Source organism: Enoplosus armatus, chromosome 18, assembly GCF_043641665.1.
Source record: "Enoplosus armatus isolate fEnoArm2 chromosome 18, fEnoArm2.hap1, whole genome shotgun sequence".
In the NCBI taxonomy this organism is placed as follows: domain Eukaryota; kingdom Metazoa; phylum Chordata; class Actinopteri; order Centrarchiformes; family Enoplosidae; genus Enoplosus; species Enoplosus armatus.
The window spans coordinates 5633667-5736949 of NC_092197.1; the positions used below are offsets into that span (position 1 = coordinate 5633667).

The 103283-nt window shown below is 40.8% G+C and overlaps 2 protein-coding genes across 2 annotated transcripts; one reads left to right on the forward strand and one right to left on the reverse strand.

The window, feature by feature from the left end:
- The first annotated feature begins 26823 nt into the window (after positions 1-26823).
- garnl3 (GTPase activating Rap/RanGAP domain like 3) lies at positions 26824-89378 on the forward strand. The gene is made up of 31 exons (XM_070924770.1): positions 26824-26921; positions 47233-47302; positions 61990-62064; positions 63750-63849; positions 65619-65737; positions 66963-67027; positions 68315-68378; positions 68549-68575; positions 69143-69218; positions 69635-69733; positions 69829-69932; positions 72567-72675; positions 72812-72857; positions 73071-73177; positions 73273-73388; positions 73870-73992; positions 76523-76597; positions 77169-77283; positions 77423-77449; positions 77584-77688; positions 78429-78545; positions 78975-79141; positions 79706-79864; positions 80297-80363; positions 80732-80839; positions 82071-82189; positions 82782-82917; positions 85083-85142; positions 87832-88050; positions 88396-88516; positions 88611-89378. Exons 1-31 carry the CDS (start codon positions 26824-26826, stop codon positions 88774-88776), a joined length of 3159 nt encoding a protein of 1052 aa, XP_070780871.1. The 3' UTR covers positions 88777-89378.
- Positions 89379-94301: 4923 nt separating this feature from the next.
- Positions 94302-97460, reverse strand: ptges (prostaglandin E synthase). The gene is made up of 3 exons (XM_070924604.1): positions 97275-97460; positions 97096-97178; positions 94302-95438 (listed from the first exon to the last, which is right to left on the reverse strand). The coding sequence occupies exons 1-3, from the start codon at positions 97389-97391 to the stop codon at positions 95189-95191; spliced, it is 450 nt and encodes a 149-aa protein (XP_070780705.1). The 5' UTR covers positions 97392-97460; the 3' UTR covers positions 94302-95188.
- Positions 97461-103283: the final 5823 nt, after the last annotated feature.

Sequence of the window (103283 nt, forward strand, 5' to 3'; positions counted from 1 at the left end):
TTTAATGCAATACTTACTGTCAGACCCTCCTATGTTTGCACTGGGCTCCATTCCAGGACCTTTAATTATTCCGTCCACTTGTGACACAGTACAGACATAGCATATACCAGTTACTGAAAAATAATCTATCGTATAAATTATTAGCCAATGGACAGATTTAGTATTTTTGTAATGAAATTAATGATCTAATTTACTTTTTAGTGACTAGAATGTTAAGCAGAATACATGTAGCAATTCTTGCACTGTTAAGGTCACACGTAATTTACCGTAGAAGTCGAAGCCAATGAGGGAACACATTTTATTTTTGTTAGTAGTCAACATTAAAAAGTTTGTTTTGTATGATGCTTTGGGGAAATACAATTTTTCTGCAGATTTCATAGAGCGAGACGCGATGATCATGCAAATGTTGGTGATGTTGGGAAGAGCCTCGCCTTCTGTAGAGGCACCTGACCGGATGATGGGTGGAAAGAAAAGAACAAGAAAGTCAGATAAATGAAAGAAATAGGAAAGATAGAAGTGAGCGCATCTATTTTGGTGTATGCACATCCATTCGTGGCTGCGTATGTAGTATGTCTTTTAATTATTAGGGTTGAGTGGGTTTTAGAATGTTTTGAGCTACGTGTGTTTTGGGTTTTTCAGACTTGTAGGCCTTAAAGCAGAGCTGACAAAATGAGTGAAATAGCCGAATGGATTTTGTATTTTGTGTTGCATTGATTCTATATGTAGCATGGTGTAATCTTTCAAAACAAAGGGATTCCATGTTGAATTAAAAATGTTTTAGTTTTGAGAAACAGTACAGGAAGCTAGCGGCCATGAAAGCTTTGGATTGCACCTGTCTGTTATAAAATGAACCCCCAGACTCAATGGGAAGATAATTTGTGTATCACAGCAGACTTTGGAGACAGACAGCTTGGCAAATTGATTTTATTTGTTCTGCCACTCACTTTGTGAAATCCTGAATAACCAGCCAATCTGTTTCATTTAGAGCTGTCAGGATAAATTAAGTTGACTTTGTATGTACGTTGTCTTTTTGTGGTAACATTGTTTTAACTTCATCAATGTAGAGCGACAGCGATTAGTGGGTAAATCAAATAATCGATCAACAGAAAATGAATCTGCAACCATTTTTATAATTGATTAATAGTTTAAGTCAGTTTGCCATAAAGAAATGTACTTGTTCCAGTTTCTCATGTGGCAAGATTTCACTGCATTGTTAATAGTGTTTTATTAAATTGAACGCTCTGGTTTAACCTTTGACAAGTAGAAGTGACTATAAATGGACGCGGAAAAGAGGAAAAGCAGCTGAGGTGTGAGAGGAGGGGTGGTGTAAAGGTGCAGGTGTAAAATGCCCACAGGCGAAGCTTTTAACACCCAGAAACGGGGCTTTTCTCAACATCGCATGTGACAGGGAGCTTTAACAGCAATAACACGTGGAAGAAAAAAATAATAAAGAGGAATAGTTGAAGAACTTCATCACTTACCTGTGTTTTTTTCCCCCCCCAAATATGTTTGTATTATATGCTGAAAACCACAAGATCAAACTCTTATTCATGTGATCTTGCACACAGGATACTAACAGAAAGAGAAAATGATTGCATATAAACCTCTGCTCACTTTACTGCTTAAATGGCCTGTCATTGCATGTTTTTTTACCTGGATTCTTTGTTCATACACGTCTTCTATGCAATTTCCCCTAAATGCAGCACTGTAAACATACTTTTATCCACTGACTGAGGTGAATGCACTGTGGGAAGATCAGGTGCAGCTGAGGAAATTATAACAAGCAGCTCACAGCTGGATTCAAACCATCGAGTAACGATGCAACCACAGGCCCATTAAAAAAGAAACGCTGTTTGCTTCATCTCTTTAGTTTGAATGGGAACAAGAATAGTCTGTCTGCTCTCCTCCTCTGCCCTTTTACTCTGCTTTAATTATGTCTGTGTTACATTCACATTTGGCGTTACAAATTCGTGTCTGTCAAACTCCCCACAGGCGTAACATTTCCATGGCTCGTTGAGACTTTCTGTCATTTTCTCTGAGTTGTTCCGCGCTGAGGTGCCTTTTCGCTCTTTCTTCTTTGTTTCTACAAAGCTCTTCTCTGCAGTGTACACCGTCGCTGTGAGGCAGAAACAGGTGACTGACAGGCATGATTTCTTCAGGGCCTCAGTGGGATGCAGTAATGACAATGGAGGCAAATAGGAAATCCTTCGGCTCAAAGGTGCTAGAGGTGTTATTTCCCTCACACCACTCTGATCTCAGGAGTACAAACACCACCTCTGGTACAGGCTAAACAAGAGAATTGATGAAGTGTGTGGTGTGTTTTATTTGAGGCACAGGAGTCCATTTCTCCCTGTGTGCCCTCTTTCAACTTGGAATTCCCCACCTGGCTAATCAATAATGCAGGATGCCTGTGCGGCTCAGGATAGCAGAAGCTACTCCCTCTTCTCTTGTTCTTTCTCTCCAGAGAGGTGGCCTCCATCTGAGCCTGTTCAATACCAGACTGCGTCTGATCTGCAATCAATCCGACGTTCCTGCAAAGAGCCAGATCGCAGCTTGATGCCGACTGTTAACCTTGGCTCTGTGGCTTCACGTAGCTATCCAAAGTAGATGGCCATCGTCCTTTATGTGCTCGTTAATGCTGCTGAAAAGTCATTAGTCTTTGTATAGACAGGAGCAAGCCTGCCAGGGATCAAAGCTTTGTGTGTGAAGCTGGTGATCACAGGGATGAACTCACATCATATGCCTGCCCAGTTTAACAGCTGCCAGTGGAAACGTAGATAAGACAGCAGATTTGGCTTTCTTGAGATGCCTGAGCACCACGGCAGACAAACATGCCATTATGGATCACTGAATAATGTTCAGGTTTTTTTCCCCTTATCTACAGTCTGCATGTATACAGGATTATACAGTAAGGGAAAACATTTTACAACACAAACAATACACCATAACACATTGGGGGGAAGGGCAGGGAGACAACAACACCACAGTACCACATAATTAAACATGATGTTTGATTGGTTCTGGTTTGATATGGTTATCATAGGGGAACCAAGTTCCAAAATCCTCTCAGGTACAGACCCTAGAAAAAGAAAAAAAGAAGAGAAGATACCGCTGAGGCGAGAGTGTCACAGTGTTGGTCATTTTTCATTTAAATGGAAATTTGTAATATCAAAAGGCAGTTCCTCATTTGATGCCAAATTATTCCATTTCCGGACCATGGTTAATACCACTTAACATACTGTATCGGCTATTCTTTCCATACCAAGAAGATTTAGAAGATCAGGTAACCTTCAAAGGCAAAGAGCAGTACAGAAGAACTGAGAAAAAAAAGTTTTCAGGGCAGCATAACAGACGGGAAAGGTTGTTATGCCTTCATTTTATACCCCAGAAAATGCCAAACATGATACCAAAAAAATACTGCACTGTGCCTTTGGATAGTTTTCGGGGAATGTGAGGGGAGAATGCAGTATCTGCAAACATATTAATACATTAACCTATTAATATTTATGTTTAAATCATAACATTAAACTACCATACAATACATTTAAATATCTGATTTTAAGGACGCTTTGCTCGTATGAATTCCACTAGAGTCAAAAACTGAGATGGCAGTTACTGCTAATCTGCTAAACTAGGCCAGTTACCTTTTAGCATGACTAGTTTAGCTTTTTTCCCACAATGATTGGATTTAGCTGCCTCATTTAGTTTGTTAGATTTCAATGGCATAATATGTTTATATATTATATGTTTATATTCTTTCCCACTCTGCAGAGGTGAGTGAATCCCCATAGGTCTTGTTCCCATTGGATAAAGTTAATGTCTTGAATAGGCCAAACTGTAATCCTGACAAGAGCAAGAATAATATCTGAATGTGTTTGTTGGATTTGGTGTACTGGTTTATTAAACCCAACACAACTGCTTCAAACATACATCCCTCTCCGGCCCTGCCTAGCTAGAGTCCTGTCTCACCATGTCATGGCTTTATTAGGAAGGCAGTCATCTCAGATATGTAAACATTGGTGTAGGCAGACGGATGGAGCTGGGAATAGGAGGAAGCGGCGGTGGGACCGTGGAGACATGCAGCAGGCAGCAAGCATATGCCGGTCATGGAGCTGCTGTGTCTTTACAAGTCTCAGGCAATGGACGAGATCATCTTCAGAGTGACGTTTCAGTTTTGCTGACATTTAACCTTTCATGACAGCAGTGTATGTATTTGGACTAGTTAGTGCTGCATTTATTCTTTCTCTCCTCTTACAGGAGATATCGTCACTAAAATGCACACATAAACACACGGTCTCTGTTTGTCATTCCTTTTTATTAGCTTGTAATAAACTCAATACCAGGATAGACAGGCATGGAGTGTTGTTTTGAGTCACTGTGTTGCTTGAAGAACCTGCAAGGCACCTCTGAGTGACGGCTTTAGGTGAGGGCCGTCTGGAGTCGGGCCCTGGAGGAGACACAATCATCTCCGGGTTCAAACCATTTCCTTTCCACAGAAATGTTTTCCTTTGAGGTCAAGTAAAGGGGAGGTTATACTCAGGGTATCCACCCATTGCTTTTAAAACCTGCCCAAAAAGGTCAGCTACAGTCTGAAAGCCAAGCACTGTTGAGATCCAACACAACCTGGCCCTTTTGAAAAGCTATATAGCTTGTGAGGACAAGACTGGAAAACGATGTTTGCTTTCAGCTAACAGGGGTTGTCTAAAGAAAGAAACACTTCCTAAATATGTTCGGCTAGTTGACAAGAGCACTGCAGGAGATATTGCTTCAGCGCTGCTGCTTGGCCAGTTGAAGCCGAGGCTAAAACAGAAAGCTGAGGCAGTGGGGGTTTAAGTGTGTGGCGTTCCTGTTGGCTCCCAAAGAGTCCAGCTATAGTATGGTGATGTAAATTACACCTTTAACATAGCAGCAATCCAGTCTGCTCAATTAAACCTAAAGGAATAGTTAGAGATTTTGGGAAATAGTCACTTTCTTGCAGAGAGCTGGATGAGAAGATCGATACAACTTTCATAGTTGTCAGCTAAATAGAAGCTACAACCCACAGCCAGTTAGTTTAGCTCAGTACAAAGGCTGGACGCAGGGGGGGGGCAACCTACCAGAACCTCTAAGCTCACTAATTAAAATAACACTATGCGCACTATTTCTTGACCAGGCGCAGAAACTATGTAAAACTTTCACACACTCCTAGTACTATGAAAAGTTACATGAACATGTAATGTATGTATTTATAAATCAGACACGTTTTGTCTTTTTGTTTTAAGTTTGACATTTTGGGAAATACGCTTATTCGCTTTCTTGTCGAGAGTTAGATGAGAAGATTGATACCACTCTCATATTTGTCTATTAAATATGAAGCTAGAGCCAGGAAATAGATTAGTTTAGCACAAAGGCTTCCAGTTTGGTTTTTGTACAGATTAAATAAACAAAGATATAATAAAGATTTAATATCTTCATCAAACTCTCAGCAAGAAAGCGAATATGCGTTGAACTCTTCCTTTCGTGACACACAGAGTTTCTCACTATCAGCAAAAGGCACTATACTAGTTGCATGTTCAGAAAATACACACAACAGCAATGAACACCCACACACAGACTGAACATAAACAGCAACATATTGAAATAAATTGTAATAAAGTGGAGTGATTCAGAAGAGGGTGAGTTCTTGATGGGATTTGAGGACAAATAAAATGTGAAGATGAAAACTACAGAGAATAATTGTGCTTGTGTGAACATGTAAACATCATTTGTTGAAAGCAAAATATCCAGAGGAATATGATAATTGATGGTTTTGCTCAGAAAGTAAGGAATATGGAATTACAGCATAATATTATCTCTGGCAGCCACGAAGCGCTGTGGTTTCTCCCGACTGCTGTAGGCGATGGGCAGCAGCCTCGCATCTCCTCACAGGAGATCAGAGGAGGGAGCAGGGAAGATTACTGCATGTTATGGAAGAGTTAACATGGGGTCGGAGGTTTGGCACCCTTTGGTGTTTGTGAGCATGGATGTGGTGTGGTGCAAAATATTAATGTAGTGTTAGTAAAAAAAAATGTCATGTGTGTTTGAAAGCCTTGAGCTGCCTGGGGAGATTGTGTCATTAGAATAAGCACATACCACTGTACTGTAAGTCCAAGGGAGTTTGTTCAACTGATTATTTTTCTGTCTGTGTTTTCACAACCTTTTAACCTTCACCGGGGTACAAGATTAAAACGAGGGATGGAAACTTTAGGACTTTAATTAATCCTCAAAACATGAGATGGAAAAAAAACACCCAACAACAATCACACCCAGTAACTTATTCTTTCTCAATGATTAAAAACACAGCCTATAAATGTTACACTCCACAGCCGCCAAACATTCATAACTCTCATTATACAGTCCTCATGTGATAACTCCACCAGTGTTCTTATCATTTTCTGAGTAGTCACAAGACTTATATCCTTGACTTTGGTCCCTGATAAGTATTGCGGCATGCCAGGTAAATGTCCTCCCTCCCTGGTACCCAGCACACTCAACAATTATAAAAACACACAGGCTTCACTGAATATAGAAAACACAATATAAAAAAGAGTCTTAGTTGTTGATCATGTTACACAATTCACATCAAGCAAGTTTTCAAATAATCACATAAGGCCAGTTAGGGGAACCTGGTCACATCTCATCTCAGCATTTCTCCTTCGGCATTGACCCTCTGAGAGTCGCGGAGGGCTGGGAGTAATTTGTAAGTACATTTTTTTCCTGTTTCCCTTGGTTCCTCTGCTTTATTTTGCTTTGTGTTAAATGGTGTTAGACCATCCAAGCATAACAAAGCCTTTATTAGCAAATTCTCTCAATGATTTCTTTAACCTGAGTGTTATAATTTTAAATGATTAAAATATTCTGTTTTGCCACGCCTCACACAATGTCCTCAGTATTATTTCATTTATAAATTTGAGTTATTTCACTTGGAACAGGGTTAGGGTTAACCAGCATTATACACTTCTGAGTTCTGACTCAAGAGATATCCTTGTTTCGTATCACAAATTCATTTTGTTTTATGCTTCTTTTTATTTTGCACCCAACCGTCTCCTGTCACATCAACATCTGTGCCACCAGGCTTTCAATGCAGCTTCCACCACCCGTGTAATTGAATCCTCTCTTCTCAACAATGAAGAAATGCATGACCCATTCAATCATTCCTGTTTATATATTTCATTTCCCCCTGTAACAGAGAACGTGTGCAATATTAAAGCCAATCCGTGGTGAAATTATTCACCACACGCTGTAAGACGGGATGGGTCGGAGAGCAGAATGATGGCGTAACAGCTTGTTTATTCAAAAATCATTCAGGTGTTAGAAGATGGAAGAGCAAAATACTTTAACATCATTAGTCACAACTCTGGCCACAGATTCAAGTCATATTATTCCAAATTCTTCAGAACCATTTTCAAGGTTTTACAGAAGATTGCATTTAATCAATTATTGACTCTTTTTTTTTTTTTACCAAAATAACATTTTTGACCACATGACTGCACCAACAGTATATAACCTCCTCATCTCTGCAGCATGTGTTGATTCCACCTTCAGTATATCTCAGACAATTGAAGTTTGGGTCCTTTGCTGTTCTCTATATAGGACCATAGTAAGAAAAGCACAGGTGTTACAAATAACATTATCATCGGCTCTGTTTTATTCAAGTGTTTAAGCCCATTAAGCCATGACAGTGTGACAGCATGCACAATACCAGGACCCTGAAACCAAAGCAGCTAAATATCTTCTGTGAAAAAGGTCTATTATTCCGCAAGGACATGTATTGACAAGTGCAAAACCAGTTTGTGAAACGGGTGCTTTCTTTTGTTTTCACAGTTACCCAACATCTTCAGGTTTCTTTTCAGTTTGTTTTATTCAGTTACATTTATCGGTCAAATCATACAAATGACCACAAGTTTATGTTGTGTAGTTTTATTTGTGTTCCACAGGGTTAGGATCTGTTGAAAGGCTCACAACCGCTGTGGTGATGAGTGATAATTGAAAACAGGTGTGCATCATTATGTCCAGTGAATGGCAATGTCACATAGTGGAAGGACGGGTGACAATGTTTTCAATTATTTTCTTCCAACGTTTGAGAACTTGTATGTGTTCATAGCTAATTTAGATGTCAGCAATAAATATCCCCCCTAAATTACCGTTTTTCTGTTTGTTTGTTTTTGTATATTCTTGAATGCTTGCACCTGTTAGCTCACCCCTGTGCTTACCTGAGCAGGTGGTAGGTTCCAGTTTAGAGGAGGTGGAGAAGATAAATTTCAAGTCACTGGTCTGTAGAAAAACAGGTGGATGTTTGATGAGAGGCTGTGGGTTGTATGTGTTGCTCTATGTCAGCTTAAACTTGTTTTAGTTGAACTTGGTCTCTTTTATTATCATTTTTGGGACTAAAACTCCTCCTGTTTTGCATGGAGTTCTTTTAGTAGGTGCACTGCTTCTCATCCCTTCTCATCCAAATCCTAACCAGGCTGTTAAACAAACCTGTTTCGCTCAGGGTGATATGGCCATAAGCCCCCTCATTCTTTCCCAATACCAAACAACATACTGTATATGGCCTTTCATGTAGGGATTGTTGCAGTTGACGCTCAAATAGGTCTCCATCCCAACAACCAAGCTGAGCAGTGTAAACTGAGATTTCATCATTGTCTGTGTGCATATATCCTCTTGTGTAAAGCCCATTTTTAAAGCACTGAACTTAGTATTGTGTGTGCTGTATATTAATATGTGCACTGAAGATTCAGTTTCACAGTTTCAGGTACTTTACAAAATAATGTCACATAATGACAAAGAAATGGAGGTAGAATTAATCTCTCTAACCTTGGAGATGAACAAGCTGACGGGATATCTCTTCTTTTTAGTGTTACATTGACGCAATGTAGGGACAGTTATGTAGATTGTGTAACTTGCATGTTTTCATAATTATACGATATTTTCATCCACGCCCATGGTCCCAAAATGTGTCTCCACCCCATTTCTGTCCATTTCAGCACAGTTTCACTTCCTCTTTGCGCTGACATTTTCCCAGAGTTCAGACAGCTCCTGTGTGAACCCACTCAAAGAAGGCTCATCTCATCCAGCTTGTGTTTTAAATGCATATTCGACTGCAGAGTGCTGCCTTTCAGTAAAAAAGACCACTGAGACAGCTACTTCAACATTCATGCCGTGGCTCATCATGAAATCTGTTCACAAGGACATAGCTGACATTGTTACATACACATACGTTACTTTTAGCTATCATAACAAATGTATTGCTTTTAACAGCTTTTACAACAAACTACAGCTGAATACAGCACATATTCCTTAAATAGGCTTAATATCTTTTTATATTAACAATGGATCACATGACTTGTATGTGAAAGGGGTCACTCGTACTGATGACTCCACAGAGAATAATCTGCAGTTCCCCTCAGCTCTGCTGAGCTTTATAGCGGGTTTCAGCTCGACTTGCAACTTTACTACTTTTGTTCAATCTCACTTCTCTTATCAGAGAGCAGCAGGCAGCTTCTTTTGGTGAAAAAGCTGTAAAAATCCACTGTATGCTTCCTGCCCAGTACCAAACGACAGATGTTAGCTGGTGAACATTTTGGAGCATTTAGTCGCTAAAGAGACAAATACTAGTTACATAAAACGAGAGCTTTGAATTGAATTTTGGACTGACAGAACTCCAAATGAATGCTGATGTTGCTCCGCATCTGAGGAATGTGTAAATAAGCAACTGTTTTGTCTCTTGATGCAAATTGTGATTTGTGATATTGGGCAATAGAAATAGAATTGTCTTGAAAAATGTACTTGTTTAGTAACAAGTTCGCCATATCAACTTAAAAGCCTGATAATATGTCAGCGTCGTGTTCACAGCTTGTTTCCCCTGCTCCCAAGTGGCCTAAAAATCTGATATTGGAGGTTTAAGGTGCACAAACCACTATCAGGCATAGCTGATAGAACAGAGTGTGAGAATGAGTATAGAAATATACTGTAAGTATAAGGAACAAAGCTTTAGAGTCATGCAGGCAGTTGTGTTGATTCTTCCAGCATTGTTTCCAGGTCTTGTTTACTGATACAGTACTGTCACTTCAGTTTATACTAAATGCATGAAATAACATCATGAAACTTGATATTTTCTTTTGTTTTGACTCACAAATCAAACTGTGTAAAACTGTAATTGGTGGTCAACCTTTCCTCATCTAAGTCGCCCATTTCTCACACGTCCCCTTAGAGCCCCGCGGAGCCAGAAGTACAATTTCAGCTTACCTTGCTCCATTTCCATCAGCTTTTCCTCTCCAACCTCCCTGCCTCAGCACAAGTGTGACCACTTTCACTCTTTTTTTCACTGTGGTGTTGTTGTTAATGTGTTTTAGAGAATCCAGACTTCCTCTCACGGTTACCGACACAGTAACACTCACATACATAATAGAGGAGCATCCCCTCCATGATTTTGCAGCAGTGAACAATCACTTCATTAAGATCCTCCGTGTTTATCTGTGTGTGTGACCTTGCTTGTAATCTGCCATCTGTACCAAATGCTGAGCACAGCCTCCATACAAACGGACAGTGGGAGAGAATTACTCGCTGTTCTCTGCCATGAAAAATTATATGTTTATAAAAAGCTTCACTTGCAATCACCAACTTGCCCTTCCATCAACAGCTGAGCCAGATTTCTGCACCATGCTGGTGTAAGTATTTTCTATAATCCTGTGTTTGTGGGAACCAAAGAAAGTGTCATAGTCTTTGCTGGGTAACATTGTGTTTCTATGTAAAGTGAATGTTGAAACTTTCTTTTTCTTTTACTGTAGCTGCTCTGATTTTGAAGGTGAGAGAAATGCATGTTGGAAATGAATGTTGTATTGCTATAAGCTGGATAGCACAAGCAGGCTGTCCAAGGACCTTTTATAGAGGTCTTAAGGAAGCATAACTGTTGATGTCGTTGACCCAGATCAGGAGACGTGGTTGCTGGTGTAGCTTTATGCTTTGCAGAACAGGGTGATGTTAAAGTTTGGTCATGCAGTCAAAAAGCCTTGTTTATCCATGCAAGGGTACATTTACAAGCTCCCCATGAGGCTCCACTAATGCATTTGCGAGTCCTCCTGGAGTCCAGAAATACACACAAATAACATAAAAAGTTTTAGATAGTTGTTTTGGTGCTTTTACTTAGTTTAAGGATCTTAAAACTTCTTCCACCTCTGAAAAGCTTTAATTGGCAGTTACAAAATCAATCAGATACATCTTCACTTTCGAGACAGACACCCACCCAACACTGAACAATACGACAAGGCTGAGTGTTTAAGGGTTGCAAGTTTATGCCATCTTTATTACATTATACTAAAGCATGAGTCAGCACTTTAAGCCCTTTACCCTGCCCTTCTGCCTCCCCGTTCATTAAATGCGATACCTGTCGCCTCTTATCAAACCCCATGTGCCTGGTTTTTGATGTGTGTGTGTGTGTGTGTGTGTGTGTGTGTGTGTGTGCCTGACAGTAATGATATTAGTGACACAGAGCGGTGAGTGAGTCTGTATAAACTCACTCAGCTGTGCTGTTTCAGCTCTCTCCAAATCTGATACGTTTTCACACTCAATTTATTTCATCACATCCAGAGGAGGGGTCGGATTTGAGTGCAACACGAGGGCCATCTTTAGAAGAGAATTACAATAACAAAACAAAAATACAACCAAAGCTTCTGCGTTCTCTGTGATTTACTCCAACTCAGGCTTTCTGTTTTTGTTCACTCCTTGTGTATTTTCTTTTAATCAGCTGGAGTCTCTGGGCACACAATAAGCTGAAATACTGTAGAGCTGTCTTAATGAATATAATGAATAATTCATGAACAAGACTATTACTTTCTGTTCTTCTTATCCTTTGAAATACCTGAGGAAAAAATTTACCCAAAATAATTGGCATAATCTACTATAGCTGCGTTTAAACTGAAACATGTCACCATTGACGCAATTTGACGCTGTGATTATTTTGTGTGTAATTTACATTCTTTATCAGTATTATCTCCAATTCCCAATTCCTCTCATTTTAAATTGGAGATACTTGCTCACCTGCTTTACCTTTTGAATATATTCAGCTGTCCCACCAAAAAGCTTCACTTTTTGAGACTTATTTTTTACAATATATAATTCCTCTTTAAAGCCTCCAGTCACACTTTTTTTTTAAATGAATTCCTCCCTTTTCGAGATGAATCAGATTATTCAGAGTATAGTGACAAATTGATTGGAGTGATGCTGAAGCAGCATGTGCACCACTCTCTGCAGGGACACATAGCGGGAAAACATCCCGTCTCATCTGCAGCACTCAATCTCACACTTGTCACAAAGGAAAGTGTGTACACGCAAGGACACAAACACACACACACACACGCATATCATGTCATAAACCCAGACCCAAGGAGCATTGATTTATCTGTTTCTGTAAGACTGATTTATGTCTTTTAATTTGTCCTCTCTTTTTTTTATAGGAGGGGGTGACCGTACCATTGAAGCAACTTCGTCATGTTGCCAGGCAGCAGCCACACAAAGCCTCATTCATCCACCGTCACCACATCAAACTCCACATCAGCAGATAACGTTCTCATGTTGTTGTCTTAAAGCGGTGATGAGCCTCAGAGTTGTTACTGCAGCTGCGTTTTGCCTGGCCAGCAGTACCATCAGCCCATCAGGCTGGTACAAATAGATGACTGTGCTTTGACTGCACCCTGCATCTGACCTTGGAGAGTCATTTTACTGGTCTATCTTTTCATTTAAAAAAAATATTATTCAGTTTGCTGCTACCCTTCTCTTGCTCCCATTACTTTTTGTCCTGGCCTCCTCCTCTTAACCTCCTCTACCCTTTTCCCCCACCATCTCCTATTCATCCACATTTCAGTCAAATGTTTCTCCATAATGGTATTCTTTCTATCTCTCCCTGTGTGTGCTTTAAATGCATCTCTAACAACCCTGTTTGCATGTCCTCACCTGGGATTTCTTCCCTTAGATTACACCATAATTGACGGAGGCAGATGTAACCTGAAAGGCAGAACATGAAGACTTAATCTGTTTACTCTAATCAACTCGCAGAGCCATTTCACTCAACAGTGCAGCTGACAGGAGTGCACACATCTCACCACATCTGGTAATGTCACATCAGGAATGTTTGATGTGGATTTAGCTGCAGAATAATTCAGTCAAGTCCATCACTTTTCAAATGAACCTTCCATTTAGTTGTCAGTATTGCAGGAAAAGTGGCCGAGCCTTTTACAGTTTCTTTTCTTTTTTTGACTAAAAAGTGCTTTGCTCTTGTTAAAACTGTCTCACACTTGAACTAAAAGGCACCCAGGAGAAATGCATTAGCCAGTTTACTATAAGACATAATCTATAAGACATTACGGCTGACATTTTCAACTTTTCACTTGAAGTCAATCAAGGGTACTTTTGGTTCCACCCATCTAGTGCTGTACAGCTAGTGTTTGTCACAACTGTCCACCTTAAAACAACATTTTTACCAGACTCTGTCAGTAGAATGACTGTTTGTACAAAATTTCATGTCAATCCCATCCAATAGTTGTTGAGATATTTCAGTCTGAACCAAAGTGGTGAACAAACAGACCGATCCATAGCGCCAGGCTACAGAGCAAAAAAAACATCATGGTCACAAATATAACAGTCAACACAACAAAGAAATCACACAAAAGATCAGACTGACATGTTTACCAGTTCAAATGAATGGGATTTACACTGAAGGCGTTGGCATCAAAGACTGAAAATACTGGCACAAATGAAACAGTCACCTCTGAGTAAGTCAGTGTCGGCACACTTCATGAGCCACCTGGAGTGTCTTACCTCACTATCAGGCTTTTAAAATAAAATGCATGGGTGGACGATACAAACAAAATTAACACCAGCAAGTGAAATCCTGTTGGACCTCGTAGCAGGCAAATTAGAGAGAGCACGGGTATACTTTACACTTTTTAATTGTTATTAGGCTACTTAGATGCACGTAGCCTTCAGATTTAAGTTTTCCACCAAAATCTTGTTCATTGTGTAAATAACAGATGCTCACCACCTCCGCATCACGTCTCTAGGAGCGTTGCTAAAATAGACATTACTGGAATTTTATAAAGAGGCTTTATGATCAAACGACACTGCTGCCTTGAAAGACATGAGTTAATAAATAAGAAAGATGAATCAAGATGGAGAGATACAAGAGTGCAATTTATTTGACAGCAGGAGGAGCAGTCTCTGATTAAAGGATAATGGATGAAAACGCTGTTGTTGGTCTCTCTGGATACCTTCACATCCCTCATTGTCTGATAAAGAAAATGCGTCACAAGAGACTGTTCTCTCGTCCTCCTCCTCATCTTGTATTATCTGAATTCCAAAAGGAAGGGAGCAGCAGTGTGTGTGTGTGTGTGTGTGTGTGTGTGTGTGTGTGTGTGTGTGCACGCTTGGCATGGTTATTTGGTCTGTGTGAGAGAAAAAGCGAGTATGTGAACGATGAATGAGTAACCACACACAGAAAAGTATGTAATGAAAGAAATATTGTGCCTTTCCTTTACTTCCACTGAAATGAGCATCAAACCTTGATCAGTGTTTAGCAATGTGTCACTATTAAGACAATTTGCCATCAGCTCAGACATATTTTAACCTTATTTTATAAATCATTCGACTGAGAAATGGAAAAAGAGAGACTAGTTTTGGATATGAATGGGTGTGGGGGCATTTCTGTTAGTGGGTGTTGTTTTGTGTCTTTGCGCTTGAAAGTGTCTGAGTGCATATACATCCCTGTGCTCAAGGGCAAAGTCGTATCTTTGGTCATGTTAATGAGCTGCAGGATAATAAAGAGAAGCCATCACACAGGGTGTGGAGGACAGACTTGTCTGTCAGACCATGGTTGTTGGGTGAGAGGACCAGCCTGCAGCCTTGACCGGAGCAGCATGAGTGACAGTCTTTTCCTGTGTGAGGAGACACACTCAGATGTCCGCGGCTTCCTCTTGATCCTGTGTCATATTCAGATAAAAGAAACCCAGAATTCAAAACACGTAAAGGGACAAACTCTCATGTTAGTGTACAATAACATCAGCTGTGTAGCTCTCCTGCGGTGCAAGGCGCAAAACAACTGACACACAAGAAGTTGGGGAAGATGGGGAATATCTTAGCATTCTCATGAATGCTAATTAATGCCAATAAGGTAGCAGCCCATTGATGCAGCTTCTGGTTGTCTATGCAACAGCCTCAGTGTTTCTGTTAAGCACACCAATAATGGCAATGGTCAACCATTATGTCTCTCTTTGCCTCTATATGTCTTCACTATTGTTTGAAAGTCTCATCAGTGGGATATTATGTAATATGTTACTGTAACTAGTAAGGATAGAGTGATCTACTAATAGAGGCAACAGGAGGAGAACAGAGACTTCAACAGACTACATTTTAAATGAAGTGTCCCTGTTGAGTCACCTAATGCCCTCATTAACATACATTTAACGTTTATTTCCATTTATGAAAAGCAGCGTTTTTAAAATCTCAGACACTGGATGCTAAACAGGGGGCGAGTGGGAGGGATAAGAGGCTGAGAATAGAGGTGACAAGGGACAGAGAACCGTAAGAACAATCACTACTGTGAGAGGGTCAAAGAAAATATTACTCAGATAAGAGAATAATGCATTCATGAAATTTGTCTCTCTTCTTTTTAACATTACGTCTGTATGTCTGTGTACTCTAACTGGAGATGAGAGAAGACCTCCAGCTACAGCCTCACTCAGGTGATTGACAACTGTGGTGATTGGGAATCCCTGCCTGAGGCGACTGCATCTGCTCACCTCACGTTCGCAGGAAAACAGCCATACTGTGGTTCCTCTTGTGCATATGCATGTGTGCATGTCAGAGTACACGCCACAGATGTGTGTGCATGTGCAAATTGTTCCTATCTGCTAAATCTGATGCACCTAAATGCCAGAAAAAAATAGATGTTTCTCATCTCAGAGCATCCAAATGGTCAGAGTGACATTTAAAAGGAAAGATGGGCTGCATCAGACAATCTTAATCCCATCTCTTAGAGACACTGTGACCTCATGAATAACTGACATCTGTTCCTCTGGTCTTACCACAGCCCCAGGAAGACATCAACAGCCAGAGAGGCTGGAAAGAACGAAAGAAACTGATTTGCATAGCTGCTGCTAAAGTGATGTGTTCTACAGATGAGAGTAATTATGTTGAATCATCCTATATAATCAGAATCAGAATCATAACTGTGTGTTGTGCGCACTGAGTCATAAGTTTATGTAGGAAATCACCGGAGAGATAGATAGTGAGCCAAGAAGATATTGACAAGTTAATGTAAGTGAAGGGAAAGCTGGAAGACACATGATACCTGGCTGCACTTATTCATTCAGTTAGCCATCCATGTCTCCATCTGAGGGATTTCCTCTGCAGAAACACAGCACCTCATTTAACATGTGCGTATGTTATAATAGTATAGTAGTAGATGACTCTATCCCTGCATTTCAATTACTCTACTTATGTGCTGGTAACACCTTTTCACTTTATAAGCCTGGTGATATTCCACACTTTTCTTATTCCCAACAAATCCCATGAAATATATAACAATGAATTTATCCAGCACACTAGCTACAAAGCTCCATTGTTGTTGTCATGTTCCCCCATTACCATAAAAGAAATACTCACACCAAATACGTATTAATCCACAGCTGAAAATAGTCCCAAACAAATGCCTTATTTACTCCTATTTGAGGAACATTTGCAAGAGGCTGTGAGGCTGTACTTAGGCACAGCCATGCTTTGAAATGCTAACAACAGCATGCTAATACATTTTACCATTTTCAAAATCACAGTTTAGAGTGTTAGCATGCTAACATTTGCTATTAGCACTAATTACAAAATACAGCAGAGGCTGATGGGGATTGTCAGTGGTTTTGTAAGTATTTAGTAATAAACCAGTATTGGACAAATTACAGTTTTGACTTCATGGTGGTGCTTGATGAAGTTGAGGGATCACCAAAGTTATTACAATTAATCCTGAGGGGAACATTAATGTCTGTACCAAATGTTATGGAAATCCATCCAGTAGTTGTTAAGATACTTCAGTCTGGACCAAAGTGGCAGACAAACATTGCCATCCCAAGGGCCATGGCTAAAAACAAAACTTCATATTTGTGACCTGTTTTTAAAGACATCTTATATTCAGTATGAATGGATGGGCTTGAGGCTGAGAGCCACAGATAATCAGGGGAAGTCTGAAAGTATCGTGAGACGGACTAACACCATGTTTTGGTCTTTTCATGGGATTTGTTCACAATATGAAAAAGGCCTTATCCTTTTAATTTCTATCATGAATATGTTGCTCCTCTATTTCTGCCTCTGTGTCATTTCTTTTAAAAGTGTTGCCAGTCTGCATATACCTCGGCTCATCTTATAGCCATATTGGTATATTTTAAATGTGGCCGCTGGGAGACGGCAGGCACAAATCCAAGTGATCGTCTCAATCTAGGCTATAGGGAAGGCGATTGAGTGGCACCATCTGCCCGCTCAACCAACACTGCCACTCTTGGCGACCCCAAATCTGATGAGCTGGGAGTGGGCAATGTTACTGGCATCTTGATGAGGATAAGGTAGCTGTGTGTGTGTGTGTGTGTGTGTGTGTTTGTGTGTGCATTTGAGCGTGTCTACTTTAGAGGCTTCATACAGTAGTGATAAGCTATGAGTCACCCTGTAATAGGTAGAAGGAGGAAGGAGCCAATGCACATAGAGACCTGCATACAGAGTTTACTCAAGGTCTGCAGTGAGTCAGTGGTGCTCCTCGTTCTTTAGGATAAACTTAAACATAGTTACAAAGACTTCCGTTTCTTGCTTTCACCACAAAAATACACATTTGTACAGTTCTGCCTCACCTTACTATTTTATTATAGACCAATATGGTAACCAGAACACACATAAGCCTGAAACAACAAAAACAGCCACAGGGAAAATAACATTTGCATACTCTATTGAGACTTTATGCTTTCTCAGTACAGCACACAAGAGCACACATTCAAGTGGACAAACCCACTCAGAATAGATACATGGTAGTATCTCACACACACACACTCACACAGGCATTAAGTCGACATCTGTGATCACAGACCAGCCGGCTGTAATTGCTGTGTCCCATTCTCCATCCTGCTGCTGATGAGGGTTCAGGCTTTAACTGACACTCTAGTAGATTCAATGGGTGGACTTAATGCCATGAACACCTGCGCAACCCAATACAATACAATACAGTCCTAACTTTGTGAAGCTTTGATGTTTAATTTGTGTTGAGACTGTATCAGAAAGGTGTTGATTTAACTATTACTCAGCTTTTTCTTGTTTCCATTTAGATCATCAGTTCATCACTTGGATTGATGATCAGTTTTCTCACCAACAGAGCTCAGAGAGAAGCTATACATGGTCCAACATCTGAACCCCTTTGTACTACTGCTGTTTTGCTGCAGAGATGTCCTTTTGCCTTTTATTTTTTCTTTAGGGATAGCTCTGTCAGTCTGTCCACCACTTTGGTCCAGACTGAAATATCTCAACAACTGTTACATGGATTGCTATGCAATTTGGTACAAACATGCATGGTCGCCAGATGATGAATCCTACTGAATTTGGTAAACCCCTGACTTTTCCTCTAGTGCCTCCATGAGGTTGACATTTGTGGTTCAGAGTGAAATATCTTGACAACTACACGATTGATTGCCATGAAATTTACAACAGATATTCAAGGTCCCCAGAGGATACATTCACCCTCTGATTTTTCCTTTAGCACCACCATTCTGTCAAATATGTCAACATCTACTACATGGATTTCCACAAAATTTGGCACAGATATTCATAGTGCCCAGATGATGAACCCTGCTGACTTTGGTGATCCTCTGACTTTTCCTGTATCCTCCAGAACAAAGTAGTAATCTGGGTAAAAATAAGATGGCTAGCTTCAGTTAGGCTGACGCAGGTGCAAGAGAGGAGGTGAGAACCAATGATTCCTCATAATGACATTTCTGAATGGAAACAGAGACAGTTTTGTGCTCCCATGGGACAACTGAGACTAAAGAGGACATTACAATTCACAAGCAGGCACAGCCTTTAGATTCATCTATACAATATGAAGTAATCCATAAACATGACAGGATTACTTTAAATTCCATTTTCTGACATTGATGGCTGTTCTGTAATTGTTTTTTTGTTTTACAGCTGCTAAACACACCCTTGAGACAGCTGGAGAATCAATGGAGAGTAAACATCCAGACACAAGTCACAAAAGGTCAAAAATACTCTGCACATAATATTTTCTCTCCCCAGCAGATGGTTTAAAATGGATTCTGACATTTTCATTTTTATACTTTTCATCCTCCTACTTATAATGGCTTTAAAGTGCCCAAACAGGCCTGTCAGGAGCTCCACAGACGTACAACGTGATTGTTTTCAGCAGCGATTTGAGAGCAAATGACTGCAGGAGATCAGCATTCAGATGTTTCATCATCCCTGCCTGGATGATTGCTCTGATTTTGCATCTATATTACGGGTTTACTGCTGCAATCAGTTGCTGCCAAAAGGGAAAAAACTGGAGGCTTTTGTGAGAAAATTTATTCAACTCCATGTAGCTGATGTTCATTACCAGAGGACAGAGAGAATTTCTTTGAACAAAAGTGGGTTTGTATGGGTGCATATAACTCCACCACTTAATGGCTCTTCCTCTGCAGATTTCCTCAGAAAGAATTTTCCTTGTGATCATGACTTCTTGTCTGTGAAGTGACTTCTCTGATTGCCTCTGTGATCTCTTAATCAGGCAGGAGAAGGAGAAGGAGAGGTGTGTGATCTTTGACTTTGAGATTGTGTAGGTGTGTGTGCATGTCTAAGCGCCAGGCAGCAGAGTGAAAAGAAAGTAAACAAAAGGTTGTCCTTCATCACGCCCTTGAAGTCTTTTTTCCTCGGCCTGAATGAGCGCCGTCAACCCCAACGAAACCCCTGCACCTGTTCATACACAGCAACGTACAACACACACACACACACACACACACACACTCAAAGAGTTGAGAGCCTCCTATGAATGGATTTGAATGAAAGATTAGGGGCGAAAGTGAAGAATTATCATATTGTAGGGGACTGCAGCATGTCAGTATCTTTTCATTTTCAACATTTTTAGGGACTGTATGAAAATTATTGGGAAAGGGAGCTTCATTTTATGGTTCAAGTGTTATTAATAGTTTCTTGAGTTAAGTTAAAACACCTCCCCACAATATCTCAAAATAATGTAACTTATGTTAGCAAAGATTTGCTTATTATTACACATCTAGCAGCTACAAAGAAACATCTTCTTTCATTTGTCATATTTGTGGACGCCTGGAATATACGTCCAATATTCACTCTCTGTTTAGCCCTTTTTGCCCTGCCTGACTGTGTCCTGTCCTTGCTTTTCCTTTAAGATAAGATGTTGAAGGAATGAAAGAGGGGGGAAATGCAATGGCTCCCAACCTGAGAGTCATGGGGTCCAAGATAAATCTGAGGGGTCCCCTCTGCTTGTTTCTCATGAAATACTACCACCAACCTCTAAAATTCCTTGAAATTAATGAATGAAAAATCACTCTTTGGTTGACTTCTCATGAAATATGTCCACACAATGGCTATAATCTGTGATGAGGGGTTAAGTTAAAAAAGAAAATCCACTATCATGTCCTTCGCTTCAGGTTTTGGAAAGTGATAACACAATGTAAGTCTGACTCTGATCTAAATAACAGCTTCTCTCTCTGTGTATAGAAATCGTGGTTTCCGCAGTGGCATTTGGCACTTGCTCCTCATCTCTACCCATTGAGCCCCCTCAGGGGATGACAGGCTGCTGACACTGCCCTCATTGCCAGCCACCATCACTCGTCTGCCCCCGAAAAACCCTACGACCCAGAGAGATGTGCCAATGTTGGCATCGTTTTGCTAAATCTCACCACACTGTACTTTAGATTTGGGTTGCTATGGTGTGCTGGCATCGGACCCAGTGTCATTGATAGACTCACCTCAGCTGTGGTTTGGCAACATCTTGAGGCCCCGCTCTCCTCCTTGCTCTTTCTTTATTGCTCAGGTCAGCAAAACACAGATGAATCAGTCCATTTACAGGCAGCTGAGACAGGAGGCAAAGACATACAGAGGAGGCTTCATATTCATGTTGCCAGGTTGTACTTTTTTCTCCCTATCACCAACACTATCTCCACCAGCAGCAGGTTAGAGGGGATTTGTTAAATGCAATTATTTCTTTTGACTTCACAAACTTACTTCATGGCATGCCGACAGCACAACCGAACCCCTTTGTTCAGCCAAATTGCTCAGACAAGATGGTATGAACAGACAACCATTCAGCACTACAAAGCATCCTGCAGCAACAGACTCTGCCAGGCTGGGGTGTTCTTGAGAACAATTATTGAATAAGTGCATAATAATAGTTTCTCTCTTTTTGCTTTATGCTGTGTGACCTCTAGAGTCTGAGCCAGCAAAAGGTGAATACGTATTATCACCAGCTCTTAAAGGAATAGTTCAACATTTTGTGGAATTCGCTTATTTGTATTCTTGAGAGTTAGGTGAGAAGATCGATACCACTCTCATGTCTGTACGCTAAATAGGAAGCTACAGCCAGGAGAAGTTAGCTTAACTTAGCGTAATGAGTGGAAACAAGGGGAAACAACCAGCCTGACTTCCACCTACAAAGATCTCTGAAGCTCACTACTGAACACATAACATGTTTGTTCTGTATAAAAAATAAACTATTTGCAAATAACTCCTGTAAAATTCCACACTGTCATTTTCACACTATTAAACAACAAGATATAACATGTTAACTTGAGAGATTTAGAGATGCTGGTTGGTGGATTTTATTACCTTTTGTGCACTGCCAGGCTAGCTGTTTCCTCATTTCCAGTCTTTATGCTAAGCTAAGCTAACGTCTCCTGGCTCCAGCTCCATATTGAGACTTCAGAGTGGTATCGATCTTCCCATTTAACTCTTTGCAAAAAAACAAATATGCATATTTACCAAAATGTAAAACTATTCCTTTACAATCTGGAAACCTGTAAATATTATCAGTGTGAAATGGGATATGCAGTATCAATTACTTTTTTTAACTATTTTTTTAGTTTGATATTTTACATTTTTGTAGTTATTTTGTTTTAAATATTAAAAAATGTCCAACTGTCTGTCTACCTGCATATCACGAACAGCTTCAAGTCCTTCAAAGCACTAAAGCTTAAACTAATCAGGTGTCAGATAAAGAGGACCTCCCCTCTCTACACCTCCCTCCATCACTCAAGTACCCCTCACTCAGAGCACATGGGTTCCTTCATTCCTAAGTGTGTTTGTGTTGCCTCTCATTCTGTCCTCTTCCCACCACTGGCTCAAACTGCCACTTCCTGACTAATGGGGGCTGCACACAGAATGGCACTCTGCTTCTGCCTGGATAAAATGACCTTAAAATGCACGTCTAGAGGTCGTTGGTCAGTCTGGTTAAAGAGGCTCAGCCATAATCAGAGCAGGAGGCTGGCAACAGCTCATAAGCCACACTCCCCATGACACATGCATGTTCAAAATGGCAGCTGGTCATTACTGTATTCATCAAGCTAATGCAGACTTTGCATATTATGTAAACTGACACCAGACTGCAGTGCTATCAAACTGCTGTGTTGCAGCTGAAGTATCACTCAAAACTTCCTCTGTATCACCTCATGATAGCAATGATTATATAACACATAAACTGTCCCGTTTCATGAACTCTTCTGTCACCAACCACACAAATCTTTTGAACTTTACTAATATTGGAAAACTTGCTCTTAATCAATCAAAAGAACCGCACATGCTGTTGTAGTAGATATCGTAAATATGGCAACAGTTAAATCTTCAGTGCTATCATTTTCCATGCAAACTAAATTACTTAAAGCTGCTGTAATCCATTTTGTTATGTTAACAGTGGATAAAATGACTATGGGTAATGTGAGAGTGAATGCTCGTAGTGACGAACACACAAAGAATCGTCACTCTGCAGTTCCCCTCAACTTTACAGAGCATTTTACTGTCAGCAGGCGGCTGTTTTCAGCGAAAAAGCACTAGAAACCCACTGCATGCTAACTGCTCAGCACCAAGCGGCTGACAGACACAGTTAGCAACCAGCTGGTGAATATAGTGGAGCATATAGCAGCTAAAGAGCAAGATATTTCCCTCAGGAGTTGGCGGACAGCAAAACTAAAGCTAAAAGAGAGTTAATATTGGACTTATATTCACCAGGTCTCCAGAAACACGACTCCAAATGAATGGATGTGTAAATAAACAGTTTTTGCTAACAAGTTTGCCATTTCAAGTTTATGAGGTGATATGAATATGTTGATGTTTTTAAAGAGGCATCTGGTATTCATGTGGAAAACATGTAATTTTTATGTTAGAGGCAAGCGAAATAATTTCACTTGTTAATGGCAGGCAGGTTGCCTTTGAAAGTTGACAGTAAATGCTGCGTCTCTCTACAATCATAATGCCACAAGTAAAACCTCAAGTAAGCCTCTTGTCACTTTATTCTGCAGTTAACATACCTGCTACATGATGAGATTGATAAGTCATGTTAGTGAGAGGGCAGCTATTTAAAGGCGTCGTCTCTAACCACTGGGAGATGTGGTAAGAAGCAGTGCTGTTGAATCACAGTGAGTCACAAGGTTTGAGCAACAAAACTGAAGTCTTTCCAATCACACAAACATGGCCGGGTCTTTCTTTGAATGCAGCTATGAGTCATGTTGAGAGAATTCCTCATCTAAACAGTGGGCTGCCATACTAGACAGAGAGAGAGAGTGTGTGTGTGTGTTTGTACATATGTGGGAGTAATCAGCTTACTTTCCCTTCTATTGGATGGAAAAGGTGAAACATACAACCAACAACCTACGGACAAGAACCACATGAGAATTTACTGATCACAGGAGAAACTACAGAGATGATCTGCTGCTATATCTTTCCTTTCCTCATGAGTTATTATTGAGTCCGACTGCAGATCTCCATCTTCTTTTCTGTCCACAGACCATGATGTAACCCCAGGTGTCTGAAAATGTACTTCAGGAGCTGCAGAGTGAGTGTGACACCATGTTGAACTGACACATTATCTTCAGATTAAAGATTAAAGTGTCACTATCATTTTTGAAAGAGGAAATCTCCTCCTAAAGATGAAAAGTTGGATTCATAAGCATTAAAATACACATTTGAGCAGCCCAATTTGGTCTTGTACGAACAGCAGTTTATGGTGCTATTGTTAGCAAACTTTTGACATTTGTGTGTGACTGACATTTATAACTCTTCTCTACTTGTGCCACTGTTCTGGCATGTCCCAGATAAACAATTCAATGGTTTTATCACAAAAGTAAAACAAGAAGTAAACAGACTGAGACATGTTGTTGTTTTCTACTTATAGTGCCTTCTCACTCGCTGTCAGTCAGGTCACCTAATCCTAATTAATCCTTAAACCTGCAATAACTGAATTTTTGTTTTTTTGGCCTCTTGGGGGTAGTGGAAACAAGTTGTGAACACAACACTAACATTATCACCTTTTAAGTACATGGGGCCATTATCATTCATTTGCAGTTGTTTGTGGCCACCTGGTGAATATAAGTCCACCTCTTCTAGCTCTGTTTTTGGTCCTCCTGAAGGAAATATCTGGCTCTTTAGCAGCTAAATGCTCCACTATGTTCACCAGCTAGTCTCTAATCGTGTCTGTCTGCTGTTCGGTGCTGAGCAGGTAGAGTACAGTGGGTTTTTAGAGCTTTTTCACAGCGGCCTGCTGCGGCCGAAAACTACATTATGAGAGAGGTGAGAGTGAACCAAATATACAAATACAATGGAAGACCAACTGGTGTATCTACAGTGCAACCAAAAAAACGAATCAAACTGGTTACCTTGCAGAGGAGTTGGAGCTGTGCAACCTGTCACTTGCAACTCTCCATCAGCTCACAGTGGAAGTTCCTTCTTGTTTCGTGACTCCCTGAAATATATAATATATATATAAAACGTTGTCTTGTGGTGTAGATGCTTTTTTGGTGAAGGACTGCTATCACTGCTAACCACTGTGGCAAACACAAATATAGCAATAGTCCCTCTGATAATAACAGGCTACAATTTAGATATGCAGTCCTGATATTTCCACTGATGATGATTGTTTCACATTTTCTCAAAATTGCTCAACTCTTGTCTCACGTGCAATTTAGACAGAATATAGACCGATAATGTCACTTAACACTTAGTGCCAACAACTACACATGTATACATAATGTGTCTGTTCACAAATGCTTTATACTTTTATTTCACAATGATCTGTTGTCAAAATATTCAGCACTGTAAATAATTAAAATAATAATTCATAATAATAATGAATTGCAAGAAAAGCAACTGACAGTGCAACTGTTGTGTTATATGAGACAACCGGAGACAAGCAGTTCTCTCTGTGCAGACTGATTAGACCTCGTGTGAACTGGCCCATACTTCCCAGTCCCTCTCTCTCTGTGTGCCCTATGAATCACCCCTCGACGTCCCACCCTGAAGAAGCAGGATGCACACCTCAGTCCACACCGTTATATTTTTGGAGCTAATCAACTAATCCCTAGCTCCCACAGCTGGGCTTACCTGCAGCTGAGTGCTGTTTATCAGAGTAAACACTGTTTGAAGATCTTCTTTATCGTTTGGTAGAGCTCCCTTTCAGTTGTGATATCTTGTTGAAATATCAATTTAAATCAACCTGACGGAGCTGTCTCCAGCACTCTCTGTGGGTATGAAAGAGAACACAATCGCTGGGTCTCCAGCCACATATTGAGTATATAAAGATATACCTGCTGTAAAAACATGCCTAGACATATATTTGTCTTATAAGCCCCTTTCCTGTAATCTCTTTTTCACGTCATTTTGGTTTTGCAACGTTTTCCAGTTTAAAGTTTTACCACTAAACCCTCTAAATGTGGTGTTTGTCTATCTTTTTAAATTAAATCACTTGAGTTTGGGGTTAAAGGAAAGGTTCCCATCTTTTCAAGCCTAACATTAAACAGTAGTCAGGTGCAGATATGAACACTGAAACAGGTTTTGCTTGCTGTAATCATTCCTCCTAATGCGCTTTCAGTGTTAGTGATGGGGGACAAAATCCACATCCACACACACACCCCCACCCCCCACCCAAAAAAAAGAATAGATTTCAGTTGTTAGAGAGAAAAGAAACTAAGAAATGCAAAAACTATTTTTAAACTGCTCTTTTTCTGGATGGACATTTAAAGGGTTAAAGAACACACACACACACACACACACACACACACACACACACTTATTGTAGATAGAGTCTCTTTCTCTCTCTCTCTCTGTCATTGCCGCTCAGCCCTTCAGTGCCGGACTGAAGCTGAAGGAGCGCTGTGGGCTCCACAGTTCAGGTTCACAGGATCCCTGGAGCCGCGGAGCCTCCTCAGCACAGTCCGCTCAGGTTGATAACCGCAGCAGCCCCGCTACAGTCTGCTCCAGTCAGCCCGCATGGAGATACCACCAACCCCGACACCATGCACCTCTGAGAGCTTCAACGCACCGTCTTTTGTCTAGCCTGAGGGGGGAAAAAGTCTGCAAGACCACTTTCCTTGCCCCGCTGAGGTGGACCGAGCGTCCAAGGATTTGTTCCTCCTCTTCTTTTTTTTCGGAAAGCCTGTGTTCTCTCTTTCTCCTTCCGCCTCTCGCAGTCCGCTGCTCGATTTTTTTGACTTTTTTTCTCCTTGGAAAGAAAGCGCTGCTGTTTCCCCGAGTCTACCTGCTCGCCCAGCACCCATGAATTCAGATAAAAATGTGTACCTCGGCAGAGACAAAGGCATCATGCGGAAGAGAGCCTTGCTCCTTCGGAAAGGTTGCAGCTTCGAGATTACCAGGTAGGTCTTCTTTTTGAGGGGCGATCTCATTTGTTTTGTGTGGGACAACGAGGCGATCAAGACGGCCAGACTATGCCACAGAAACTGCAATCTCCTTCATGGAAGTGGCACTTTACACAAGGCCACACAATGAGTTTCTCATGCGTCTTTCACCTTGTGGATTGGTGATTTAGCCAGAATCTGCTGCGTGTGCGCGCGTTGATAAGGAGCGGCGGGATGCCCCCAAAATGAGCCTTTAGAGAATAGTCATACAACCGCCTCCGATTTTTACCTCTTTGGCTAAAATCACATCCCGATGTCTTTTGTTCATCTTATCATGTTTTGATCCAAACACCGTGCGTTCACATCTCCCATCGGACGGTGTGTGTGTGTGGGGGAAGCGTTACGCACGGGTACATTTCGTCTGCACCTGACTCTGCAATGTTGTCAACGCTGCTTAGTGGCAGGACGCCGTCAGTCTTCATTTTATAGCCAGAATCAGGTGTTGATTTGGCAGTCCAGCAACCACAGAGCCCCCGTGCCGTCCAATCATGCGCCACAGAGGGCTGAGAATATGCAGGTTTCAATTCCACCAAAAAACAACAACAAACACTTTGATTTGAGGGATCATCTTAAGCCACCGAGGCACAGCTGGACACCTGTGAGTTCACCCACATCCTGAGGCGACAGACACATGAAGGCAGGGAGTCTTCGTGACACATAGGCTGCACAGTGTGCGGCTGATGTGGCTTCTCAGCGTGGTACAAGGTGTCTTTTGGCGAACCTCCTGGAGGTTTCTGACATATGTGGCCTCCTGTGGGCAGCTCCAACAGGATGACACCGACTGAGCGCGCTTAACCTGCCCTGCTCCTTGTGTGGTCCGAGTCATCCACCAGTAGTTTGTGTTCTGTGGTTGGAACCAGTAAATAGCTGGTGTTACTCAAAGGCTATCACTTTTACTGATGACACACCTGTTCCTTCCTCTTTGCATAATCACCCACTTCCTAGCTTGTGTGAAGCTTTCATTAGATTATTTTCATTATCGATTAAAATGCCAATTATTTTCTCAACCGTTTGGTCTGTAAAACATACACTATTTCTACTGGGTGTTAATCAAATGTGTATCCTTTGAAGTATTTAATGTCATGCGCACATCATGAGCAACTAACAATACATTTGTGACAGCTTTAAGGGTGAACTGGCTCGTAATGAAAATGAAAGGCTGGGAAAAGCATTTGATAACTTGAAACCATCACAATGTTTGCCATTTTTCCTTGACGATGAATCAATTATCAATTTAGTTTCCGATTAATTGTCTTTCCATCGACTACTCATTGCTGCTCTAGTTGTCATTATCTTGATTGTATTGTCTTCAGATTATTTTTCTGGTCACATCACCTCCTTTACTCCCACCTCCACTCTAATTTCCTGCTATTTCAGACAATCTGCGGAGGTGTGCAAGAGTGCAAATTTACTCATGAGTCTCGCTTCATTGCTCTTATAGCTGATAACTTTGTCTCTGTATGTGTGTTGGAGATGTCTGCCAGGTCCCACTTTCCAAATAGAGGCATGTACTGTGTTCAGGGTGCATGTGGGGGCGAGATTTGGCCAGCATTGTGCCAAGCACTTACTTTCAAAATTACACATCCCTTCTAATTAGCTTGATTTGTCCTGTGTGGCGAAGGAGCTTCTTCCCTCTCTGTATGCTGAGGACCCAGAGTTACACTCCTAAGGCTTCCTGGCAGACTGTCTCTCAGACACTAGCAGTTTAACAGACAATCAATCAGAGCCGGGCCTGGAGTGCTACTGCATTGGCAAATAGATTCTCCGCTGTACTGAGTGGATATGAAAGACACTCAAGTAAAGGGCTGCTGCTGAGAAGTCTGTGTATAATTCAGTGTACTGCAGAGATGCATGACCAAACAGACCCAACACATTTGGACAGCTTCATAAGGACACACACAGGACCTGCTTTCACGTGCATAACATGCTCTCTCTCTCTCTCTCACACACACACACACACACACACACACACACACACAATGGTGGAAGTGTTTCCATATGTTTGCCTGTGTGGATGTCATGAGGTAGTTATATCTAGACGTTGATCTGCCCTCTTTTTCTCCTCCAGGCTACAGACACAGTCTCTCAGTGTGAGACAGTGTTGGAAGAAGTACTCACATCCTTTACTTAAGTAAAAGTACCAGTACAACAACATAAAAAAATACTCCTTCACAAGTAAAAGTCCTACATTCAAAAGCCAATTTAAGTAAAAGTACTTGTTCTGCAGAAAAATGGCCCCTATGACTGACCGAGTATCATAAATTATATTATTGGATTGTTGATATTATATATCAGCATTTTACAGTTTTAGCTGGTTGAGCTAGTTTTAACTACTTTATATACAGTTTGGTAGTTCCCAACCTGGGGGTCGGGCCCCTCCGTAAGGATAAAAGATAAATCTGAGGGGTTGTGAGATGATTAATGTGGTAGGAATTTTTGCTTTTTCTGTGAAATATTTGATACATTTACCTCCTTGTGCCTCAATTATTGAATGAAACCATTTAAGAAGTTCTGAGGGGAAATCAGTCTTTGGTGGAACAGCTTACTGTACTTGAGTAAATGTGCTTTCTTACTTTCCACCACTGACGTGAGAGACATCTCAGAGTATGTAAGAGATGAACTTGAATCCAACAACTACATTATTTGAAATCTTAGCGAGAAGTTAATAGTGTTAAGTTGTCGTGATCTGTGCTGATCTCCAGAAGTTAATTTGATTTGGGATAAACATATCGCATCACATTATTATTTCTGACTGTGTTTTGGACACTGCTTCATTGTGACTCAGCCTTATCTAACAAAGTCAGCAGACTGCCAGTTGGCAGATATTCTCACTGGCAGCAGGTAGCTGCAGAGTTGCAGGTGAAAGCAGAAAAGTTGAATGGACTTCTGGAACCAATTGTTTGGTCATTTTCCTCTCCTCTGCTGGTTGCAGGTGGTTTCCAAGTTTGTGCATGATTTGTGGATGATTTATGTCTGTCTGTGTGTCTGCAGTACATATGTTAACAGTGTGTGTGTGTGTGTGTGTGTGAGTGTGTGTGTGTGAGTGTGTGTGAGTGTGTGTGTGTGAGTGTGTGTGAGTGTGTGTGAGTGTGTGTGTGTGTGTGTGTGTCCACATTTGTCAGGACTGAAAGGGGAACTGATCTGGGGTTGTGGAGATAGAAAGAGATAAGGTTACCAAACCCAGCCCGGCTCCTTATCTCTGCCTGAGCTTGTAGCTGTTAGCATAACACACCTGAGTCTCCAACTGAAATGTCTGTGGTTGAGTTGTATTGTGGGTAATGTAGGTGCTAGGTTTTGACAAGCAAGGAGAATACGTGAAATAAAAAAGACGCTGTCTCTCTAGTTCTGCTGCACCCGAACTCTGATTATGTTTATCGGAGTGCTAAATCAGTGAGGTACTCTTTCAAGATATTCAAGCTTATTATACCGGCAGTGCATAAGCAAGCACACACAACTCTGGGCAAGTTCTTTGCCCTCGAGTCTTAAGCTTGAGTCTGGATGTCCTCCAGGAACAACAAATCCGAACCAATGTAGTGCCTTTTCCCATCAATTATCACAACAAATGTCTCTTTGAGAACATCAACTCCGCCTGTCACTGAACTCTTGGCTCTGGCCTCCACCTCCAGTCGACCCCGGCTAGCTGTATGTGAATGAGATTAGGCTACATGGTGACACTTGAAGGAGCCAAGAAATCACTGGCTCAGCTCTGCACCACGAACTGGCAGAACAAACATAACTCTAAGAGACGTGCCAGAGGGACAAAGTAGCGGACGTTGCTTGAGACATACCACGAAGCAGCAAACATACACAAACACCGACAGTATCACAGATCAGAAAAGGTCAGCAGCGTTTGCTTTCTATGAATCCAACGACAACATCAGCAAAATTCTGATGCGGTGGAAACTAACCTCATCATGTGGAATCTTTGCGCTCGCCTGTCAATCCATAACAGAACATTTGTAGTTCATTTAAGGAAAGGCATGCGCTGGCAGGGAGCAGTTTGAGTACATTACAGGGCCGTGAGGGAAGAGAAGCCCATTTATCACCCGGCTCCCACAGGCCAATGTGTGATGAGAAACATGTTACTATGGTCTAATTTTGTAACAAATACGTTGAGATAATGGGTCTGTTCACAATGTAGGAAGAAAGATTAGTTGGCTTTGAAATGTGTGCTGTTCATTAATCAATCCAGCCCCTCCTTGCTTTTTACCCTCTGAACAAAAAGCTTCTCATGAAGCAGCGATAACTTCACCCGACCACATTAACGGTGCAAAAATAGATCCTCGGCGTGCTGCAGCCACCGAAACTCTGACAGACTCCTCCACTCCCTCGCCCTCTCGTCCTCCTTTCTGCTCAAACTTTCAGAGCTTATTTGAGTGGGTTTGCTTTTGAAATGCTATCAGTGTCTTCATTAACCTCTCCTGCTGCCAAACCCACAATGTTGTGCGACTGCTGTTGCCAGGGGTTTTGCCGTAGCTTGCTGCTTGTCAGATTGGCACGAGACTGGAGCCAGATGTAGCTGAGGTGCATCGTGCTGCGTTCACAGGCTTTGTAAAGGAATGGGAGAGGGAGTTTTGAGCATATGTGCCTTTTTAAAGAGAGAGAAAAAAGGAGAAGGAAATATGTATTAGGGTTAGTCCTCATGTGGTTTCCTGGTGAAGCTTTTACAGTAGGCTTCAAAGCAGTATGTGAATGAAGAACATATGTTTTGAATGTCAGACATGTTTTTAGATCTAAGAATGCACTAACAGACCGTACATGGACAGGACCGTCTCTGCCAGACAGAGTGAAAGTGTTTGAGATAAGCTGCTGGGGTCTCCCTCTGCCTTACAGTCTGTCATAAAGCACCCGGCGGGGAGTTGAATTGATGGACTAACTGACATTTTTGCTGACTTAAGGCACTCCTCTGCTTTGCATACTGTGAACGTTTTACAGAGTTTTACTCTAGTAGTTGTTCGTGAGTTTGCATTCGACGAGAGAGAATGAAGAAGCAGTTCAGACCGTTTTAATATAAAAGCTGTAGGACTGCACTTAATGATTATTTTCATTATGTTAATCTACCGATTATTTTCTCAATTAATCACTTGGTTTAATACATTTTTTAAAAGTTCTCCGCATTAAATGTAAAATATGTTGTTGTTAACTGCCGTCCTTAACGACACATTGGAGCACCTTCTGATCCTATTTCAGCAGGTCAGTTGAAAAATGAAGCCATTTTGTGATGTCACAATGCTATGGTTAAGGTTTGGTTATGTTTAGGCACAAAACTACTGAGGTTTGTGAAACATCGTGGTTTAGGTTAAAATTACTACTACTTTAAGGTTAGGGGACCTTAGTCATTATGGTTAAAAGAAACCAAAGTTAACTGTCGGTTGGAAACAGGACACAAACAGTGGTCTCCCACGTTAAAGTCTGACGTTTTGTTGACCCATTCATCCACCACAACCACCTCCATCTGTGCACTTTGTCTACTCTATTATACCATCACATGACGTTCTCCTGACGTTCTACATAGGTGTTGCTACTTGTTTTGTCCAAAACAACAGTCCAAAACCCAAAGATATTTAGTTACAATTATGAGAGTAGAGTAGTCCACTGACTTAGCATCGCACCTCTATAACACTGTCAGATAGTAAAAGCATAAAAATCAATGCAGCAGAACCATATATATATATATGTATCACTATCTGTTCCAACCATTCTTCTTCCGTGTGAAAACGTGGGCCACTATGCAGCTCCACCACTGACAGTTGGTTCGGAGATTCGAGTGTGTTATGCTAATGTAGCTTTGTGCCGCCAGCCTCAAGCAGAGATGAGGAGCGGGCTTCAGAGGTCCAGTGAGCTCACTTCTTTCTAACTCTGCATCCCCAGATTTCTTTTCATTTTCAAACTTTTCAAGCCCCAACTGACGCTGACTCAAGTGACATCACTTGAGGCAACTTATCAGATTATGTGCTGGAGCCACAAAAGGTTTTAAACTGCTTTTTTCCCCACACATGTAGTAGTGCTCCCCAAGACCTGTAAACAGACTTGTGATTAATCGATTATCAAAACTGTTGCAGATGAATCGACTAATCGTTTCAGCTGTAGAAAGACGTTGCTTCCAGGGATTATGATTCCATGCACAGTGTTGGTGCAATGTTGTATCACTTGTCTGATTTCCATAGAAGGTTGTAGCTGGGAAATTGAAATAGTGTGCGAGGCTGGTTCTGCTCTGCTCAGCCGTACAGTCAGTCCCTCAGTGAGGTCTGATAAACACTGGACTGTAATCACTCCCATATGTGGCTGCATAGCTCAGCACAACCCGGCACAGTTCAGCCATGCGCACACTGCAGCGCACCAGGCTCATTTAGACAGAAAAATAGATTCAAATTACGAGAAGAAAAAATACCAAAAAAAAAAGAAAAGAAAAATCCCTCGCTTGATTACAGCCCTATGTAAACTTCTACTCTTCGGCTGGAACATCTGCTTCCATTTAGGGCTTTAAGACACATACCTACACATTAAAATGCACTGTGCGCTGCTCCGAGAAAGCTCGGAGGCTGGAAAAACATTTCCCATTATAGTTAGCTGGAATAAGCCCAGTGCAGAGCGAGTTGTACTTAAAGCAGGGTATCGGTTGAGATGCGGCCAGCTCGAGCACAAACCACAAGCCACTTGCATACAAGAGTCATATTCTGAGGAGTGTTTTCTTTTTTCTCAAAGTTGTGTAAACTTCCTTTTTTTTACCACGGTCACTGTCAAAGGATGACGCAAAGTGAAAGTGAGTGTGTGTTGAAGTGCCAGAGAACGGAGGCGAGTATGAAAGTATGTAGGATCAAAGCAAGTCTGCACAGTATGGGCACAGTCTGTGTGTACACTGTGAGCTGCTTCACACCAGCCCACTGCCCCCATCGTAACCCTTCAAGAGCGATCCAGGAGAGACAGAGGAGGAAATGGAGCCTGTGAAGGGTTACTGTTGTACATTTTTACCCTGCGGTTTTAAGGGAGGCCAGTCAAAACCTCATCTGGTTAGAGAGTGAGCAACAGAAAGAAAGGGTGAAAGAATGGAAGAGATAGTTTGAAAGTACGTGTAGAAAAAAATCTAGGAAGGGTATATTTTCAGCAGAGGTTATAAAGATGTGGCTCAAATTAAGTTGTTGAGTGTGGACATTTGTTTTTAAAACCTCTTAAAGGGAGTTTCCCCAACTGTAGGCCTCCTACAGTATGGATTATATTGCATGTTGCTATTTCTCTGGAGCCATTCTGAAACAAGAACGTCTGCATTTACTTTCCAGTTTTTCCATTTTTAGCAAAAACGTGATGTTGAAGACACAGGTGCATAAATGTGTGCACAAATAAAGGCACCTTCCAGTAGTGAGTGACGGGCCTCACTTAACCCTCTACTGCACTTTGTTTCCCAGAGGCACCACAAAGTCTTTAGGACCCTTACACCCTCCCATTTATAGATATTTTAAGTTTTACAAGTTGTAATATCTCATGACATGAATCACATAAGGGACTTGAGTGGATAAAATGTTGTTTTTAGGGTGGGAACACATGTGGCACAGTGCCAGAAATTGACTATTTCAAGTTAGATCAAGATAACTTATTGAGAAACAAGCATGCTCATAATGACAATGCTAACATACTAATGTTAAGCAGTTACTATGTTCACCATCTTCGTTTCGCGTGTTAGCATGCTAACATTTTTTAATTAGCGCTTAACACAAAGTACAGCTGATGTTGACAGGAATGTCATTAGTTTTGCAGGTATTTGTCACAAACCAAAGTAATAGAAGAAGAATTCTTCTTGACCTGATGATGGCGCTAGATGAAAAGTTAAAGGACAAGGACATTGTGTAGTTAGTGTACTTCTTAACTCAGTACAGTTCTCAATGATGGAGATGTTGTTTTAGCTGCTAATACTCGCATGTAATGGACATTTTATTCTCTAAAGGGGAAAAAAGGAACCTGATCAAGATGTTCAGGTCCTCTCCCACATTTGTATTTAAGTATGAAGTGTCCATATGTATGTTTCCAGTACACTATTTCAAAGGCATATTTTACTTGTTTTCTACATAAATCAGATTTTTCTTGGTGATTTATACCCTTATGGAACAGTGTTGCCCTGAGGTAACAAAAAATATCCAGGTGGGGTTGATACATTTATTTAATTGATCGATAATCAGAAGACCTCAATCTTCCAGAAAATAGGTAAAACCCTAAAGAAAACATAATTCATGCAGTAGAAGGTTAATGTTACCTATACATGATTATTTATTGCTCGACATGTACAACACAAACACTACTTTGAGTTTCTTCTTATTTAATTGTGTTAAAAGTAATAACCACAAGAGGGCAGACTGTCCCTGTAAAAACAGTGCTGTTACCATATGGTGGAAATCCAGTTGGTGTAAAAATGTAATTTAAGAAAAAGCATTCACTCTTTGGATTTTTATCATTTAGTTTGAGCTTCTGACGTGACACAACTCTGAGAACATGAAGTTGATGAGTTGCAGAAAAATGCAGCGGGTGAGTTGTTGTTGTTGTACATGTCTGGTAAAATACATTGATCATCCATGCTCTTCCACTAGGAGGAGTAAGTGCAATAAGAAGCAGTGGCATTAATGTGAAGAGCGGCTGGACTCAAATAGCTTCACCTGAGGGTCTCGTTCAGACGCAGACAACAAGCTCACTGTGTTTCTATGTGTTGTGTAAGAAAAATTGTTGTTATTGCCCACAAGTACTAATTCATCACTCTTCATTCTATAATAGTAATAATGATAATAATAAACTTTATTTATATAGCACCTTTCAAAACACAGTTGCAAAAAACACAAAGAGAAAGAAACAAATTAAATGCCATAAAAACTGAACACACTATACTCGTATTCAGAAGTAATCAGGATTAAAGTGCAACATCAGCGTCCACAAAAACTGTACAAAAGCACACAAACACAACACATGTAGCCAAAGGGCCGAGGGCAGAGTGGTGTCCAGAGCCGGTCAGATCGTTACAGACAAAAGGTTAATTCACCTGATCACGTTTAATGAGAGTGCCATCATCAATCGCTGCGGCCTGACACAGTGACATTTCACAGAGGCCACGTGGTGACCTGCTGGCATTTGGGATGCACTAGAAACAAAGAGGCCAAGGCCTGAATCCAAATCGTGTGCGTGTGTGGGTAAAGTAGAGCATATGTAATCTTAAACTGTCAAAGGAGCACTGCTGACTGCTTACTGAAATTTACATCCAGAGGTTTAAACACAAAAACCAGCGGTGGAAGAAGTAAAAGTACCAACACAGCAATGTAAAAATACTCCATTATAGGGATACATCATTTTATTAATGATTTAATCTGCTGGTTATTTTCTTGATTCATCATTTTGTTTATAAATTTCAAAAAAATTGTGAAAAATGTCCAAAAACCCAAAGATATTCAGTTCACTTTTAAATATGATAAAGAAAAGCATCAAACACTCACATTTGAGAAGCTGTAACCAGTAAATATTTGGAATATTTGGTTGAAAAATAACAAAAACAACGATTGTTGCAGCTGCAAATTGCAAATAAAACTCCTGCATTCAAATTCCTACTTACGTCCAGAAGTATTGACAAAAAGTACTTAAAGTGAGTAAACATACTCATTGTGCATAAGGTTTTAACTAATTCATATACAGTTAGATAGTTTAAGGTCCTCCAAAGATTATTAATGAGGGTTGGAAAGAAGAAAATACAAAGTTCTGCTACACAAATTTGTGTCAACATTTTGAATGATTCGACCTCTTTGGGTTTACATGAAAACACCTGGAGTGGAACTGCTAACTACTCGCACATGAAGACGTCACAAGTCAAAAAAGTTGAGAACTACTGTTTTAATCTTTTAACAAAGCATTGTATTTTATGAACTTATTATATGTAGAGTTTTATTCTGAAAAGTAACTGTCATGAAGGCAGCGCAGCCAAACGGACAGTATTTCCCTCTGAGATGTAGTGAAGTATCCACAGTCCGAGCTAAACGTCTTCTTGAACTCAACATGTTTCTGCTTCGACTGTTCCGGTGTTTGGTGCAGGTGCAATACAATGTTTGAATCGTGCCATAAACAAATGAAGCTATCTATCATCACTGCTTCCTCCTCCAAGGTATTATTCAGTGACAAAGCCGCATCAAAGAACATTATGGCAGGTGAATTGATTTGCATGTTGTATCTGGATGTGTGTGACAGATAAAAACCCACTGTGTGGATGCTTGTAGTAGTATCTCATACACTTTGCATTATGCTGTGTGCAAAACAGTTTATATGTGTATTTATTCATTTTCATACATCTCTATTTATAGAAGTGACTCCCATAGTTCCCAGCGTGACTCAGTGTCAGTAACTGCACATCTAACCACATTGTACGCTTTCTCACACACACACACACACACACACACACACACACACACACACACACACACACACACACACACACACACACAGTAACAGAGACCATGTTTATCCTACGCGTGGGAAAGGTGCCGTGGTCAGACACGGCTTACTTGGTGAGACTAAAGGGCCGGAGTGGCAGCTGTCCAGAGAGAGGGCAGCGTAGCTCCGAGGGATTAGCACACTATTGAGTCAAGAGCTCCTGATCCGCATCATGCAGCTTCACGGGCTTCAACTGCTGAGGCTAACGTGCAAGTGCTTGTGCACAAACACACACTCGCATTTTGTGTGCCTGTGCACCGCAACCCTTACTGGCATGGACACATGGATTGAACCCACGCACTATAATGCTTACACCTACATTTATATCCTGATCTTTGAAGTTGTATTTGTCTGGGAAACGCAAAGCCTGGGATAGTCCATCACTGCTGGGTCACACACACACACACACAGTCGGACACACACTTTAATGTGCAAGAGTTGAAGATTGAAGCTTGTAGTTTAACTTATGCTGAAGCCCTCAATAGATCCAAAGAACGAGGCTCACTGGTTACTCGTAATGGAAAACTGCTTTTGAGGGTGTGTGGACTCTTTAGGTTTGTTTTAACAGCTCTAAGGAGCTTAATGACATAATGCAAAATATGGTGACTCATAATGAAGTAACTGAAATACCTTTTGGTTACTTATAGATTTTGGCAGACTAGACGGTTTACAGCATCGCTTCCTCTCACAGTTCAGGATTATATTACACTTTAAAGCGTAACCTATGGCAGCGTTAAAGGTGCCCTGTGGGGTTTATTTGTAAACTAACAAAGTTATATTTACGTTCACTGTTTCTCACCAAAAACACATTGTGTGTATCCTTAAATCCTTATAAATATGTTAAATAAATTTCCTTCCTCATAAAACACATTGTGACGCTGACTTCTGGAAGAATTTGAGACCTTCGTACATACATCCATGTTTGCTTGTGCTTGATAATAGTCTTCTTCTTGCTTTCCTTTGCTGGCACATTGCTATGTTTCTTGGCATGTTAGCACCAATATATTGCTCCATAGCACTATGAGTGGTCAAAAGCTACACAGGGTATGTTTTAAATATCTTTTACTATCTTTGATCGGCCCTCTGTGGGATTATTTAGCTAATTCTTCATTGTGACTGTCTGTAGTAGTGTCTAGTTTCTATGATAGCAAATACCAAATATCTTTGGGTTTTGGAGTGTTGGTTGAAAAAAAAAATATTTAAAAACATCACATTGGGGTCTGGAAAATTGTGGTGGCTGTTTTCCACTATTTGCTGCCATTTTAAGGATGAAACAAATGAAAACATTTGTTTGTTGCAGCCATATTAATGAGATAATTTAACAGTTTGTCTTAGAACAGTGCAGATGAACAAAGACAGGAAAGACACAGACTTAAATAACAACATATCTTGTATTTTCGTGGCTTGCTTTCCATTGTGAGGAACCAGTGGATTATATTCACCACCAGGCTGATCTTTGAACAGGAAGTCTTCCTCTTTTGACTTCCCTTGTCACAGACTGGCTTCACAGGCGACCGTTAAAAACCAGAAGCCCTTATGCAAAGGCCATGTGAGCCTTGCATGCCACAATGGGAGGGTGTGTGATGATGTTTATGCAACATGTATGAATGTCCCTGTATGTATGTATGTATGCGTGTGTGTGTGTGTGAGTGATCGGCCTCAGGGCTCTAATTAGAGGTGTCGGCGTTCAGGTATCTCAGGTTGATTGTTTGTAACTCGAGCCTGACGTGAGAAAACGAAGGCTTTATTTTCAGTGGTCTCTTAAAAAAACAAAAACCTTTCTTTTTCTTCAGGCTGTTGCGGGTTTTCAGCTGCATTTCAACACGAGCTATTTTTAAAGGCAGTCAAATTCAGAGAGAGAGAGAAAGAGAAAATGCCATGTGTGTTGGTAGCTTTAGGTGTTTTCCTGTGGTGTGGCGTGCCACAGAGGGGGGTTTCTACTGATTAAAAATTGATGAGCAGCTGAGTGCCGTGTAGCCTGAGCCGAGCATTCCTGCACTCTTTCATGTCGTGTGTGTGTGTGTGTGTGTGTGCTGCTGGGCTATTGTGAAGGTATCAGATTTACCTAAGCTCACATTTCACCTGCTATTCTGCGTGTGTGAGAGCACATAATCAAAAATGAAGTCAGTTTTGACATGTTTTTGCCATCTTCCTCTCCTCCCGCTCACATGCACAGTGTGTTCTTCTCCTTTTATTCCACATGCTGACAAGTGGCAAGTGTTTTTTGCTTTGGGTTTCTGGAGACCCCCGCGGCTTTTAACAGCTTAAAGAAAACACACTTATCACCTTGATACTTGAAGTGGCTATATTTTTATAAAAACAATGGATCAAATGTGACCTTTCACATTTGATCCATGTCACAGTGTTGCTCGTAGTAACAGACCAACAGAGAAATACCACCTGAAGCTGCAGCTCGCTTCGGCTTTACAGACCATTTATAGTGAGTTTCAGCTCGTTGTTTAGCTGCCTGGCAACTTTATTGTTTTGGCTCACTCTCACTGCTCTCGTAGCGTCGGCCGGCAAAAAATACTCACTTTACACTACCTGCTCAGCACCAAACAACAGTTAGCGACTAGCTGTTGAACATAGTGGAGCATTTATCAGCTAAAGAGTCAGATATTTCCCTCAGAGACCAAAAACAGAGCTAAAAGAGAATGAATATAGGACTAAAATTCATCAGGTGGCCACAAACATGACTCCATATGAATGATGATGTTGCCCCATAACTGCCGGATGTGTAAATAAGCAACTATTTGCTAACAAGTTCCCCATATCAACATAAACGTCAATGTTCACAACTTGTTTCTACTGCTACTGGTTAAACTACAGTGGATGTTGATATGCTCTGGATGTTGACAGTAGTTTTTACGCAGCGCTACCCCTCCCAAATCCCAAATAAGTCTATTTGAATTTCTGTTATTGAGGTTTGGAGTTTGATCATAAGAGGTCAAATAGGCAGTTAGACATCTCTGGAGTCTAATTGATCCCCATTGTCTGTGAATTACTTTTTGGTAAACAAAAGGAATCTATATTTGTTCATTCAAAGCCCGTATAACATATAGAACATTTGGCATATGACAATGTATTACAGTACAACACATAACATAACCAAGGTACAAACTGTGAAATGTTTTACAGTGGAACAATCAACATGTCAGAGCTCACTGGTGGACAAATGTAATGGAGACTAAATTTCTGAATTACCATAAACTTCTTCCGACATACACACTGATTCCAATATATTCATAATAAGCTATCATCGGCCGATATATTGGTGAAGCTCTAGTAAAAACAAGGCTGTATGATTCTTTGCGTATTTTGTCACCTTCATCAAATGTTCAAACCCAGTTTGTGGCAAATGAAAGGGTCACAATTTCTATACCTTTCTACATTCAGTGTTGAGTTTTAATTAAAAAAAAAAAAAATCAAAACAATGAGGAAGTCAAGCAAATGTCAAAAAAAACACAAGAGTGGAAGTTTGCTGTGGCGTGGCATCACTTATTTCCTCTAATAAATGTGTCAGCCGTGTAATAAAGGTCAGTCTCAGATATGTGTGTGTTTGTATGTACAGTATGTTGTGTCTCCAGGACCGACCACATAACGTGTTAGACAGGCTGAAGTCAGTCAGTGGGAGGCAGAGAAGTGCATCTTAAAGAGAGACAAGAGAGCGAGAGATGAAGAGTAAGAGAGGAGGGGAGGCTGCATGAATGAATGAATGACCTCATCATTGCCTGGACCTGCTGCTGAGTGGGATTATGGGTTTAGACCCTGGAGAGCACATAAGAGCGATTGATTGGAGAGAATCTGAGAAGCCAAAGAAACACAAAGATCGGTCTCTCTGTTAAGACACATGTTAGAAAATGTGGTACCACTTTCTAATAAGTCCTTACTAATGCTTTATAGATCAGTTATAAGCCATTAATAATAACATCTTTTGGGTTGCCAGGTTGTTAAAGCGTCCTTTGACAGGTTGGACTGTAACAGGACCAAAATATTATTATTATTATTAACAACTTATTAACCTTTACAGCTGCAAACCTGATGGATTAAAGCATTTATTAATGATTTACTAACATTTATGACAGCAGACTGAATGAATTACCAACATTTGTAACTGCATATAAGCCTATAAAGAAAGGATAAACACCTGCCAAACATATTTTCACAACCTGGCAACTCAAAAGTTGCTCTTCATATTACTGGCTTATAACTGTTCTATAAAGTATTAGTAAATGATTTGCTAACTATTAATAAAGCCACTAGTTACAACTTATACTTTATAAAGGGTGACTTCAAAATAAAAGCTGATTTCCGGTAAATAATTGGACATTATAGGATGCAAACTGACCAGGAATCACACTTGAGAGCAGAAACAAATTCATGTCGTAAATGTCCTTTACATTTTGCTCACACCGATGATGATGATGATGATGATGATGATGATGTGATGCGAAGCTCAGCCTCAGGCCTGCACCCTGACATCACTTTGCGCTCCAGGATACTGTAACTGTATAGAGGAAGCTTCGCGTAATTGACGGTGATGTAACAGCAACTCAAAGAAAAAAATAAAGACCCGATAAGAATAATCTGCTATGAATGGTGCCCTTTTGCTCCAGCTAAAACGAAAATGTGGTGGATTGAAATGCATCATTGATGTGAGTGAAAGAGAGAGGGAGGGAGGGAGAGAGAGAGAGGGAGGGAGAGAGAGAGAGGGAGAGAGAGAGAGAGAGAGAGGGAGGGAGAGAGAGAGAGGGAGAGAGAGGGAGGGAGGGAGGGAGAGAGAGGGAGAGAGAGAGAGGGAGGGAGAGAGAGAGAGGGAGAGAGAGGGAGGGAGGGCGATCACACAGTAAACACAGCTCCTATGGCAGAGCCGTTCCGCTTCATCATCACGCTGTGACCAGTTGCGCTCAGAGAGAGAGAGAGAGAGAGAGAGAGAGAGAGAGAGAGAGTCCGACCACCAGCCGCGTTTTGATCAGCTGTTGTCGGAGTTGGCGCCGGAGTGATGTTCCTGCGCTCTTAGCGAGAGGAGAAACAGACGCAGAGAGAGAGAGAGAGAGAAAAAGACGCCGGTTTGTTGTTGTTGTCGCCTTGTCCGCTGGACTGACATCGCATGGGGACATGAACAGTGTGGATCCAGCCTCTAACAAACTGTTGACTTTCAATCAGCGGTAAAAAAACAACAACAACATCTTACCTGTGTTTATGCATGCCACCTCTCATCTGTTGAATGCATTGCTCTCTGTCGTCGCTCTGTCATACATCCCTGCAGCGCTGGCATATTTGATGCAGCCCCGAGCAAATTAGACAAAGCTGAGAGACACCTGCTCCTGTGCACATACCATTTGTTGGTGCATAAAGTGCCTTATTACCTTTTTGGATTGGCTAATAATGTTTACAGTAATCGACTGTTTGGGCCGAGTTTTGATAGGCTACTTGTCTAGTTATGTATCAAGTGCATGATTTATTGATCTCTTTCCATTTACTCTGGGATGGCTGGCAAACTGAGCGCCACTGAATCCACAAGTCTCCAGTCTGGAAGTATTGACGCTCCTCAACAGACTCTTTCAGCCACAACAGCTTTTAATTAAACCACGGCACTGGTTTATGTTCAGCTGTGCGGATATTCTGTTGCTTATTAATTGAGCTGTCGCCTTTTTTTTCTCATAGAAGAGACATTTCAGCATGTACAGGGAACTTTATGAATTATTCATGACATGCTTTTCAGTTCAAAGTAGAGTGGAGGTGCATGCAGCGACAGAATAAGGCATGCGGCCACACTGAAGGCAGGCATCTGGCTTAAACTGTGCAGCGGAGTTCAGTTGTAGTCCAAGGTTACTCAGTAGTAGCTCATTTCAAGCCTCTTAGATGGATCTGAAAATGCCACCGCTGCAGCTCTTTACCAGCTTAAAAGCAACACGGGAGGGACTGGGGCTGCAGTGACACTTAAACAGAGAGAGAGAGATCACATAGTGAACATACACACCTTATGGCACACTGCTGCCAATAGCAGAGCTTCTTCTCATGCTGCACCAATTGTGGGGAGAGGGAGGAGAGAAGAGCCAAAGATGTCCTGAAATTGTCTTTAAAAGCTCTAATTACTTAATGACCTTTTCTTCATTTTGTGTAAGAATCAACAGCATCTTCATGTTTCTATACATCACTGTAGCAGGATGACTTTGTGACTTCTTTTATTAAGAATAATCCAGAGGCTCTGATAGTATTATTATTGTTATAGTATTTATCTGCACTGTGCATGTAGTGCACCAAGCAACATTTGTAACGATAACTTTGTTATTCATTAACATGTAAGCCTTGGTGCATGCATCAGATTAATCCAAATTGGATAAAACATTGTTTGTTTGTTTGTTGTTAAATTTGACAAAAGTTCCCAAATTGAATTGAATGGGGGGGGGGCAGTGCTAATCTGTATTATTTAACATTTTAACCTCACATCTCTGCAGTAATTCCATGACTAGAGCTGCTGCAGAAAACAGTCGACTGATGTTTAAATTATTTAGATTGTCAGATGTGCCAGATATGGATACATGTATGACACAGACTATGTTGAAGTGAATTTTGATTTCTGATGGGCATTTTTTATGCGTTTTATTGTCACTCTCAGTAGTCTTGTGTTTGATATTGCTTCTACGACTGTTAGCATCAAGGTCTTTGTGGTGTATTTGACTTTTATTTCGAACACAATCTCAAAAAGAGTCAGTGATTTAAGAGTTTAAAGAGTCATACATAACCGATAAAAGGATTGTTTTTTTCTTGAGCGGCACTAGGAGGTTTAGTCTGATGGGTGGCAGCGTGATTTATACCTCACATTTCACTCTAGTGTATGGAGCCTTTCAGTGGCCACTGTCCATTGTCTTGTGACAGATACCACAATTTGTAACCTTTCCCGTACTCCATTACTGAGGGCAGCAGTTTGAGTAATGAATATCCATTTTACCTCTTTCTGTTTCAGAGCTATTTCTCTTTGGTCCAAGCTTTCAAAGTCATTTTTCTTTGGCTAACAGCCACTATGCTGCTGGAAAGTGGCTTTCTGAACTGTTGTGGTGCTGAGTTCAAGTTATGATGTCCAACCATATGGGAAGCTTTGAATGCAGGACAATGGTTTCAACTGCGTTACTTCTCAAATACATGTTGAGCAGCATGTGAGAAGTGTAAAGTAATAGGACAAGCCTATAATCAATCACTCTTATTGTTGCAGCTCTGTGAGCATGTGCTGAGGCACAGCTTTGAGCTAAATGCTAACATGCTCACAGTGACAATGCTAACTTGCTGATATGCAGGTATAATATTTACCATGTTCACAATCTTAGTTTTGTGTTAGAAAGATAACATGATTGGGACCAGTTTCAATCCTTGGTTTGGTTATAGTGAATAGGACAAGAATTCCTAAGAGGGCAAACAAGCTCACACCAGACTCACACACTTTTCTTGTTGCTTTGATTCCCCGCACATACTGAAATCAAAATATGTCTCCACTGCTTTGCAGTCCCAGAGCTCTGTTGACAGGTACATGTTCCTCATCAGACTCGAGGCACTTTACGCTCTCTGTTTGTTCAGCCTCTTTAATAGGTGTCAGCACAGCTTTTTTCGGTCTGACAGAAGCCACCTTGTGCACAAACGGCTCTTAGTTCACCACAGGCTACACCTCCTACATGTGTTAAAATATCTTTCATTTTAAAAGTGAAAGAAAAGCTAAGATTGGACAATGAACATTTTACCAAGTAACACAAGGAAGCATTCTCAATCTGGCAACAACGCTTGTCCTCTGGGCATTATACAGCAAAGTGTTGTGGTTTTTAAAAAATATATATCTTTGTGTGCATGAAATGCGGCAAGTGGTTGCTTTGATGCCAAATCAACTAACCAAGGTTATGAAACAAAAAATCTCTCTTGAACCACAGACAATAGAGAGATGTTGTTGATGGTACATGCAATTTCAAAACAAAAGAAAATGTATGTGTATGTACCTTAAGTATCATAAGAAGCCTAAACTCACAAACCTTTATGGAAGGAGATGAGCTGCACTTGGAGATGGAGTGGTTTTCATTAGTAAGGTGGGTGGGGTCGTTTCACTTAATCATCTCCCTCCATGCTACAATCTTTTTCACAACCCCCTCTTAGAGGAAAGGTGAAGGGCAGGAAAGATAGCGACTTGGGCGCAGAGAAGAAAAAGCGGGAGCACATAAAGGTAAAAGCTGTGATGGAGTACATGTTGTGACAGTGCTCCAGCAGACCCCACCCCAGTCACTCGTATAGGAAGCGAGCATGCAGGAAAAAGAGTGGGTAAAGAAACAGTGATGGATACATCCTGTGGTACGGACGCACTTTAAAATGCGTCCTTTAAGCTTGAGTGTACATTATGCATTAACAGCCCCACTCTGCCTTCATCTCCTCCGCAGAGAGAGGGAGAGAGAGAAACCTGACCAGAGAGGCAAGAGTTGGGGGAGTGGGGGATGCGGTCCAGAGAGAGACAGGGGAAGCAAAAAAAGCATGCAGGTCATATCACCACTCAGGCAATACAGATACATACAGATACATGCAAACACAAGGAGCCATAAAATAATGTTTTGGGTGTTTGGGTAATATAATGAATGCAAAAAATTATCTTTTTGGGGGGTGAAGTGTCCACTGTCAGGTTGTTGTGCATCATTTGCTGTTTTGCGGTTCTGACATAAGCATGCTAAGATATTAGCCTTGTGCAGCTAGTCTGGGGCAGTATGTAGATGTTTGTCTCTTGGTGTGCGAGGACGCTGTGCCTCTGATTGCCACGTTCATAATCAGTAGTATTGCAGTATTGCAATTAGAAGCTGTACATTTGCTTCAAGATTTAGTCGAGGTGTTTGCAGCTTGGTAGACATTTTGCTCTGATGTTTGGTGAGACAGTTGAGAGCAGGTGTGTCATTAAGGGTTTAAACTGCAAACCTAAAAGGAAAATGCCTATTACTTTCTTGCTTAAAGTTATATAAGAACGTTACCTCCCTGCCCACTAAATGGGAAGCTATTGTCAGTTAGCTTTGCCTAGCATAAGACTGGACACAGGGAAAACAGCTAGCCAGGCTCTGGGCAAACATAAGAAAATCTGAATCTAATCTAAAGGTCACTAATTAACACAATACTGTATTTCTTTGTTTAATCTGAACAATCTGTATGTGTGGGAGTATTTCTTGGCAAGGCACAGAGAGGAGTCACAAATCGTCATTTTCAAAAGACAGACACAAATAACTACTTCAGCTAACTACAAATAATAATATCTTTGTTCGTTACATGTGATACTACAGTATGTGTCAGTTTCGGCTTTTACGACCTCATTAACTTCTAAATAATCCAAAAATGTCTTCATTTTCAGAGAACAGTTAAAGACATTTGTAACTTTTTCATACTTGCATCTGATGTTTGTGTGTTTCTTTCTGTGTATTAGCGATTGTATCCGCTCTGTGTGTGTATTTGACTATTTGACCAGCAGTCAGCTCTCCCAGCCAGTCTCCATCTATCACTCTGGCTTAATTGAATCAGGACCAGCGTCTCAATCAGAACTGGGTTGGCCCAGTCACCATGCCACCGGCAGCGCCACCACACAGACGAAGACTCAGATATGACGAAGAGAAAGATAGAAAAAGGGAAGGGGAGAATGAAAGAAAGACCGTAGGGTGAACAAGAAGACAAAGTGAGATCAAAAAAAAAAAGAGACTTGAGAAAGGCAGATGCTGCAACTGCCACTTGTGTATGAGTGACGTCACAGTTTGTGCTGTGTGATGGAGGACAGACAGGCCATGTGTCTGACCATGCGTTTGTGTTGCAGCTCTGCCTCGGAGGACTTGGGCTGCAGGCGTGGAGACTTCAGCAGGAAGCACTATGGTTCGGTCGAGCTGGTGAGTCCCATCCACGATGCTCTCATCTGTTTGTTGCTCTCTTTGTCTCAGTGTGACTGCCTCCTCATCCTCTTTCCCCTCATCCTCTTCGTTGATTCTTCTCCTCATGAACCCCCCTCCTTTCTGCCTCTCTCTGTTATTGCCTTCCCCTCTTTTCTGTTGGCATGGATGGACAACAGAGGGGGACTGATGACTCATGACGTACTGGGTGTGGTCCAGCGATGTGCTTTGCCAGCGTGGATCACAATGGGTGCTCCAGTCAGAGTGATGCAGGACTCTGCTGCCTACAAAGTTCATTTGTTTTGTTTTGACGCTGTGGTGTACAGCTGCAGCGCAGTGTGTGACTTTGTGGTTGATTACTAAGCTGTTGAGTCATTGTTGCTTTGGGGAAGTGTGTGTGTGAGTGTACATCCCTCCACTGTGAGCTGAGTCTGTACATCCCGATAGCCCAGAGGGACAGGAAGTCCAAGGGTTTCGCACTGCGATCGTACTTCCTACCAGAGACATATTGTGGGTTTGTCCATGAGCGCTGCGCACCACGTGTGCGACAGATTAGTGTTGAGGAGAAACCACATGCTGCCTATCAGCACTAGCAGACTGACACTACACACAATGCTGCTGAATGTGGGTGTGTGTGTGTGTATGTGTGTGAAAAAGAGAGAGAGCGAGAGAGCAGTATCCAGTGTGGTGAGTGTGAGCCAGGATGAGGTCACACCTCAATATTCAAAGTGTGCCCGTCACACAGGAGTGTGAGACGAATCGTAGCAGTAATGCTCACCAATTGAGAGTGTCCTTGTTCAATTTCCTGATATGACCTATATGTTTACATATACCTGAAAGGACTCTTGCTGTCTTGCGTATTATAACAGTGTTCCATCTGAAACAAAGACAGATGTAGCGTGATGTTGGCACCACAAAACCTTGTTTTGAGGAGGTTGGGGTGCATGGCTGGGCCAGCAAAGTGTGTGACTTGGACTTGCTACTGTCCATTACCTGTTTCCAACCAACATTGTTTTCTTTTAACTGTGACCAGAATCTTTTCTTAGCCTTAATCAAAATGTTTTGTGCCTTCCCTTACTTTTTATCAATGAATATAGAGTTAGCAAACGGTTAGCTTACCTTGACACAAAGACTGGAAAAGGGGAAACAAAACCATTAACAAGTTCCTCTACAAGCTCCTATTTGGCCTTAATGAGTAGTTTATGTTAACCGGCATCAGTACAGCCTCCTTTGTGTTAGTTAGCTAGTTAGTATTCTGTATTTTGGCTGATTATTGGAAGTGCTGAGTACTGATTGCTAATTCAGACCTACCATCTCAGTCTTGTTTGAATTTGAATTGGTTTAATCAAGCAAATGTAAGTGTATAACCAAAATAAAACTCACATAAACCTCAAAGAATAGTTTTTTCCAGTTTCTTTTTCAGACATGACGATTCCTGAAGAGGTAAGAAGCTGTGTGGCATGTTTTATAGAAGAGTAAATGGATAATGGAGAATTAATGGCTGGGTTTGATAAATCCAGGTTGATCTTCAGAAATAACCTCAGGGAGGATAAGCACATGATGCCAAGTTTACATTTTAGTAATTAGTGAAGTGAAATTAAGTCTTTGTTTTTCTGATGGAAAAGAAATAGAGTTGCTTGTGCGAACATACAGGGAACGTGTTTTTGTCGAGTCTGGCACTCACACCGTTTAAGGCTGTAATGTCTCCAGGGGAGGCTTGTGCAAAGGTCGGGAAGGAGTCACCAGGAAATTCAGGTCCTGATGCCTTTTGGCCAATAAACAGCTCCTTGTGTTGACAGTTTTGACTGTGTGCTCATGCCCCCTGTGTCAGGATATTAGCACCTTACATTTAAATAAAAAAACATAGAAGGAATTTTACTTTCTCTTGAAAATCAATGATTTTGATATTGGATAAATGTCTGTCTCACTTTGAAAGGATGCTCGCAGAGTCAAGCTTGGGCGATATTGGTGACAGCCTCAAAAAATTAAGGTCAGACTATAATATACAAGGTCTTCGATTCCTTAAAAAAGACTTCAAATGTACTAAAAGTAATTATATCAGAGCTTTTTTTAAATCAGAATTGTGCAAACATGTTATGTGTAAAGAAAAAAAATCCCAGAAGAAATGCAGAGAGCATGCCTTGCATAAAACAGCAGGACTCAGTGGGTCTTAAGATTTATTACACCAATCACTTACCTTTCTATTTTCTCCTAAAACAAGCTAGTGTCACTAGCTAATGTCACACTAATGTAACATTTACACAGCTGAATTTACTAGAATAAAAATGTAATTTCTCTACTTGTACCACCTGTTGACTGTGAAGCACATTCCTGCATGATTTGTCCAAAAAATAGTCATACATACAATTCTTTATCTTTTTGTCTTAGACAGGTCTTAAACGCCTTAAATTTAACTTCTTATTTGTCTCCATATGTTAAATAGAGAATATAAAACATATTTTAAGGCAAAAATTCTACCTATAAAAGAGCTATTTTGGTAAAGTTAACAGAGATAATGATGAAAGTCTGACCCTTTGTCTTCCTGTGCCTATATAAAGTTACAGTGACCACAATATATGCCTTATTATTACAACTACAAATCACTTCACCCTTTGTGTTGTATCTTTTCTAGACACGAGTTTGACTCTTTGCTTTGAAGAACATGTTTTCAAATGTCTCAACACAACTGGGAGAAAGTGATTCAAAGCAGGGTCTCCCTAATAAGAGAGACCAGCATAAGCAGAGCTGTGACTCATCCTGTCTGTTTGTTTTATTTTTGGCATCATTGAAGCGGCGGTAGCTGTTGCCAATAAGATCAGGTACCTCCACAGACACCATCGTAGCGATGTGATTCACTCTAGTCTTCGCAAACACAGCAACTACTTTTGACACTATAGAACCGTATAGGATCTGGTACATTGCAGCCTACTCATGGAGAGTCTGAAGTAGAAACTCTGCTCTAAAGAATAAAGGAAACTCAAAGTTGTAGAAAAGCACAATAACTCAATCCCTCCAACAACAAGACAAAAAGTTTACAGCAGTGCTTTGAGCTAAATGCTCACATCAGCACGCTAACATGCCATTTTTCATCCATTATCTATAACCACTTATCCTAAAAAGGGTCGCAGCGGGCTGGAGCCAATCCCAGCTGACATTGGGCGAGAGGCGGTGTACACCCTGGACAGGTCGCCAGCCAGTCATAGGGCTGACACATAGAGACAGACAACCATTCACGCTCACAGTCACACCTATGGACAATTTAGAGTCAACAATTAATCTAAAACCTATGCTAACATGCTCACAGTGATAATGCTAGCACGTTGATGTTTACCAGGTATAATGTTTATTATCTTCAGCATCATAATATAGCATGTTGGCATGATAACATTTGCAAATTAGTAATAAAAACAAAGTACAGCAGAGGTGGATGGGAATGTCATTAATTTTGCAGGTAATTTGGTCATAAAGTATTGAACAACATAAATTTGACTTGATGGTGGTGGTAGATGAAAAGTCAGGGAATCAAAGTGTTTACAATTCATCCTTTAGGGGCCGTGACAGTTTGTACTTAATTTCATGCCAATCCACTAAATAGAAAAATGTCGACCTCATGTTGCCACCAGTCCTTAGGATTCGTCGTCGGGAACATGAATGTCCGTACAAAATTTTGGGCCAATCCATCAAGAAGCTGTTAGTAGAGATATTTCACAGGATAAGTAAAGTGTTTGACCTGCTGGTGGCACTAGAGGAAAAGTCCAAAGTAGTTGGAATTCATCCTGTGGCAAATTTGACTGCAATCCATAAATAAATAAAGGGTTGTATTGGTATATCTGAACCACAAATGTCAACCTTATGTTGGCACTAGAGGAAAAGTCAGAGGATCATCAAAGTAAGGAGGATTCATCTTCTGGGCACCTTGAGTATTTCAGTCTGGACCAAAGTGGTGGACCGAACGACAGACTGACATTGCCAGCCCCAGAGCCACGCTGCTATCATGGCTAAAATACATCCTAATCCAGAGACATGGAGGTACAACATTCACTGTGAGCTCATCAGGAGCTCAGGGTGTAGTGGAATATGCATGTACTCAGCGATTCACTACACTGGAACATATTGAATCATAGGATTATGTTGGCTAACTTCTCCTGAATAAAGGCGAGAGTGTGGCGAGTCAGTGGTGTGTGTGTGTGTGTGTGTGTGTGTGTGTGTGTGTGTGTGTGTGTGTGTGTGTGTGTGTTGTTGCCTGATAAAGGGCTGGAGGGCCTTCTTGTAGCATAGAAAAAAGTAAGAAACAAAGTAGGAAGTTTAATTCACTAAATACACCAAGGAATAAGGAAAATCAATAACCCTGCTGCTGCTGCTCTACACATACACACTGACCATCAGCCCAAATCAACACATGTGAGGTTCCTTTGTGCCAGCACACACACACACACACACACACACACACACACACACACTCATACGATGGCATCTGCATTCATAGATAGAGACAAACAGCAAGGCAAACACAAAGGCAACTCCCACCCTGTCTTGTCACTTCATTCAGTGACAACTCCAATTTCAAAAGCTTAATTGTGTGTTCCGCACTAAAGCTGAAGCCGGCAACAATTAATCCCGTTTCATCCTGACACAACCGCTTGGAGAGCGTGGCAGTGTTTTTTCCAGTGAATTGAATTGTCTTTATTTGAGGCCCAGAGATGAAGGCGGTGACGGATAGGCGAGAGGTGGGCACTGGCTGTCTCCGAAGCTGTGTGGTATACCACACAGGAAAACAAAAAAATGTTGTGGGTATTGAGAATAAAACTCTTCAGACACACACACTCTCATGTTAATTTTGTTTCTGTGTGTGGGCATGTGCGTTTGTTGCGGCTCTGTGCTGTTTGGTGTGCCGCAGTTCACATCAATGAATGTGACTGAGACTACTGTCAGAATTGGGGGGTATGTGTGTGTGTGTGTGTGTGTGTGTGTGTGTCTGTGCGCGCGCGCCTGTGTGTGTGTGTTTGTTAGCTGTCAGTCTTGCATAGTGACTGTTGAGCAGACGGCTCCACTCCCACCTGCCTACCAGTGTTACTGTCACTGCCTCAGAGGCTTTTGACTGCACTGTCACATTGAATTTATTCCCACTCTCAGCATGTGTGCATGTGACTGTGTGTGACTGCGTCTGTTTGTGTGTTTATTGACATTAAAACGAGACTATGTAACGTTTGCTGAACAGCGGCCACTGTGGCCACAAGTGGCAATTACAAGATAATGGTACAGTGTTTAATTCCTGTTTTTATTGTGATACAGCCATTAAAATGTTTATTTGTGACATGCTAAAATGTACTTTAACAGTAGAAAAAGTCATTAAGTCAGCAAACTGTCTCAGTTATGTCAGTTTCTAAATTTTGCTAACTAAGCTAACATTAGCCACCATAAGCTACTGGTCATACCAGGTCAAGTGAGACTGTACCAGCAAAACCCCAAAGTATTGAATTGCGTAAGGGTGAATTTTATTGCTCATGAGTTCAACTTTTTATTTGTAAGATGATGATTGTGTTTTGTGTTTTTTCTACTTTCATGTGACATGGTCTTGCTTTAATTTATAAAACAGACAATTCTCACTTGTACTGATGTTTCTTCAATATTTTTGAGAAAAGAGTTATTGATTCATTCATGAAACTAAATGTCGATTTTCATCTTGTTTTTATACGATTTATGACCACTCAGTCTAAATGCAGACACAATCAGCTGAAAATGAATCATCATCTTGATGATGAACTATGAATATTTTTGGGTTTTGGACTGTTGGTCAGATAAAACAAGCAATTTGAGCATCTCAACTTGAGCTTTGGGAAATTGTGAGTCACATTTTTTGATATTTTTTATACACCTCATATGATGTGATGAATAGATTGATGTAGAAAATTATTGGTAGATTAATTGATAATGAAAATAATCCTAAATTGAAGACCTCAAAGGAAGCATCATTGCACATTAAAAATCATTGAAAAGTCATAGAGATTTTCCTCAGTGTGAACCCATGCTAAAATGTTGTTCTGAAATAACTGTGATCTCCCATGATTAAGACTTGTGGGCATCACAGCAACACACACTTGCAAACTTGAGTGTCACACCCCCCCGGAAACTGCAGAGGAAATGAGCTCACAATGGTTGCTTTTTAAAAGTTTGACATGCTCTGTTTATTGTGCGTGAAGCTAATGATCACAGTGTTTTCTGAGAGGCTGCCTGTGCTGAAACCCTCGTCTTTTATTGGTATCTATATTTAGAAGTTGCCTGTTTGACACTAAATCCAGGCTGGTGGGGACCAGAGGTTGTTGTAGTATCACATCTAACCTCAAAAATACCACTTTTGAGCATTTAACACCTCCTTTAAAAGTAATTTAAAACACCTTGAAGTCTGTGTCATAGTGGGTGCAAACATCCAAAGATTAAACTCTCTCCCTCTATCTTTCGCTCTTGTCTCTCCATCTGTCCTTCCTCCTCCCATTTTCCCTGATACATAACTAATTGTCTATTAAAGCAGCTGATGCATGGCGCACTGCTGCCGCGCTCTGCCATCCCAGGCTTCAGTGCAGCATCTGCCCACTCTTGAGGTCCCTTAAAGCTGCTGCACCCTACCAGCATGACTCCTGGGTGGGTGGGTGGCCCGATGCCTTCAGTCCTAGTCATTAGTTTAGTCATAGTCGGTGTGGCTGTAGTATAAATGGGCAGATATCGATGTGGTGCTTTAGTTAGCATGGCTGGATTTGTCCTAGCCACAGGCAGTGTTAATGCTAATCAGGTGCAGTCAATGTCTACATGGCAAACAGCCACGTTACAGACGTTGTTTGTCTTTGATTTACATTTTCACCTCTAATTTTCTCATTCACAGGTAGTCGGTTGTTATTTCATGTTGACAGCAACATCATGCATTATACATCATTATTAGCGTTGCAGCAGTCTTCCACTACATGAGAGGGCCTTTCACATGCATGTTGTGATGGGAGGAGCTCCTTGAAGTCGCATGAAAACTCAGAATCATGTTCATCTCATTGATCCAAATGCTTATATTAAATGCTAGAAGACTAAATTCATTCTCAAGTATTCAAAAGATAAGTCTGGTCATGTTCTGTATTTTTCTTATTGTCAACAAATTCCACAAAAGGACCAAAACCTACTAACAAGAACAGTCTGTGTATCCGAAGCCTGATATTGCGTGTTCCTCTGTGCCAAAGAGTTATATTGTTGTCAAAAGAAAACAATTAAAAACACAATGGACGTCTGGCACAGATGAATCAGGCTGTGACTACACAGTCAATATTTGTAAGTAGGATCATTTCATAGTTGGTTTTGGTCTTTTCATGGGATTTCTTCAGAAAAAGAAAAATATAGAACATCATCAGACCAAATCATAAAACAACTATGTGGTCACTTCACCACCAAAGATGGGGGGGGGGGGTCGTATTTGTTCACCGCACTCAGTGATTTAAATTGCCACATTTCACTTCCTCCTCTGAATGCAGCAGCTATAGTATTTTTACAGTGAGCGGTCTGAGTCATTGGATGACCTTTGTGACACACTGAGACATTTATGTCCATACACGTCTCAGATTCTCTTTTCTATCAGTGCAACCTTTAATGTTAACTCTCCTGAACCCATGTTCCACCCTTTTTACTGAATAACCTTAAACAACTAGACACACACTTCAAACACACCTCTCACACACACATATACACACACACACACACACACACACATATTCACATTGTGCCTGGCTTTACTGTGTCCTAACTGAAGCCCTCCCTAGTTACTGTTGCTATGCCTGTCAAGCAAATCACATATGACAGATTTATAACTCTAAATGAACCATAATTAAAAAAAAACATTGGGTGTATGCAGAAGTAGACAAAATCTGGCTTCTCATTTCTAGCTGACGACTGTGTGCTGAAATGATAACTGTTGTTTTATCGGTTGTAGTTAGCTAGCTAAAGCTAAAACTCTGTGATATGGTTGAAAACTATAGCTGTTTCCAGCTGGTTTGTTTGATTTGTTTTAAAAAGACAGCGCTGTATAAGGGTCTCACATATTAATATGGTATCTACATACACCATATAATGCTAAAACAAAGAGGCTAAAGCTACATCTCCTGGGCAAAAAGTTAGCTAGTTAGCCACAGAATTACGATACAGCATTATCAATAAAAATCTAAATAAAATGTATCCTAACAAAACCCTTGGATGGTTTCTGTGCTTGCATCCTTGGTCATGCGGTTAGATTTATGCTTTAATGTTTGTATTTTCAAACAGTATGCTTCACTTTTATGAGGGGAAAGTATTTCATGATTAGGAATGACTTTGGCAAACGTAGCGGTATTGCAAGTTTAGCTGGGGTTGCTGGAGTGTTAACGTCAGAGCCGCTATTCTTACCCTAAATTCTGATATAGTAACCAGTTGGCTCCCGCACAGTGGAAGTTCCAGGCTTCAACAGGTACTTTTCATATATATATATATATATATATATATATACATATCCTGTATAGTAACCTCTTGGGTTTCTGGTTTTTGATAGGTTAAATGGTTTGGAGAGAAATGCAAAGCTTGACAGGCCTAGCCAAGTTACGGTTGCTGAGCTACAGTGGGATTGGACAGTCGCTGTTCTGGGATGGTGTTTAAAATGAGAAAACTCACATGATTGAATTGCATCTGAATGTGTGAAATGCAATGGAGAGACTTGACAATAGAGGCATAAAGGAAGAAAAAAGACTAGGAAGAGGCTCTGGATAGTGCTTTCTTTCAAATGATATTTTTTTATCAGAGCCTTTTCTGTTTAATCTGCCCCCTTCTGTCTTTATTCATTTTCTTTATACCTCTCGTTTTCTGCCTCCTTTCTTCTCAATTTATCTCCTCCCTAATTCTTTCCATCACTCTTTTTTCTCATTAGTCTCTCTGTATCTTCTCTCAGACTGTGCACCTGCCTCTCTTCACTTACTACTTCCCTCTCCTCACCCTCTGCCACTTCCTCTCCTGCTCTGCCGCCTACGCCTCCGTGTTCACTGCCTTCCTGGAGGATTGTGAGTGTGCATGAACAGGCCGACTGATGAGATCAATTATCTATCAGCACTCACAAAAGTATTGATTTAATACCCTAACACACATACACACACACGCACACATACATACATCTCTGTCTGCACTGCAGAGCTCCTTTGTCCCGTGGGCCTTGGGGAAATCAGAGGCTCTCTGAGTACGTCGTGAGCTCGATTGTGTTTGTGAAATGTTCAAGTCGTGCCCTAAAATGGGAGCTGTTTAAGTGTGTGTATAAGAGTGTGTGTGTGTGTGTGTGTTTGTGCACATCCCTGCGCCCTATAAAGCCCGAAAGCCTCAGCCTATTCCCATGGGGTTACGCATCGTGGAGACGGCTATTATTCTTTTATCATTTGGCTTTTTGTTGTCATTACACATCGCTCTTTGCCTCTCATCCCCAGTGGCCTCATCCTTCATTCCGTCCCTCTCTCTCTCTCTTTACGTTTGATACCCCTTCTCTTTTCCTTTCTCCGCCCTATCCCTCCACTACTGCTCCCCAGCAGTGGTGAGGTGTTTTATGGGTTGTTTGTTAAAGCGTAGAAGCATAACGGGCTCCCCCTTCTCCCCTGTTTCCTCTTCTCTGCCTCCCCCGGCCCACTGGGGAATCGTTGGAGTGCAGCTTTTCCTTCTTTGCCACTCTTCTGTTGCATGATTTAGAAGCAGTGGCTGCTTGATGCATGCATGTGTGTGCGCATAGACACACACACACACACACACACACACACACACACACACAGAGACTCCCCATAGCGCTTAATCACTCCTTTCTCCTGCTATTTTTCATTCTTTCACCCAAAAACAGCAGAAAGCCTATTCACACACAGCAGCACAAACACTTACCTCAACGCACATCTAATACAGAATGTCACACTTTTTTTTCTTCACATGCAGACACACACACACACATACACTAGGGAGGCGGTGCATTGCTCTGTCTGAACACTGCATTGGTTTCCCCTCCATTATCCTGCGATTGGACAGTTAATGTTGCAGGAGGCGAGAGAAATAGAGGGAGATAGGAGGCCTATAGCTTCGACATTTACTTTCCATTTTCCGCGTACAGAACAGAGACGCATGCAAACACAGGCGCATACCAGCACACTAGGAAAGATATTTGTTTTCAGGCCTATTAATATGCATATGGAGGAGAGAAGGCAGTATTTCTGCAGCCTCTCCTAAGACACAGCCAATTATTGCACAGAAACCTCTCTGTCGTTTATCAGAGCTTCACACCTGCAGTAAACATGCCTGGCACTGGATTGTATTATCTCATTATATACAGTGTACCATGGGGAGGAAATTCAGCCAGTGCTTTACTTGTGTGCGCATTAGGGCTAGGTGAAATCAATGTCATATTAAAAGGAATATTTTTACAATATCAATGTGTTTTTTTTATCACAATATTGATTGATTGCATTGCCTTTACATCAGACCACTGGAACCCATGCTTGGAATCGCTGATTTGGACAACTGAAAATCAATCAGTCGATCGACAGAGAAATGACTCTCTGTCAATAGTTTGACAATCAATTGATCATTTAGTAATTTTTCAATCAAAACTGCCAAATATTCACTGGTTCCAGCTTCTAATTTGTGAATCTGCAATTAATCAGCAATAATTGTCAGATTAATCAATAATGAAGATAATCATTAAGTAGATATTAGATATTAACAGAGCCGACAAGGTACAACATGCAGGGTTTTTTGAAATGTGTATCCAAATTGAAGATAAGAAATGTATGCTTTGATATCGCAAAGGCAAAAAATGTATAATCTAATATTTGAAATTTCAGTTTTTTGTTAGCTTGTAACATCTCAGCTGCATTTAACAATTATGCCAATTATTCTCTCTATTACTCCATTAATTGTAAGTGTAAAATGTCAGTAAAAGTGTAATGTAAAAAAGTTTAAATGTTCTGAAGCAACTTTTTCAGGTTTCTTGTTTTGTCAGACGAGTAGCTCAAAACCCAAAGATATTCATGATAAAATGTTGAACTATTATTGACCATTATTCCAGCCTTTTACTTGTGAGGATTTGCTGCATTTCTTTGTCCTATATACTAACTAACTAAACATCTTTGGGGTTTTGAACCATTAATCTTACAAAACAAGTAATTTAAAGATGCCACCTTGAGCTTTAGAAGATTGTGATGGGAACTTTACGAAGCAAATGAAACGAATAATCAAGAAAATAATTTGCTGATTAACCTACAATGAAAATAATCACTATTTGCAACACTATTTTGTTTTTTTTTTAAAACATGGATGATGCACAAAGACTGAGTTGGCCATTCACACATGAAACTGCCGTTTGTCAAGATTAAGATTAATTTTAGGCTTGTTTCTTTTCTGTCCGCTGCTATTAGGTGTACAATTTTGCTTGTAATTGTATGGTATTTGAAAGTTTATAGAAGTATAGATAATGTTATAACTGATATATAACGGTGTCTCCAACTGTTTTTGCATGACACAAAAAAATATTTATTTATGTGTTAGAACATGTCTACTTCTTTCTGATCCAACAAGCTAAAGCTGCAGAATTTCATTTTAGGAGCTTTCTAATCCCCCAGCTACAGTCCTGCATATCAGATTTAATTTAGCATGAACAATAAAGTCAGTGTGACAGTTATTAATGATTTTATTCAGAATGTAAAGCTCTCGCCTTTCAGCCTTACTTGCCCACAGGAATGTTTTGAATGGACTTTAACCGTCTCCCTCTCTCTCTGTTTCCATGATAAGTGCTCTCTCAGCACTCCCCCTCGCCATTGTACTGTCTGACATGATCTAATGAGCCGCTGAAGTAGGGCACGCCACCCACCCTGCAAACTGATAAACACTGAGCCCTGCTTAGTTTTTGTGCAGGTTGTATCCGCCATTCACAACATGGTTTTAGATGTCTGCTCAACATAGTGTGTAGACCCTTAGAGCAGGAGAGCTTCACCCTAACGATGTCAGAAGTTTTGAGGTATTGAGTACATTTACATTCACATTAATGTCCTGGTTTTGATCATGTTCGGGATGTGGCGTTTACATGGAAGATGAGAAACCTGGTTATTCAAATCCCTGTATACATGATCATAAGAGTATCCAGTTTCCTGATCGTCTGCCTGCAGGTGTGTCTTTGATTCCTGAATATCTCAGCCGTTCATTTCTGTACCGACTGAGTTACCTCAACCGCTGATAATGAACACAGTTTGGTTCCTGGCTGTCTGAACTGCATTTACCACTGTGCTGGATTTAGCTTCCCCATCTCATCACGGGTAATAGATAATGAGAGGGATGATGCAATTTACTGCATGATCTGCATTACTGAAGTCAGAATTTCCCATTATTTTAGCACGTTGAACACAATGTCATATCATAATGATCATTATCATCCTTTACAATCGTATTTTCTGCTTTACTGACAAAAGTTCTATGTAACTTTAGTTGGTGATGCACCTGCAAGCATGGCATGAGCAGAAACCTGGATAAAGTGTTTACAGGTGTTTACATGCCACAGTATCCCGGTTTCTATCAGAGAACTCTTGCTATCTTATCCAGGTTTCTCAAAACCGGGATACTTTGAAATCCTGGTCAAGCAGGATACTCGTACACATGTAAACACACTCCTTGATGAAGGCTTAAATATTTGTTATGCATCTATGTGACTGTGAGAAAGAAAAACATAAGAGGGGTTTGTTCTCTTTCTTTCACTGATATCTACAACAATTAGTTGATTAATCCATAAGTCAATTGGCAGAAAAATTATTATTGTCAAGTCATTTCTAAATAAAAGTGCCAGAAAATATTCAGCCTCTCAAATATAAAGATTTCCTGCTTTCCTCTATGTTTTATATCATTATATCATTGTAAATTGAATATCATTGGAATTTTGAACGGTTGGTTGGACAAAACAAGACACTTGAAGACGTCACCGAGGACTCACAGGAAACATTTTATGGACTAAACTATTAATCGAGAAAACCATCTGCCAATTGATCGATAATGACAATAATCGTTCGCTGCAGCCATAGTTTGTACTTCCTGGAGGTCAGTTAGAGGTATATTTAGCAGATTTCCAATGTTCAGTCCTTCTCTCCCAGGAACTTCCTTGTCATCTTCTTCTTGCTTGGCCAGACCCGTTTCAGGCCATCTGGACATGTCACAGTGTGAGCAGCGATACACAGCCACGGCAGAACTCTTTTTAAAATGTAACATGTCAGCAGAGCAGAGACCTCTATCGGCGAGGGGAGCAAGATGAGAGCATGACAGTTAAGGCGGTCAAAGATCAGAGGGCAAAGATGCAGAGAAGAGAGGCAGGAGGAGAAAGAGCAACAAAGAGGAGAGACTCTACGGTCCGTTGCCTGGCAACAAAACATCATTCAGTGCAGTGGCAGGGGGGGGTAAAAAAGAAAAGGGGACGTGAAGAGGAATAGATTGAAGGGGGGGTTTTTAGATGTTCACAAGGGGAGAAGGTGGCAGCAGCAGTTTTTTAGTATTTAGCTTGTGAAATGTGTACAAAGAACATATCTCTTTTGAAGTATGTTCTTTCTATCAGTGTCTGTTTTCTACAACAAAGCAGTCATACATTAGTCACATCAAATTCACATAAGAATATATGTATTGGCTCAACTGTTAGAGGTCAATCTGGACCCTTCTACTGAGAAAAGACTGCAGCCTCCTCACACATGTACCAACCAAATATTACAGACTTGTATTATTTCCAAACTCTCAATATTGAAATTGCAGTGTACATTGACATTTTCCCAAAAGTCGAGTGATGGAAAGTTTGAGAAAAAGTTACGCTTGTTTGTTTTCTTATTGAAAGTTTAGAAGAAAGGATTGAGACCACTCTCAGCTCTGTCTGTTAAATATGAAGCTACAGCCAGGAAATGGGTAGCTTAGCTTAGCAAAAAGACAGAGGAAACAAGAGGGAAGAGCTAGCCTAATGTTAAATGTTTTGACTCTTCTCCTGAGGTTGACGTAGGGAGCGCTATGTGATCGAATCGCGGAGTAACATATGGAGTGCTGAGGTTACAAACGAGGCTAGCCGTCACCTAAATCTCATTTAACTCTCCTGCAAGAGAGCCTGCAAGCAAACAGTATTTCCCAAAATGTCAGACCATTTCTTTAAGTTGCATGTATTTACACAGGATACATTGTGTTCTCCTCCCCCTGCCCTCTCTTGTTTCGCTCACTCTTCCACCATCATTAATTGTCCCATTTCACTCTCATACTGTCTTTTCTCCAATGCTGTACTAGAGAGAGGTGAGTCAGCAAGCGACAGATAATTGGGGCGATAAGTAGACGGTGGCAGATGCAAGAATGGGGGAAAAAAACAGGTTTTTGCCGCAAAGGGAGTTTGAGGAATCATTACAAAGACTAGAGTAATTATTGATGATTAAACAAGTGTGAAGACGTTAGTAATACACAAGACAGATATGTTTGTAGCAGGACTCATGCTGCTGTTGTCACATGGAGGTGATGTGTCTGCCATGGTTCCTCTTCTGTTGGTGATGATAGCCAACTCTAATGTATTTATGACCTGCTTATTACTGTCTGCCACAAGTCATGGTTTGTCAGGCGTCTAATTTTAAACATGTCTCTCTCTGCCTGTCTCTCTGTCTCCCTCTCAGCTAATTTCCAGTGACGCAGATGGGGCCATTCAGAGGGCAGGACGCTTCAGGGTGGAGAATGGCTCGTCAGATGAGGTACATACAAGATAATGCACTTTTGTACACACATGCATCCCACCAGTCCACTCACTCCCGTCTTTCTCTCACTGACCCCAATAAATGAACAAAATATCAGAAATTATGGTCATTAGCCATAGCTTGAGACCTTAGTCTTTATGCCTGAAACTCACAACAATGGTGCTTGTCAGATCGATCAGTGATTTTTATTAAATGATAGTTAATTGAATTAACTTAAGGAGTAGTTTGGGATAAATGCTTGAAATTAGCTTTCTTTCTGAGAGTTAGATGAGTGTTGGTGTCTGTACACTAAATATGAAGCTAGAGCCAGGAGATGAGTAGCTTAGCTTAGCATAAAGACTGGGAAGAGAGGGAAACCGCTACAAAAATCTGCCTTCCAGCACCTCTAAAGCTCACTCTGTAACACGCTATCTCTTGTGTCTAATCTGTACAAGACACTACATTTGTTGGTTTTATGGGGAGTCACATTCAGGAACTGTTACTCAGGGTGACAAGGGAACAAGAGGACACAGGAGGTGCTGCTAGGGCGCTTTTTTTTTAACTTTTGAAAAGAACCAGGCTTGCTGCTAGCTAACGCCTACTGGCTCATATTATAGCATACAGACAACAGAGTGGTACATTTTTCTCATCTAACTCAAGAAAGCGAGTACGCGAATTTCCCAAAATGTTGAATTATTCCTTGACTGATTTGTGCAGCTGCCATCATGATTTACCGTAGATATATATCGAAGTGGTTTCCAACCTGGGGGTCAGGACCCGTTCAATAGGTCAAAAGATATATCTGAGGGGTCACAAGATGATAAATGGGATGAGAAAGAAGAAACAATACATTTGTATTTGTTTTTTTTCTGACTTTCTCTGCTTTTTATTGGTTAAATACAGCATAGTTTACTTTTCCTGGTTGCTAAAAATTATTCAAGGAGGGGAAAATCAGTCCAAACAAAGGGCTAAAGTCCCTGTATAGGGGTAGGGGTAAAGATACTGTATATACTGCATATAGCTAAAAAAAAAAAAAAAAAAGTATATATTAAAAAAAACATGTATAACGAGATAACGAGCATGTGTACTATCACGGTCTGAAAGACACTTAACCTGTATTCTGTAATGATAAATGCTGCAATATGAGTATCTGCCTCAGTGCTCATATTGTTCCAAACCTCCTCTTGAATAATGCAGGGAAGTCATCCATCACACTTTGACATCCAGCTTCCTGTCTTATGTCCTTAAAGTCAGATTACTAGATTAGAGAAACTTCATCATCTTTGTTGCTTTTAATGTCAGTTTCCAGAAATGCAGCTGCAGTGTATGTCCAGTGGTGGGCCCCTAATGTGATCCACTCCCTTGCTTTTGTCTCACATCTTGGTATGATTTAAGATGGCATGTTATATGAGACAGGCCTCTTCCAAACTTCTCTTTACGTCCTGCAGGATTATTTTTTATTTATTTATTATGATACAACAATAACAGCATAAAGATCGACTGTAGCTCACTGGGCCCAAGCTTTGGCTGCATCGGATTTCCTGTCCTGTATTATAATAGGTTCTGCTGCATAGTACTGCTGCAACAGTTTTCCACAGAGAAGACTGCTGTGACACAAGCTGTGACCATCATGATGACAATGTGGTGTGTGTGTGTGTGTGTGTGTGTGTGTGTGTGTGTGTGTGTGTGTGTGTGACAAACAGACTTCGGACTACACTCCAGGAACCTGGAGGAGAACCGATGTCCATCTGGAGAATCCAGAGTATCACACCAGATGGTTCTTTAAATACTTCCTGGGAAAAGGTCAGTGCTGCTCTGCTGCACTCTGTTTAAAAACACACACACACTCACACACATGGAGTAAGTGTGAGATAGAGAGAGAAATACAGGGGGTGAGGGAGAGCCTATAAGCTGGCTCTCAGATGCAGCAGAAATAAAACATCCTCTGAATTTCTTCCCTGGTCCACAGGACACTTCTTATCTTATAAAGTCAGCCTTGTCCTCATGCTTCATTCAAGGCCAAAACTTGTTAGCATCCAGCCATATCCCCACTGAGAGTCTCAACTGCTCTCTAATCCCATACACCGCCCGGGGAGGATACCCATAGAGGACATACAGCTTCACCACCACCTCACAGAGCAAAGGCTTGCCCCCAACAGATAACATAATTAAGATCGGACTGTTGGCTCCTGAAATGAGCCCTGTGCTGTGCAGCAGGCTGGCAGGAGCCAATCACAGGTGCAGCCTCGGACATTGTTAAAAAATGCATTAGAATTGGTCACCTGTTCCTTCACCTTTCTGACCGTCATCATCTCGCCATTCCTCATTAACACCCCGCCTGGACACACAGTGTAGGCGGCACAGCAAGTTGTACAACAAAAGATCATTGTCCGGGTTTCTTTACCATGACTCGAATCAGGAAGAATGTCTTCAGCTGAAAGGTTGAGATAAAGGACAGAGCCCCGAGATGGATGGAGATAATTGTGAAGGAAAGTTAGAGAGCAAAAAAAAAAGTCAGCGAGTGGAAGAAAAGAAATGCCTTTTCTCCTCCAGCCAGGGTCTAATCATGCTATGGCATGGCCAGTTTAAAAAGAGCCATGTCTCCAGAAAGTTGGCTCGAACTGGTTGGCCTGCAGCTGAGCCATCTGTGTCTCACAGCCTGAGCAGAGCTGACTGCGTCGTACAGCACAACACATTATGAACTCTAGGCCAATTATTCTAACACAAGCACTTCCTGTCTGAAGAAGCATCCAATACAATGACTTGAATTCTCAATTTCTTAATGATTAGGTGAAGAATAGTGAAACACTTTGTCCTCGTTTGTTTCCCCGTTGCCTCGCATTAGGTATGAAGATAATTCCTGATTGATTACAATGTGCTTTCTTCTCACACAGAGAAAAGCTCCAGCTGTCTAAACTAATAAGTGTATAATTGCAACCCGACCTTGCAGAGTCACCGCTTACCTGAAGCATAAAAACATGGCTAATGTATAATAAAGAGAGCTAAAAACCAAATGGAGAAAGAAAGTGAAATTGTGGAATAAAGAAAACAACAGAGGGACAGAAAGCATCAGAGAAAGGACAAAGAAAAGGACAGCAATGCAGGAAGAGGTCTAATTGGGTTTGGAGGTCTGTTCGGCATTGTTTCCGAAGATGTTACCCGGTCAACCGAAGAAGCAGAGGCATGAATGTGCGACTCTGCGGTGGTGTCGTCAGGAGATCTTTGTCTGTGTCCATGGTACACACAGAGAGAACTGGAGATGGGGGGGGGGTGGGGGGGGGGTAAATGAAAGAGAGGCAGAAAATAATGAATGAACGGGTAGGAAAGAAGACAAAAAGGCAGAGAGTAACAGGCTCAAACAGCGCAGCAATGAAAGTGTGTGTTGAATACCTAAACATTTTGGTGGGAGAGAATATAATCGGTCATTAAGAGAATAAATATTCTACTTTGATAAGTAAAACTAAGTAAATAAGTTCTCCAATCACTCCTTGACATTTAATTATGACATCCACTCGTTAAATATCCAGTATGTATGTATCATTGTGTCTGTATATTGTCTTTGCCTCCATCAGTCCACCAGAACTATGTGGGTACAGATGCAGAGAAGAATCCCTTCTACCTGTCAGTCGTCCTCTCAGACCAGAACAACCAGCGGGTTCCTCAGTATAGAGCCATCCTCTGGAGAAAGTCGGTGAGTTCACCATCTGCACCACCATTTTTTATTTGTTTTTTTACCCGGAGGTCCCATTCATCTCTTTTACAAGAAAGACCTGGCCAAGCTAGCTGCTGTACATATGGGGTATATAATATAAAAAAGGAAAAAACAAAGTTCTGCTACACAAAGTTATATTCTTTTTTATATATTCCTGGACCTTTCTCTAGTCTTTGCTTGTTTTTAATGAAATGATGGATGATTTTCCCTCTTTGGGCCTCAAACATTTATCTAAATGAAACCAAATGAAAATCTCTCTTTGGTGAAACTGCTAACAACTTGTAAACATCTGGACAAGGAGCCCCAACTAGACACTGCTTTTTTGTAAGGGAGTCACAAGCCAAACATGTTGGGAACCACTGGTTTAATCTTTATGTATGAGTTTATCATATGTTTTATTTCTATCACATCTTAATCTGGAAAGTAACCAGTAACTATAGCTGTTAGATAAATGTGGTGGAGTAAAAATTGCAATATTTCCAACACAAGTAGCATGAAATGAAAACACTCAAGTAAAGTACAAGTACTTCATTATTGTACTTAGTTACTTTGCACCACTGCCTCGCAGGATCTTCCCCCAAACAGAAGGGAAGGTACTGAAACGTTTGGATGAATCTTAAACATGAACATTTTCTGCTAGAGTACACAGTTAGAAGGTAGAACTTTTTCTGGAATCTAAATATGAGATGGCACAAAATGGCATCTTGAGGAGCTATGCTACTCCACTTTTGAGTCACTGTGTATGTGTGTGTGTGTGTGTGTGTGTGTGTGTGTGTGTGTGTGTGTGTGTGTGTGTGAGATGCATGTTCATTATTGTGTGGTGACTCAGCTTCATGACCAAGATAGCTTGGATCTAATTCTGGCCTCCAGCTTCATCTGGAACCTGATTAGGGTGGTGCACCTCCGCTGCCTGATCACATTGATTTATCTTGTTTCTGTCAGACTCTAACTGGCACAGGATGTTGTTGTTGTTGAACAGAACAACTTTGTTGGGCTTGAACTGTTCTGTTTTAATTTGGGCCTCTGTAATTATCTCATGACTGATTGAAAATTATGTTGCATGTGAATTTCTCTTGGGTTTGGGTATTCTTTTATGAATGAACAGCAGGTTTGAGCAAGTGAAAGTCCTCCTGAAAAAAGGCGATTGAAGCTCACTGTGCTTTGAGTTTGTAATCCCTGATATGTGTCATTCTTGTTCGCTCAGGGCACTCTGAAGATCAGCCTTCCCTACAGCCCGACCAAAACACTATCAGTCAAGTCCATCCTAAGGTGAGAGGTGCAGCCTAGAGCTCTAAGCCGACACGGTCCATTCACTCTTTACAATACGTGTATGAGAATTAATATTGTTGGTTATCTCGTGCTGCTGCTGCTGCTGAGGGGAGGTATGTTACACTGTTATTGAGGTTAAGTGTTTACTGTTGTGTAGATGAAAGCATATTTGCGACCAAGCTGCTTGTGTAAAATATCATTGTACCTAAGATACAGAGATGCAGTTTGGTCTCAGTATATGCTTGCATCTATCCAACAGTAAACACACAACAGTGGAACATACTTGTCAGTAATGGCCATTATTGTTGTTGCCCCTGTGACATTTACTTTACAAGTGTAAGAAGAAAAATGAGAACTGAAAAAAAGTCTTCACTTATGTGGACAGATGTAACAGCTTTTACAAGGCCTTTGTCTTACAGTGCAGGTAAGAAAATGTTAGAAAATGCATTTCTTTATTATAATTTCCAGAGCCCAGGAGGACATATTTATATCGCTTGTTCTGTCTGGCCAACAGTCCAGAAAGATATTCAGTATAACTATAATATGTGACAAAAAAAGCAGCAAATCCTCACATTTGAGAAGCTGGAACCGCAGAATGTTTAGCATGTTTGCTTGAAAAATGACTGAAATGATGAATCTGGTAGCAATATAGATGCTGATTAATTTTCTGTCGATCAACTAATTGATTTATTGACTGACTGTTATCAGACATTGCTTGTCGAGCCCAGTATTGCCCTGTCAGGTTCAGTCATACTAATTGGAGGACAGGTGTGGCAGATGCATTACAATGTATTCTAACTTTTCAACACCCAAAATGGTACAAAATGTAGCCCAAATTGTCACTAGCTGCCCTACTTTTCCAGACCAATCATATAAAAGTAGCCCAATTGCTCCGAAAACTGGCCAATCTGGCATCATCGCTCACATAGTGCACTGCATATTTTACACCAGAACCTCACATATACTGGAAAGAGTTATATTTTATTGTCATTCATATCTTCAACATTTTGTTTCCAGTAGCAGATTTTCTCAGTGACTAGTAACAGGATGTAACAAGATGCATGAAACAGGAGATTATAAATTCCTCAGGCTGAGCGCCGTCACCGCTCAAACTCTGAATGAGAACAAATGGTACAACCAGGATGAGAAATCCCCGGTATCAGGTCACGCTCATTTTTCTGTGTAACCCTTTGGGCTATTTGTCTTCCATCGATCCCAAACACTCCTTTCTCTCTTTTTTTCATTACTACTTCCTCCTCCTCCTGTTCCTCCTCTCCTTACTCCCAGTGCAATGAACATGGACCGGTTTGAGAAAGGCCCCAGGGAGATCCTCAACGCGGAGATTCAGAAGGTGAGAGGAACACCAGAGCATCTGCCCGCACGTAATGAAATGTAGCACCGGCCCCATTTCATGCCAGGCCTGATCAGCAGCACCTAAACTGTATAATATCCTCAGGCTGTGTCATCTCTACCTGGAGAGCTTGTCAGTGTGAATGATAAGTGTTATGATTCCTTCCTCAGGATCTGCTGGTGTTGGAGGAACAGGAGGTATGGGATGATACTGCTTTCACCGTACAGTGTAGCTCATTCATTGATTGTTTTTTTGTAGAGATCTGGCATTTGTGTTCAAGGTTAGAGACTACTTCTTTTATACCCTTTTGTTTGGTTTCCTTTTGTTTAGCTTTCACCTTCACGTACTCACATATGATAACAGATACCCACTTGTTTAATTCTTGATTTGGTAAAAGTCTCCGCCATACTGTTGAAAAAGAATATATGATAGTGTCTTATATCTTGCAGGGAAAAAGTATTAAATATATCTCCAACTACAGTTGTGCTTTGTAATATTATGCCATCTTTATTCATTTTCATGTTCTCCTCATGTAATTGCACAGTAAATGCATGCTATTAATCCTGTCTTCCTGTTGGGTAATTACTCTGTAAAGACTGATAATTAGCACTTCTGAATACCTTTTGTGTATCTTTTGTGTCATATTTTACATTCTCTATGTACATTTCTTACAATAGAAGCACTGTATGTCAATAGAAAGTAATATTGTATGCACAAATTGTAAATTATTTCATCATTTGAACCTATGAACTATGATTTTGTAGGGTTCTGTCAACTTTAAATTTGGCGTTCTGTATGCCAAAGACGGACAGCTCACAGATGACGAGATGTTTAGCAATGGTAAATCCCTCTATACTCAATTTTTTTGTCCAAACCTATTAAAGGGATTATTTGACATTTGGGAAAATACGCTTATTTGCTTTTTTGCCAAATGTTAGATGAGAAGATCACTTTCATTTTCATGTCAATATGAAGCTGGAGGCAGCAGCCAGTTAGTTTAGCTTAGCATCAAGACTGGAAATAGCCTGGCTCAGGCTAATTGTTTCCAGTGGTGCTAAAGCTAAGCTAAGTGACTGCTGGTGTTAGCTTCATATTTAGTGTACAAACATGAGAGTGGTATCAATCTTGTCAACTAACTCATGGCAAGAAAGCGAATAAAAGTGTATTTACCAAAATATCAAACTATCCCAATATCAAAACAGGATGTACTGCTAAAGAAGATATCTGCGAAGTCAAACGTCCTGTGTTTGTTTCAGAGACGGGGAGTGAGAGCTTCGATAAGTTTCTCAGTCTGCTGGGTGATTCCATTACGCTGCAGGGATGGGCAGGTTACCGCGGAGGGCTAGACACCAAGAGTAAGAGAGCTCACATCTGCTTACATTACATCAGCATCATTTCAAAGTAAAGGCCTTTGAATATCTCAGTGTTTCTCTTTGTCTTGTGTTTGCAGATGACACTACAGGAATTAAGTCCATCTACACAGTGTATCAGGGCCATGAGCTCATGTTCCATGTGTCCACCATGTTACCCTATTCTAAAGAGAACAAACAGCAGGTGGGTGTCTCTATGTGTAGTTTTTTTCATGTTGTATAGTTTTTATTTGTAACAACACTAAAGGGATGTCAGTGTCCGTCTGTCCACAATCTATGGCCCAGAATGGAATATCTCAACTGCTGGATGGATTGACATGAAATTTGACACTACTGAAAACTGACTTCCTGTTGCACCACCAACAGGTTAAAGTTTTCACTTATGTAGTGAAATAGCTTGACATCTACGAGATGCATTGGCACAACATTTTGTACAGACGTTCATAGTCCCTAGAGGATGAATCCTATAGATCTTGGTGATCGCCTGACCACCACAAGGTTTTGAGTGAAATGTCAACTATCAGATTGATTGCCATGAAGTTTGGTACAGACATTCATTTTCGCCTGAGGATGAATTTTAATAGCTTTGAATAACCAAATTTAAATTTTAATCCAATACTTTGGTTGATCACTAAATACCTGCAAAACTAATTAAAATCTCATCAGCCTCAGCTGTACTTTTGTGTCAATTACAAAACGTTAGCATGCGAACACCCTAAACAAAGATGGTGAACATGGTAAACATTATACATGCTAAACATTGGCATGTTTGCATTGACACTGTGAGCATGTTAGTATGCTGACTTTTGCATGTAGCTTAAAGTACTGTTGTGCTTAAGTGTAGCATCACAGAGCCGCTAGCGTGGCTGCAGACTTTTGGTATTGTTTAGTGTTGACTCATCCAGAAAACAACTTCATAGCCAGGAGCCTCATGTTGAATCAGACTTGCAACACTTGAGATAAATATTTCTCTACTCTCCTTTTCTTGTCACCCTCTCTGTCTCTTCCTGTACCTTTTTCATACTTTCTTTCACCTTCACCTCCTACCACCAACCCAAAGATTGGACCCCTCTTGCCCTGCTATACACTGGTGTTGGAGAAATTGCAGAAACTTTAATTGCACATCAGTCCGAGGTCTTCATCTCTCTGTCATTTTGCAGAGAAAAGACCCCACTTCAACAGTGCACTGATTGGAAGCCAGTACAATGGCAGCCAGCTTGGCAAAATGTGCTCACTTTTGGAAGAGAAGGAGAAGAAAGGATGTTATTTCTTTACTGTAGCGCTCCATTCTGTAATGCCAGTATTAGTGAGTATGATTTAAAAGGGCTGGTGCTTAGCAGATTTGATACATAATAAAAAAAAAAAAACATTCAGGCAGTCATTAATAAGGACCAGTCTGTGCTCATATCACATGTCAGTGTGACTGCCGGTCTGTCACTGGTCTCCCATCCACCCGAGTGACAAGAGCTGCAGTCATAGGAAAGAATCTGATTGTATTTCATACCTGAGCACAGAGTCATTCTGCAATGTAAAGACAGCTCAGCTTAATTGGTGAAGTTGTTCATTTCACCCCACGGAAGTGTTAGATGTAAAAACAAAAAAAAAGGTATGCGCTGGTTAAAATAAAAAGGATTTATCCTCTTTCGAGCATGATTGTGCAGAAGTAATTGCATAGCAATCTGTCTCTTAGATAATATACTAGCTTGTGTGCAAAGTTCACATTTTGGTCTGATTTCAGTCCTGGAAGAAAGCTCACAGTGTCCAAAATAGTAATGTTTCATCCTCTAGGGAGAATGAATATGCTCATTAAATTTCATGGCAAACCATGTATATATGTATATATGTTTTTTTTTATGTTTGTATAAATATATATTATTTATATTATTATATAAGTGGATATTATGACTGGTGGTGGCACTAGAAGAGATATCAAGTTTTCCATGAACCAAAGAGTTTGATTTGGTGTTGCAAGCCAAGATGTTGTAGTTGTAGTTGGAATAAAAATACAAATAAAAAGAGAAAATATTTGAAACAGGGAGAGGATTAAAAAAACAAAGAAGAAGTGAAATAGAGATGGCAAAACAAGCAGGTGAGACAGGAGTTAGTGCAGTAAATGTGCTCGATGCTGCTGACTGAAGTTTTGAGAACAAAGAGTTGAAATTATCACCCCTTCTGAAAGTGTTTATGGTGTTGAGAGATTGGAAAATGTTTGCTGTTAGAATGACACCCTCTTCCACACACACTATGTCCTTATCGTTGCAGCCTTACTCAGTACCTCATCAATAGAGTGATGTGGACTAATTAACTTTAAAGATGCTCTAATTAATATTTGTGTGTTAATAGTGGATGAAATGACTTCATGTAATGTGTAATGCTCATAATAAGAGTTATATTATATAACTGTATAGTTCCCCATCAGCTCTAGCGAACATTTTAGCGTTTGTGATCAAAGATACTCGATAACAGAAGATGACGCATTTCAAGCTGCTCCAATGGTATGAAATGGTATACACTTCCTGTCTCCTAAGTGGGCGTGGTCGCCTCCCCGCCTCCTTATTTTGCCGCTCGTTTTCATCTGTCTAATAATACCCCCCCCCTCCAAAAACAGTTACATAATAATGATAATAGTATTGTTAAGCAAAGAAACACACATTTCATTTCAGTTTTAACTTTTATTTCACCGACAGTTCAGCACCAACGGAGACAAGAGATATCTGTGTTGCCAGATCTCGCGAGAATCACAGGAATCACAGGGTACAGAGGTTAAGTTGCCTGTTTTTCCTCACCCTGTGTCTCTTCGGTCTGTCCTCTCTGGCAGGTGGAGAGAAAGAGACACATTGGAAATGACATTGTTACCATAGTTTTCCAGGAAGGGGATGACGCATCGTCGTCCTTCAAACCGTCTATGATCCGATCGCACTTCACCCGTATCCTTCACATGGACAATGGCTGACTGTCAGAGAAATTAAGTGGTAATCGGCGACATGAGCCATGTTCAGAGGAGCTTTTCAAACGGACATTGTGTCTCCTGTATAATCAGTGTTTCCTTTACTTCACTTCCAGATATTTTTGCATTAGTTAGGTATAATAGCCAGAATGACAGTTACAGGTGAGTGCTTTGATTAATCTAGACGGTGTAGCAACTGCTTTTGGCTTTCCCCACCCAACAAACTGACTTTAATTCTGACTTCTAGGTCCTCTTGATTGTTTCTGATGTCTTTGATTAAAAAGAGTCATTGACTTAACTTTACCATTCTGTGTGATGTGCTCTGCACCCATTGTAAGAGTAAAAGAGATGTTGTATATCTGCTCTTTGTCCCAGGTTGAAGATATTCTCAGAGGAGAGCGTTCCACTGTTCGGACCCCCTCTCCCGTCTCCGCCTGTATTTACTGATCACCAAGAATTCAGGGACTTTTTATTAGTCAAATGTAAGTGAAAGAAAAATGCATCAGAATAAGGCCTATGAATATGCATCAACACTGTTTTCTGTTTTTCTAATCTGATCTTGCTTCATCTCCTGCAGTAATCAATGGAGAGAAAGCCACACTGGAGACGCCAACGTTTGCCCAGAAGCGCCAGCGGACCCTTGACATGTTGATCCGCTCGCTCTACCAAGACCTCATGCCTGACCTGTACAAGGTACAGCTGCGTTGCTGACCACCAGTCGAGTATAGAGCCTGCTTTTGTCCATTCTTGGATGGATGTGCTTTTTGGCCATCCAAGTTGTCCCCCCTGTCTCCTCCTTGTCACTTCAGTCACTGGCAGCGACTGTAGCCACTGCTGAGTTGTGTTCTGCTGTATTCCACTGCAGCCCTCTGCATACTGCACCACACTGGACGACTGGATACTACTGCAATGCTGACTTTCTGAGCAGGGACTTTCTCAGCAGGGCTCTCTCTCATCACGTCACTTTTGTTCTTGTTTCTCTTTTTTTTTCTTTTCCTTTCACTGTTGCTCCTAACACGACGTGTTTCACTGCTGCTGTTCTCACCCCCTGCCAGGGTCAGTCTCTAAGACCCCTTTCTGCTTTCTGTTTCCCTCTGTGTGTGTGTGTGTGTGTGTGTGTGTGTGTGTGTGTGTGTGTGTGTGCCACATTTGGGTGTTGGTGTGCCACGTTTAGGTTCCTTTTTCTCCTCAGAACATGTTAAACCGGCGGTCCTTCAGCGACGTGCTGCCTGAGTCTCCAAAGTCGGCACGCAAGAAGGAGGAGGCACGGCAGGCCGAATTTGTCAGAATAGGGCAGGTAACAAAGTAACACGCATGCACACACACACACACAAACAAAGAATCACCAACCAACCAGAGCTCTGCAGTCAGAAGGCAGAAACATCCACATGTACACACACATACACACAAACACATCTGATCCAATAAGAAACCTAGCACATGTAAACACAGGTGTTGATTATTGGTATCATTGAGCATAGTTTAAGCACCTTTCTGTCTTCAAACAATATTCACGTGCACGAAGGTACACTGGAACAGTTTTTAGTCGCTGTAATTATTCCTGCGACTCCAATGTTAGTCCTGGTTTTGTGCAAAAAATGCACTCTGAAGTTCAACTGGAGCTCATACATTTTGTCCCACATCACTTAACATGGGAATCGCTTCAGGAAGGGATCTCTTGATTGTCAATGTGGACAGGAGGAATGATTACAGCAAGCAAAAACTATTTCAGTGTTCATATGGACACCTGACTATTGTTTTAAGACAGACTTTCAGACTCTGAGAGATCTGTGACAGATCTGAGATATGTTCAAGCAGACTGGCACCAAAGCATTTAAAAAGTTAGTAAAGGTATTGTATTATAACCCCGCTTAAAATCAATTTTAGTTGCTTTTACCTGATGTTTTCTGATAAATTATTGTTGTTTGTACTCTGATAAAGTCATTTAAGAGCTGTAAGTCCTGACAGACAGCCGAGCGAACTGGACACTGGCTTTCAGGAGGGTCAGGATGGAACAGTAATATAAGAACAGGTCTCTGAGCCACAGTCCAGAAGTCATTACCGGGCTGATGTAATCATCATTACACCTCTGTTAAGGGTGCTGACGTAACTGTAATTATACATGAACAACGTCTGAAAAGAGTGTGTAGAGAATGTGGATGAACCTACACGACCTATGGCATTACAGAAGTAATTAGTTTGAGGTTGTTTGTGAGTTAATGGATCTCTCTGGACAAATGCCTGTTGTGATGTGATATACCTGACGATGTTTCAGAGTGTCTTAAACTTAACTAAATTTAGTTTTGATTTTGTACTAAAGCCCCGTGGAAAATGTGTCTGAATAAAGTCTTGTAGGGCAGACAAATATAAAACAAGTACAATGAATCAGAAATTGCTCTTAATACCTTTACCCTCACAAACCAAAAGCCCAATAAGTGTTTTCAGCTGAGATATCCAAAATCTAAATGTTCCTATTTATTTATAACCCTGAGACAAAGCCTCTCTCAAAGTTTAATACAAATCACATCAGAGTTTTGACAGGTACCAGACGTATAGACTGCCCTCCTCCTACACAGCTACACTGGATACCTACCTCACTATACAAGCTGATATCAGTATTGTACTGACTGCGTTACCAGATTTTTTTAGCATACAGCCTGCAAGCAAAGCTGCTGTGTTCATGTTTTATTCTATATTGAAAATAAACACTTAGCAGGTATTTGCCAACACAGCCAGACACTGAAACAGACTGCTGGAAGTCTAAAATAATTACTTCTAAAGATGTTTATGCTACCAAAGTAATTCTGTCTCTCTTGTTTCCTTTGTTTGTTGTCTTCATTTGTTAACCTTTGTTCCTCTTCGTGTTACTGTTTTTCTACCTCGTTTGTCTTGTTTCTGTCGCTCTCTGCTCATAAACACAAAGCCGAGGCATCAACACATTGTGCTGTAAAGCATGAACACTAAGGAAGGTAGACGTGTCGAGTCATTGATTATCCAGTTTTGTAGAGACAGGGCATTTGTCCTCAACTAAAGACAGACTCTCTGTATGTTCTTTCCCTGAGAGATGCTCATTATACACAATGATTTCATGTTGTCATGGATGCATGACAGGTCAGAATATGTGTTATTTTTATGAATATTTTCCCACGGATGGCAAAGTACACTGCACAGCCAAGCCATTGTGCTGTTGCCTCGTATTGATTCCATTATCTCCAGATTGCCTGTTTATGCAGATATGTAAATAGAAATGCCTGACTGTGCAGCTTGGAGTGGAAATTGTCAGTGTGATCAGATGGTTGCTGCTTGAGCATTTGCGCAAACTGTATTCTATTTGAAATTTAAAGCAATTACACCTTTTATTTAATGTATTATGACACGTTTTTTTACTGTCGCCAGTCTGCTTGTCCAGATCCTTTCCACCTCGGTGAGCTGTCGCCACAGTTCTCAGTGACTAAACAAGCATGGAAACAAGGAAACTACAATGGCAGGCTAGTTAAATATTAGTGATGGAATACATGGTGCATAATTCAGCAAGCTCAGACCAGTGCTGTCCTTCTTGTGATGCATTTATATGCATGATTTACATGCAGTACACACTCTTTTATCCCATGCAGGTCTTATTCAGACATTGATTAAATATCAAGCACATTATTTTTTTTTCAGAAGAAGATTTTCTATACTTTTACTAGTTAAGTAGGATATTGAAGGCAGTATTTTTACATTGTTGTGTTGGTGATCTGAGTACGTCTTCCAGCACTGCAAGCCAAGCATACAGAACTGACAGACGTCTCTGCTGTGTGTCATATCTGATGCCATTTCATCTTTAGGCTCTGAAGCTGAAGACCATTGTGAGAGGAGATGCTCCAACCAGCCTCGTTACCACAGGCCTGTGCAGAAAAGAGGTGAGAGCATAAAATCTTCATTTTAACAAGTCGTTTAATCTCTGACTGAAGCCAAAAATGTTATTGTTGTTGAAAAAAAACTAGAACCTGACTGATACTGTTTTTTGAGGCTAAAACGTGACGTGAAGATATGAACTGAGCAGACTTGTCTGATGTACAAACATATGTCTTTGGCGTCTCTGTACTGCAACTTCTTGTTATGTATTGGCCGCCAACATATATGCCAACACTGATATATCTGCAATAAGCTAATATTGGCTGATATATTGGCTTGGCTGATTGACAGGTCAGGTTCTAGTATCCGGTATTATTATGTCCTTTCTTTTCTGATCATTTCCTTTATTAGAGCAGCAATCTGCCTCATCCTGCCTTTTTTTAACATGATAATTCTTTCAGAAAAATGCACGTGGAGCATGTGGATTTTATTTGACTTTAAAAAATTTTGCAGTTTGTACATGACTTGCCAACCTTAATTATTATCATGTAAAAAAAAAGTAATGTTTTGCCAAAGCACATGGGTATTAATTCCAATATGTGTGTCTGTGTGTTTGTATGTGCATGTGTGCTGCAGCCATGGGAGTCCCAGTCGTTCTGCAGCACATTTCCCTATGAGATTGTGTGCGCTGACTCCTGGGGTCAGTCTCTGCTGGTTGCCACCGACTCGGCGGGGGTCATGCTGCTGGATGGTGAGGTCATCCCTAATCGATATCTCCCTCTGTCCTCTAAAATAAAGCCACCCATCCATATCCATTCAATACTGCGCTCAGCAGAATGCCAAGGCCAACAGCTAACATGATGATGATAATGATGTTGTCCACGTTTCAGGCCCTGATCCGGCTTTGCCCAACGCCGGTGAGTGCCACACAAACCGATACCCCTGTTTCTTGCTCAGAGGATTTCTTTCTAGAAATATTTCAACCTCAGTCATGACACATTTTTCAGACTTTTACTCGTATTTTTATTGCGATGCATGTGTTGTGTTTCAGAGACGCAGTCTCTGCCCCAAGTGCAGGTGTTTGACAAAACCATGGTGGTGAAGCAGATGCACGTTCTCGAGCCTCAGGACCTGCTTATCACCAGGGCTGACAAAGGTAGGCTTAGACCATAATAAGAAGAATACTGCTTAACACTACTCATTCATCCTTTTTTTTTTTAACAGCAGAACAGTATTTACAGCACATCTCCTTTCTCATTATTACCATTCCCCTCTCTTATTTCACCTTTGTCATCTCTCTCTCTATGTTGTTGAGTACATACTTACCCTTTCCACCTCCATCGGCCCGGAGAACACATTGATCTCTCGCTGTGATCTAAGGAAGCTGACCTATAGAGAACCAATCCCTGTCGAGGCTGTGTGTGTGTGTGTGCTTATCCTGCAGGACTGGATTGACTGTGAGAGTGCAGTGGGCTATAAAGGGCTGACAGATATGCAGACAGACACAGATAAAATGAAACATGCAGACCTACAAGCATAAAAAAACACAAATACAAGAAGTCGCTGTATACTAACAAACAGCTGTTGGATTCGTCTCATGTTTGCTTCAACCAGAAGAGCATGTAATTAATTAACTTGCAGATGATTAGTAACCCTAATATTGACAAACGGGGTTGACTCGGTTTTGATAGTGATTATGTGATGGCAGCGCAAACATTTGTCACGACTGCGTGTGGGCTTTGATGAAGCTTCTGAGAGCACGAGCCTTAAGAAGCGTCCTAGTAATCCTCCCACGGTACGACACCATTGTCTGGTCGTGGGAGGATGCTAAAAGAGAGATGGCAAATTAAGAGTAACCTTCGTGCAAAACAGAAGTGGCTTTTGTTTTGTTTCCAGGGAAGGACGCTCGGCTCTATGTGTTCAGACTCGGAACGCTCAAGAGAGGCCTGGAGGAGAGGCAGCTCGTCAGAAACAAGTGTGACAGCCGGGAGAACAAACTGGAGAAAACTAAAGGTACGACACAGGGCATGCAAGAATATACAAGAAAATCTGGTATTTATCTTGTTTTTGTATTGTTGACTTTTTCTTGAAATTAGCAAATCCATCCAAGAGAAGTTTGGGAAATCACTCAGACCATCAAACCATCCACATTTCTTTCTTTGCTTTTGTTTGTTATCTGTGAAACACATCTAATGTAAAGGTGCTTCACAAAATGATTTATATTTGATGAGAAAAATAACATTAAATCAGCCAAAAGCAGGATATTGTGACCTTTATGAACGTTCTTTTTACAAACACGCAACCTTTGACCTCCTGCTGGTGTCATGCCAGCTGTCTGTGGTGGAATCATTGATCTGCCGGAACAACACCTACAGCACAGCATGTCCAATATATTCTGTCTCTCTATCTGCCCCCTCCCCCTCCTCCTCCACTTTGTCCCAGGCTGTCATTTGTACTCTATCAACACCCATCACGGCTCAGAGCTGAGGATAGTAGCAGCCATCAGGAACAAACTCCTCCTCATCACCAGGAAACATCCACGTTTCGAAGGCTTCAGCGCCGTCGCCACGGGGCCAGACTCACCAGTGGAGGAGTTTCAGTACATACGGGTACAAAAAGCTCCACATGAATTAATAAAAAAAAAAGTGGGGTGGCGGGGCACGGAGGGAGACACGTTAGGCAAAGATACAGCATGAGGTGAAAGAGACAGGTGCATGCAGGTGTTTTGAAAACAACAGGAAGTTTGTTTTTGTGTTTTGCCCTCTGATTTGGCCTGTTTACCAACATGGTCAACAGTTGGAGCTGCAACACACAGCTCATGGAGGCAACTGTCTGTACATCCAATGGGTACCTTGCAAAAAGGAACCGCTAATAGTTCATTCTGCATTCTTTTAATGGTGCCAATTACTGACTGTGTATACCCTCTGTGATCCATAGCAATATCCCCAGAAGTATTATGGGAACTGTAGTTCCAAAACATGATTATTAGAGCATGATTATCTACCAAATAGTTAGACAAAGAAAAATATAGTGTAATAATAAGAGTGAATGTCCCATCGACATGGTCTGATGTGGAGAATATTATACACAGACAAATTTATAAGTCTGTTAAAGTAATTAAACCAAACCATGTGTGTGAGCTCTGAGGTTATCGTGTACCATCCACCCATCAGGAGATCTGTCTGTGTGACCCGCCGGTGGTGATGGCGCTGGTGGACGGGCCGACGGGAGAAAACGACAATATGATCTGCGTTGCCTACAAGCATCAGTTTGACCTGATCAATGAGAGCACTGGAGATGCCTACCGGCTACATCATGTAGACGCCAACAGGGTGAGGCACACAGGCACGCACATAGACATTTTCCACCTGGTGGTTTTCTCCCTTTCTTTTAAATTCGCTTTCAGAGCTGAGACCTTCAGTTGGCCCAGTTGGTCACTTTATTTACCTGCTGATTACCAGGCTGCTTGGGTGAATCAACACATTTTCATTCACAGCCACCAGCTGGGGAGGAGAGGGAGGAGAAATGAATGAGTAGGCTGGAGGATGAACAGCTGTTCTAATAAACCATCTTATTTCTCCTTTGAAAGAGTAACCAAAATAAGTAACAAACTGTAGTGGAAATATATCTGTTATGTTGCCGGGTGGTTACCCAGTGCCTTGACGGTATGTGACATGGCAATATTTGTTAAAAACAGTCTCTCATATCTGACCTTTGGATCTTGTTGAAATGATTCCCCTAAACTGACTTGTCTCTGCCTGCAGGTAAATTTTGTAGCAGCCATTGATGTGTATGAAGACGGGGAGGCAGGTCTGCTGTTGTGTTACAACTGTGAGTCTCCCTTTAACTCTGAACTTTTCAGATATTATTTGATTCAAGTCTCTGTCTCTGCTGTCAAAGCTGAGCCTTAATGTTTTTCCTCTGCCACTGCACCTTTCTGGAATAAAAATCATAGCACAGACCGCTTCAGAATATTAAGAGCCAGAGATGAATTATGAAAATGTAGCTGTCTAGTTTAGCTTTTGTCTGTTTTTTTATGTCTGGATAATAAGACAAATAGCTCTCACATTTATCTGAGTTACAATAAAATGCTGCTCTCACTCCTTGTTCATAACACAGACACAAAAAGAAACACAGTAAACAGAAGAAAGTAAATCATTTAATTTGAAAGTTGAACCTGTTTCCTGCGTCTCTTACAGATATTTGTTACTATAAGAAAGTTTGTCCGTTTAACGGCTCCACACCGATGATCCAGTCCAACACCTCCGACTTCCACTTCAGCTGGAACCAGATGCCCAATGCTATTGGTAGGTTGCCACAGCAACAACGCTTGGACCCCACCCTGCCCATGCTGCTGGCCTGGCCGGAGCTTGCTGTCGCCATGGAAACACCATGTGTAGCCACAAGCATCCAATTGGCCTATGTGATTATTTGTGTGCGCGTTTGTGAATGTTATTATTAAAGCAGGAGGTGATAAAAAAGCAAACCTGTAACCCTGACCCTGTTGATAACAACGTCCTGCTGCTCTGGGTTGCTGTGCATCCTATAATGTGCCCTCCATTTACACACACACTCAGACACACACACACACACACTAAAACAAGCAATAACAAAACATAGTAATAAAACAAATATGCTGAAACATATTGGAGAGGCTCAATTTGAAAGCAACTGTTTGGCTACTCGAATCAATATTATTATATTAACAATTAACCTGATAAATATGTGTAATTTGAAAGGTGTCTCTCATTAGCTCAATAGCTTATTAATCCACTGTACGCCACCTGCCTACAGACAAATTTAGCAACTTGCTGGTGAACATAGTGGAGCATTTAGCAGCTAAGGAGCCAGATATTTCCCTCAGGAGTTAGTGGAGACCAAGCAGAGCTAAAAGGAGGGTGAATATTGGAAACACAACTCCACTCCTGAACGCTAATGTGTCTGCTGGATGTGTAGATAGGAAAATGTTTGCTAACATGTCCACCATATGAACATTATAAGGTTATAATGTCAATGTTGTGTTTAAAGCTTGTTGCGCTGCCCCCAAGTGGTCAAGAAAGTTTTGATATTTGAGTCTACAAATGTAACAATAGATTGGACAGAACCATCTCTCCCATATTCAGTCTCAGTAGTTTCACCCAGTCCAATCAACCAAGGCGTATTGTTAAACCAGCTCTGTGCAGTCAGATGGTTTGTTTGAGGATTTTACAGAATTTTATTTTACTTGTCGGCACTGTCCTCCATGCTGTGCCGCAGTTTGCTCTCACCTTTGTTGTACATTTCACATCAAACAGAGGAGAGAGGAAGCGTCTAGAGCCCCTTGGAGAGACGCTCAGCCGGATTTCTGTCTCTCTCATTTTTCTGCATATATTATCGGCTAATGATGGCATTTCAAAATGCCATTCTGGGTGAAACTATCAAATGTCTTGTATTGTGGGAGTTGGGCAGTTGAGCAAATTTTAAAACGTTTAGGTTGTTGTCCAGTCAAACTTGGTGAAATCTTCATCATTTGCTGCTGGTTTTATGTTGTCTTTGCAGTTTGTGCATTTCCTTACATCCTGGCCTTCACAACGGACTCCATAGAGATCCGACTGGTGGTCAATGGCAACCTTGTGTACACAGCAGTGGTCCCAGAGCTACAGTTGGCTGCTTCACGGGTCAGTATGATTGTCAGGTCATAACACAGTATCATGTCCGTGCCCTGCTTTTGTCAACAATGTAAACAACTTTGTAAATCATTTATTTCATTTACATGTTATTGTTTTATGTCCAAAACCGGTCAGAGGTTAGGTAATTACGTTGTAGAAATGCACTATAATTCACCATAGCAAGAGCCCTTTAAGCTTGTGAGTGTTTTCAGTGATAGAAGTCCCCACTCTAGAAGTTTGCTGTCTATAGAAGTAGCTGTCTCAGCTCTCTCATTTCAATCAATCTTTATTACCCTGGTGGGAAATATGGCTGGCAATCTGCATGGCTACAAAGCAATAATGCACCCATAATTCATACACATAGATAATTTAAAGCAGACCACAGTGCACCTGGAATAAAACTAATACTTTTTCCTCCTCTGTCCTCATATGATCTCTTTGTTTTTTCCTTTTCTCTCTCCATGTTTCACTCTCTGCCTCTTTCTTCCTTTCTGTCCCCTTTTCCTCTCAATATTTCCCGGCATCTTTACATGTTCGCCGTGTCTCTGCATCTGTCTCTGGATCTCATTTCCTCTGTGTCTTTCTGTTTTTCCACCCACAGTCGGACATCTACTTTGTTTCGTCGGCTCCGGTGAGCTCAGCCTCCAACTGCAGTTCGAGAGACACCAGTTCCCAGAGTTCCCCGCAGACGCCCACCGGCTACGAGATGCCCGTGTTCCCTTCGCCGCTCGGTGATGGTAAGCCCCGCACAGCGAGACCTCCAGAGGATGTTGATATTAGTGCTTCGCTACTAAAGGTTTTCAAATGTCAATGTTGCCTGCAGACCTGTTTGACTTTGGATGCTGCTGTGTAAGCCTAGAGCTCCAGAACCATTTACATAAACGTGTCTCAGCAGAACGCTTCATTGAAGCAACAGCAGTTCTTTCTCTCTCACCGTTGAACCATGTTGTAGTTTTCTAGGGCAAGATATTTAATTGCATTGATCTCTCCCATCATTATTACCTCATCCTTTCTCACTGTATGTTAATTACACAATTTAATCTTATGGCAAATATGAAAAAGTCCTTTTTTTACTTTAACTTATATAACCCTAATGATAGTTAAATATTTTAACTCATTACCTACAAATCTTGTTAACATAATAGCTGACCATTTTCCAAAGATTTCTGATTAATCTCCAGCCAGGCAGCCATTTGCTCCCATTTACAATATGAAAATTAACTTGCTTAACTAACTAATTTTCTGTAAGAATACATATTAATGGCTAAATAAGCAACAATCAAGGTTAGAATTTAGTAAAAAATAAAAAATAAAAAAAAGAAAGAAAAGAAAGCAGAGAAAAAATGGAGATGTAGAAACCTCTCATGTGAAAACTTTGGCAGAAAAGTTTGTGTTCATGCAGAACCACACTGCTCAGAGTAAGAAGTTATTCAGGACGGTGAATGTGGGATTGACTCAAAATAAACCACAGTAGCCGTTGTTGATTATAATGACCGAACATGTCACCCAGCATAACGGTGTGGCTCATTGATGTGTCAATAGTTTTAGTTTAGTTTAGTTTTAGGGACAACAATGGAAGACTGTGGCACAGAGGAATAAGCCATATCAGGCTTTGGTTATGCAGGCAATACTTTATGTTACGTTAGTTGGATCAATTCATTATTGGTTTTGGTCTTTTCATGAGATTTGTTCATAATAAGAAAAATATAGAATTTCACCAGACTCATCCTTTCAAAGGATTGCTGTTGGGCAGGCAACTCTCAGATTTTGGAGCATCCTCGAACACACCAGTTTTCAAAACAGTGATCCATATAATTCAACTTTAATGCTTTAATGATAACATGACAAAAAACAAGACAACAAAATGTCTATTGTGATCGATTACTTGTCTCTTGATTTTCATACAATATTTAAATGAATGGACACCTATGGTTGCAACATGAACAAAAAAATGAACAATATGGAAAACAGTTGTTAATGGCAGTAAATGTAATGTAATTTGTGGTTAAAGGGCTAAAACATTCAAAAGCATCGTTATGATCCTTTAAATTCTTACAAACCACAAATTACAAAAAAAGGAACAGACTAATCACCGACATACCTCCCACCACCACCACCACCACCACCACCACCATTCAAGGGACACAATAAGTGTCCTCAGAGGCAGAGAATGCTTTCAAGGATGATTGAGGATCAATACAAGCCCCTCCCTCCCACCTTCCAGCCCACTTTCACTCCCTCCATCTTTCATTGTGTATTTGACCATTCAGAGTCCCCCCTCCCCACACAGCTGACCTCTTTCAGATTGATACAACTGTCTGAAAATGGGGCATATTTGTGATGCACAGCTGTCGTTAATGTTGTTAATGACATACAGGTTTGTCATTCAGCGTGAGCTAACAGGCTGATGGATCAAGGCAATGGCAACTTCTCATTGTTCATTAGACTTTCTAGCTGTCAAAAGGGTCACAAAGTCCTCCTCAGATGCGTCCATGTAGTTCTGGCGGCTGCGGTGGAGGACGAGGCTTGAGGAAAACAATTATTAAAATGTCCTGGTTGTGTGGCTCCTGCTGCACCATCAAGGCAGATTTCCTCTGTTTTCCTGAGGGGAGCGGGTCCCATTAAGGCTAACAGGGAGGAAGGTTTGGCCGTCGCTGCTGCAATTAGCCGAGGACGGGCTTTATGCTTTTAGGCTGGTTCGGGTAATCATTTCTCTCGAAGGGATTCTCATTTTCTTTCCTGTTTTAGCTGCTTATACATATTATTCTGCATCACTGGGAGTCGTACACCACAACAGAGAACCTACTGTTTGTTTGTGTGTGTGTGTGTGTGTGTGTGTGCCTAAATGTATGTTACTGTGTGTGTTCAGTTTGTGTAACCCTCTTCTTCATCCCTGGTTCAGATTCTATACGGATCCCCTATGGTACCAAGCTTTCCCTGTACATGTCTAAGGATGCCGAAGGTACTGCAGGATTCTCCCACAACTCGTCCTCAGTTCATGAAAACGCTCATAACGCTGCCCCACTAACATGCACACGCTCCTAGAGTGTATCACCCTGTCTGCTCCAAGGCGGCATGTTGATTTGAACGTTGGTTGAATGTTAAGTGAACATTATGTCTTCCCCATCCCCCCCTTTCTGTCTCAACTAATTAAAGCATTAGTGCGAGGAGAAGAGTGGGGGGGGGTGATATAGTGTAAAGTAAAAAGTGAGGTCGGGGAGATAACGTCGATCAAGGCGGAATGGGGTTTTAAAATTACAGGGGGAAAGAGAGGAGGAGATGCATGAGTGTGAGAGAAAAGGGAGGGGTTGTGTACAAGCAGGAGGTTGGGAGAGAAGGATGGAGAAAAGGGAAAGAGGGAAGGAGAAGACACGTCTGCCGCAGCATGATTTACAGATTGCACTGTCGCCATGGAGACTTTTGTCAGCCCTCTCTTCGATCCAAAGTGGTAGTCCAAACAGCGGTGCCACAATCTGAGGGGCGGGGGGTGTATAGCAGAGGGAGGGGGATGCTGAAGAAGGGGGAGAAAGGTGGAAGGGGTGCTGACAAAAATCCATCCTCTAACTGCCTGTACGCCTGCCGTATCTGCTCCTTGGGGAGGGTTTCATCTGATGTAATCGCATCAGTAATGTGAACAAGATGCTGTTACTGATGTGGCTGCTACCCGCCACCTCCCTCCACTGGCTTAAACACACGCCAAAGACCTGCAGCAAAGCTCTGCTCTCTCTGCTCTGGATAATTTGACTTCAATTAGTGCTGAAAACCCTAATATTTCCATTTAATTAATTAGCCAGTGTGATGGAGTGTGACACTTCCCCTGGTCCAGAAACGCATGAGGAATATATTGATCTCTGTGACTATATATTCCAAATAACTGCATGCTTTTCCCGCATTTTGGTTTATTGCAATTTTTTGCTGTATGACAGCGCAGGTACAGGAGAGAGGATCTCTTAACAACACTAACACAGTGTACCTGTCAAACATCAGCAGTGACCCTCTATTTTTCTCCGTGGCTCTGTACTCACCTCTCACCCGCTGACATTTCAGATGAGACGGTCCTCTTTGTGCAGCCTAGCCTCCACATTAATTCAGTCTCCTCCATGTTACTAACAGCCGTCCTCCATGGAGTAGAGTGTGGCTGCTGAATTGCAATACTGCTCCCTCATGGCACAATTGGGCACTGCAGGTTGGCACACTGCAGCTCGTGCCATTTGTAAAACTCCAAACATTTATTTAATGTGGCCCAAACAGACTTTAAGCGTTTGTAGTCTCTGCTGAATAATGGATGGTCTGCTATAAATGGCTACAGCCAAACAGTTATATTACATTAGCTCTCTGTAGTAAGGATGATTAATTTTAAGATCACACGCTGTTTCAGTAAATAGGACTATTAATCACTTTAGAGTGTATTCATTTGAATATGGAGGTTTGGTTCTGGTGTATCAGCTCGTCAACCTCCAGACTTGACAGTGCGAGGTTGAGTATATAAAGTCACAAAAAAGTAATTTTGCATATTTTAGTTCATACCAATCACATATATGTATCAACATTACAAGTTTTTAGGTTTATTTCTTACATTCTAGGCAGCTGTTGATTACCATTCATATTCCTGTGCTATGAAAATCCACTTGCAGACGCTTGAAACTTGCTTGAGGGTAGTTATCAATCACAATAAACACATGGTCACCTTTATTTTTGTTAAAACTTTGTAAGAAAATGCTGTTGCAAGCAGTGTCTGTTTCAAAAATTGTCTCTATTGGTGCATTCAAGGACTCTTCTTAAATACAGGAAATGAGCACTTCACATTATGCTTTTAACAACATCTACAGAATGTTTGTTTGTTGTTTGTGTTGTGAGTTTGATTTTCCATCGATACAGCACATGAGAGCAATGCTTTAGTCAGACGAATGTTAGAGGGTCCTTGAATGCACCACCAAGAGGGTTTCAAAGGAACAGTTCGACATTTGGGAAATATGCTTATTAGCATTGTTGTCAGGGATTACATGAGAAGAACGATACCACTCTCATGTCTGTCCAGTTAACATGAAGATATTTAAGAAGGCAGCAGGCAGTTAGCTTAGCTTAGCATAAAGAAGCAGGGAGAAACGGGACGGATTTTTTAGATATTTTAACCTTTGGACAGAGTCAGGCTGGCTGTTTCCCCATGCTTCCCATCTTTATGCTATGCTAAGCTAACCTCATGCAGGCTTTAGCTCCATATTTACTGGACAGACATGAGGGTGATATTTATCTCCTCTATCGAACTCCTGGCAAGAAGTCAAATAAGCATAATTCTCTAGTTCAAAAAATAGTCACTATTCCCAATTGCATTACCAACAGTAATACCAAAGTATGACACAATGTTCAGTGGCTGCGTGGAAAGTCTAAAAAGATATGTTATGCTTTAAATACACATGAATTCATGCAGCTAATGAGCTAAAACATGCAAAAACACTTTAGTGCTTCAGGCCAGGAGTTTCATACATTTCTCATTAACTGCCACACATTCCTCTCCCTTTATATCTGTTCCCATCTTTGCTCTCTTTATTTCTTGTTTCATGTCTCCTCTTGTCACCCGCCTCCTTCCTTCTTTCTGACTTTACCCGCTGCTTTTTCCATCCTTCTCTCCCTCTGGGTTTCTTCCTCAACAGGTGAATCAGCATGTAAGCACATGTTCAAGATCCCTCTGTGTAACTTGGTGGGCCGCAGCATTGAAAGACCCCTTAAGTCCCCTCTGGTCAACAAGGTGCTGACGGTGCCGGCCCCCGCCATGGTGACCCCGACTCCCCTCATCTCTGCCACACACTCACTTTCCCTGTCCCGCATGGAGATCAAAGAGATAGCCAGCCGCACACGGAAAGAGCTGCTCGGTAAAATAACACATTTACATTGTTTGAATATATTAAAGACAGCGTTATGTGGAACATGTTGTAAGCTTTCTTAGTCAGGAAGCAGTGGAGCAAAAACGTAGTCCGGTGCATAACACCCCGTAAAACCACAAATTGTTGTTTTTATGCTTTGTCTTTTACAGATTAAACAAATGAGATATAAAGTGTTAATTATTGAGTTTTAGAAGTTCTGGTAGCTGGATTTTGTCACCTTCGGCCAGGCTAGCTGTTTCTATCTCTAAGCTAAGCTAATAATAAGCGTATTTCCCAAATGTTGAACCATTCCTTTAACTCGTGTACATTTTCTGTTACTTCATACCAACGAAGGCTTGACAGAGGAACCAAGTGGGAAGTCAGACAGTGGAACAGTCAAACAGAGGAAGATGAGCAAGAAGAACACTGAGGAAGAGCCCAAAGCACGAGCACTGACGTCAACGAACAGTGACAGGTGACAGTAACAGATTTCAACAGCGGCAGCATTGTACATTTAACAGTTGCATAATGTTGTATGAGCTGGAGTCATATCTATCTGTGCACAACAGGTTAGCCTCAGAGTCTGTTGAAACAGACCTGGACGTCCAGCTGCACTGTTCGTCCAGTTCGGAGGCCGAGCCAGAGAAGGTGGTGCTGCGAGCGGAGAGCCCGCCTCTCGCCAGCGCGTTCGCCCTCTCCACGTCCTTTGAAGAAGACGTCCTGGACCTAAAGTGAAGACAATCCCATCGTGCACTTCTCTGCCCACCCACTCCTGTACTGTCACTATTATTTTATTGTTTTGGTTGGTTTTGCTTTTAATTTGTCGTTTGTTGAATTCCTTTTTTCTTGTTTGTTTATATCCCTGTATCTTGGGTCTCCCCATTCATCGGACAAGATGGGTGCAGTGGGAGTTAGAAGATGTGTCCGTGTGCGTGTTTGTTTTCACGAGCAGTCCCTCAGCCAATGTGTGTTGGGTGTTTGTGTTGCCCCGCAGCAAATAACCCAAAGAGGCGATGAGGTTGTGTAAGATGCCGTGGTTTATTCAGAGTTCTGCAACAGCCTTGAGATAAGAACGGTTTGATCCCAAACCACAAACTGAATGTAAATCTGCGCACCGAGGCACGACAAAAAATCTCGTTCACAATGCCCTCTGAAGTTGGTAGAGCTTAATATGTGTTGTATATTATGTGATTATTTCCAATCCACTTTGAATTGTTGTATGATATGCATATGTATGTGTACATCTGTTTATACATGAAAATGCAGACACAGTGACAGGCGTGTATGCCTGTCATGCCTGTGATGCATATTTATAGATATATTATAAAAATCCATTTTATTCCCATATTTAGTAAAAGTATGATGTTTTATGCTCTCTGCACATATTAGTCCTTATTCCTCTCCTAATTCACAGTATACAGGTAGACAGGGCTGGAGGCAAAGTCTCCCACAAGTGCCATTTCCCAGCATCCTCCACTGAACTACACAACTACACCTATAACAGCCACTGTATTCTGGTGTCTGACAGTAGCAGCCATGATTGTAGTTCACATTAGATAACTATGGTGACCCACAACTCCATTTACTTTGGATAAATTCACTTACTGGAGGCACTCTCTGAAAACCACATGCGCTCAACATTTTACCCCTTAAATCTGCATGACCTGCCTTTGCTACAAGTGTTGTGTCTTCTGCGCCAAAAAAAAATAGCTTCTTTGGAAACCATGAGGTCTGCGACGTCATACCAAACATAGCAGCATAAAGCTAACCACAACCTGAGGCGACAGAAAGAGTGCAGATGTTAAAAGGACAAAACTGAAGTTAAAATACGGTTTTGTCATAAATTTAAATGATAAAAGCAGAATTTTGTCAAAAAAACATACCAAAACTATCTTGAATCATAACTACACTCAGAGTGTGAATATATATATTTTTTTGTATTTTTCTGTATGTGGAATGTGCAGAAAGCTAATGAAATTTGAAGTGTTCCCAATTATTGAAACATTAATGTAGAATTTTCTTAAAATGAAATGTATTGTTTATAGCGCACAGTAACCCATTTCAAATACATAAAGAAAAATACAGATACTTGTACTTTTAGGATATTGTTGCCTTTTCCCAACTAAAATTAACACCAAGAGTAAACTAAAACTAAAGTTTCAAAACTAAAATAATTGTCCATGAAAACTGAAACTGAAAAGCATAAAAAAATGGACATTATGGATTCAGTACTGACTGACTTTAAAACAAAATGTTTTCTATAATTTTAAGCCACAGAGGTTTTTATTCCTGATGTCCAGTAAAAGACTGATTTACAGCTGGGACACCTGGTGCAGGGGTGCAGCTATAACTTATGGGCCAATTCACCGGACACTGGCGACACTCCAGTTTTCGTTTTCTTTTTCATATCACCATGTGTCCCTTGGAAAAATAGCTACCCACATCTTGAAAGCCAACACACCTGCACATAGTTTAATTTACTGATCAATTATCCGACTCGTCCTTAACTAAACTTATAGGTTCCTGGTCAGACTCTGACAGCAGTTATTGGCAGTCGTAACTTTAACTGGTCATCCTTAGAAGAGACACATGCATGCATGTTTAAATGTTTAAAATTGACTGACATGTCTGTGAAACGCCTGCCACACACTGTATCTCACAGAGGGCTTTAAGGCAGCCAAACACAAATTTTAGTTTTAGTAAACACACATAGACCCACACACACAAACACATGAAGCATTACAGCTCAGCGTCAGCTTTTCAGTAGCCGGCAATCCTACCACAATTTCTTCAGAAAAGACAGTATAGATATACTTTTTCTTCGTAATGAGCACCGAGGAAGTGAGATCAGATCAAGCTAACATGAAACAGGGAAAATGTTCTGAGTCATGAACACTAGACAGTCAGTAAAACCAAAAGAGGAAGCTTTAAGGATCCACTGATACGCAGGGCAACAAACTGGGAGCTGTGGTTCTGACTATGCTAATGTAGGTATGAGAGCGCCTCTATGTGGTGGCTTCACAACACAGCAGCCTTCAGATCTTGCATGAGCCTCCACCTCCTCCTCCTCCTCCTCCTCCTTTCCCCTCACGCCTTGCCTGTCTCAGTGTGAACCCCTCCAACACTATAACACAGTGAACACTCTGAAAAACTAAAAGGGAAGAAGAAGAAGAAGAGGATTTTTACAAAGGAACTCTACTTCAGAGTTTATTACTCTGAATGAGTGTGGGTGACTGTGGGATACAGTTACAGTTTGTAACACCGCTTCTCCCACTTATGACGTTCCTATTTCTCCTGTATTTCTGTCGAGTACTCTTTGTTCCTACCTCCCCTTGGCATTTTCACTGTTTTGTTTTGTTTTGTTTTGTATTTGAATCTATATTTACTGTTTAGACTGTTGCTGAAACCTCTCTGTGATATCAAAATGAAAGAAAATTAACAAAAAAAACACCAAGTGTCTTAAAATATTGTATCGCCATTGTTTTTAATGCCAAGTACTACTTGTAAATGTTTGTGTATCAAATGTGGCCTCAAATGAAACTGAACTATATTATTATTATTATTATTATTATTATTAATATTATTTGAGCAATTATTTTAAACAAGTGCTGTAGACCACTGCTGTGAAAGTAGTCGATTCTGTTCATTGATATGTAATAAATATTTATGAAATTTGTCCTGTTTGGCTATTTTTTTATTGTTGTTTGAACTTTTTTTTCTATTTTTCTAATCATATATCTTACACAGGAAATGCTGAATACTGTACAGAGCTGCTGTTTAGGTGTGAGCAGCTCACACAGGTCGATGTTTTGAAGTACTGTTAAACGGCTGAAGAGGTGTTTGGTGCAACCAGGCGCTGCAATGCCCAGTTTAATGGTGTTAGTAAAATGTCTTTCTGCGGCCAGGATTTAAATAACAAAGAAGCAACGTCTTACTTCACCACTCCTCGCATCACCAGACACTGATTTTAAAAATTTACAGATAACTTTTCAGGCACTGGCGGGCCTATCCAGTGGTATTTGCTGTAATTATACAAAAACAAAACTGGAAAGTCAAAGGTCTTGCTAAGTACCACCTGTGCTGCCATTAAGGCTAATGAGGAGTTCAGGTGTGATTATGCAGGAGGACGCACAATTAGTTCTCTCTGAACTTTGAACCATGTGATTGTTAATTAGCAGTGGTGGAAAGTAGTTAAATACATTTACTCAAGTTATTATTGTTTTGTATTATTAGTCATTTACGGCTGTATATATATTCTTTTCAGGTTTTTACAGAATAAAACATGTTAAGTTTATAGAATGCAACACATTGTTGAAGATTAAACCAGTGGATCCCAACTTCAGCCTTTTTCCTTTGACAAAAAAAGCTGCTGATCCCTGTCACTAGTCATCTGTCACATTTTCTCTCCAAACTAAAAGGTTTTTATTTAAGTAACTGTTTTGAGGCTCAAAGAAGTAAACTATACATTTCAGAATATAGAGAATAGAAAGTCCAAAAAAGACAATACTATATGTATAAAAAAATACAATACAAATGCACATTTGCTTGCAAGAAACGTGTTGTTTTCACATCATCATTTGATACATTGTTTTGATAAACATATGAATGATAACCACTTTAAGTAAAGGCTCTGACTGCTTCTTCCACCACTGTTAGTTAGTGCGGATTGTGGCCACGAGGTGGCGATAAATAATGCTGTAACTGCACTTTTGGCTTAGTTTCTGACCTGTTAAAGTAAGTGCTGCCACTGGCTGCTCTCTCTTTTTTTTATTGAAGGAGGCAGAGGCGAGCCTACACCCACTGAACAATAGGCCACTCGATCCTACATACGGGGGCCAGCCAGGGGCAAAGAAAACAGAGCTTTTGTAAGAGTCACCATTTGATCTGGCATGAAAAAAGAAGGGAAAAGAGTCTTCATGTAGCACTACATTTACGATTACTTAACACATTTAACTACATCGTAGTCTGTGACTGTGTGTGTGTGTGTGTGTGTGTGTGTGTGTGTGTGTGAGTCAGGCCACGCAGCTCATTCACCCGGTGAGTATATGGCTGAAAACGAGAGTGACAAAGACAGGAAAAGTGAGGAGTATAGGAAAGAGGACATGTGCCTGGTTTCCTTTCACCCTGAAGGTATACAGGCAGGTTGAGACGACCACACCGCTGACGCATACACAGGATATAGACACACCCCTGTGTCCCTGGCATGTCGTTAGCTTTATGTTTCACCCAGAACATATGTTTTGTTAATGCTCATTTGCTCAAAGCAAAGGATTAGTCTTTTACAATCCTCCCACCTTCTCAGGGTTTGTTACATTTATTCTGTTTGGAATAAAAACTGCATAATCACGAAACTTTCCATCTCTGTAAATCCAAAGTTTAGTCATCACGGGTAGGAAAATCACTGGTAATGGGATCACTGGTGTGACGGCGCTCTGGTCTGTTTGCTCCTCTCTTGCAGGTTCTTATAATTGGTAGGCGGGACCATCCACCTAGGCTGACTGGGAACACCTGAGCCCAGTGCTACCAGTTACTATAAAAGCTGCCACCTTAGGCCTCTTGGCAAGACTCTCTCCATGTACTTTGTCTGGTTCCTTTAGCATTTTTACCCCCCACCAACCCACCAACACACTGTACTTCCCACACATCCACTCACTTACACTATTGACTTTACTGCCATCCACATCTCATATTTTTTGCAATTTAAGTTGTGCTTTTTCTAAATAAACCAGTTAATTTAAGTCCATTTTTTGGTGTCTGTCTGAGCCGGCCAAGACACTGGGAATACATCATCTAGGGGGCTGGGAAATTATTGCTTGGGGCCGAATACAAGTCACACAGGAATGAGAAATAACCAAGCCAAAGATGATAATATAAGGGAAAACATTTCACTCATAATGCAACAACGTTGACATGCAGGCCACACATGCTGTAATCATGTTCAGTATGAATACAGGACTGAGCGCTCTCCTGTCTGTCAGTACATCTATATGGCTTCACAGCACCCTCCCGGCCCCTCAGGATACGACCGTGAAAACAGCACAGCCAAAGGTCTTACATAACACATGGAGGAATGCTGGCGCTTTGCTGCAGACTTCTGGATCACCTCACTCTCACACACATACACACACACACACAAAGTGGGGCCCTGTCCCTGTTAACACCAGAGCACACTGTGTCTGCACGACCAGTCAACAGAATGATCTCTCTACTAAAATGATTGAATTAACGCACATTCAAGTGAACTTGGTTGCATGTATGAATTGTTTTATTGCCTACAAGACAAAATCACTGTATATATTGAATTGAATAATAAATTATTATTACTTAAAAACAGTCTCAAAATATGTTTTCACAGATAGCATTAAAATATTACATATCAGAGAACATCTTTCACAATTTGTTCTTTCTTTCTCTGCAGGTTGTTTGCGAGATTTATTCTCAGTCCAAACTCAGTTTTTAGGATTCCTTTCTTCTTCCTTAAAAAAGGACCTTGAGAGACAGTTTCACTCACTCAGTAAAAAAAAGAGCATCAAGCGGTATTAAACCTCTCAACACATTCTCAGTCATCATGCCAGGATCCAGTATGCTTTTGTTGAACGTAGCACACAAACAAATGTTAACACAACAGATGGAATATCCACACAGGAAAGATGAAGCCACGGAGAATACAACACCGCATGAATGGTGGTCTGTATTGTGTGTAAACACAAAAGGGGGCAGGGATGAACATACAGTGCAGTGATGGAAAATATTCCCAAGTGGCTCAAACTAAATGTCTACAACTGTCCGTCATCATGTCATTTCAACAAAACCTGGTTTAAAAAGACAAAAACAAGCAACAACCTTCATTTGCATCTTAAGTACAGTACAAGATGTCAACTTCAAATAACTTTTAAGACATTATCACAGTTCAACGTTGTAAATAAAACGATAAAAATACTGACAAAATCTCAGACAAAGGTGTAATCACACACCTTTATATTGCACTGTCACTGACATTCTTGTCTGTTATGTTCTCCCTCCCAGGAGGCCTCTCGGGTATCCTCCTCCTCCTACTTTTGCTTTTTTCGGACCCATTTCACAGATCATAATCGCCATCCTTCAAGCCAGAATACCACCTCCAGCTCAGTCCCTCATTTCTGGATATTTAGGCATACGCTGCGACTGCCATTAGGATCTGCACAGCCATGGAGACGCAAGGTATCTGTGCGACGGTGTAGGCCAGAGAGCGGGTTGGTGCTCGCAGGGCAAACAGGTAGGCAATGCTGTGCAGCACACGGCCCATGAAGAAGACCAGGAAGTGAAGGCGGGCCACGGCCAGTGAAGGTCCAGTCATGGAGTAGATAGCACCCAGGAAGAGGAAGGGGAGGATGTTCTCAATGTCGTTAATATGAGCTCTGTAGGAGGGAAAAGTCACACACATATAAATGTGAGTTCATACACACACAGACAGACAGACATACGTTTTCAATAGTTTGTAATGTTGTGACTTAGCTACCTGTGATGCAGTGAGGTGATGACATAGTTTAAGTGTTCCTCACTCATTTCAGTGACTCATTCAAAATCTGGATTATATTATGGTTTTCTCTTCCCGGAGGCTGAGAAATCCTTGTTTACCTAACACTGTGGATTCTGTAATGTCTCAGAAAGGTGACTCGTCTATTTAATTCAGTCTGACCTTCATATCTCAGTTGCATCACCAGACAACGGCAGTGACTTTCTCCTGTTGGCTGTCCAGTCTCACTACTTATCAGCTACACTAATTCCCTGCTTCCTCTCCACCCACTGGGCTCAACTTTTCAGTAATATTATTCTAAGAAACCGGCCCGGTTAAAAGTTCAGGCAGAAACAGCTCATAAAAACAATGATGCTTGCAGACTAATTGATCATGTCATGTTGTAGCAACTCACAAACATTAGTTAATCATATAATATATCGGGTTTACAGCTGTCTGCCAATGCAGGGTTGTTTCCCGTCACAAGTTCATGGATGATCCAGGAAAACAGAAGGAAAAGTTTTTACAATAGTAGAAAAAACATCTGCTGTCACGGATCATTTTCTGACAAGTTAAAACGAAGCAGTGAAGCACGTCTCCTACGGGCTGCCAACTCCTGCTGAAAATCAATGGAGGAAATCACATGATCTCACTGACTCGCATCTAAATGGAAAACTTTCCCGGTTCTTAGATAACTAATGGAAAATCAACATTGGCGGGAAATATCAAAGTGAGATTAGTTCGTCTTATTGGGTTTTTATTATTTGGCACATACAGGTCTATAAGATGCAAAGTGCCAAGCCACAGAAACCCAAGAAGCTTCTACAAAAACCTGTGAACACTCAATATTTAACCTTTTAACTTTTGAACGTAACCTGTTACTAATCAGACACACAGCGACTTAGAACGGCATTATAGAAACTGCAGGAAGTGTGCAGGACGCATGATGCCATCAGTGGTGTAGAGCAACTAAATACATTTACTCAAGTACTGTAAGTGCAAATTTGAGGTACTTTTTTAGGGTATTTGTACTTGAGTATTTTCATTTCATGCCACTTTGAATTTCTACTCCGCTACAAGTCAGAGGTAAATATAGTACTTTTTACTCCACTACATTTATTTATGGTTTAATTTTACATTTGATGAGCTTAAATATGATGCATTGTCATAGATTCACCTACCCAACAATATATAAAATATTTAAAACTAGTAACTTGTACTACTAAAATGCTACTTTCCAATGTAGTATAACACTTGCAGGCCAGTTGAATACTACACTTTATGATTTTAAGTACATTTTGTTGACATATTTTTTACTTAAGTAACATTTTCTAAGTAGGACTTTTACTTGTAGTTGAGTATTTCTAACAGTATGGTAGTAGTACTTTTTACTCAAATAGTGAATCTGAATACTTCCTCCACTACTGGATGCTCAGTAACAGTGATAATTGCAAAATACCAGTTGGTAATGATTGTAGTCTCGGTTTTTACAAAGTAAAAGTAAATGAGTATCAAAGTAAAAGCATGCCGTGACAGTGTCAAACTCTCTGCTCTCTTACCTCCGGCATCTTTCCACATATGGATCCTGTCTGTGATACTGTAAACCTCCGTGTCTCAGCGCGTCCTCCGGGTTAGCAAAAACCTTTCAGGGAAGAAAAAAAGAACAGGATCAGTGAAAGTTCCCGGAGCAGAGATTATGTTGCTTTCCTGCGCTTCTCTCTGATTCATCGTCACTCACCTTTTTACGCAGCCTCACTTGTCCCGTTATTATCGCCACAGTGTACATTTTTATCACCAGAAGCACGCCGTAGAAAACAAAACAGGAGAAAACTTCATTTCTTATCATGGCTGCCATGGTTCGTTTCAATTATCCAAAGCGGGGCTGTATTGAAATCGAAGAGGAGCTCTGCGGTCGGTTCGTGCGTAAAGCTGCTGGAAAAGTGAGAGTGAGCCCGAGGGGGAAGGCTTTTTGTAGGCTACTGTCGGTGATGCCTCCACCCACTCACCCAAATGATGATGACAGGTTAAAGGGAAGACACGGGATGTTTCATTCATGATTCCGTGATTCCCAGACTGAAAGGTGAAATACCTTGGCACGCCAAAATTGGTTCCCCGAGGCGATACTTAAAGAGCCACACAGGCAGCGGTGGAAGAATTATTCTGATCTTTTACTTGTAAGTAAAAGTAGCAATAGAAAAGTAGCTGTAGAAATACTCTAATACAAGTAAGTCTTACTTAAGTATAGATAAAGTTTCAAAAGTCAAGTAAATGTCAGCGCTGTCCTGTTTTATATTTTCAAATGATTATTCCCGATGTATTATTATATAAGCAGCATCTCACTGTTGTAGCTGGTAGAGGTGGAGCACATTTTAAAAAACATTTGATAATATGAAAAGTAACTACAGCTGTCAGACAGTGGAGTAAGAAAGTCGAATATTCCCCGCTCAACTGCAGTGAAGTTGAAGTATAAAGTAGCATAAAATGGGAATACTCAAGTAAAGTAAAGGTGCCTCAAAATTGTACTTGAGTAAATGTACTTCGCCACATGTAAAAGAGAGGAATGCAGTTGAGGATCAGTTTGTAACTTAAAGTGTCTCCATTTACATCCTTTCTTTCAACAAAGGGAAACGTAAATCTGGACTAACAGATATCGTATAACAAACTTTGGGATTTTGTGATCAAATCTGACAACGCTTGCCACATCTTAGATCATGTCTAAGAGGGATGCGTAATGCAGTTGGCAAATAATTAACTCTCCCTTCGCTACTCATGAACTGACTCAGAGTCAGACTAATCAGACCAGCACGTCTCTCTTTTACGCATTGTGGTGGTCATTCTGAGAGGATGATTTGATGAAGGTCAGACTGCTGGCAAGGGATGGTTGCAAAACAAGGAAAATTCCCATCGCAAATGAGATGGTAGCGGTGCCATGAGCCGGTGCCGTGGTTGCTCAACACCGTAATCCGTCATCATTTTACGCAGAACAGTATTATGAAAACAGCAGTGGTGGAGGAAGTATTGCTACTTTTACTTAAGTATATATATATAACATTATTATATCCTATTATACTATATTAGATTATATTACTGGATTATAATCAAATAATTTGAATTACTTTATCAGAATCAGAATCAGAAATACTTTATTGATCCCCGGGTGGAAGTTTTACAGTACTGGTGCTCCCATTCAAGATTAGAAAGCAGCATACATTTAGAAATAAAAGTACTTACAAAATATAAAAATAAGAAATATAAAATAAAAATATACACATTTACAATATTTAAGTGAAAAATGTAATACATATATATATATATATATATATATATATATATATATATATATATATATTGCACTGTCACTGTCATGTTTATATACTGCTGGGTAGTATAACCTTTAATGATACTTCATAATTTATTAGTTGATGTATATTTCGTATTAATAATCTAAAGCTGTCAGATAAATGTAGTGAAGTAAAAAGTACAATATTTCCCTCTGAAATGTGGTGGAGTAGAAGTATAAAGTAGCATGTAATGGCAATACCCTAAAATTGTGCAGTACTTGAGTTAGAGTACTTCAACCAATGTTCAAGTTACATTCAACCACTGTTGTACAGAGTTGGAAGAAGTACTCAGATGCGGAGTACAAATACCTGCATTCAAATTTTTACTTAAGTAAAAGTACAGAAGTATTATCAGGTAAATGTGTTGAAGGTATCAAAGGTCAAAGTACTCGTGATGCAGAATGTCCCCGTTCATAATGGTATATTATTATGTATATTATATTATTGTTTTATTGTTACTAATGCTTTAACATTTAAACAGCATTTCAATATAGTAGTTGGTCACAGTGGAGCTAATTCTAATTACTATGTACATATATTGTTGCATATAACGATAAATCATGTTTTAGAAGCTGATTATATATATTTCTTTTACAGGAAATCTTAATTTGAAAAGTAACCAGTAACTCCAGCTGTCAGATAATATTTGCCTCTGAATTGTAGTATAAAGTATAAGTATAGTATAAGTATAAAGTAGCATAAAATTGAAATACTGAAGTAAAACTTCTTAGTAACTCTACTTAGTTACTTTCTACTACTGCTTAGGTTTTGAATGCAAAGAAGGACTTTTACTTGTAATAGTGTATTTCTACATTGTTGTTTTACTACTTTTACTAGTAAGTCTACTAGTAAAAGTTCTGAATACTTCTGGACGACAGGATATCAGGGTAATAAAAAAAAAAAAACTCATCTGTAAAATTACTTTATCAACCCCAACAAAAAGATTCATCTAATAAAGAGGATACTATTCGTAGAAAAACAACAAACATCACTCCCATCCTATCTCTCTTCGACACAAATGACCATCTTTATTACAGATTCACTACATTTCCTGTGTATTTTCTCATGTTTATTCACATGTCGGTATAGTAACACCTCTTGGTGGAGGGTCAGCCATCGGTCCCCTGTGTCTGCCAGTCCAAGGTGAGAGAGCTGCCTGAGCTGGTGTCGTCGCAGCAGTCCTCAGCATCCGAGAAGGAGGACATGTAGTGGAGGCCGGTCACTCTGTGGTACCCTCCCTGGAGCATCTGTGGGTAGGCGGTGAGCTCCATGGCCCTGCGGCCGGTCCTGCTCACTCTCACGGTCCACATGTCCACCAGCTGGGAACACATGGCACAGCCCATGCTGTGTGTGCAGACAGGTCAGGAGACAGATTATACAGCTGTAAACAGATATTCTACACACCAGTATATGTACTCATCCTCATTAACTCACCAGCTTCACTGATATATTTTTCCTTTTGCAGGTGAGGAAGGAAGCAACATTATCACTAATACACACACCTTATGCAACAGATATTCACATGCACTGAGAGATGATATTTTGACCCACATTTAACAATCCAGTATATTTGTAATATGTTGAATAATATATTATTATTTCAAATCATTGTAATATATAAATTATTGCAGTTTCATACAATGTAAAAACATATAAAACCACATGTTGTCCATATATTTGCCAGCTAAATTTAAGAACAAGAGATGTTTGGTCATTATATTTTGCGGGTAAATGGCAATATATTTTCAAGTATAGCAAAAAAGTACAGTGTTCACATATATTTTATCATATTTTTAATATATGGAATTATATTCTTATGTTTGTTCTGAAAGGGAAAGAGTCCGTTTTACAGTCTGACTCTGGAGTGTGAAACACAGAGTTGGTAAATGTGAACGCCTGTGAGTAAGTGTTTCCCCTTTAGTACATGTTATCTGTGTTTTCTTCTATAAAAGGCAGTGGGGGGGGAAAAAAAGACAAACAAAGAAAGGGAGGCGTAGCACAAAGTAACACAAAACAAGGAGTGCAGCTACTGATCGAGTTCTCTCCTGTTTTCAGCAACCAAAAAACCTCAACAGTCCCACATCCAGCCCTGCCTGCAGGGCCCGCAGGGTTACCATGAGGTAAAAGGTCACAGAGTCATAACCAGCCTGTTTCAAGGTGTTCTCTGTCTCTAAGAGCTGCCAGACACGTCATGTAAATATTTACTGCGGTCGCTTTTGGAAAAACCACTGAGAGAAGCTTCACAGAGAGAGGAGCTCAGTCAGTGTGCAACAGTCCAGGACACAACTCATCTGGTGGCTCGCTCCTCTGACGATACTGCAGCACTTTAGCTGGGTACTGGATCACCACAGGGCCTGCTCCTACTGGAGCTCTGATAAATGCATTGCTTCCTGTGTCATGTTCATCATCCTCTCTTCAGCTTCATGAAGCATGGCTGCCAAATAAGATGCAACATATGTCTGAGGAGAGAAATGCATGGAGGTTAGTTAGTGGAAGAGTCATAAAGACAATCAATTGTCACTTTTCAACACAAGCTACAAAACGTTGCACCAAGCTGATGACTTGATAATTAGAGGGAAACAATTTGAGACTAATGCATACAATGTAATAATAAACCCAGTGAAAATTATTAAAATACATAAATAAAGACAATAAATACAAGGAGGTAACAAATAAAATAGCTAAGAGGGAGTAAAACATTATAAAACACGAATACAATAAACTAAATTATTAAATAAAATAAGTAATGGCTCGCCAGGCTGAAAAGGTGGGCTTTAAGTTTAAATATATCAACACTTTCAGCTGCTCTCAAGAAGAATGTTTTAACGGCAACTAAAAGCTGCCTCGTTAAAGGTTTTTGTCCCGCACTGAGGACCAGAGCGGCAGTTCTGGTTCATGGATTGGAAGCATGTCAGACAGATAGGCTGGTACAAGACCGTTATGTGCTTTAAAGAGAAGCAAAATACATTTAAAATCAATACAAACAATGACAGACAACCAATGTAAGGACTTTAAAACAGGAGTAATTCTGATCAGTGGAGATCTGAATCAATTGTTACTGATTTATTGACTCTCTATCCATTTTAACTTCCTGCCAAAATAACTACCTACAGGAGCGCTGTGAGCTCAGTAGGAAATGGGTAACCAGTGCACACTCTGAGGTAAAATGGGGGAACCACTAGAGTGTTCATAATCTGGAATATTAAAAATGTATATACATAACCCTGAATCCAGTTTTGTTCTGACAGCTGTAGCAACAGACAGAGGTCACTTCCACAAGAGTTATTTCAGCTAATAGCATTAAACTATGCTTCCATGTGATTAACAACTGTGTATACTGTGCACTTTAAACAATTAGTCATCATATTCAAAACTATTACACGGCTACCAGGGAATCCATGCAACTGATTTTTCCCTTTCACGCCGCAGCACGGATATCTCCATGCATGATTGGTAATTATTCCAGTTCATTAACGCAGATCTCAACCTGCTCATCTGACCTTCAGCATGCAAAGCTGGCTGGTGCACAGACAGCCATTAGCCAAGAGTGAAAATGACATTAATGATGAGGATGGAAAGGACAAGTGGGTCTGCTGCTACTTGCCACACCCATCCCCTCCCAGTGAATGGACACAGCAGGGGCAACCCTCTCAAAGTCCTGTATTGTCACTCTCTTGTGATCTACTGATTTAATATTCAATGGCCTGTACAACTACTGCTATGGGATGTTTAATTATTCATCAGTATATCTGGCGCCTCACGAAATGCACCCCTTAAAGCTTCAATGACACGCACGTAGAGCAGGAAACATGCCAATGTTTTGGTGATGTGATGTGGACGAATGCTGCAGCATTTGTATGTCTGTGTGTATATATGAAAAGACTCTCCCTTAAGCCAGTTTTGTTTTTGTCTCTTACCTGAATTGTCCAGTGCGTCGGCTCTCCAGTCTTCAAGAACGCTAAGTATGTGCATCATATCCTCCCAGCAGCCCGGTGTGTTTTCCTCTCCGTCTGCCTCCGTCTGAGCTGGATGCAGCTCCAGCATACGTATGGGACTTGAGATGACATCACAGCTGCTCACATGAGAGTTGCTCCCTCTTTCTCAAATTAAAACAGGTGACGCCTCTCTGTCTCTCTCTTTCTGTCTGCCCAGTTTACTTAACTGTATGGTTTCAGTGGGCGACAAAAGTTTCAAAAACAGTAAAAGAAGCAGAATATTAACATTTAGAATTCCCTCTTGGGTCAAAGATTTACTCCAGATTGGTAGTGATGATGCCGAAATGGACATAATCCAAGTCAGTGTGTCAAGGAAAGTAGCAACTCATTTAAATCCTGCATATCCTTATCCTTTATCTGTTTCCGTCCAAGAGGTGCTCCAGCAATTTAGCACTGAACCCGTCAGGAGTC

Bases quoted from the DNA above. Each gene is read 5' to 3' on its own strand.
- ptges (XM_070924604.1), bottom strand. From the start codon at position 97,391: ATGGCAGCCATGATAAGAAATGAAGTTTTCTCCTGTTTTGTTTTCTAC. The intron at 97,179-97,274 runs GTGAGTGACGAT...CTTCCCTGAAAG, and splicing joins AAGTGAGGCTGCGTAAAAAG to GTTTTTGCTAACCCGGAGGA. The intron at 95,439-97,095 runs GTAAGAGAGCAG...TCCCTCCTACAG, and splicing joins TATGTGGAAAGATGCCGGAG to AGCTCATATTAACGACATTG.
- garnl3 (XM_070924770.1), top strand. From the start codon at position 26,824: ATGAATTCAGATAAAAATGTGTACCTCGGCAGAGACAAAGGCATCATG. The intron at 79,865-80,296 runs GTGAGGCACACA...CTCTGCCTGCAG, and splicing joins ATCATGTAGACGCCAACAGG to GTAAATTTTGTAGCAGCCAT. The intron at 88,517-88,610 runs GTGACAGTAACA...TGTGCACAACAG, and splicing joins ACGTCAACGAACAGTGACAG to GTTAGCCTCAGAGTCTGTTG.